General features: G+C 40.5%; 11 protein-coding genes and 1 pseudogene across 12 annotated transcripts; 4 read left to right on the forward strand and 8 right to left on the reverse strand.

The window, feature by feature from the left end:
* Positions 1-6271: 6271 nt before the first annotated feature.
* Positions 6272-13139, reverse strand: LOC306742833 (dehydrogenase/reductase SDR family member 11-like). Its single transcript, XM_079225267.1, has 7 exons — positions 12922-13139; positions 9228-9437; positions 8606-8700; positions 7090-7219; positions 6744-6836; positions 6598-6663; positions 6272-6462 (listed from the first exon to the last, which is right to left on the reverse strand). The coding sequence occupies exons 1-7, from the start codon at positions 13051-13053 to the stop codon at positions 6421-6423; spliced, it is 768 nt and encodes a 255-aa protein (XP_079081393.1). The 5' UTR covers positions 13054-13139; the 3' UTR covers positions 6272-6420.
* A 2062-nt stretch (positions 13140-15201) lies between these two features.
* ca4b (carbonic anhydrase IV b) lies at positions 15202-17890 on the forward strand (the record flags this gene model as incomplete). The annotated part of the gene is made up of 8 exons (XM_079224529.1): positions 15202-15262; positions 15550-15594; positions 15686-15850; positions 16138-16283; positions 16375-16467; positions 17006-17072; positions 17331-17494; positions 17705-17890. The coding sequence occupies 8 exons, from the start codon at positions 15202-15204 to the stop codon at positions 17888-17890; spliced, it is 927 nt and encodes a 308-aa protein (XP_079080655.1).
* Positions 17891-28296: 10406 nt separating this feature from the next.
* ywhag2 (3-monooxygenase/tryptophan 5-monooxygenase activation protein, gamma polypeptide 2) lies at positions 28297-32236 on the forward strand (the record flags this gene model as incomplete). Its single annotated transcript, XM_079225306.1, has 2 exons — positions 28297-28383; positions 31580-32236. The coding sequence occupies 2 exons, from the start codon at positions 28297-28299 to the stop codon at positions 32234-32236; spliced, it is 744 nt and encodes a 247-aa protein (XP_079081432.1).
* A 10230-nt stretch (positions 32237-42466) lies between these two features.
* Positions 42467-48089, reverse strand: camkk1b (calcium/calmodulin-dependent protein kinase kinase 1, alpha b; the record flags this gene model as incomplete). The annotated part of the gene is made up of 16 exons (XM_079224565.1): positions 42467-42545; positions 42765-42815; positions 43879-43982; positions 44412-44540; positions 44646-44733; positions 45617-45690; positions 45782-45835; positions 46002-46201; positions 46707-46795; positions 46898-46919; positions 47015-47051; positions 47219-47328; positions 47420-47471; positions 47568-47621; positions 47716-47763; positions 47847-48089. The coding sequence occupies 16 exons, from the start codon at positions 48087-48089 to the stop codon at positions 42467-42469; spliced, it is 1434 nt and encodes a 477-aa protein (XP_079080691.1).
* Positions 48090-53720: 5631 nt separating this feature from the next.
* LOC306742045 (dicarboxylate carrier UCP2-like) lies at positions 53721-58043 on the reverse strand. The gene is made up of 6 exons (XM_079224386.1): positions 57905-58043; positions 57056-57263; positions 55743-55946; positions 55496-55597; positions 55234-55414; positions 53721-54951 (listed from the first exon to the last, which is right to left on the reverse strand). Exons 1-6 carry the CDS (start codon positions 58031-58033, stop codon positions 54837-54839), a joined length of 939 nt encoding a protein of 312 aa, XP_079080512.1. The 5' UTR covers positions 58034-58043; the 3' UTR covers positions 53721-54836.
* Positions 58044-59812: 1769 nt separating this feature from the next.
* Positions 59813-74860, reverse strand: c2cd3 (C2 domain containing 3 centriole elongation regulator; the record flags this gene model as incomplete). The annotated part of the gene is made up of 33 exons (XM_079225504.1): positions 59813-59977; positions 61421-61529; positions 61949-62684; positions 63000-63190; positions 63297-63446; positions 63760-63890; positions 63980-64185; positions 64268-64332; positions 64423-64561; positions 64645-64992; positions 65072-65671; positions 65758-65838; positions 66081-66349; positions 66839-66974; positions 67058-67230; positions 67312-67495; positions 67594-67777; positions 68275-68518; positions 68907-69058; positions 69198-69650; positions 69746-69877; positions 70100-70218; positions 70319-70434; positions 70532-70726; positions 71309-71409; positions 71496-71643; positions 71739-71891; positions 71987-72119; positions 72223-72380; positions 72515-72693; positions 73466-73623; positions 73701-73970; positions 74809-74860. The coding sequence occupies 33 exons, from the start codon at positions 74858-74860 to the stop codon at positions 59840-59842; spliced, it is 6603 nt and encodes a 2200-aa protein (XP_079081630.1). The 3' UTR covers positions 59813-59839.
* A 2360-nt stretch (positions 74861-77220) lies between these two features.
* p4ha3 (prolyl 4-hydroxylase, alpha polypeptide III) lies at positions 77221-87311 on the reverse strand. Its single transcript, XM_079224606.1, has 13 exons — positions 87179-87311; positions 85992-86146; positions 85661-85884; positions 83177-83326; positions 83041-83092; positions 82740-82903; positions 82290-82466; positions 80081-80145; positions 79845-80004; positions 79662-79724; positions 79094-79162; positions 78310-78406; positions 77221-77784 (listed from the first exon to the last, which is right to left on the reverse strand). Exons 1-13 carry the CDS (start codon positions 87289-87291, stop codon positions 77714-77716), a joined length of 1560 nt encoding a protein of 519 aa, XP_079080732.1. The 5' UTR covers positions 87292-87311; the 3' UTR covers positions 77221-77713.
* Positions 87312-88591: 1280 nt separating this feature from the next.
* or95a1 (odorant receptor, family 95, subfamily A, member 1) lies at positions 88592-89554 on the reverse strand (the record flags this gene model as incomplete). Its single annotated transcript, XM_079224463.1, has 1 exon — positions 88592-89554. One exon carries the CDS (start codon positions 89552-89554, stop codon positions 88592-88594), a length of 963 nt encoding a protein of 320 aa, XP_079080589.1.
* A 4569-nt stretch (positions 89555-94123) lies between these two features.
* Positions 94124-95856, forward strand: LOC306742174 (diablo IAP-binding mitochondrial protein-like; the record flags this gene model as incomplete). The annotated part of the gene is made up of 6 exons (XM_079224514.1): positions 94124-94257; positions 94391-94499; positions 94645-94770; positions 95025-95135; positions 95296-95392; positions 95651-95856. The coding sequence occupies 6 exons, from the start codon at positions 94124-94126 to the stop codon at positions 95854-95856; spliced, it is 783 nt and encodes a 260-aa protein (XP_079080640.1).
* Positions 95857-98487: 2631 nt separating this feature from the next.
* LOC306742123 (odorant receptor 131-2-like) lies at positions 98488-101351 on the reverse strand (annotated as a pseudogene). The gene is made up of 2 exons: positions 100900-101351; positions 98488-98908 (listed from the first exon to the last, which is right to left on the reverse strand). The product of its transcript is annotated as an odorant receptor 131-2-like (transcript).
* A 6616-nt stretch (positions 101352-107967) lies between these two features.
* On the reverse strand, positions 107968-108837 carry LOC306742125 (odorant receptor 131-2-like; the record flags this gene model as incomplete). The annotated part of the gene is made up of 1 exon (XM_079224465.1): positions 107968-108837. The coding sequence occupies one exon, from the start codon at positions 108835-108837 to the stop codon at positions 107968-107970; it is 870 nt and encodes a 289-aa protein (XP_079080591.1).
* Positions 108838-113375: 4538 nt separating this feature from the next.
* Positions 113376-116204, forward strand: LOC306742654 (diablo IAP-binding mitochondrial protein-like; the record flags this gene model as incomplete). Its single annotated transcript, XM_079225053.1, has 6 exons — positions 113376-113419; positions 113805-113937; positions 114065-114187; positions 114869-114979; positions 115160-115256; positions 115648-116204. The coding sequence occupies 6 exons, from the start codon at positions 113376-113378 to the stop codon at positions 115845-115847; spliced, it is 708 nt and encodes a 235-aa protein (XP_079081179.1). The 3' UTR covers positions 115848-116204.
* Between the last annotated feature and the right edge of the window lie 27975 nt (positions 116205-144179).

Genomic DNA, 144179 nt, shown 5'->3' on the forward strand with positions numbered 1-144179 from the left:
CAGCGATAGATAAGGAGACCGTTTCCATTATGTCACCCTCAACAGTCCAGAAGAAACCTGAAGAGTCCACAGAAGAAATCACCCCGTCTACGCCAGCAACCACAGGGACTGTTAGTCCACATGAAGGACACACCAGAAGGCCCAGAAAGGAAAAGAGAAAGAAGAGCAAGAATATCTCTCTTCCTCCTTCTGCAGAGCTCAAAACAAACACAACAGACAATTTAAGAGCCTTTTCTACCCCCACCATCATCACCAAAACCCCAACGGCACAGCCCGAACAACAAAGCCCTGTTGTCAGCACTGCCAGTACCCCCATTATAATCCCCAAAGTCAAAAGGAACAGGTCAAAGGAGAGAGGAGACAGAGAGGGGAGGAAAAAAAAGAGGAAACTCAGCTCTGCTTCTTCCATTGTGGCCGCTGCCCATGAAAATTCCTCCGTGGACAATCTGAAAGTGATCCCTCTCACCGAGGCTCCCACCGTACCGCCGGTGCCCACCACAGAGGGGAAGGTGTCGCACAGGGTGGATGTTTACAGAGGTAAGACGAGCGTCCAAGGTACATCTATGAACATTAGTGTTTTGAAAAGGCAAAAGCCAAAAGGATTGAAAAGCAGGAGGAGGAAAACAGTTTGGCCTCCTTCAAGTGAAAACCCCCTTTTTCACAACGGCTCTGAAAATGTGATTCCTATTCTTACATCTCAAGAGAAGAGCGATGCACTGAACAGCCCTGCAACCACTTCTGCAGGAGAAACAGAAAGCCACAGCGAATGGAGGCTTTTTACAGTGATCACAGCAGCCCCTTCTGTCGTTACAAAACGACACAGGAAGACAACCAGACAGCAGAGAAAACCAAGAAAGAAAGCCATGGCTGCTTCCCTCAGAGATGGAGCTTCTATCCCGAAACAAACTGAACCAACACCAACGACTTTTACACCCACGCCACCCAAAGTCGCCACCACTGAAAAGCTCAATGTACAGATCAATGAAAAACCCAGCGGGTCAACCTCAGAAACTCCCGTGATGAGTCCGATTCAGTTATCAATTGAGAGAGCAAAAGATCAATTCACCAGGAAGAAGAGGAGGAAAGCAACCCTGTCTGTGAGACAGCGGTGAGCCGTGTGGTGAGACAGGATAGGCTGAAAGAAGACGTAGCTGGCTAGGCTAGCTCCTGTTGATCAGATAAACTTCTCCATCAAAATATTTACAGTATAATCTTTTCTGCTTCAGCATTTAAATCACATAAATGGAAATAAATCATGTTTGATTCTAATGTGAGAATCATGTTTTGTAATACTGTTTTCTGCATGTCTATAATACAATTTACGAATGATTAGTATATGTGAATGTATCTGCCAGTGCCTATGTTTTATCTAGTGATGGAATAAACACAATAAATAACAGTAGCATGTTTTTCATTTTGGGTCATAAGCCTAATCATTTTATAGCTAAGAGTTAGATGAGTAGATTGCTACAACCAGTCGGCTAAATATTAAGCAAACACCAGCTAACATCAACATGTTTTTTACAGTTACATTTTTGCACAAAAACACAACTAGATCTTACATGTAAGTAAGGGAGCTTTAGAGGTGTTGATAGATGGATTTATTTACCTAAAGACAATGCAAGGCTAGGTCCCCCCCGGTTTACAGTCTTTGAGCTAAGCTAAGCTAATGCTGCTTGCTGTAGCTTCACATTTACCATATAGACATGACATGGGACCAACATTTTAATGTGACTCTGCAAGAGAATGAATAACGGTATTTCCCACAATGTAAATCATTCCTTTAAACGTTGTAGTTTATTATAATTGCTGATACAATATGACACCATTATGAGAAGAAAGAGCTTGCTCGCTAGATACATAGAAAACTCCAAATTATCTCTTTTTAAATAATTTTGTTTTCTCAGCTGGAAATATTTAATCAAAGCTGGAAAATTGGAAAATCTTAAACTCAAGAGGCTTAACTCTGACTTACACTGATATATATATATATTTTTTGTGAACGTTTCTTTCCATACTGCACACTCAGAAACCATGCCTAGAAAAACCCGCGAGTTCATGCACTGTGCTCTTTTGTTTCAAGGGGATTTTGTTCCTAGAATTGTGTCCCCCCCCCCCTCTCCTGTTTGGTTTAAGGCAGGGTCACATTCTCCACACAGATTAGGTTCTCACTTTCCACTTTACTTTCACCTCTCAGCACTGAGGGTTTGTAACACCCAGTGCAGAGGATGAAATCTTTCCAGGTCAGCTGATTCCCACATGATGGCATAAAACAGACGTTTCTGCTTTGAAAAGACTGAGATGTCCAGATCAGATCTCCATCACATTTGCCGCAGAGTAATATGAACTGCGGAGGGAACATATTCAGATGTATTTTACGACATCAGAATTTCTTGTGTGAATCTTGCAAACAGTGGAAAACGATGTAACAATGCAGACTTTCATGCTACAGCTGAGATTTTTTGGAAGACATCCAAGCCTTCAAAAGGAGCTTGGCATTCAGACACAATCATAAGCTGAAATGGCAGAACGACTAACACAGTTGGATCTGTGATAAAACCATTTTTCACAGGGGGGGGGGGATAAAAAGTGGAAGGAATTTTCCATTCCATCTGCAAGATTAATATACGTTGGGCTCTCATGTTTGATGCTCTGCACAATTCCAGAGCATATTATTATTATCATATACACACCCTGAACAAATGTGTTATAAAACTATTTATTATAGCAGCTTTAAGAAGCTGGATAACTTTTTTTCTGTGACATAACTATATACATTGAGATCTGAGGCACTGAACGGCAGTGGAAAAACATGCCAGCACAGTGTGATGTGGACTTTGTACCACTAAAGAAACCAAGCAGCAGCATTTTCAGATGAGTTGCAGAGGGACACATAATGCTTTCTACATTATGGAGCAAATATATACACATGAGTATCTTAATGTCATTCTGGGTGGGCGAAGCACTTAGCGTTGGTGGACATCTGTGCACAAAACAGAAAAAAACACAATGTTAAAAAGGTGAAATCATTGAGCTCTACAGCGAACAAATTCCTGAACCTACTGTATGCCATAGCAGCTGAGCTTACCGTGCAGAGGTCATGTTGGGGCTTTGACCCCACCCGTTACTGCGGAAATGGCTTTGAAACATACGAGATGTGTTAGGAGGCATGCTCTGATCGGGCAGGAAAAACACACACAAAGGGATTTACAATCCATAGTATGGGCAATAATGAGAGGACAGCATGCTCTGTGGCATCCCATTACGTGAATAATCCAATAGCCCATTATAATCACAACATAGAAGGTGCATTTATTGATTGTGAGAAACTAACCTGTCGTGGTTAGATTGGCTGGTGCGGAATTGATGGCTGAAGAAGAGGGATGTTGTGCTTCTGCTCCAAGTGATCCAATTTGACTGCTCATCAAATACAGACGATCCTGCTTCTGCAATAGGACTAGGTTGTATAGAACAGTGCTTTGCAGTTACAAAAAGACAATAACAAGCGTTCAAATTAATATCGAAATCAAAGGCGAGATACAGAATAAGAACAAAGCAGGGCCAGGGAGCGTCAATAAAACACCTTTCACTTTCGGATTAAATCAAAAATCCTGTCCTATTGTATTGTTTTACGTCTTCAAAGGATTAAAGAGGTATAAAACAATACAAGGTTGCTGTGCTGATTTTCAATAAAACTACAAGCAACAACTCTCCCTGCTACAATACATTACAGGATCAGGTACTGGACATTAAAATAAAACAATAAAATGTTTTCAATTATCATCCCAAAGCACACCAAAAGAAAATCACAATATAGGAAATCTTCATTGAGGGCTCTCACCCAAAAGTAGAAAATAAAGAAAAAGACAATTCTAGACAGCAACTCAGCTTTTTTTTCTGCTTCTACAACACATTATTTTATTTCTGGCAGGTGATGTTGGCAAAGACTATAGCCACATTTCTCTGACACACATTTTCTGTTTTGGTGCGTGGAGCTTCAGCCTGGTCACGAAACAGCGAGCCAAGTGTTTAGCCAACATTTGTGTCCGCATACAACTGTAGGCTCTGTGTAAATGGATGTTCATTAACATCAGAAAGATGGTGGGTGGTGGTATTGGCAGTCCCCGGCTAACCTTGGCTTTCCTCCGGACTGGAAGCAGAGCAGGAACCTCCCTGGCAGCTCATACAGGCAGAAACATGGAAAGTGAAAGATGTATCTTTCAGCAGGACAGATATTTCAGTGTGGACCAAAGTGGAGGACTGACAGACCAGTGCCAACGAGGCTAAAAATGAACACAATCACATTTTCTGTGAACAAATTCTTGCATTTTAGTCATCCCATCATCTTCTCGCTTTATCTGTTGATATTGTGGATGAAGAGGCTGAACACCGTTTCAGACTGAAGAAATAAAGAAAGAGACAATTAATCAACTCAAACAACGTTGTTCCAGGTTGAGGCTTTCCGGCCTCCTCCTCAATATGTTCTTGCGCGTTGAATACGTAATCAACTTTTAAACCTGTTGTCCTTCAGATCAGATGGCAGGTTTTAGACCAAACAACAGAAAGGAGGGGTAAAGAAACAATAGGCTTTTAAAGGAGACCTCTCTAACTTAAAGAAGACAACTGACTTGTAAAACATGATTTAGCACAATACATGTTAATACAAAGAAAAGAAGTGATTGTAAAAGACACACAAAATGAACAGAAGAATAAGGCATGCATTATCTGACAACAATAATACAAAATTAAGCTGTATTGTTTCTTCCTTCACAATATGTAGGACTGCTCTTACCGACTTACTTCAGAAGACACACACAACCAGTGTGTGTCCTCCTTCAATAAATACATTCAAATAAAGCAACAAAGGCTCAAAGAGACAGTTTTTCACCCACTTTTCATATTCAATCTCAGCATCTGATTATTCTGCATTCAGATGGGTCTCTTTTGTGAAATTGTATGTTTCCCACCCCCTACAAGCTTCTCTATGTGAGTGTTACTTGCCACCAAAAAAAAGGTGCTCACCATGACGTCAGCATTCAGGAGGCATATCATAATATTGTGTCTTGTGGCCCCTAGTGGACCAAAACTAAAGGGATCTGTATTGCGTTGTGTCTCTCAAAATATATCCATGCTCTTACTGTCTGTCTGTGAAGATTGTATTGTTTGGTTTAACTTACTCTTTTTCTAAATGCTGTAAGATAAATTGCATGCTGCACTGCAACTCAATATATTTTTCTCACTCAGGTTCAACCAGCCACTTACAAGCAGCCCTCATCTTTTTGTCATCCTGTAGTCAAAGATGTTGCCACTGGAGGGAGTCTATGCTCATTAAATTAGCAAAGTCTGCAGATTGTTATTAAGTAACTTGTAACTTTACGGTATCATTGTTTGCCTCCTGTCTCCCATAATGTGTATTTTAATGAACTATCTTGGTGAAAAAGATGAGTATCTTCAGGTATCTGTAATTGTTGCTTCAAAGCCCAGATTGTGAATTTAATAGAATATACTGTATATTAATAGCTCATTAAATAACTCTCCAAACATGCTCGTTTTAAATTATGCTACTTTCTCATCATCTCAGTTCCCCTCATCAGCAAAGGAGTCCTGCAGGTCTTCGTGGTTGGTGAAGTATCCAGAGCCTCCATGTAGGAGTCAGTGCTGTAATTTCAGACAACACACCTCAATCACACTAAATATGAGATGGAGCACAGTTCAAATCAAACCAAATCAGTGGCTTATCTTCACCTCACAGGAATGAAACTTTTCAAAATGTCTTTCATAGTCTGGCCTCACTCTTCTTGTGCATGTCCCAGGACTCTTCTGCAGCATCTCATGCAGCAAAGTCATGCATTCAAAAGTAAATGTACACTTGTGTTATATGTGTGTCTTAAAAAGGAAAAAATAAACTAATTTCAGGATATTTTTTCAAATAATGTTTGGATATTATAAAATACAAATCTTATTTTAATATTTCTTTAAACATTTCACAATGTGTTGTCTGATATATTACCCAGTTTTTCATTATTACCTTTTTAAGATATTTTACATCATCTTCTCCCAGATAATTTACCAAATTCATTCTGATATTCCAGACATTTGATATTGTTGTATATTTTGCTCTTTTTGTATTTTACAGATTTTACATATACACATAATTTATATTCCTAATATGTGTGTATTTTTTAGATTTATATTTCATGTATGTATTTATGTCGTGATGTTACCCATTATCATACAGAAATAAATTAAGTTGAATTGCAACAAATTCATCTTCAAATCAGACATTTTATTCTATAGGAAAAAAATTGCAATATTATAGTACAAACTTTCAAAGTTGGACCATGATCAGATATACTAATTGCCTTAAACCAATCAGAGGAATGTGTCAGTACACTGAATCTGCTGTCACGTGGTGCAGCACTACAACACCTGCTCCACAGGTCGCATCTGAATGTCTCCAATCTGAGAAAAACAACATGAACGCTATCTCATTATGGTTACACTGATTATATATCAACAGTATAAGAGCACAAGTTAAAAAATGTGGGTGATAATACACCATATAAAGCACTCAAATATGTAAATTAAATTACATACCTGCACATGGGGAGGTGCACTGAGGACATATGTGACAGAATGTGCAATATCTATTGCTTGCAAGAGCTGTAAGAGAAGTAAAAAGTGAAATAATATGCTGACAATTATATAAAGAATATAAGGGAATGTAGGAATGATACCTTTACCTTAAATTTAGAGTATGAATCAGCAGCTTTATCAGCATTATTGTTGTAGAACCGCAAAAAGAATTCTGTCTTCACCATACCGGGAGAAATGCACTGCAAAAAGAGCATTGTTGGGCAAGTTACTCAGAAAGTGTAATAAGTTACCTTTTACATATTACTCCTTTAAAAAGTATTCATATCAATTTACATATTACTCCTTTAAAAAGTATTCATATCAATTTACTTATTACTTGATATCAAAAGTAATTAGTTATGTTACAAGCTATTTACTAATTTTAAAACAGACTCTTTGCATCATTGAGACAATCTCAAAAGAAGTACAAAGTATTTCTTAGTTATTTTTTACTGTGGCTCTGATGTGGGTGTTGGCCTCACGCAGCTCCTGTCTCAGGCCCTCCGTCAGGGCCGTCACAGCGTACTTGGTGGAGCCGTAGAAATGTGCATCAGCACTGCTAACTACGCGATGTCCACTCATGCTGCAACAGAAGAAGATTGTATAAGATGGAGGAAAAATGTATCAGGTCAGCACAAGCATTTACCTTTGTGGATTGATAGTCTCAGTCACTAGTGAATGGAGAAAAATTAAAAATTAAATGCATTGCCAATTTAAAAAAAAGACACATTTGACTATTAATCATATATATCATAATATTATTCAATTAATCATTAAGTCTATCAACAGAAAAATTATCAAACTACATATTACTGATAATCGATCAATAGTTTTATTTTTCTAGCAAAACATTTCCAGCGTATGGAACGTTTCTTTGTCTTACTTGATAGCTAACGAACAATCTTTTGTTGACAGTTGGTTGACTAAAACAAGCGCTTTGAAGACGTCGTCACGGTCATACACACAAGTATGCCGACCAGTGATCAACGCCTTCTGAGACAATATTTGCGGAGACACAAATTAGCTTTTTGCTTGCACAGAATGAAAGTGAGCAAGAGACAAATGTTAGGTTTGAATATGCGTGATCGGCCCTTTAGGCTTCAGAATATTGTGACTCACTATTTTCAGACATTTTACAGCCCTAACGATTAATGGAGCAAATAATCTGCAGATGTATCAATGATGAAAATAATTATGGCTGCAGCCCCAGCTCAGCTCTATTGCGTTGTGCAGTGTTGCAAATCGCCATAGTTGAACTTTGAACGATGATGATGATAATATTTAAGCCTAGAACACCAATGTTAAAAATAGTCACACAATCACTAACGTTGGGTGTAGTTTAATTAATTTCACCCGATATAATGTGCCTGATAAAATATACTTCTCATCGAAATATATTCAAATACAACAATACAAGTACTCTTCTTTTATTGTACCCTATAGAACTTATCATAAAACGATAAACAGGTATCATGGGGGGACCCTAAAAAAAGGCTCAAAATCTGGTGAAAAAAAAATTGGGAATCGGCAATAAAACATGATTAAAAATATAAATAAAAAGGAGCTATGAACTTGTTATTTGGTCCACATGTTCCTGAGACATGTGAGTCTTGTTATGTGAAGGAAAAGTTAATTAATGTTAAAAGTCAATGTTAAAAACCATCAGGAAAAAATAGTCACACTATCGCTAACGTCGGGTGAAAATCACCCGAACAGGTGCCTGTAGAAAAAAACAGTGATCGGAGCAGGAAGACACGCCCACCTTCACTAACATCTGTGAGCAGCATGAAGCTACAGAAGGACCCACGCAACTTAGACAAAAGCAACACAATGAAAATAATGTAACAACAATCGCTCGGGTGAAAATCACCCGACGTTAGTGTTCTAGGGTTAAAGCATCAAAAGAAACAGATATTTGGGTTAAAGGAAGTCATATTAAATCAACAGAACTGTCGCTCACAAGCTGTACCTGTTTATGTTCACGATGTGCCCATCGTCAACATGTCTTTCCTTCATTGACTGATACGCTTCACGGGTGCAAATACACAACGCAAGAACGTTCACCTGCAAGAAAAAGTCAAGATATTATCTTCCAGATAAAGGCATCCAATCTGAAAGTGAGAAAAATAGACAGTGCCTCAGTGGTAACATCATTTTCCTTCATACATGGAAAAGTAACTTAATCATTGATTTGTATGGACACGGAAACTGCATTTTTACCACTTTACACTTGGCTATTAGTCGGATGTAGGAGATATTTTCCTACTTTTAGTTGATAATGGACTTGATGTTCTGGTTGTGCAGGATTTGTCTAGATGTTGATGTATCAGATAAACTGAAGATACACTGATCTAAAATAACCTCTCACTATAAGGTTTCACTATTTTCAACTCGTCACAGTAGCAAATAAAATGAATGATGGCTCCATGCTATTCAAGCCTATTTTATGCTATAGCCTATGCTATTCAAGCATGCACAATAACAGGACCCAGAAACAAATGCAGCAAAAAAAGTATAGTAGTGTAAACACATGTGGTTAATTATAAGCATTATATTGAATTCCTAAAAATACAAAACATTTTTGATCTTACATCCAGCATGTTCTTCCAGCCGCTGGTTTCTCCATTTAACAGAGACTCTGGATGAGCCAAGCCAGCGTTGTTGATGCACACATCCACCCCTTTGTGCTGCTCTTTGATGGCAGCAAACATGGACAGAATCTCCTCCTCGTTGTTCAAGTCACACTGGAATGGCACCAGAACACCACTGTGGCCCGCACGTCGACACTCAGCTGCCAGGTTCTGAAATAAAGAATGAAAAAGACGTCAATAATCAACTTCATAATCTCTTTTTTTCTGTTGTTCACACAGGCTGTCAATCTGTCAACCGTTGGTTTTATTTTGTTAATTGGAACAGCACATAATGGAACGGAAAGGAAAATATTTAGTGTGTAAATTAGTGGATAAGGTGAGGGGGAGTTATTTATATATGCACTATTATTATTATGTTATATTATTATTGTTATGGTATTTTCTGTGTGGAAGGGCACCTGATTCTTTTCTTATATTAAAAACAAATAGATATAAAACAGGAAAAGCCAGGGTTAAGGGCCCCGCCACCACAAAACAGGAATTCAGGAAGTAATAGACAATGTAATCATTGTCTATATTGATTCATGGATGATGTATTACTTCCTGAATTCCTGTTCATCAAAGGAACACTTTAACTTAAAATGGCTATTCAAACAGCACATAGCATAAACCAAGGGTCTTTTCCAATCTACCAACAGATAAACATTAACCACATCAATGTCTGTACAACTTCTCTTTTCTCTTCTCTCCCCCCCAAAGGCCATATGATCTGCACTCATCTACAGGTCAAGTCTGTCGACTTGCTTGCAGACCCGTCCAGATCTGGTCACAGTCTGACTGGGTGTAGGGGTTGTGGGTGTCGCCACACTCTGATTGACAGGAGCAGTCTCTAACATGGTAGCTCTCCCCGTGTGCTGCTGGGGTGGGCTGGAGAAAAGTCGCTGGTTGGAGGTTCCGGCGGTTCTGGCGCAGCTCTGCTCCATGCTGCGTCCTGATGACGAAGGATCTCGGGGTGGTGCTCTCACTTGAGATCACCGCTGGCAAAGACCACGATTTTTCATGGTCTAACTTGGAGAATACAACTTCTCCTGGTTGCAGGGCAGGTAAGGGCCTGGCTCCATGACGGCGGTTGAAGTAGTGAGCCTGTTTAGCCTTTTCCCTCCCGTCCCTCTCTTTCACAGCTGTCCTGCTGGGCCATTTGGGTAGGAGATTTTTCTCCAGAGTGGGGAGTGTGGTTCTGATTTTCCTCCCCATCAACAGCTCGGCTGGACTGAAACCTGTGGTGGAGCAGGGAGTGAACCTATCGCTCATCAGAGCCATCACAGGACCTTCTTGCTTGAGAATCTTCTCTGCCGTCTGTACGGCTCTCTCTGCGTGCCCATTGGCCTGTGGATGGTGAGGGATGTGTAGTGCTTGAAGTCAAGCTGCCTCGCGCACTCCTTGAACTCCGCACTTGAAAACTGGGGTCCGTTATCGCTCACCACCTCATCTGGAATGCCAAACCTGGCGAAAACTGTTTTCAGTCTTTGGATAACTTGTGCACTTGTTGTTGAGGGTAGCTGCAGTATCTCTAGAAACCTGGAGTAATAATCTGAGATTACCAGGTAGTTGTGGTGGTTGTGCTCACACAGGTCCATTGCGATTCTCTTCCAGGGTCGCTCCGGAAGCGGTGTGGAGAGGAGAGGTTCCTTCTGTTGTGTTCTTTTCAGTTCACAGCACACCTGACATGACGTCACAAGCCTGCTTATCTCCTTCTGTATCTAATTAATATAATAATAATCGCGCGAGTCACACGACACTTCCTGCATGAACAATCTACCGTAAACGTTGGGTTACGAGCCGCTACTACTGAAGGTAGCGGGACCAGGCTCGACACCCGACTTGGGCAGAGGGGTCGCGGGCAGTAGCAGCAGCAGCGCTAGCTAGCAGCTTCTTGCTATTGTTCATGCAGAAAGGTTTCGTGTGCCTCGCGCGCCACTAAGAGATAACTTTTCGGACTGGTAAAAATGTCTTGAGTAACGCAGGAAAGTGCGTTACTGAGGTCTAGTAAAGTAGTGTAGTTACAATATTTTGAGTGTAACGCGTTACTTTACTTCGTTACTTGTAATAGTAATATCGTTACTGTAATCCGTTACTTTGTAACTCGTTACCCCCGACACTGCGGTCCATCGTGGTGTTATTATTATTGTACAGTGAAGGCGCAAGATAAACCCTCGGCTACATTGGTGGCAGCGATGGGATTGTCTTTTGCCTGAAAAAAAAAAAAAACATCGGGAGAAAATCAAGACTCGTGTAGAAGATAGTTCGCCGAAGTGAGCCAGCTAGTTAGCTAACATTAGCCACGCCATGACGCCATGAAGGAGCCGTGACTCTGATAATGAACTGACCCGGATCAATTGACCGGCTAGTGGAGGCCTGTTGCGGACGGGGTAATTGAAGAGAGCTACAGTTCTCGGGAGCTCCACGGACCGGAGCAGGTTGCTCATGATGATGGACTAAACTGTACGCTGTGCTGATGCCTGCGGGTTCTTCAAGTAGCCTCCCGGCTTCTCCTCACTGTGCTCCTTCGCTTCCGGACGAGGGGCCACCAGAGGGCCTGTGGGGTTTAGGAGCCATGGATCACTGGCGACACAGGGACTGTTTTAGTTACCGACATCAGTGAACCACAAAGGACTGTTACTCGTTCTGAGAGGGTGGTGAGACCACCGGTATATTTAAGGGATATTTAACTTTTTTTTCAACTATTATTAACTGATTTGTGTGTTGAATGTGTGAGTTTGCTGTTAACATGATCTCCTTGTTGTAGCAGCACATGCTTTATATGTATGGTGTGTCTAAACGCTATGGTGGATCAGTTATATGTCTGGTGTGCATTGACTAGCGGGGCAGACTTACTGGAGGCTGTGCAGTTGTAGGATGTCAATTTTGTGTTATTATACATGTTTTCTTTGTCGTAGCAGCACGTGCAATATGTTTTAATAGACATGAGACGTCCTTTCCTCTGAAGCGTGAAGAACACGTGAGTGTTTCCTCTCTCCAGCTCTCTCTGAGTTTAATGACCTACATAATAAAAGTTATTGAGGGAAACAACAGTTACAATCTTTGAAGACAGTTGTTTGTGGTCCTTTTATTATTCAGACCTACAATTAACATATTTTAACCAGATGGTGAATAAGAAAACAGATATAATATATAGCTTGAGTTTAATCTGTGATCGTCTTCACTCTAGTATGAAACTCCAGCGATCAGTCCGCTCAGCTGCAGCGTCCAATCACATAACAGATGAACAGCGAGGGGGCGTGTCCAGCGTTAAAACACTTCCTGGAAGCTCGCTCTTGGGGCTCCTATCATGGCTCCTCCGATTTCCCTCCTCGCTCCTCGCTCCTCCAAGCAGAATAAGAGCTTTGGGACAGACGTCAAGATGGCGGCGCAGAACCACTTCCGGTTCAATCGAGGCTCGAGGAGCGAGGAAACGATAATTTAGAGACTTGGGATGTACCCATTGAGTGCATTGTCACTTATGCATGCACTTTCAATTACGTTATCTCTGTTTTTTTCACGTTAACCTGTGGGTTTCATCAACTATACTTAACTAACAACTGGCTTCTCTAATAGTGCGCCAGGTGGACTGTTACTCACATTAAACAAATCCCATCCCAAAGTGCAGAAATGAACTTTTTAACACAGAGCAGACCTGTATCTTCTCGACGTCCCTGGCACAGCCCACCACCTTCATGCCGCAGCGGACCAACTCCTCAGCGATGGCCGCTCCAATCCCGACCGAGGCGCCGGTCACGAGCGCCACTCTGCCTCTCCAGCGGTCCATCAGCCAAACCGTCTTAAAATGCAAAGCCCTCTAAGGAATAAGGAGAGGGACACAGACTTTGGCAGAACAAGTTAGAGAGGAGCCTCCGCGAGTGACAGCGAGTGCGATCACTGGCAGCGGCGAGCGTGTGGCAGGCGTCAGCCAGGTGCCAGGTGAGCGGCGAATCAGCGGCGAGTCAATGGCAGTCGCCCCTCAAGTGCGGGTACTCGTCGAGAAGCTGACGCGAGTGGGTGGAGCCACATTTCATGGGAACACCCATTGTTGTTACAACAGGTCAGCTGCCGTAAATCAGTTTTATGATCATAGAATGGAGGAGCTGCGTTTTTGTTGTTGTTAATGCCTAAATGTACAAATAGGTAGATAGAAAGATAATGTGTTTTTTTTGTAGACTTAACACTTACAATATGCAATAAGATAACATATTGCTGTAAAATACGGATGTACTATTGAATATTGTTTTGCTACTACTACATTCCACTTCATAATATATTACACGTATATACCATACTATGTATAATGTACCTGCCTTTTTTATATAAATAAAAAAAAATATATTTTTTACCATGTCATGTCATACAGAAGTGCCAGTAGTTGTCAGACAACTGCAACGATTGGTTTACATGGATCGTGGTTATATCTGGATCCTAGGCCGGCCCAACACCTACTGCTATTAACATTCTTATTATTATCCATCCATCCATTATCAGCCGCTTATCCGGGGTCGGGTCGCGGTGGCAGCAGGTTCAGCAGGCCGACCCAGGCTTCCCTCTCACCCGCAACATTTTCCAGCTCATTCTGGGGGATCCCGAGGCGTTCCAAGGCCAGCCGGGAGATATAATCCCTCCAGCGTGTCCTCGGTCTTCACCGGGGTATCTTATTATTATTATTATTATTATTATTATTATTATTATTATTATTATTAGTTGTTAGTTATTACTATTAGCATTGGAAATACACTTACTGGTTATATTATCATTATTATTCTACTATATCCACGCATGCTGGTATTTGTGGTAGTTGTAACTTTTTTATCATGCCTATACTATGTCATGGCATACTATTATACCACCATTATGAGACTCTACGTCGTTATAGCAGATGTTGAGAATGGCAAGAAAATACACAATATGGACAATAACGCAACGGAGGGAACAAGAAAAGCAGAGCCATAAAATTAAGAATTCAACCAGCCAAGAACACAGATGTCAAGCAGTTGAGTTCACTTTAATTTAATTCACATTAAGTTTGTCATATTCACATGGCCTTACAACTGATAACAAGAATGAAAAAAAAAAACTTTTTGTATCAAATATTATTCATATTATTCTTATTCCCTCGATCCTTTGCATTATTGTCCATGTTGTGTATTTTCACCTCATGACGACATCACAAAGATCTGCCTCATTAATTTGTAGTTCTACAAAGAGGTTTTGAATGGTCTGATTTTACAACTAAATAAAACACAACTTTAAACTAACTTACAAGTTGTAAGTGAAAATCTTCTTACATACAATTCCTAGGTGTTTTTTCGTGCTTATACATGACACCAACCTGTTAAAAAGATGAAATGGTCAGACAGGACAATGTTGGGCGGTTGCTGCATGAATGAGGGGGAAACAGGAAGTCTGGTCAGCTGCCCAACGTCCTGCTAATTATCAGCAATAGCCGGAATGCATGCAATTATCATTCCTTGAAGGAAATTAAACAAATGACCACATCTTTTGTGTGTGTCACAGTAACACAATACAAACAGTAGTAGTTGTAGATGAATTGTGTCATTACTGATAACTCTGCCTCAAAAGAAGATAACAAAATCCTTGCTGCACCTAAATAGGTATAAACCGATAAGTTGAAGATTTGTGTATGTCAACCAAATCTAAACTACATCTTCAAGCTTTGAGTTTTCAGGCCACGTCTTGTGAACAAGGGTCCATACATTATCTTGTGAATATCAGTATGTACAGTAGATATCAGTGCTTGCTGTGGTCACAAGTGGCAGGAGTCATAAATCAAAAGCATGTGTGTGGGCGGGATTAAGAGGTGAGGTTACCTGTCTTATAACACCTTGGTCAAACTCTGCTTCTGGCATCATTTTCCAAAACGTTCATTTCAAAGCAGCCAGACTCGGACAGATACAGTACATTCACAATGCTGTCTGCACCTGTTTTACTTTTGTTTGCATCTTCCATGAGGATAGTCTCAGGGGCAGGTAAGTTATCAAAGAAATACAATCTAATGATTGATTAGACTTTGCAAGTGTATTCAGTTTTAGGCATTTTTTATTTTTAGTGTTTTCTTTTAAAGAAATCAATGACATAAATCACCGTAAACGTAACTGGGCTTATTCATCACAAATAATACATTCCAAAGATTTATTTCTCATAATTTTGTTTCATGGGGAGATATTTTTCAGCTGGAGGCTTGTATTGGTTCTTACTGTTTTATATTTTTTTTATATTTTCTATGTAATGGCTTATTTCAAACATATTCTTGTAGATTGGTGCTACCAATCCGAAGTTACATGCAATCACACCTGCACAGGTAAACCTCAGGATAAATCATTTACAGTTTAAATAAAATAATAAAATGTAAATAGTGGAGTTACTTTTTGTTCTCCCACCTGCCTTCACAGGTCCAGAGGTGTGGGGAGTGGTTTCACAACACTGCAGTGGCAAATCTCAGTCTCCAATTAACATTGTTACAAGGAGAACGCTGCGAAATAACTCTCTCACTTCGTTCGAATTCATTGGCTATCAAGAGGCTTTTCACGGTCGCCTCATCAACACCGGTCACAGTGGTACGTCTGTGTGATAATTGCAGTTTTATTTGACAATGAATGATTTTAAATCAACTTGACAAAAGTAAGCTTACTGTGAAATAGTCCCAATGTAAACCACTGAGATAATGGTCGTATGTATGCCCATACTTAAACCTGAAGTTTATATAAATAAATTAATAAGAAATAAACATTTATAATATTTTAAAGTTTGCATTGTAGCCATTTTGCAAAAGACTCTACGTAATCATCATCAGAGGGGTCTTTATTGCCTACATTTCTATAAATTGACTTGCGTCTTTTTCCAGTTCAACTGGATTTACCCTCTGGTATGAGGATCAAAGAAGGGAATCTAACTGGAGCATATAAAGCAGTTCAACTTCACCTGCATTGGGGCAAAGACGGAGGACCCGGGTCCGAACACACGGTTGATGGAGAACAATCTCCAATGGAGGTAAGAAATATAGGTATGGAAGTGTGTTCTAGTTATATAAGCCACTGCATTCAAATACATTCAATATTGATTCATTTTACACCATCTACAGATGCATATAGTCCACATAAAAGAAGAATACGACTCTATACCCCAGGCTGGAAAAGACCGCACAGGCGTGGCGGTTCTTGGATTTTTCTTTCAGGTGATTTAATTTGATTATCATATACAAAAAAAGTGGAGATCTGCTTAAAATTGATCAAATAAGTTTGATATAACTAAGATGAAGAGAGTTGTCCCTGACCAATTTGGTGCCCTAGGCAAGATTTTAGCTGGTTTCTCTGGCATCGCAGCCAATTCCACCACCAATCATTGTTTTCACACACGCCACAGAAACTGCTTAGCTTTATGTCTTTATGGCTTTATGTCTTTGAATGCCTGCATACTTTTTTTTGAATTTACACTAATTAATTTAAAATGGTAGTATCTGATTCTAAATCAAGCTATCTATTAGCTATTACGGGGATGCTTCCACATGATACTGCGGGCATTTAACCCCCAATAAAGTTATTGTTGTGATTGTTAAGAACAAACTTTGACATTTTCAAAACCTTTGTAGATCAAAAGTAACAGGAAGCAATACACCTTTAACAAAGTAGGATATGTTTGAACCAAACCATTGAGACTATGTTCCCCCATTTTTACAAAACTGCCAAGTAACTTGAACATTTTATTCTTTTCAGAAATCCAAGTCTGCAAATAAGAAATTTGATCCACTTCTTAATGCTCTGAAATACATCACGCAACCTAGTAAGTCTGCTGACATGGAAAAACAAGATAATTGTGCATCATTATCTTCAATCTACATTGTGTATTGGGTCCTAAATGTGCTGCTGATTGCTCCACTCTTAGGCTAAAGTACAACTGTTAGGAGATAACACTGTCATAAAGCCACTCTTTTAACACCTCACCAACATAGATTAGCAATCAAGCTGTCACCTTGAACCTCTTTGTTGTCTAATATTACAATTCTGGCTAACTTGTCTTGTTAATATTTTATAAAACTAGCCAACAGAACAATACTGAAGGGCGTGTCCCTGGAAATGCTCACACTTCCCAAGAAGAACATGACCAAGTACTTTCGCTATGATGGCTCCCTCACGACACCCAACTGCGCTGAAGCTGTCATCTGGAGCTTGTTTGAAAACACAGTTCCTCTAAGCAGTAAGCAGGTAGATATTTTCACAATAATTCAAAAAGTTAAATAAAGTAAAATAAAATGTGTGTGTGTGTGTGTGCGCTAAACACTCCATGTATACACTAAGAAAGAGAAGCATTACGTAACTCATTTGACTGGCCTCCATCTTCTACCACGACATCCACTGTAGTTATATAATTTGCCATTTTACTTTTTCACCTGTCTGGTGGGATGTTTATTGCAGCTCGCTGGATTCGCCCAGCTTCAGTTCTCTACTGGAAAGCAGATGGTCCAAACCTACAGACCCTTGCAGCCTTTGAATGACCGGAAGGTGTATTACTCCAGAGGCCATCTTGCTCAGCTTAGCAGTGTGTTACTCATCACGTGTGTGCTGGTATCCAGTGCACTCTCCCCGTCTCCCTCTGTTTAATTTACTACACTTTTATAAATACATACTGCTGTCTATATAGATGATTGTCAAATACATGACATATATTGTAATGTGTATTACAACAAAAAAAAACAAATGTGTGAATGAACTGTATGTAATATGTCCGATTTTGTTGTTGTAATGACAACCTCAAATTTGAAAGCATGTGTCATCAGCAGTTTCAAATATGAATGCAAGATTTAGCATCTTGACACCTCATAATGTATGCATTTTTTTTCTGCAACAAACCGCACTGAAGTTTGCTAACAATAAAGATCAAACAATTGTGTTTTCATTTTTGATGGCACAGATGTCATGTACAGAACACTTATAGTAAATGTCGTGATGCTGCCTCTTGTGATATGTTATCACAATACATGTATTTGTGGTACTGAAGTGTTTCCTTCCTGTCCTTTCTTGCAGTCTTTTCTCAGCAGTTAATCATCTAAATGATGTTGTTTGTGTTAAAAAAGGCTCAGGCTTTGGTACGCACTGTTGTTATGTAAAACATTATGCAATGAATAAATAAAGTATTAGTTCGATGTCTGCTTTGTAGAAAATCTTTCATGAGGTTTTTAGGGGCATGTTGATATCTTAAATTATAGAGATGGTGTGATGTTGAGGATTATTGTAATGCACTTTACGCTGTTATCAATCAGAGCGTCACCTCTCCTAACATCCACTATGTGGCAGCACCGAACAAGTCTGAATGAGTCTTTGGAATGTGAATGCATTCAACTCTGGGTAGCAGTAGAATGCTACATTCACTATTTTAAAAAGTGCATGAACATCCTCAAATATCTGTATTTCTATGTTTAGCGGTTCTGGGGATGTTTCATCTCTCATGGTGTGATTTGCTATTGAACACACGACTATGATGTCATTAACAGTTAGATGTTTGACTGGACAGAAACAGAAATGGTGGCTTTTTTGTGGTGTGTGAAACCGAACATCTGATAGATTCATTGCAACTGTTTGAACATATTAATGTTCTAAATTATATATTTTTAATTGCAATACTCAAAATAAAAAACGGGTCGGCACCACCCCGTTTTTGATTTTAAATGCATGAAAGAATCACATACATGTGTTTATTGCATCAAGGCTTTTTGGCTTCGTCAGGAACCTCTATTTCAACAAAATAAAAATAAAACATTTTTTTCACTAAATTATAAAAATGCTCTTGTTGAAATTATGACCTTTGTGTTGTTGGGGTCAGTTTCGACCCAGTTATAAAAATAAGATTTGCTTGATTGGTTGTTGTTTGTTTGACCTTGTAAATCTATATTTTGTGTTATGACTTGTTCTGCTTTTCATTTTGTGTTTTATTTTAAAGTTCTATTGCTGAAAAAAACTGCCTTTTTAGCCTTTTTCTTAAAGTATATATACATATGGGTTGAAATTGACCCGTAACACCATAGATGTTACTATAGTTAATAACATTAACATGAAAAAATAAATACAACAAATGTATTTAAGAGATGTGTTCTAATACCCCTCAGTAATAGTCAAGTAAGACAACAACCTTTTATTTATTTATATGATTCTCTTGAGGTTCATTTTACAATTCTTTTTAATTGAAATTGAGGGGTATGCTGATAAAGAAAAGGCCCAGAGGCCCACAACAAAAATATTAAAACAAACAACAATATTTTCATGGATAAGGAAGCCTAACGAGGTAACCAAGAGATGAGAAACACATTGGATGATAGATAATTGTTTTTAGTGTATTTTACAGCTGATTTAAGACATGGGTCAAAACCGACCAGTTAACATAAGAGATGGTAACAGAAAGCTAACACAAGAGGAAGATTAACAGCAGCAACCCTTTTAAAGGAAAGATAACTTTACAGCTACCCTTGTACAGGATTGACTCCCTGTCTGCAATCAGTCAGTAAAGGTAAAACATAATTCAATCAGTCCTAATCAGTGACCTGAGAAGGATAATACCCACTGATGACATTAGATGATGCGCTTGTTTTGGGCACCCTGACTGACTACAGTATAGCACCTCACCTACTTGAGGAGATCACTTTGGATGTAATCCCATGTTGCACAGGAATAGATGTCTAATGTAATCACAGCCTCTGGCACTGCAGTGCTGAGATAATCTGCAGGATGCACAGTCATGCTAGTCTTTCTGTTGTTTTCTTGGAGAACACACATATGTACTCATTATCACATGAAAATACAACCTGTATGTAGTAGAACCTTGAGATCAGAGCATAGAACCCTGAGGTCATAGCATAGAACCCTGAGATCAGAGAACCCTGAGGTCATAGCATAGAACCCTGAGATTAAAGCATAGAACCTTGAGATCAGAGCATAGAACCCTGAGATGAGAGCATATAATGTGTGCATGGGATATTTGACAGGGTGAATTTCTTTAGTATTTGATTCCTTGCAGCAACTTTCAACTTCTTGTCAATTCTTCCATTTGCAACCAGTTATTTTTTCATCTGCTACACAACTGTCTGCTTCTCTTTTCTTCCTTTTCTTGCTTTACTTTTTTTTAACCCGGACATCTTTTCTCGGTTTGTGTGCGCCGCCCTTCCCCCACTTCCTCTTATTTCACTTGGTGTGACTCTGAGGTTTTGGTTGTCGTGACAACGGAGGACACAGGCTCTTGCCTATTCTATTTGCGAAGTTTCTGTTGTTGCAAACATATTGCACATTTGCTGCTGGGATAGAAGAGCCTTGCACCACCACACCACCACCACCCACACCGTGTCAGAGACATGCAGGCGTGAATGAGTTCTCAGAAATATAGACGCGACATTAATCTCTTCCTGTGTAATCTATACAGATGATTTTGGACTATTATTTGAGGACAGCGCTGAGGCCTCATACTCCCTTTGCAAACATTTAACATAAAATAAGCTCACTCAATCAATCAGGCTGCTAATAATCTTTGATTTACTTTTATCTTTCATCATTATGTTGTTATTTTAGTCAAAGTACATGCCTCAATGATGCATCAGTACAGAGTACTATTGTCCTGAGATCAATGAAACACATTAGTTATTACTGGGATCCATTTCGGTTTACTTTGGTGTCTGGTTTCTTCTTTAAAGCAGGTGTCGCCGCATAACTACATGTCCTTAAAAGGGATGAGCAAACAGTCGGCAGCAGTGGTGCAGTCTGACAGGGCTTCATGGGCGTAGGTTTTGAATTTGCATGTGTGTGTTTGTCTGTGTGCAGATGTGAGAAGTAACTGAGTACATTTATTAAGATTTAAAGTACATTCTGAGGTAGTGTTACTTTACTCTTGTATTTCTAGATCGTGAATCTTTCTTCCAGTGTACGACATTTAGCAAGTAAGATTGTAGATAAAAGTAATAATACTGTATAATAAGCTGTATTAGAATCACTAAACAAAAGTATATGGACCAACACCCACCCGCAGCAGCTACAGGTTCATGAAGCAATAAAGAAAGTTATTTAAAAATAATTATTTCTTATGCAACATTTTTTAGAACAAACAATTATTTACTTCAACTCAAGGGACATGTTCATATACTAAAGTACATGTTTCAAATACTTTTCCCTCCACTGTGTGTGTGTGTGTGTGTGTGTGTGTGTGTGTGTGTGTGTGTGTGTGTGTGTGTGTGTGTGTGTGTGTGTGTGTGTGTGTGTGTGTGTGTGTGTGTGTGACTGTTGGGCTTTTCCTGTGTGAACCACGTGGCTCAGACAGGGTTAATAAAAAGACCCTGTTCACTTCTGGGTTTTCTTTCTTCTGGGGAGTCCGAAAGCTGGTAAGACCTTGACAGCATGTGACTCTATTCAAAAATCTGATGATTGCTGCTTTTTTTTGTTGTATCTATACAATTCAAATGCACTGAAATACACAGCAGTAACTGCTGTGTGTCTCATTATTGTTCTATATCAGCATCATTTCGAGCAGCGCTAGTGTCAAATGCTATGTGTGCTAATTGTTTTCATGTTTCTCAGATAGAAATTATGTTAGAAAATAAGCTTGTGTTTAATTTAATGTGTGAAAACGTGCCTTTATTTAACCCGTCAAGTTTTCAGTGTTCAGTGCGGTGGAGCAACCAGAAGCTACTGATGTACAGTGTTGTCACCCATAAAGTAGAAAGCACTACTAAACTTCAATACACAGTGTAGTGTTTCCTACTTTATGGATGAGTATACTGTTAGCTGCAGATAAATGTACAAGAAGAAACCAACGGACTCTGTGTGAAGGATCATAATCTTGGGACCCAAACCTAAAAACCTGCAGAATATTTTTTTTGCTTCTGTCATTATATTTTGTATTACGCTCATTTATTACACAGTTAGACGATAATGGTGAATGTGAATATGTGTCAGAAAATAAACTGTTTGACATGAACAAAGTACAATCATATACCGGTGCAAACAAGTGGCTTAGCATTATTGTTAAAATAAAGCAGGTGAGCATTGTATAAATTCCAGATAGTTTATTATCAGTTTCTGCTTTACAGTTCTTGCATTAATAGCATGAATATATTTTAAACTTTTCCACATGAAGAAACTATGATCTAATTGTAGAAAATATATAAACAGGGTATAAGGCAAATATGGATATACTGTACTATAGAAATACTCTCTCCAGAGCTTACCTGGTTAATTTTTCATATTGAAAAATATTCCAAATATATATGAATTGTATTTTTCTGTACTTCCCGATTATTATTTTCTTTTTTACTGTTTCTTTCAAGTAAATCTTCTTTTTTTTTCAAATAAAAGCTGCTGATTTATCACTGTGTCTGAGACTTGGCATTTGTAGCAAACATCTTAGCGTGCCCTTTTCTTCTAATTCCAGGGTAGCGGCTGCAGGTAGTTTGATGGAACCAAACCTCTTCGTCCATGCAGATCCCCCTAAAATTGGGATGACAGTTACATTTGTGTGCAAACGTCAGTGCAAGAACTAATCAATAAAACCAATCATTGTATTGCAATTGTAGAGGTGAAACCCACGTAGTAAAATCCATCTTGATCCATGTCACCTAACACGTAAATAATGTCTCCTGAGCGAAAGCCAAGTTCAACCTTTGAGAGACAAAAAGAGTTTTGAGCAAGTTTTGGATTAGTACAAAGTGGTTAAAAACATGATCATGATATTGCTTACTTCACTGTCCATGTTGGGGGAACTTTCCCATGGATCGTACTCGAATAAGGCCACCATCCGTCTAACGACCACATCATCAGGGTTACAGGGCACATCGCTCAGATCCGGTGTAAAAGACATATCTGGGGGCCCAAACATACAAACTCTCCTTTGAAATCACAACTTTAATGCCGAAATAGCTAATTAATTTAAGAGTAAAGAGTAAACAACGACCTTTGAGCAAGTGCACTGAAATAAATCGGTGTTTCATTCCCATTTTTATAAGATTTTGTATTACTTTTACTTATTGTGGTCGTAACCTCCTAATGTTAAAATTCACAGCTCAGTGGAAACAGCTTCCCACCCCATGTTGTATGTCATACTCTGGCAGTGTGTTACAGCGTAGTGTCCTGCAGAAATACCTGTATGGTCCACAGGGAGGAAGCCCTGCTGCATGAGTAGATGCTTCAGGTACTCATCATCCACTGGGATTTCATCCACCATGTTACTTGGCACAAAACCGGAGAGACCTCCAGACTCACCGTGATAGAAACCATCAGAATCTGTGTCTCCAAACACCTACAAATGCAGAGTTTTATAACTTCATTTGGGGTTTTGGAAGAAAGAAAAGAAGATGTTTGCACGCTGCAGTGGGCGTATTTAGTGAAAGTCACATCAATCAGTTGGAAAAGGTGACAGGAAATAAAGAACAAAGCTGATATGTTTCTACATATTCGGCTGGCCTGAATCAAGCCCAAACAGGAAACACCATCACGTTCTTTCAACTGATGAAGTGAAGAAATACTCACAACTCAAACATATAAGTTACATATGGCAGCACACTTGAAGAGCACCATACAATAATTGTTCACAATTTCACCTCCTCTTCTTTTACATTAAGTAGCAGAAGGTAAAAAAAGGCGTCACATGTTTTAGTTTTTTACCTTGATTATCTGGCCTGGTACAAAAGGCAGCTCTTCTCCAGCCGTTTCATAGTTGGGGGACATTGCAGCAGGGTTGTATGGGTAAAGTGCCACAAAGAGTCGGACAGTCGGTATGGACACCTGGCTCGCAGTCTCAAGATCCCATTCTGAGAGCTCCTCCGGAGTAGCAATCTTCACTTTATCTGGGAATATCAAAACATCCAACTCCAGCCTTGTGTCCATTTGCAGCAGCATGGGCGCTCGACTGTCCACTTTGCAGGCAGATGGCTGCTGCACACAGCAGACCACGACTTGCCCTTATCCTAATTTGAGGTAACTAAGCTAAGCAGAAGGAACAAGTAATCCTCTTTGAAGCCAGTGGAGCGATCCATTAGTTCAGCAATGCTTGTTGCTCTGTAAGACTGTACAGTGCACCGTAATGGGAGTAATGGTTTGCTAAAGAAACCTCTTATATTCTGGATTATGCTGGATTAGATAATAGTATGTAGTTCTTTTAGGCTGCTTCTAACATACACGTGGCAGTTTAGAGATCTTCTTGTGTCTGTCAAATATTACTAAAAGGCATACAATAAATATATTTCTAAGAAGAAAATGTGATGGGAATAGAGGTTTCCCAAGTGTATTCCCATAATTAGAATATAAAGGTTCTCAAAAAAGCCTGTGAATAAATTGATCCTCTTCGAAACAATAAAGCTGAAGCATAACTGTGTGGATATATTTAAAAATGCCACTTTTTGCATAGATTCTGGTGGTAAAAAATAATAATAAAAAAGCTTTAAGTGTGAAACCACACATTACAATAAAACAATGTAGTTGAAGCCTCAGATATTATATTGTATTATAATAATTGAAGCAATGGTTAGATGTGAAGAGGCAGTATTGTCCTCCTCTTACAACTTGTCCCAGTTTACACTGAAAGTCAACACTTCCTCTCTTGAGGTCAGCAGGTGATAATCTCTTCCTGCAGAGCAACAGAAGGTTCAGGAAGTAGGTTGTGGACACGTCTGACTGCAGTGAAGGCCGGGGGTTTATTGTGACCAAGGTTCTAGTAAGGACAACCCCCACCCCCAAAGAACAGAAATCTAGGTGGTGGTTCCATTCATTCATATTAGAACCAAATTACACATTCCTCTCAGCCTTCATATTTATGAACACACATGCAGGAAATGTATCATTAACTATAAACAGCATTGGTATTCATGCTCTATATTCACTGTCAACTTCAGTTGTGGTCTCCCAGAACAAGCACTAATGAGCTCCACATGGTTTAAAAATATATATTTTTTAATGTGAGATGAACATTTCCTTTAACTTGTGTGTTTAGTTCAGATCTTAATTAGATTTTCTTGTGTCAGTTTTCATTGAAGGCAGTCGTCTGCCTCATTTGCTCATTGCTTTAATGTTTGTTTTGGAGCCTCGTTGCTCTGTGTATTGTTGAAAATATATATGAATATAGTATCAATGAATTTACTGCTAATTCTGCATTGATTTTTCTTAGTTTTAGTTCCCTCTTTCTGATATCTATTGTGTATGTGCCTGTTGATATGGGTGGCCAGCTGCTGCATACAATTGTCAGTACAGGAATACATACAATTTAATGTAACTGTCTTGATTTGTCCTGGGCCACTAACTGGGTGTACTGGGTCAATATGTGTTCATACATTTCCTGGAAACAGTTTTGCTCATCCAGGTTTCATAAACTTTGAACACAACAACAATTAAACTGACTTTTAAATGCCTCTTAGTACAGAACATGATGTCTCAGCCTCAGACACCTTAATTTCCATGTTTGGTCAGAAGAGGGAGCTATGAACAAATGTTTCTCCATCTGCTTTAAGTAGCTCATAATGCTAGTTTACACACATCAGAGTCAGTGAAATTGATGCTGAGATATTAAACTGCATCCTATTCTCAGAGCCTGCTCTCAGAGTGGTTATTCTAAAAGTGCACTGCACATTCAACCTCACCGGCAGTTTGCTCTTTGCATCCCTCCCTAGGTTTGTCATTGAGGACAGGAAGTGCTGTGATCTCAGATTACAGTTCAGGGACGCCCTATGAGCCATGAGGTCATGGTAAAAAAAAATAGCATTGAAATGTAAAGTCTGAGAACATGGGACAAAGTCTATCCAGGAGGCGACATTTAACATGTCAGAAGATGTGTGGCATTCTGTTTTATTATAGCAAATGTATAGAGTCCTTAAATCCACACCAAAAGCACGCGCTACAATACAAAAATAGGGAAAAAGAAGGAAATAAAAATCAAATATCTCTTTTGTATTAAACTGTGAAAAACATTTATCACCTTTAAAATGATGTTTAAACAAAAATAACACTAATTGATCTACTTTTACATTTCTCTAAACACAAAGAGTAATGGCCCCTGAATTTGAAGATGTTTTTATGTTCGAATCAAATTCTGAGTAATACTCGTTAATCAGAACACAAACTCTTTGCTGAGCCCTAAACTAACAGAATTAGACATGAAACATGACATGAATGACTCTATTGCTTAAAATAAAATTAAATACAATAATCTTCAAATTTGGAGTCTAACCTTGAAGAGAAATTCATTTTTTAAAGATTTTCTTTGGCCATTTTTCACCGTTATTAAACAGATGACAAACTGGAAACAAGCGGAGAGAGAGATTGTATTATATATATTATTTATATAATGGTATAGTGGAGTCATATCTAAATATCTAAACAGATTGAGAGGCAATATAAATACTCCCAATCTCGTATATAGCAAGACATTTTAAGAGATTAAGACCATACAAGGGAATTCGCAAATAACCATCCGATCCTTTTAATCTCCTCTAATATTCCAACCGTTCCTGAAATCCTAAAAAGTATCCCACGCTCACCAGTAGGACCTCTTGCCCGTCACTATGGTGATGGGCCCATGAGGCAGCGGGGCTCCTAAAACGTTATTTGTCTGCCTGTTTGCTTGAGACCAATTCTCTTTTTATGACCGGTCTGCTGGTCACAGAGGCTCACTCTTCTGGACTGTGAGGAGCTCAGCCGTCTGTGCATGCCTGCGGTCGTGTTACAAGAACCCACCATAAGAAACTTGGTGTGTAACTCCCGGTGTAGTGTTTTGCCAAGGGTGTGATTTCCACTGGTGATGGGGAAGGACACACTTTTCCTATTTCAGGTTGATTTTTATTAAATCTCTTTGAACAATGTTCTCTTACTGTCCAGCGGCCACAGACCCGAATGAGAAGACAATATACTGACTTGTTCAGGACTTAAACCAGATAGTTGAAAGTCCATTCTTCAGAACGTTCAGTGATATGCAATATGTAAAAAAAAATTTACATAGTATGTACTTTTTGAAAAAGACTTCAAGGTTCAAGGATAATTTATTGCACAATGAAATGCAGCTGTAGCCTATACTCCGTGAATGTAAGGCAAGACAAACATGAAGAACAAAACAAAAAACAGTAGTGCATATTTTACCTTTAGGCGGAATGTGAACAGCAGCAATTATAAGTCTCTGGGCAGGGAACATGACCGGTATCGTAACATTACAAAATCCTTCTTTCTGCGATGTTGATGAGTGTAACCTGTTCTGTTAGACCATACGAGCTCCAGTAATAAAGAAGAACACGTAGCAAAAAAGCTACTGTTGTGTAAAGTCCTTAAACGTGCGCACAAAAGGACAAAAGGTGCTAGTTAATGTGAATTATTTACTTGTTTTTCTGTTTTGTTTTTACTGATATTCACAGTTTAATATGCCGATTTTACAATTAGTATTGAGTTACTAGATATGATGCTGGTTCATTTTTATTTGTCTTCTTGTCCAGATTAAGTTGTATTTGTTCCAGATTCAAACCAGTCTGCCTATTGAGTATGTGGGCTTTTGATTGTAAAACCATGTGAGCCACCTCTTTATAGGACTTGCTCATCTGCTCGCCCAGTGGCTAACAAAATGTGTTTTTCAGACCCTGCCCTGAAGCCTCCTCAGTGAGATGCTGAGTCACACCCTAACCCCACCATATTCAGTCAGCTACAGGCCTTTAGCTCCAGCATGCAGACAGAGGACTTCATTTCCCACAAGGCCTTAGGCCCAGCTGCTCCCGTCCATCCATATACGCCGCTGGTTCCCAAGTATGGAGTGTTACATCATTGGCACAGACACCCACCTTTCTGAGTGATGACGCAGTCAGGGGAGAGCGTGTGAGGAGGGGTGAGGGAGGGAGAGGAGAGGAGAGGGTGTCCCGTCTGCACCGAGCACAGACAGACAGCAGAGAACAGCTGCAGCATTAGGTCCGCGTAGGATTTCACTGCATTGCGATTTAAAATATCAATCAATTCATCCCCAAAAACTCAAGTAGAGCAGGTCGACTAAGCAACTAAATATCATTTGAAAAATGGTTGATCGCGAGCAGCTGGTGCAGAAAGCCAGGCTGGCTGAACAGGCTGAGCGATATGATGATATGGCAGCTGCTATGAAATCGGTAAGTTCATAAAAAAAAAAGATAATAATTTTGACTTTTGAAATGTGTTTGCTCTCTTTGCGTAAAGGCGCGTCCCGCAATCTCGACTGTGTTGGCTGTAAATCTGGGGGTTGCACTGATGGCTTGATATTTATGTGCTACAATTCAGAGAAAAATCTTTATTGCCTTGCCGTCCATTCATCGACAGCTCAGCGCCGTTTCTTCCATGAGTCGAGTCCAAATCATCGGCTCCTTGGGCGGTGCCTTTCTGCTGGCCGTGCCGTTCACTGAAGGGATATTACAATGAAATGCACACAGGCCTGAGCTTGATCTCTCAGTTAATAAGAGGCTCGAATCATATAATGGCTCTGCTTTATTGCATTAGCTGCCTTTCCCCCTTTTTACCACCCCACCTCCCATCCCTTCATAATGCCTAATTTATAAAAGCTTCTGCAGCTGGGAGCCATGTGAGGTTGCTCGGAAAAAGCCTATCAACTGCTGCTGCCTCCTCCTCCTCCTCCTCCTCCTCCTTCTTCTCCTCCTCCCTCTCTTCATCCTCCTCTTCTTCTTCCTCCTCTCTTTGTCACATTAATCAAAATGATATGCATGATCAAAATATGCTAAATATTCATGTTATAATCCAGTAGAGAGATTTTTTTGAGCATGATTGCATTATAAAAATGTTCCAAAAAGAACCCATAAACTGCTCTTTCCTCTCCACAAACGTAGGAGGCAGCAGAATCTCTCTAGAATATTCTTTGTCATATTGCAGTGAGTCAATATGATTAGGATTGTGGGCATTTTTTTTCCTCACTTTTTTCTTCATACATGTGCATGTGCTCTTTCTGTGTCAGATTCATCTTGATACCAACAATTTGAAGTCATTTTGGGTTAATGACCCTAAAGAAGTGTACTATTTGGTGCGAAGAGAAGGACCTGCCTCACAGAATCGTTCTCAGATCTTAATTGCCGATGTTGAGGACACAGCTTTTCAAAACTCTGTCCCCTTAAAGACATTCTGGAAACTGAAATTCCCAAGAGTTAAAAAAAAACTGCTGTGTCACACCAGCTTATGCTGGGAGTCTTAGCCGGGAGCCTGCATGAGCTCACATACAGATCCAAATCGTCATACGTGCTTTAAAGGAGGAACATTTCGTCTGATGTTCCTCAGGAGGGATGGAGTGAGCCCCTGTGGATTTTATGTCATCGGGGGTTTCTGGTTGCAGGAGGTGGGATGGAGTGTGTGTGTGTAGGGAGGGATGCCTTTCCCTTTAAACAATCTGCTATGTCAGTGCGGTCTAAACTAGGCCTTTTTGCAGCGGTGTGTACTCACTCTCTAATCAAAGGGAATCCCTTGCCATTACAGTCAAAAATGACAAAACAACATGGATAATATTCCTAACAGCCTTTTGTGCAGCTTTCCGGAGATAATTCTATAGATATTCTAGGGCTGCACCTTACGATTTTATTCTCACACAATTGATTTATCGTTTGGGTTTAAAAATGTCAGGAAATAGCAAGAAATGCCCATCCCAAGTGACATTTTTTTGTGTATTGATTTGTCTGACCAACCTTTTAAAACCATACATATTTAATCTAATATCATCGACGACTAAGAAAAGAATAAAAAGTTCAGCTTAAAAAATATTCACATTTGTGAAACTGACAAATTATCAAAATGAATGATCACATTAGTTGCAGATTGTTGATTAATTTTCTGTCAACCAAGTGATTAATTAATTAATCAATCGACTAACTGTGTCAGCTCAACAACGCATCTTGGGCTTTTTAGCTCGAAATAAGGATCTTGGTATTTGTTATGGATTATGGAGCCCTTGAAATGACACATATATGACATGTGTGTCATTCTGATGCATTCTCAGCAATTTTTTAAAATATATAATTATATAGCTATAATCCAAATGACACAGCAGTTAGCTTCCCAATCAGTGTATTGTAATAAGAGTGATGTTATATTTGTTTTTCGTTTTAAAAAACAACTATTGAATTAATTGATTAATATAAATAATTTGACAGTAAATGTGACTTGTTTTTCGTTTGCATGCGTACAGTAGGTTTACAGTAGGCCTCTCCTGCTCTATAGCTTAGAGTGTGTGACGTCTGTGATCCTGCTCTGTCTTTGTGCACCTCTGCCTGTGCAGAAAATGTTAAAAATGTTTTTTTTTAAATGTTAGCACATCTAGGAGCAGCTTTTGTGAAGCCTAATTCTTTCTATTTCAGTCGCTATGCAATTATTGATCTAAGAGAAGCCAACGCAAGGTTGCTGTTCCAATCAAATAACCCTGAGTAAGGTGGCCTTTTTATAGCAACATAGTCTCTTTTGACAACGACCCAACTAACAAACTGATCCGTCAAAATCAGAAATGAACAGTTTCAGTGAGGGGTGTCACAGGGTGCTGTTTGAAAAAGGTCAGGCTGAGCCAGAGAGAAGGTCACTGGGACACGTGAACTGCCAGTGCAGTGATGGTTTTCACTTACAGTGCAGCTGCCCCGGAGTGCTCGTGGGAACATTTTGGCCCTCTCCAGCCCTCCTTTCCTTTCCCAACCCCCCCACTGCCATCGACTATCTTGAATATTGTGAGCTAGTGTAGCTGTCCACGTGGCAGCTGGAGCTACTGGTGCACTAAATGAATGAATTGTCATGGAGACTGGGAAGGACACATGACAAGTGAAATATTGATTACCCTCTGTGCTGTGAACTGTACTGTCAGTCCCGAGTCTTTCACCTAAAAAGCGTGCCTTTAAATAATTAGGACTGCAACTAACATTCTGTCGATCATAGTCTTGATCAGCTGATTCATCAATTGGTTTGTAAAACTCTAATTTAAGAAAAACATATTATATTTTGAAAGAGTTAAAGCTACAAGACTTAACAAAGGTCCCATGCCAGGCTCAATCAACATAGATTGCAGTGGTTGGCACGTTAATCCACAAACCAAAGAGGCACCCCCCCAATGTGACATTTTAAAATGGCTTCTTTCTTCCGACCAATATTCCCCAAGCAAAGGATATCAGATTTACAAACATATTTAAAGAAGAAAAGCAGACAATCCTCACTTTGGATAAGTTTGAACCATAAAATGATGGCCGGCTCTATAAGTAACGCTTGATTCTCTTTCTTTGTATGTGCAGTCTGGTGCAGGTAATCAAGACTTCTGCTCTGGTGATTAAATGCTCCGTTGTCTCCCTCTTCCAGGTAACAGAGCTGAACGAGGCCCTGTCCAACGAGGAGAGGAACCTCTTGTCTGTGGCTTACAAGAACGTGGTCGGGGCCCGCCGCTCCTCCTGGAGGGTGATCTCCAGCATTGAGCAGAAGACCTCGGCCGATGGCAATGAGAAGAAGATTGAGATGGTGAGGGCCTACAGGGAGAAGATTGAGAAGGAGCTGGAGGCCGTGTGCCAGGATGTGCTCAACCTTCTGGACAACTTCCTGATCAAGAACTGCAACGAGACGCAGCACGAGAGCAAGGTGTTCTACCTGAAGATGAAGGGTGACTACTACCGGTACCTGGCCGAGGTGGGCACGGGCGAGAAGAAGGCCACTGTGGTGGAGTCCTCGGAGAAGGCCTACAACGAGGCCCACGAGATCAGCAAGGAGCACATGCAGCCCACCCACCCCATCCGCCTGGGCTTAGCTCTCAACTACTCTGTGTTTTACTACGAGATCCAGAACGCCCCGGAACAGGCCTGTCATCTGGCCAAGACCGCCTTCGACGACGCCATCGCCGAGCTCGACACCCTCAACGAGGACTCCTACAAAGACTCCACTCTCATCATGCAGCTGCTCCGAGACAACTTGACACTGTGGACAAGTGACCAGCAGGATGACGAGGGAGGGGAGGGCAACAATTAAAGAGAAGCCACACTTTGAAAAAATATATTTATGAAGGGCAGGTGGACTTTGGCAGCCACTTTTGCCGACGATACTATCGCAGCGGCAGTTCTTTATTTTTCCATGTGTTAAAAGAAAAGAATCAAAAGAGAGGTGAGAGGGGAGGTTAAATCTTAGTTTAAATATATATAGAAATATATATACAGTTGAAAGGGGCCTCCGCCTTCTTGATTTTCTCTTTGACATTTGCCAAAACCACTGATAGCCAGTCAATCGGCCTGAAGTGGTTGTTGTTGGATTGAAATGGCGGCCTCACACTGGCATAGGAACTGATCTTGTTCTGTCAAGATAAGCTGCTTAGTTAGGTTTTTGCGTGATAGAGATGCATTTGAGTCACTTGAGAGAGAAAACGCTTGAATGGGAATGCCTCACAAAACTAGTTTGCATTGGTTCCAGTAGTAAGTCTGTATATGAGAAAGGGCCTTGAAAGCCCTTCGCCTGACGTTAAACTCACACAAACAACGAGAAAAGAGAACGTTTTTATTGGATTAATTCCCCCAACATTTGGAAGGATAAATTAGACAAGAGTGAAATTGAGGATTTGATAGTCAAAATTGATTCCCCTCCTTAAAGTTCAGATTGGTCTGTTATGTCACTTGAACCATTGATTCTTTTGGAGGTGAAGATTACGAAAGGCAGAGACTTAACAATATAAAACAAAAAAACTACAAAAAAAACAATTAAATAAATAAAAGCAGCTTCAGAGTTTGTGGTTTACTTCTGTGTTTGTTTTATTAAATGCACTTGCCTACTATACTGTTTCTTCAGTGTAAGATGATGACAACAATAATATCGATTATTCAATATTGTGCATGCTGGTGATGTATTTATATACAGTAGCTTGACTTTATTAACTTATACTGTGGGTGTTAAGTATTCATATGATTGAGAAAAACAAGCTTTGACTAATCTCTAATTTATTTTGTTTTGTTATGGTTTTTTGATTTGCTATACCAAAATGGTGATCGTAAAAATTGACCTGTAATGGGCATTGCTATAGTGACATGCAATATGTGTATTCAATTTGTTACTGAAAGAAAAAAAAGGAAGATAACAACTCACCAGTGATCACTTAGTCTTACCAGCTGGTGTTTGTCACGTTGAAGTATGATTATGATATATTTTGTTCATTGAACAGTATTGAAGTATTTTTTTTTCTGTCATGCTACCCAGTTTTAATAATGGTGAAGTTTTCAGGCTCAATGTTTCTGTTATGAATTCACAAACATGGACCATATTTCATTTCTGACAGTATACATTTTCTGGTTTGTTTTTATACCTTTTAGCTGTTCCTGAGTGACACAATATCTTGAATGTGAGTCATTATGTAGCAGTTGCACAAGAACCGAAATAATAGCTATGATAATAAAAAAGAATATGACTAAATTATACATGCACCATTTCCGTGGTGGTCTAGTGTATTGATGTATCGTCAACCACAAGAAAATGTTGTTTTTAATTCTATATTTTAACACGTTGTTTTGTGGCCTGAGTACAGTATGTGCTTTTTTTGTGCCTGTATCATTATTTAATATGCTCCATTTGCATGTTAACCTTTACAAAAAAAAAGTTTAACGTCCAGTATTTTAAGTTCCTGCATGCATGTGTGCAAGATGTAATATTTTCCTCACGTTGACATGTGTTGGATAGTACTGCTCTTTGTACAGCACATAGATATGAATATTCAACACCAATGCACAAATGGAATCACTGGGAAAGCATAGGCAAATCAGTAGAATTGGTTTTATAGATTAGTAAATGTGATAAATAACGTCTTCAGAACAAACTTTAGATACTGGGAGCTGCTCAAGGGCGCAGAAAGCTGCTGGATGGATTTATCTTCATAATGCTGCTATAGATTACTACATTAATATATTCATACAGATGGCAGTTTTCCGGTCTTTATTTTTCCTAATAGATGGCAGTTTTTGGGGACTTATCACAGATATGATGGCTTAAGAGAGAAACCAAAAAGCCTTAAGGTCAGTCACACAACCTCGTTCACGTATACTAATTATGTCACCCTCATGAGTCAGCCTCCATGAGCTCATACTGCATGTCACAGCTGCTTTGATTTATTTTTAACATAGTCACTGGTCTTGAAGGCTCGCCAGACAAATAGTATGAAATCCTGATGCCAATCTGCAGAACTGCTCACACAGCTTATGCATATTAGAATAGAGTCGAATCCGTTATTTCAAGTTTTATGTTTTGTGAGTTTAAAAAAGAAGAGTGAAAACTGAATTTTTCTCTCGTTATTTTTGTTTTAATATTTGAGAAGAAGAAACATGTCAGGAGAATTTCACTCATTGCCAACAATGCATGCATTGTGTTGCTTTTTAAACAATTAGTTGTTGTTTTTCAGTAATTTCTGTTTTTATTTTTAAGTTTTCATTATGTTGGCTTTTGATCCTTGTTTCTGCTGTGACATGAAAACATCCAAATGCAAGAAGTGAGGTGAAAAGCAGAAGATCGTGAATTAGATTAAAGGAGAGCAGATGTGCTGGATATGAGCAGGTTGGGAATAGGAATACAAACTGTATGCTCTGAGGAATTATTGGTTGCCATCTGTTTCCCATTAAAGTTATTTGTTTATCGGTACTATTCTATATTTTCAATTCTCTCTGTAACGTCGCCATTTACAATCATACCACAAACACCACAGCTCATTTCTTTTCATTCTTTATTTCACAGATTTCCTACATTTCTGTTGCGTTTTGCAACCTAAACAATGATACAGGAAGTCAATAAGACCTCATGTAACCCCTTGTGCCTCACACAACAGGTGTGTGTGTGTGTGCGTGCGTGTGTGTGTGTGTGTGTGCGTGCGTGCGTCCATATCTGGATGGGTATGTGTATACAGTGTTAAGTGAGCTGCAGTGCAGAGACACTGCAGCTCACTTAACAACGACAGTATGTCTTAATTGAGGTTCCTTTAAGACCACCTTGCCAATCATTAACTAAATCAGCGCATTGATCAAAGAATGAAAAATACAGCAGGTTTAATGATCACAGCAGAGGAGCGCTGGATTAAAATGAAATCCTGCATCTCATGACGAACAATGCAAGGAGAATCTGCTTCTCTATGCTTTTAGGTTTACACGCAAGTCGTATTTTTGCACCTAAATGTCGAGTTTATCGCAGGAAACTGGAAAATCACACTGATTGAAGTGGCAAGCTGCTGGATCGCCCACCTTCAGACTGCAGCCCCTTGCTGCAGCTTGCTGCACTGAACCTATCATGAGATGAAATTCTCAGCTTTGAAAGGTCCTCCTCGCCAGCCAATCGCTGACAGGCTCACTCTTCACAGCCACCAATCCGCTTCCTGTTGCTAGGGCTATAATAAGTATCCCACTATTAGCCGGGCTCCTTGCTGCACTGCACAGACACCTATTGCATCCTGTAAAAAAGGAGAGCTCAAAGCACACTAGGCATTAGGATTCAGCTGCAACCACTTTCCGGGACATTGGTGTCCTCCTTATTGGTAAATGTCGGTCATATTAAACAGTCGGGCCTATCGATGGACGTGTGATTAAATCTCCAGCAGCTACAGATTCAATTCAGGATGATTCAAAACAAATCTTGACCAATTAAAGATTATAATAAACACACCCTCATAAAATATTGTGAAATGAATGCTGTTTAAATTAAACAAACATATATATTATTCAAAGCAGTGTTACATCCCTGGAGAAGATCCTGCTGTACAGGTGACAGCTATACAGGATACATACAAGAGAGTAAATGGTTCAGAATGCTTCCACTTCCACAATAATCGCTCTGTCTGATCACTTTCATGACAAACAACAACGCACAAGAGATCATTGAGTCTTGGTTATGTCCGGGAAAGGCAATTGCCTTCTAAATCAAATTTCTTGTTAGCATCAGTGGACGATGATGCCTCTTTCCGCAACGTCGTATTGAGAAAGGTCCAGACGATGTAAAATAATCTGTATCTTTAATGCCTAAAAATAAACGGAGGAAGCCAGGTGCATTTGAAGATGAAACAGGTAGGTTATTTTTGTCCTTCCCTGAATTTCATTAGCTCTTTCAAGTTCGAAGAGAGAAAGTTCTGTAATAGGCCGACACATCCACCTTTTTCGGTCAAGCGGAGGATAGCTCCAGACCAATATCTAAGTAATGTTGAAACCTCATTTTTTAGTACTATTTAAATAAAAATCAAGATATAGCATGTAAAAGGTACACAAAGACATATTTTGTTACCTTTGCAGAGCACATCTGTTTCCCCCTTTCAAATCTTTAATCTAAGCTAAATGCCCGCTGACTGTAGCTTCATATCATACAGACAGGATCGATATCAATTCTCTCGTCTAACTTGGGAAACAGTGAAAATAAGTATTTCCCAAAATGTCAAACTATTCCTCTCAAAACTTTATTAGACTGGAAAAAATGGCAATGATTTGACCTGATGAGGAGTCAAAGCTTTCAGTCCAATAAGGGATGTTTTGCTTGAATCCAGTGCAGATAATTTTACGACATTCAAGTTTGCTTGGGTCACAGTGAGAATGCAACACGCAAGGTCAGCATTTAGCTCAAAGCACCACTGTGCAAACTACAGCCTCACAGAGCTGTTAGCATGGATGTAGACTCTTAGTCCTATTCTTAGTTTCAGCCAACTAATGGCCTTTCCCCCCCCTTTTTAACATCAGATTACCTGTTTTCCCAATCCTTGTTTGCTGTTGTTTATTCAGGAGACATGAGGCCAGTGGTTTTTACAAAAAGGTCATCACAAGGTCTGATCTTTATTGTTGCAGTCTATTGATTTCCTTTGTGAACTCCACACTGAATGCAGCATTTCTTGCTGTCGACAAATCCCTGCACTGAAAGGCGTTTAACCTCCTGTGGTTTGGGCTTCTCACAGCCGTTGTTGAGCCATTAACCACCAACCAAACCACATGGCTGTCATGGCTGGTTTTGTGGCTCTAGGGCAAAAGTGTCAGCTCTGTGCGCTGGACACACACAACAGACAGCCTGAAGTTTCACTCAGTGATTAAAACGCAGAGGTCTGGAGGTGAAACATTGCAGCTTGTGACCAATCAAGTGATTAGAAATAATGCCTTTGATTGACAAATATTTCAGCCACTATTCCTCAGCACAGATACCAAACAGAATATTTTATTTTTGAGCACCATACTGGCACGTTATTTGACTAAATGTGATCCGTACCTCCAAGATGCAAAGAAGATAATAGCTGTGTGCAGCTCCAGAAATATCCACCCATTAGAGGGTGGGGGGAGAGATGGTGGAGAAAGAGGGGACCGAGGTAGAAGCCGAGAACAGAGACAGATCTATAAATAGGCTTCCCTGCAGCCTGTGAGTAGACAGTGAGTAGACCAGAGACATCAATGTGACAGCCACTCCACTATCGAGACTATCTGCCTCTGTATGGTTGGTGAGAGTTCATATCTCCGGTTAAGAGAGTCTGATTCATCAGATTTACTTCCAGCTGAACAAACACACAACACGACCTGGAATCACACAGATCACACAGATCACACAGATAATCAGCTTCTGTTTTCTTGAAGTTCATCGCACCCTGTTATTAATGTTATTTAAGTTGTAAGTAATGATAGGACAAAGAGCGCTGCTGCTGACTCTTCCAGGCACAAAGACAGCTGCTATGCATGAGTGCTGCAAAATGAATTATTCAAGCTAACATTTAGACTTTGTATTATTTATCAAAAAGTGCCACAATGTTCAGCTGAAGGTTTCAAGAGACTATTTTAAGGGAGCACTTGTCCCAAAACATTGCAGGATACAAAATGCGGTGGATAAGTGTCATCACAGAATTTTTGGGAGAGCTTCAAACCCCACCCCCAAAATAAATCCTCTCCATCTGGCTGCAACATACAACACTGCTGTCATTTTAGATGATCAAATCAGCTAATAATACTGGTGGTGATTATGCATAACTACAGAGGTTTGTGTGATGAACAGAAGTTTGTAAAAGGTGAGTCTAAAATTAAGTTCCCCCCCGACAGTTATGTCATCCTGCATGTTCTTTGTAGGCCTCGCTTTGCAAAATGATCAGTCACACCACTTTCCCTGAGACAAAATAACGCACGTATGCTCAAAATTAATTATTTAAAATCTTATTTGATGTACACATCCTAGAATTCATGAAGATGATGTCCTTTAGTGTAGAAAATAGTCTATTCTCAAATATAAACCTCAAGCTTAAAACATTTATTTGATCTTCTCAAAACATAGTTTCAGAGGATTCTTTTTCTGCCACCATACTTCTTTACAATAAAGATCAACTGAGTAGCAAGCACTTCTTTTTCACTGTGAAAGATAACATGTACATCGTATATTAAAGCATACGCCATATTGTTTGTGTTTTTATGTTTTGCGCATGTAAACAGCTTATGCTGTATAAGTCCTTTTCCCGGTTGTCAGAGACCTGCTTGTGCCCCCTGGAGTACTCTGATAGAAACCAGGATACTGTGACATGTAGAAGTATCCTCTAGACTCAGCTCACCATCAGAGGTGACCTATCTGTGTGACCTCCTCTGACAGATCGCTGGCCATGGGAGGCGTCTTCAGCGAGAAGGGCGGTCACACACTGTGAAACAGCTACCGCCTAACGCTGTGCTAAATTTAGCTGCATCTGTTTAGGAAAGTGATATTCTTCCACTTTCTTTTCCAGTTTTTTCTCAGGTTTTTGCTTTTAATCATGACGGTGAGAATGACATGTCTTCACTTGTCTGGCAGTCTGTGGTGCAAATCTGCATCGTATTTAACGTGACGTATATTTTGGAAGTCTGAACTTCAGAGGCCAAAAATAGGCTCACAATGTTATCATTAACTGCTAATAACTCAAACACAATTTCAAGACTTTTGTGGAGTCATCTGTTGATGCTAGGTTTGGTAAAAACATGCAGTCGGATGGCTTTTTTTTGCATTTCATCATCAATCATGTTTTGAATAATTCTTGCTTTTCTGTCTTTCTAGCCGGTCATGCTTTGTTTTACAATCAGCTCCCAAAGGTGCCAACTGGTTGACAAATTATACCTTCTAGTGTTTGTGGGTCTGCCTGGTGTCTGAGCCGGTGACTCATTATGTATGTGAGCACAGGGGATTCCCAACAGTGCAGGCAAGAAGAAGGAACAAAAAAAGAAAAACCTCCCTCCACTCTGCAGCCTTGAGGGGATGTGCAGCCCAGTTGACAGCGGGCCAGCGGGGTCGGCTGTGGTGAGTAACAGACAGTGAGCGAGAGAGAAACAGGGAGAGGAGGGTGAGCTGGAGGGGTGAAATGTGGTGCGGCGACAGCAATGCAGAGTTAACAGTGAGAGCCAAGGGTTAGTGTTTAGCTAAATATCTGAGGCTGAACTGCAGCTGGCTCTGGATGTGGAAACTGAAGGCGAGTGTGGACCCAGACGCTGAAGAGAGGTTTACCCCGACCATCACTGAGTTACGGCCCACAATATACAGATTGTAATGTGTTTTTAAATACAGTGGAATATAAAATAACGTTGCATTACTACTCGGGCAGTGAGCTCAGGAAAAAGAGTAGTCAGACAGGGAAGTTACTACTCTGTGTGAGCGCAGTATTGTGCTGTTGCATGGCAACAGTTCCACAGAAATCTTTGCTCAGAAACGCTCCTCTTTGGTCTTCACGTAACTGCAATGGCAGAAAAAAATGGGAATACAAATGTTCTCATGAACCATTTCAGAGGCGAAAGGGTTTTAATTTCTTTAACATACTGTATATCCAGAGCAGCCAACACAGAATATTGTAACAAGAGAGTTTATTTTGTTTATTCAATTTCATATTGTAAACTGCATTACATACTGCAGGTCACTTAAGGATGTGGGATGTATATCTGAATATGTGCAAAAGGCTAATATACAACATGTCTTCAACTGATCAGATAATAGCAGAGTGATCATTTATCGTTGGACTAGCAACTACCAAGCTTTACTCTCAATAATGCTTTGACATTATTCCTGAAAACAAGTATATTCAGGCATGTATCATGGTCTGCTGTACTTAGATTGTAATGAAGTAAATTGAACTGTGTGTGAACTGTGTGTATTTCAATACCATTCGTTTGGGTATTCTGTGACCAGTTGAACCTTTTGACCTCTATAGTTTATCCCCTCTTGTGTCCACCAAATTTTTTTTTACATGTATTTAATTGTTTTTATCTTCATCTGCAGTCACACAGTATAATTATTCTGTTTGTCCTTAACAATACATCCCGTGCTTATCATCTCTGCTCAGTGCTTGTTGCCATTGTATTTTTCTCCACAATGTTCTGTCTCAGACCATTACAGATAATGTTCCTCCTACTTCACACACCTTCAGGCCTCCTCTACTATAGTTGTCCTCATTAAAACCTGCCTCAAAAACTAAATGTGATAAAACTGATATTTGTGCTGATCAGGTCACAGCATGGGCAGTAATAGTGTGATGAGGACTGTCAGTGGCACTCAGGGATTTTACATTTTGCAGCATCATCCCTCAACTCATTCTCAGATGAAAACATCTATTTTTGAAGCACAATCAAAGGAGAGAAGAGAGCAGTGTTGGGATAAATTTTGCATTTGGATGAAATATCTAATTGGCAATGCCATATATATATTTTTAGGATTTTTTGATTTTATTGCCATTTTATATTATATTTGTTTAGCTTGTTGTCTTTCTGTCCGTTTTGAATTGTGACAAATATATCAATGGTTATAAAGGGTGTATTATTTTTGGATGCTATTTTTGAACATTTTGTAATCGTTGGAAAGCACTTGAGTGATTTGCTATTAACAGGGGCTCAAACTCAGACACCCTGGTTTGGTGTTGGTCTCTTTACTTGCTACACAATGCTTCCCTCTACTGGTCATATGAATGACATGCATTTGATACTGAGACAGGATTTCAAAAATAACGAGCTATCTTTTCCGACTTTTGCCCGACACCCCAAGCCGATCAAAATTTTTTCGCCGAGTCCGATTGGTGTGAACATTTAAAAAAAATGTAGGTTGAGCTCAAGCACCTCTTTTCCCTGTGCAAAGTGGTACAATAAGAATAATAACAACAAACATTAGAATAACAATAGTTCCTCCGCTCTGAGGCTCCAGTTTGCTGGCATTAGAAAGTGTTTTAGAGATGTAGATCTTTAAAAGTATGACTTATTTATGGATGAATAAGACTTTTCTAAATGCTATTATGGCCTCAGACATAACATGCAGAAAGACGGTGCACTTGGAGTCACAAGCACAAAACAAACTTTTACTGTAATCATTCAAAGTCATTGTTTAAAATAACAACTTTTATTATTTTTCAACAATACAATTATTATCTGAAACTGTAGGAAAATGCACAAATATTTTCTTTGTGGAGCATATTTACATTTTTAACAACAGTCCAAAGCAAATGCATCACATCGCATTCATGAACAACATCAAACATGCCATCAGTAAACAAACAGAATAAAATCTAAACTGATTCGGAGGATCACATAGCATCAAACTATATTTTCTCTGTAAAGATAATAGTGGAATAATGTCTACCTGAGAATAAAAACCTCTCCCTCTGTGTAAGCCTCATTCTTGCTTTGTTGATATAGCCGGGTCGGCCGTGCATGCTTTAAGTGCATGTGAGTGTGCCCAACTAGCTCTTACAGTGGTTATAGCTGATGCCGTGGTGCTCCGCCTCAGCTAAACACTGTCAGCTCTGTCAACACTGTAGTTTGCATTGTTAGTGCTGTTAGCTGTGAGCTGCCGGCTCAGCCGTCGCCATGTTGAGGGCTGTAGGGAGGCAAAAGAAATACTCCAAATCTCTTATTTAACACCTATAAAGGGTTGGTAATGTTGAGAAACTAGCCAGAGAATGCTAGATTTTTTTATTTCCCAACCCTGTGTTGCCAACTCTTTTCCAGTCAAAGTAGGGAGTAGCACTAGTGCCAAAATAACTAAAACTAATGAGAAAGTCGGCATCACTGACAGCCTCTCCCTTTAGGCCTCCCACCAAAGCCACTCTTTACGTTCCCTAGCTTTAATGTATCGATAAATATATACTATTTAATACATCCCACAATTTTAAGGGTTATGCACTAAAGTGAGAGACTAATTTAAGCATAACAAGCATGAAGCAACAGCAAAAGCAAAACAAATTAGGTGCGATCAGGACAAATTGATAGAAAACAAGTAATTTTCTGAACTCTTCTCTTTTTAATCTGGTAACTCTGTCAATGCTTCATCTTCATACAAGTCCTCCAACTCCTCTCTGCTGCCCTCTTTGCTGAAATTCCTGTGGGGCGACAAATGCTCAATCATGGTGTTGAAAGTGAGATTGCAGTTGTTGATGATGTTGATGATGATGTTGATGAGGAGGAGGAGAATGAGGAGGAGGAGGAGGAGTGTGGGAAGAGGGGGAGGGTGGTTGAGCTTGTCTCCCTCAAATCCTGAACAAAGTTGAACAAACAACTAACATATGAGGCGTTCAAGCTCAACCTTTAATACAATTTACCTCAAGGAAGGATGAAGCTGAGGCGAAGGCCCCAATAAGCCCCAAGAGCCGCTGCAAGAAGGAGATGTAATGTAAGGCCAGAATGTACACTGTTAGTTTGTAACACAGTTAATGATTAACACAGATTTTATTGTAGCAGGACTGTGGCAGTTTAAAAAGCAGATATTTTGGAAAATAAACGTATTCTCTTTTTGGCCAAGAGTCAGATGAGAAGATTGAAGCTAGAGCTGTATAGCTTAGCTTAGCATAAATACTTGAAACTGGGGGAAATAGCCGCTTTAGAGTGCCCCTCTAAAGGTCACTGATAAACACTTTACATCTTGTTTGTTTAAACTGTACAAAACAAGTGTAGAAACAACATGTTGTGGTGCTTACACTGTGTTTGTATGATATCACATTACAATACATCATCCCTCCAAGAAGATCAAATGAAAACACTTTGATCTTCTTCATGAAGCCAACTGTAGCGCCGGACTACGCGGTTCAAACATTACTAATTGATTGTTGCTCCCTTTTAGTATTCAGGTGCTCAAATACAGTTCCAAGGTGTGTCCATCACACCGGCTGTTGTCTGAGATTTTACCATTTAGATACATCTCACATGATCTCCACACGTTTCACATGAGTGGGACATTGCCGTGCTGGAGCCCTGGTGGTGGTGGTGCCTGAGTTTAACTGTGGATGAGGATGCAGTTGCAGCTCCACATCTCTTCGCATGGAGGTGTAATTAGCTGTGCCAGCGCCCCCCCCAACCACAGACGGGATTGGCTTGTTAATGGAAAACAAGCAGCACAGCCATTACTGCTGCCGCAGGGGCTTCCATTTAGCTCATCAGGAGAGTACTAATGCTTTTATCTGCCTCAGTGTGCTGCTAATTTCAGGAGCAAAGCAAAACAAATACAGTGTAACAGAATAACATCCTAGATATCCCGGTTGATCTAATATATTTATTTCCACACGTTAGAGACACGTTTCATATAAAGGGTGTAACTGACTGATCTATTTTTATCCAAGCATCTGCTCGCTGCTTTGTTTTGTTAGAAGCCTAATCCCAGCAACCGCAGAGCTGGCAGTTTGGCAGAACGGAGCAGGATTTGCAGAGTAGGCCACTTACGTAAGAAGACCTCCAGGGGCAGACATGGACCTCTCCGGCCGTCTGCCCAGACACTCGAAGGGATTACTGAAAGACCGTTTCCTCAGCATGGACTTCACCTGAATCTGCAGTGGACATCAGAGAGAGAAGCAGAAAAAGAGAGTAGCAGAAAAAACACGAAACATGTTCATATCACCAGTTAAGTTAAAACACAAATTTGTATTTTGTTTTTCTAGAAATCCTATTAATTGTATTGTCTGGAGGGATTACGCTTCAGTCTTTAATACTATAATACCGTCACTTCTCCCCTCCACCTATACTGCCATATTGCAATTTTGTGCCGTTAAAAAGGCAACATGATCAACTCTTATATCTTGAGATATGAAGCGTTTTGTAGATGTAAATGGTTTTCATATAAGTAAAGACCACCTTTAGGTATGTATAGAAGTCCTTGACTAAAGAGGAAACAACACACACACATATATATATATATTTCAACTGAAATATTCAGACCAGCAGCCAGCGTTGGTCAGAGGGAGCGACGAGCGACTCACCACAGTGGAAAGACTCGGGATGAGTTTGATGCTGTTCTGCACCTCCTCCTCAGTGACCTCCACCGCTGTGCAGTGCTCTTCCTCCAGAGGAAGAGGGTTGGAGCCGTTCTCTGTCACCCACTCATGGAGCTGCAACAACAGCATCATTATGAAAAAGCAACACAAACTGATCGTGAACATCATGGTGTCTTATGTAATATTAATCAGATGTGATAATTTTTCTTTTACGGTCACCTTAATCTCAGGAATGGTGATTCTTGTGTCAGATTTTTTATCCAGCATCCTCTCAATGAGCTCCTTCAATCCGTTACTTATTAATGGTCTGTGGGAAAAAAGAAGAAAAAAAACATTATTTCACAGATAAATATGTTTTTGACAGTGGATGGTGAACACCAGCTCAGGAGTTAAGCAGCATGAAGGGGGAGACAAAGTTGGATAAACCAGATTTTAAGTCTATGAAGTAAAATATTTACAAAAGCAAAGTATAAACAAAGCGGTACAGAGAGACTGCTGGGTGAGACAGGTTGAGGAAGAGCCTTTTGGAGGAGGATCGGATGCCACTGATTGGATAGGAAGAGTTAGCTGATTGAGAGCTTCCTGAAACGGTAAGGGGAGCCAGGTACACAGACACTACACATGTCATAACATCCCTTCTTCCACCTGACATGTGACTAAGAGAAACAAAGTGCAATGACGAGTTGACCTTTTTTAACTATTTATATTATTTGCAGCATTGCATAGTATTCATGTCGGGAATGGAGCCAGCTTTTAATTCCACCTGTCAAAGTCAAAATGTCAGCAGTGAAGACCATCTGTGTGTCAATCGAGAAACTAGCATAAATTATTTCTGGGCACAACTTGTTTTTGATAATAAGTATATGTTACAGTGGCTTTATCATTATAGGACAAAGACAAAAAACTGCCGGTGTGTTTGTTGGTTTCATTACAATTACCAATATCTCTCTCTTCCTATATCAAATGATCTGCTTATTTAAATCACTTTTTCTCCAATTGTCCGTAAAGTTTAATATTCCCATCTACTGTTTACAGAATGTGATTGCGGTTGTGGGTTTTTTACCCTCTGAGGAAATACTACAGTAGTATTTCACCCATACTGATGTTATGTTGTAGCTATGTAGACTATCCTATTACAAAACAACCCAGTTAGCCAATCTGCTATCAAAATGCTTTGACTGTTTGCTTACGTCTCTGGAAACTCTACAGGTTTGTTCTTGATCTTGGTGTGCAGAGAGACGATGTATTCGTCATAAAAAGGGCACTGGAACAAAACAAAACAAAGTGAAGTGATTAAAATGTTCAAACCAAATGTTGCACTGGCTTTTTATTCGATATGCTGTGAGCTTTCTTACCTTCCCAAAGACAAAACAGTAGAGTGTCACTCCCATCGCCCATATGTCTAATGCCTGGTCAACAAATAGTAATTAACAAGGCTGTGTCATGACTGAACAGCTCTCAGTATTGGAAAACATTAGTCACAGTGTGACAGGGTGAGACACATCTAACACAAGTGATTCAGTGGCTTCCATTGTCTGTTTTCCAAGAGGCCAACAGGAGAAGGTTCTTGCTCACCTTCCCGCTGAATCTCTGTTCGTGTTCGGTCATCATCTCGGGGGCCATGAAGGCCGGCGTCCCCGCCGTGCTCGACAGGAGGGCGTCCGTCCCCTCAAACTCGTTGCTCACCCCAAAGTCCGCTATCTTGACGTGACCATCGCCCCCCAGCAGCAGGTTGGAGGGCTTGATGTCCCTGTGGATGATCTTGTGGTAGTGCACTGGACAATAAAGAAGATGTTGATTGTCAGATAAACAGCTATATGGTCATTTTAGAACCGCTACAAGAAACTGTGGTGCATTGTGTGTGTAATTGTCGTATATCATTACAATGTAAATGACAAGCATTTGTCTTTTAAATAAAATAAAAAATACCAGTGTAATATATTAAAATCATATTACTTTTTCTTGAACAGTAGGCTAACAGTGTGTGCAATTTGTCTTGAATATTAGCTAAAGCAGTCAAAACGTTATGCTGTTACAATTTTTTTATTCATTTCAATTTCAGATTTTAAAGTAAATAATTTATGGGAGCACATGTAACTTTATTAATCTACGATTTAAGTGTAGAGGAAACAGTACTTTCAGCTTGTTTAAGGCCCCAAAGCTGTACATTTTTAGATGACTTTAACACAAAAAGCAACTGCTGAATGTATAAAATTAATTTAAATAAAAAGCAAAGTTTGCAAGATGTTTTGATTGTCATTAATCAATCTGTGAATTTACAGTATTCTATTCCCAGGACGACGTCTCTGAAGTAAAAGCGAGCCTGCTCCTCTGTGAAAGGGTCGTCTGTTGGCACCTCCATCACCGGGCTGACCAACACAAGAGGTGGAGGAAAGACGGGCAAAGTAAATACGTATATTATATCTTAAGGGACAATCTAAAAGCCCAAACATAAATGCACAAAAACATACCCCTTTGTCATCAAATCGAAAGCTTGAGGACAAATAGTCAGAATTGAAAGACTCCCCCATTTTATATAAACATATAAGTAGTTAAATTAACTGTAGAAAAGATGAACGAGTCCCTACCCATGTGAAGTCCATCTTCATCAGGGTCATCAAGCACCTGCAAGACACACACACACACACACACACACACACACACACACACACACACACACACACACACACACACACACACACAACTGTAGTTTTTCTTCCAGATATCAAGTTAAACATGCTGTAAGAATGCAGTATACATGCATCAGGTGAGGACTGAGTCATCTGACTGACCTCCACTAGTTTAACAACATTATGATGGTCCAGTTTCTTCAGGATGGCGATCTCTTTGTACACTTTCTCCAGAGGAAACGCACCGCTTGATCCTTGAGGAGGCAGGCGGCCTGAAATTACATACCAAAGCATATCACCAGCAACATGAAGGAATGATGAAAACTCCTGAGACTGTTGTTAGAGATGGAGGTTTTCACTCACGCAAAAATCCACACTGCTTCATCAGCTTCTTCTTTGAAACCACTTTCATGGCCTTAAAGAAATGAGTATAAGCTAAATATGGTTATAAACAACTGGCAAGCAAACACTTACAATACCACAAAAGCACAATTCATAAGCTTCAACTCACGTAGTACTGCTCAGAATCTTCATTATAAGCTAATTTTACCACACCATATGAACCCTAGGGTGTAAGAATAAGAAAGGTAAACAGCTTTATAAATCACTTCTGTTTCACCTTGCTCATTGGGTGACTATGTGCAACACTTTTTAATCACCTTTCCAATCTCTTTCTTCAACTTATACTGGTTGAGCTGGACAAAATCCTGCAGGGAAAAAACAATTAAAAATCTTGAATAAAATCTTGAATAAAGTGAAACATGTATTTCTGTAGTTCAAGTGTCCTCACATCAACATCTGTGATGGACACACGCTTGGTCTCGATGGTGGGCTGCCGGGGCATGCGGCTCCCTCTCTCCTGCAGGGACATCTTCCTGTCCGAGACCCTGGTGACCCTCGGACCACCGGACCGGTAGGTCCCATTAGGTGGGGTTGTGCGATTGGCGGCCACGTTCATGGCTGCCACCAAGTCGGCCAGCTCGCCGTTGTTCTCCGAGTCCTGCTCTGTCTTGCAGCCTGTGTCGGCGCTCATGGTGGTTAGTCCTCGTTCACTCACAGCTGAGCGTGCCAGAGATGGCGTGGTGACATCACCAGGGGATGCATCGCTGCACTGTGAGGTGTGGGGGCAGACGAACACTGATGCATCATACAGGTGCGTTTGCAGAGGTTTTAAACTTGGTTGACTAAGCTGACTTTGTTTTTGTTACATTTGTTATGTGGGAACTCGTTGTTGCACTAAAGTGCTTCTGGCAGACTTCAAAATCTCAAGCCTTAGAGTCAGCGAACAGCAAACCTTTTGACACAAACAAGGAGTTTGTCGTCTCGGATTGATTGTCTGACATCACAGCTTGCAGATGCAGTGATGTTCAGCAGCTGACTCTTATATCTATCTCTCTCAAACAAGTTTAAACTCTGCACAGGCAAATACCATATGGTACTCAAGTGATGTCACTTTAGTCAGCATCATTTGGGGCAGAAGACTACAAGTTTGGAAATTAAATAAATCTGAGGCTGTGAGGTCAGAGAGAAGTGAAGCTCACTGTGTGTGTGTGTGTGTGTGTGTGTGTGTGTGTGTGTGTGTGTGAGAGAGAAAGAGACAGAGAGAGAGAGAGAGAGAGAGAGAGAGAGAGAGAGAGAGAGAGAGAGAGAGAGAGAGAGAGAGCAGTTAGAGGTCAAAACATTGTTTTAGCACCTTAAATGTATATGATAACCTTGTCTTACTTACCAGCAGAAGACACTTATAAAACGCCTTATATTCTAAACAACATTGTATTTAATGAGTAATTGACTTGTGCCTCAGAGTCTCAGAGGACCTGCTTCACAGCACATATTTGTTTTGACTTGCCATTACAGGAAAAGCGCAGGTAACTAATAACATTAATGATGGCTGTTTGAGCCAATATGAACAAAACCAAGACCCTGGAACTACTTTACCTACATGGAGTACTGTCCACATTGTGTCTTTCCTGCTTAACTAAGCAAAACCATCTGACTTAAGTTATATAAATGTGATTGACTTGATAATGACTGACAACAATCTAGCAGCAGATAAGAGCCAACTTCTTATGAGTGCGACTTCCTGTTGACTGAAATAAAGTACGGATAACTGAAAAGCTTCTTATGTAACAAGGTAGAAAGCTTTAACAGGCAAGAAAATGCATGTTACTTACACAACCCTTATACACGACTGTTATAGTATGTAAAAACATGTTTTTAAAGAAAATATGCCTTTGCAACATGTAAAGCTACGTTTAAATAGAAATGATGATCAAGAGCTACTGGCAAGCAACGAAAGCCTGAAACTCATCTGAATCCCTTCTAACACTGATATTGACAATAATAAAATATTGTGCAAGATGAAATGTGAGGTGAATTATTTGATTTACTCACACAGTGGAGGTGTCCTGTGATGGCTGTTGAGGTTAATCTGCATGTTGCTCTCAGGAGGGGACACTCCTCTGTGTCTCTGCAGGACTTTCACTGACAAGCAGCAATGCTCGTCTTTAGAAGGATTAACTGAGGCTACATATAGCTGAGGCAACGTGAGTCTGAGGCGTGCACGTGTGCGTAACCCCACAGTGGTAGCAACAGGTCAACAAACAAGCCCATAATATCCGGACAGACAAATGCATGTGACAAAACTGTCAGGAGAAATGATTTTAAATGATTAGTTACAGCTTATGAGTGCAGACAATGACACTGCTGCAATGCCATTGCTTGATTCAATACATTAATTTATATTACACATTTTGCAAAAAAAGTGAATTTAAATATCAACACCACTGCAGACTACATTGTCATCGTCCTTTTCTCATAAAGTCACTTTTAGAGCCATTCGTGTCCGACAGTACGGGTACTCGGCGTGTATCTTTCCGACAGTCTTGCGTCCCTGAATGCAGCATGACCAGCTCACATGGCGCCCCAGCAGGAAGGATCGGGAACCAACAGGTACCAAACCACTGGCGAAGAGAAGAGCATCCAGCGTGGAGGAGGCATCATGTCTCTGTCGGCGCAGTTCGGCACTCTGAGGACCAGAGAGCTGCGAGAGATACTGGAAGATGAAGAGAAAATAAATCACACCATCAGGTGCAGTGAGAAGGTGAGTATCTCTTTACAAAACAAAAAGTCGTGTTTTACGGAGGCACAACTCATTTGGATCGCAGATTATTTCTTTATATATTATGGAGAGTACAATAATCCACTAGGAAATACAATTCTCCCTCAATATTTATTAAACTATTCGTTGTAATTTCCAGTTTCAGGAGCTGCAGAGGGCTGCACAGGAGCTGCAAGTTTCTAATAAAGAAATTGCCAAAATCGGTCTCTCTCAAAAACCTAAATTTAGAGACGCTAAATTATTACTCGCAATGAAGTACAAGCAGCTGGAAAACCTTAAAAGCATCATCCAGGCCAAACAAGAACAAATTGGTGAGTTTGTAAATATCTTATTTACTTCTCAACGTTTTAATCTGGCTGCCGTATTGTCAAACGCTGTTTGCTTATTTCGTTTTGCAGCAGTACGATATAGTGTTCTTGATGCTCAGTGGAGTCTGCTGCAGAAGGTAAATCATGCAGAGCAGGAGTGTGAGGTAAGTGTTCAGTTTGATTTGCACAGGTACATCCATCTGCTTTCATGTATAAATGCAGTGTATATTCAATGAGCATGTTAATAGTTTGTTTCAATACACAGTAGATAGTGAGATGTGCTTAGCAAATTATTCAAAATACTTTTGTATTGTAAAATGGCAAGTTCTGCAGCAAATTACAAGGAACCCTGTTCGGTCATGAGCAAGGCTCTCTTCTAATAAACTTTACATAATGACATAAACTGCGTCCGATACACGAGACAAGAGTGCTCAACTCATTCTCTGAACATAAGAGTTCACATATTATTATATATAAAATGCAAGTAATCTGGCTACATTTGGGTGATACATGATATATACTGTACATATAGGCCTATAGTCTTACACCCACTGGGCTGTAACACAGCACCACCCTCTTATTGAAAAGGCCTGGAGAACAAGGCAGCATTGAAGACAACAGACATGTCAGAGCTGTGGGAGAAACAGCTGGTTGACAGGAAACATAAGCAGACAAATAACACATGTCAGTTAGAAAGACAATATTTCAGGCTGGTTCAGAAGCAAAGGAGAGGTGTAATCTTGTGCAACATTATATCCATTGTGTGTGTGTGTGTGTGTGTGTGTGTGTGTGTGTGTGTGTGTGTGTGTGTGTGTGTGTGTGTGTGTGTGTGTGTGTGTGTGTGTGTGTGTGTTAATAATGAGATGCTTCTCAGATGCTGTTTCAGAGGTTTGCAGAGGGGAAGACGCTGCTGGCAGAGTTCCTGGATACTTTTCTCAGCTCGCGGAAACTCCAACACATCAGGATGGCCCTTGTGAAGAAACTCCACGAAGTTATTGAACTTAGATCAACACAAAGGCTTGGTGAGCCTGACCCTCAGCCTTTCTCTGCAGAGGAGATACGCACCGCCTGCCTCCCGGTCTGCGGCCTGACCACAGCTGTGGTCTTACCCGCCTGCTGCCAGCCTCCATTCCTGCTGCCCTGTGGCGCCCATGCAAACACGGTTCACCGCCTGCAGCATCTACCATTTTGTCTCGAGTCCCTGCGTCCAGGAGCGCACACACGGGGCCCAAAGTGGCCAGCGAAACCTGTCCATCTTCAGCCTCTGAAGGTGGAGCAGAGGAGGCATCAAGCACCACAATGAAGTCTAATCCTGCCTCAAAATCCTGTTTTGCATTTCATTAAGGTTAACAAAGTTAAAACAGTTAAAGGGACAAGTCCGTAGCATCAAGAATCAGGTTTCGACTGTATTCAAATTCACTTTTTGACATTTCACAAGTCATAAGTTGTAAGTTTACTAATATTTTATTTAAGTTCTTGAACGGTTGTTTGTGGTAAGACAAACAGTGATAAACACTGATGGATGAGAAGGTCGGCATTTAGGAAATAATTTTGATATCAAACTCTCTAACTCAGGTGATGTGATGGCAATAGTATCCGAAAAGCGCTGGGTATAGACAATGGATGGATTTAATACATATAGAGGAAGTAATACTGTCAATGTTGTATTTCTCATTACAAAGAGTTGAGGCAAAATGTTTGGTAGTTGCATGTCAGACATCAGCTCCTATTCTTGGAGCAGAGTAAGTTATGAGAAAGTACAGAGAGCTTTAGATGTTTGTGTGAGGTTTTAAATAAACAGGTCAGCCCTTTTAGAATTATTTGGCAAGTCTGCAATATAGTCTCATACTGTCCAAATCTCACTCAATGTGGTATCTTTTATCCAATTGTCAAATTGTCCACTTTCAGATACTTTATAAATAAATAAATATATATATATATATATATATATATATATATATAAAAAAAATAATACTAAAGGTTATATTCTTAATCCTTCAGAGTTTTCCCTTTAAAATGGTCCACTACAATAAAAATCCTGAGGGGCAAGTCCAAATTCACCCTGTGACTGCATATTATTATTAATATGAAGCTCAACCATTTCAGGACCAATTCCGTGATGAAATACTGTAACATGTTGCTTTGTCGACTTGCCATCAGGGATTTCCTACCATCTTCACCCCACAGAGAAAGGCTATGAATGAATTTGTATATGAAGGAAATAAAAACATATCCAAAAACAATGTCTGTAATTTACTGTAACACTCAACATATCAATGAACATTTAGTCACGTATCTGTTAGAGGTAGATGATTGACAGACAGTCAGCAAAGCAAAGTGCATAATCATCATGAAAGTGAGAAAACTGGTTCAGCCAGATGACAACAACACCTACTTTAAACAGTTCATTGCACAAAAAGAAAATGTGAGACATCATATCTGGTAAGAAAAAAGAAAAATGTTGGTCGCTGTTGGCTCAGTGAACTTGAACTGCTCGCCGACACTCGATATCTCTGATCGTCTGTGTGCAGAGACTCCTGCCAAGGTCAGCAAAGGAGCACAGTTCCAATCTTCATCCTAACAGATTACTAATATGTCTTTTCATAAAAGGCCAGCATCACTTGTTCAATGCCACAAGGCAGTTGATTGGGTTGGCACACCAACCCAATCAACTGCCTTAAACACTCACTAACTGAGGGTTTACTAATTTAACCATGGAGAAGCCTCACTGGCACTACAGGAGCTGATTAGCAAGGTGGAGCGTGTTCAGAGGCTTTTGTTGCGCCACAGACTTCAGTTACACCTTTGTCAGCAGCCTCTGTTGTCCCACAATACTCAAATTGGTCAATTTTCTTGTCTGTCAGCCGACTGTTTTGTGCTTCTCGCCTCTTTCACCTTCATGTCTCTGCATTGTTTGATGGACAATTATTTCTGCACAGAAATGTGTGAAGCTCGAAGAAAACGATGACAACTATGAAGACACCCTCGCTGAGAAGCATATCTGATATTCCATAACATTTCTGGACACAACAAGCAACATTGGGCCACACACATTAAAAGCAGATGCTTAATGGAGACAGAGATGCCATAAAAAGAGTCATGTGTGAAAAGCAATCCACTGGTAATTAGGGTTGACATGTATCACACAGTTGGGGGGGGGTCTTCACATAGAATGGTCACATTTAAAGGGGATTATATAGTAGAGTATCTATGACAGCAGCCTGTAGATAGTGCAGGAATGGAGTGACACTTGGTGGGGTTTGACGTGTATGAAATGTTGGTCAATGTCGGTTGACAGTTTGAAAATGCCCTTTAATCAGATATTTTTGTTTATTCCACTCATTCTGTGCACAATGTTACATATTATATATACTTTCCAACATCTATATAATATGCACAGTATTAAATACATTTGAGGTATGTTTTTTTTATTAAGAGGTCAATTCCATCCCAAACTTAAAGTTTACTTTGACAGTAAAGACTACAGAACTGTGCCTCATTCCTAAATTGATTGAATCAACTAGTCGATTGACAGAAAATCTTCCCAGAAAGTCCCCGGTTCCAGCTTCTCAACTGTGAGGATTTGTTACTCTTATGCGATAGCAGATCTGAATAACTTTGGGGTCTGGAGTGTTAGTCAGACAAAACAAGACAACATTTTCCCATTTAAAAAACCCTTCAAAACTTAACTTAACTAATACCTAAACATTTATACAAAAGACTGCATAAAAACATCTTACATGACATTCAATATGAAATACAAAACCCAAATCAATAGAATCTCAAAAAACAATAAGTTACTGTGCTTTAACACAGACGTGTAACTCTGAAAGAAGGAAACCCTGCATCTCCATTCACACCAGATTTCACCCAGTAAATAGTTAATTTTCTCAGTGTATATTTTTAACTTGTCATTGAAGTAAGAACAGTACAAGAGTTACTAATAACATTAGTAATGACCCTGTTCAATTCAAGTGTCTCAGTAAACCATGACAGTCTTTAGCTGAAACTGAAGCAGCTAAATGGAATTCACCCATCACTCATTTCATCATTTACACCTGTGCTTTTCAAAATGTTCTCAGTGAAAAAAAGGCAATTAAAAACATTGCTTGATCAATTCTAATAATGTGCGCATTGTCAGTACCAATTCAATGTTCATCATCCCTGCAGTTTGTCTTTTGAGTGTAGATTCTCCAATAAGTGCCGTTTCTTCCGAGAGAGAGAGAGAGAGAGAGAGAGAGAGGGGGGGAAGGTCTGGATCAGCAGCAGTCACAACCACATTGTCTCTCTCAAGCATGTGCTGCTTGATACAGACAGTTGTGGTTTTGGCGCATCAGTAACAACAAACCAGTTGTCAGAATGCAGAGTCCCGGGACTGTTGGAATCTTATGAAAGCTCTCTTAATCTGCTCGTAGCTCATAAACATGACGATGTTCCAGGAACCCAAACGGAGAAACGCGGGCATAAATCTATAAAAACAATGAGATGAATCAGATGAAAAAAATTGCATTTACTTTTTGCTTTGTCAAACTCTTTTGTAATAGTGATTCTGACATTCTCGCTTTTGATAACAACACTCGTTTGATATTTTTGTATTTGATTTAATTGCAAAATATAACAAAACAGCAGAATCACAACAACAAAAGAAAAGAAGCGAGTTGTGCAGGTGAGGTAGAAGGAATTCCATCTCAATAAGCTTTATGAGCAACTACAAAAGTAATACAATCAACACAAGTAAACAAACTACAAACCCCTTATAGAACGCTGTGGGTCCCTCTTTCATCAGCATGATTAATGCACAGTTAATGGCGCCGGTGTACTTCCCAGGCGTTGAATTCATGATACGTGTTTTCACCACATCCACCGGCGACACCACAATGGTGGTGCAGAAACCCGCCGCGAAGCCAGCTGTGAAGTGGCACGGCATGTTGTCTGTTGGAAACAAAATGTTTGCTTTAGTTATAAAGGAGAGCCTGAAATGCTGAGGACTTGATTTGACGAGTTTGCACTTACCTGTCATCACGTTGTACTTCAGGATGAGCTCCTTAATGATGTCGTACGTCACCAGCTCAGAGCAGTTCACGATGGCATTGCGAGTTATATTTGTCAGACAACCTGGAAAGACAGTTCAAGATTGTAAAATGGAAAACGAGCCACCTTTTATGTGGACGTCCAATCAGTGTTGATGGTGAACGTAGTCAGATGAAGCCATACAAAGTGCCTGCTGTATTGGCAGAGAAAGCTACGTTCTCCAGTTTACCTTTCCAGAGCCCTTTGACGCCCTCATCCCTGGCGATGGTCTTGTAGGCATCAAACGCACTGTTGTATCTCTTCACAGAGCCGCTTGCAGGCAGGCGGACCTGAGCCTGGAACCGGATTTTCACCACATCAGTGGGCTGCGCGAAGGTTACCGCCATCGCCCCTGTGGAGCAGCCTGCCAGCAGCCGAGCCCCGATTCCTGCACCTGTGATACAAGCAAAGACGCTTGGGTTCCTCTGATGCCATAAGCAAGTTTACACAGTGAATAGAGACTGAACAGCGATTATAAGACACAAAAGTAGAAATTTGGCAGTGGACTTTCAAAACATCTGTTAATTTTAAATATGACTTTAAACAAAACATTTTACCTGCAAACAATCAATCAACAAGAAATAAAAACATGCCACATAGATTTCCCTCAACTATGAAGCTTCATTATAAGCGTTTGCATTATATAACTAATTATATAAGTGGTGTAAGACTGCTGCAGGAGAGGAGCACATTATACAGCACTGTTATTAACTTTCAAACTGGTTGAGCTGGTTCTGTGCAGACATGCACTGAGATAAAGACGGCACCTGGTCTGCAGACGACTATCCAGTCAAAAACGTTCAAGTTAATTATGTTGCAGAGCTGGATGTGGAACAGAAATCTGTTCCCTGAAAGAAAAATCTGCCCTTTCCACGATGTCCTGGAGCTGCTTTTCTTTAAAACGAGTATCTGGGCACAAGTGTCTGGCTTTCTATTCATTGCAATAGTCTGGTTTTTAAGTTATATTATCAGGATTATTTTATTCATCCTCCAGTGTAGGTTGTATTTCCTGACATTTGGGGGCAGTGTAGGCATAGCTCTCCTTCAGCTCACTCTGTATAATTGACTCTCAGACAGTGCAAATGTCAAAATACCTGAAATCCGTGTTCTTTTTTGGAGGCCAGAAAAAGTCATGATGGATTAGTCAATCAACTGAAAATGAATCTGAAGCTTGGATAATTTATTCTTTTTTCAAGCATAAATGTCAAATATTTGAAGGTTCCGAAAATGGACTGAAATTTGAGTAAATTGAATATATTTGGGATATACCATAGATGCTTTATAGACCAAACAATTATCAAGAAAGTAAAGGTCAGATTTAAAAGATAAAGTGAAATTGATTGTCAGTTTCAGCCATATTTATGATGCGAGTGAACCAGTTCACTGACTTGCACAATATCGCATGTTTACGCTTGTGCTTTACTGGAAATTGACAAATTTACAGTCAGATCTAACTTTTCTTTTTCTCCACTGCTTGACTGTCTGAAACGTTTGGACACCTACTCTCTGACCCGTTGGTGTAGAATTGCTTCATGGTGTCATAGAGGCCGATGCGGACTGAGGCGAAGCACGCCTGCCGATGCAGCCCCGCTACCAGTCCATTGTAAAGACCCCGGGGGCCCTCGGTCTTCACCATGGTGAAGATGGTGCCGAACACGCCTCTGTATTTTATCCTTTGGCCTTCCAGTGAGGGCTTGGATTCACCTTGAATCTGAAGTCACATAAATACACAACAAAATGTTCAAAACATCCCCTCAGGTCACTGATGATGTGTGAAGAATGTGGCTAGGGGAAACAAAGATGTGTCTTAAGTTGCAATAATGCCATATTTAAATGCCTATTATCAGTTTCCTTTCAAACTGGTGTGTGTTACTTCAATGGGTTGACATGTTGCAACATGCACGCATGTTACGATGTTCAGCCGGCTGAAAAGTTATGCAACAAGCAAGGCTGTACTGTAGATACTATTGAGCAAATTCTTAGGAATTTGGGTGACGTGAGGACCTGAGAAGGGGAAGTATTCAAAATCTTTCTTATAGGTACTAACGTGTCAGCATCAAACTTTACTTAAAGTGTCAAAAGTAAAATAACACTTCATGCAGAATTACCTACTTCCGAATATATATTATATTACTATAATATGTGGTAAAGGTAGAGCCACTTTAATGACTTTCTATCATCATGATCACTTTTAAGTATATTATATATTTGTATGAATGATCTAAATCTGCAAAAACAACAGACATTTACAGGAAATAGAACGATAACAGTTAAAATAATCTGTAAAATGTGCATTTTTCAAACAGTGAATCATCAGCGCTGACGTCATGCCGGCTACAGGTGAGTCCTCACCTGTAGTCTCACTTTGGCTGTGTCCAGGGGGTAAGTGACTAGTTCGGCCACACAGCCAGCTGTCCCGGCTGAAACGATCTTGACAGCGACTGTTGGGGACAGATCCGCAGCTCCACCACCACCAGCCATGATGAATGAGCTCAGAGGACCAACAGTCTCCTGAGCAAAATAAAGCACAGACCGAGCAGCGTCTGTCCCGTAAATGAATGAGTCCTACAAAAGAAATACTTGAATGTCAATCATCTGTCCCTCCATGTCAGATCCAGATGGGTGTGTAGCTGATGTAAAGCTTCAGGTCTTGAAAAGCCAAGTCCTCTTGTTGTGCAATTAGTAAACAAAAAAGCTCCAAACTCTCATGCCACTTTTAAACACTACGAGCGGCACTGTGAGCGGCTCCAGCAGCTGAGGTGAAGCCGGCCGGGTGCAGCCCCTTCCTGCACCGCCCTGCAGGTGAACAAGACACACACCACTTGCAAACAAGTTGCCCCACACCTTTTTATGGAAGCCCATTCCTGCCGCTGTGATTAAAAAAATTAAGATCCTCTCAGTCATAATTATGACTTAACTATCTCATAATTAAAACTTACAGTATCTTGTAGGCTGAAATGGGCTTCCATACTTTTGGTAAGTTTTGTGCCGCTGCTTTTAAAACCGGTTCAACCCCATCACACACCACTAGACATTAGTAATGGACACAACAGAGGTCTGCTCAGCGCACCACCGTCTGTGTGATATGTAGTGATGGCGAGATGAAGCTTCCTGAAGCTTTGACGCTGTCCATCCAATTGGTTCGCTCACGGGCCGAAGCTTCATGGGGCTTCATCTGCTCTACTGCGCCTCAAGTGGACAATAAATGTAAAACAGGCAGAGCGATCATAACGACACTTGGTGTGTGAAGCTTTGAATTGAAAGAATGATGTTTGTGACGCCAACACATCCATTATTAACTTTGTAATATTGTGTCTATCTTTATGATATAATGGCGGGGTCAGAAGTGAAATTGGAAACAAATTGGGGCGTGGATTGTGATGTGACTGTGGGTCAGTGGTTAGAATACCCGTCCTTCAGTCCGAGGCTCCGTGGTTCGAGCCTCAGCTCCGTGTTGATGTCTCCATTTTATTCATTTTTATAAAAATAAGAACTTTTCCACAGTGCTGGGCTTTTTGAGACTATTTCGCCTGCTTTATAGAACACCCTTTCACAGGAACAGATAAAGCTGGGTACAGAGAGGAAGGGGGGAATTCATTGAGTTTCGCTGCCTCTTATATTTCAAATCGCACGGCAAACCCACAAACCATGTTCTGAATCAGTCAGGTGGTACGGCCGGCTCGCGAGGCTTCGAACGTCACCGCGTACGTCAGACACAAGCCTCGATACGCGCTTCACCAAAATCTACCTGGATTACTCGCCACGCGCATCGAAGCCTCGACACGAAAGGACACATCACTAGTGATATGCACAGAATGTGTTGCTCCTCTTTTATATCCAGTTAATTCACAAAGACACTCGTATGCTGAACTCATATACATGGAATTAATATTTTGTTGTATTATTCTACAATGCACCTAAAAAAACGTACATACTTAAACTTATTTAGCTGAAGACAGTATTTTAAAACTACCAATATATCCACTTATGCTACCAAACTGGTGTACTGTAGTTAAGTCTTCGGGGTGAATGTTTCATGTATTTTTGAGCTATTTCACCTTTAACTCAACAGAAATGAAGCACAGGTTCAAACAGTCAGGACATGAATCTTAATGTTGCCTTAGGCCTGTTCCAAGAAGCAGGTTATTATGGGCCTAACAATACAATGTAAAAATACAAAAACATTTTGAAAATAGTATATATTTATTTATAAAAATACAAAATGTTACATTTAATTTACATAATCTAAAAACACTGAGCTGTACAACACTTAAAAAACACCACGTACTAGTGATCGTCATCAAAGTGAGCCGCAAATATTTTTGCTATTCTTTCCGTCTCCTTCTTCATGGACGATGGCGACATGTTAGGACGCTGCCGGGGACCTCTGTGATGGGGAATGCTGTGAAGTTGAGAGCTCGGCCCCTGGAAAGAGCAAAACAGAAACATACCTGCAGTGTAAGTGCTGCAGCAAATAATGAGTCAAAGAATATGATTTTCTAGTGTATTAAAACACAAACAAGCATCGTAATAAGTCAAAGGTTACTGTTTGAGCAATCACTTGCTACCTAACACCTCAAACTGTGTGTTTGAGGTGTTAGGTAACAAGTGATTGCTCAAACAGAGCAAGCCTTTCTTTAGCTTAGCAGGCATTTCTCTCTGTAGTACTTGTAGTACAGCAACAAGTGACTAGTTAGAACTGGCTTTTTAAAAAGGCCCTTCCTACAAAGCCAGGCATCCTTCCATCTCCACGCCCTCCTTGAAGCTGGATCCATGAACAGAAGTACATTTCCGTCTCTACAGCTGAGTGGGAGTAACCCAGCAGACCTATTTGACACTGGGAAGTACTCTGGGGAAACGTGTGCATATTACTCGCCTCCTCAGTTGTACAGAATATCAACAATGTATACCTTTCTTTATAAAGATACTATACTCATTAAAAAGAGCCATATAGTCAATTGACACCGCTTTTAGCCACCGGCTCGGCCGTCTCCATGTTGGGAGATGTGTTGAGGTACGCTCTGAATTCTGTATTGAGTCCTTTAACTCATGATGTGCCATTTAAAAAAACAAACCAGCTGTTACTGGTCTGGTTTTGTTGTGTTGCAATTTTGCAGTGCGCTGAACAAAATGTGCCTGATGCCAAACTGTTAGGGATGGATTATTACTCATGGCAGAAGGAGTGTTTCATTCTGGCAATAAATACCTCTGGTTACATTAGAGCAGTGTTCTTAATTAGAGTGTACTGGAGGTGACAGACGGGACTCAAACACACATTATTCTGTTGATCTTATGATCATTTAAGCTACTTTGTCAACTTCTTTTCCAGAGCTAAGGGCTACGGGTACAATGTGTCAAAAGAAAATGTGGCCAAGAAAAACATTAAGACTGCAATAGAGACGAATGAGGACAGATAGATGACACATTTTACTTTGCAGTGTAAACAATGGACAGAAAACAATGAAAACCAGATGTACTCATGATCTTATGTACAGCATCTTGTTTAAATGTTTGTACAAGTCAGATAGTGGGTGGGCCCCGAGCACCAGGCTTTAGTTTGTCCAGTGTCATTATTCTCAACAGGTTCAGTATGCGTCATCTAAGTGATCTATAATAACTAATGGTTTTCGCATGGCAGTTTAGCCCTGATGTCAACTGACTATGTGTAATACTTTGTTTAATTTCTTAATGTCTTATTTGTCCAAAATTCAAGTAATACATGTTTCCTATAGGACTGTACGAATTGTAAGAGCATTCCTAAATACAAAGAAGTTATAACTGAAACAGAGATATTCAGGGACCCAGTGAGAGGTGAGTGAGAGCGAGCGAGTGTGAATGCCAGAAGAAGAGTCTCTGAAAAATACTCACCGGGTCACTGGGCGTCTGGGAGAAAGAAGGAGCTAAACGTATGACTCTCATAGATGCCTCTAGTTGGTGAGAGGGGAGGAAGAAATTAGGGACCTCCAAAGCGACCAAGCTGGATTTTGAAAGTTAAAAAAACAATTAAATATAGTATGATGGCATCCCAGTTCAAATCAAAGATTCATGCGATGAAGCTGGTAAATGCCAAAAAGGACACATTGTTGAAACATCTTGTGGGGAGGCGTCTTTCTCTCAATTGACATCTTCCCATTAACTTCACATACAAAGTCTGAACTAACAGTTACACCAAACAGTTCCCAACTAAATCACACAAAGAACCACTGACAGAGGGTGGCTGCCTGCATCTGTTCATGACATTACAGCTGCTTGTCAAACGGACTCTGAGCGTTACAATTCGCTCTCTGAACTAGTTTTGCCATGAATCTGTGATCTAAAATGATCCTCTAAAACAAATAAACAGCAACAACTAATCTGATCGACAGGCAGACAACAAAAAATATATATCAAGGATACGGTTGGAGTGGGATGTCCACGGAGCATGAAGCATCATGGGCATTAGTGACGTTTAGTACAGTGGGTGATGAAGCTCCGTCACTTGACTCCTCGTTGGGGCTGTTGGGTTCTTTTGCTCGTCTTTCCTCTAAAGCTTGTAGAGTCCTTTCACCATCTCTCTCTGTGTCTGAAACATCTCCTGCTGATTCATCAAAACTGTCACTTTTTTCACTTTCTTCTCGTCCACCACAGTCACAAGCGACCATCTGCCTTTTCTCGTCCTCATCGTCGCTCAGGAATGGCTCCTCTGGCGCCTCCAGGCTCTTAGGAGATATCAGGTCGGGGTCTGACATGATGCTGGTCCAAGGACTGGTTTTGTCTGTTAGAGAGGTCACCTCATTGAGATGCCTCGGCTTCACCACAACCTCCTCATAATCTTCATCTTCATCATCATCAGCTTCCTCATCCTGTGTGCTACCTGTGCCGTCTTCATCTGATCCTTCTTCGTTTTCATCCTCAGACACGGTGACCTTGTAGTTTCGACTGTCCTTTTCTTCCTCATGCTCAGAGTCTGTATGCTCTTCAGACATCTTTGGCGAGTGCAGAGGAGACACATCTTCTTGGAAAGAATCTGAAGCTCTGGGTGGACTGGAGATAATCTCAGGGAGAGTCTGTGGGTTGTTGTCTCCAACAGAGGAAGTTGTTGAGCTGCTCTGGGGATCTGAGGGAATCGTTTCTAGAGGGTTTCCTCGTAGACCTGTATGAAGAGGACAGTTAATAAGTGCATTCAAGGTCATTTTTAAGGAAATACTTTTCGACTTTTACAGTCGACTGTGTCCACAATGAACTGTGGGTCAACTACCAAGGTTTGGTAAACTACAATAAAGCTGCTTAACCTGCCAAGAATGATCTTTAAATGATGAAAATATATTTGACTTTTAAGAAAAAAGATACCGCCATTTATAACAGTTTTACATTCTAAAATGATCTCACTTGAGATCTTCTGACAGAAAACATTGCTGGTAATTTCAGAACCATTAAGTGGACCCCTTAAGAATTTAAAAGAGCTCACCACTAGTGATATTGTTGACTTGTCCAACTAGGTGGTTGGACTTGAGAAGAAGCTGGCATGTGTCAGTCTCCGTGTCCCTCTGTTCCTCATGCTTGGCGTGACAGTCCTGCTCACTCATGGACGGGAATATGGGTGTTGAAATCTTACGGCTGAAGTATCTCTGGATGTTGTCCAGCTCACTTAGTTTTTTCCTGTTAAAACAATGAGGTGTATAGTCAAAGCTGATGTAAAAAAATAATATGAAGAATCAAACAAATCACTGGAATTTCAATGGCCGGTATATCTGTGGAATGATACCTGAGTGTTGAAAACAGAAATGAGCTGGAGGGATTGATGTCAGCAGCACTGCTGCTACAGACGGAATGAGCTGCCGTTTGCTCCTGCAGACTCTGATGGTAATGACGAACTTTGTCCATGTGCTCAAAGTGGCGGTCACTCTCACTTGACCTGAACAGAAGTACAGACGATGAATCTATACAATGTGGAGGCTTTTTTCAGCATATTGGAATGCTTTGACTGACTGAAAATGTAATCGTTAAGCTACAAATTCTGGTCCTGAGAAATTAAGCCAGCGCTAAAGGGCCAACAACTGCAGTTCTTCAAATGGCCAGCAGAGGGAGGGGGATCCAAAAGTGAGTTAATATAGACCCCATAGACCTCCACGTTAAAAATCCCAACTTTACAGCAGAAATAAACTGGTTTACAGCCTAGTACAAAAACGGCCATATTGTATACAGTCTATGCTGTGTGTTCTACAAACCTTTCAGAGAACAGCCTGTCCATGTGGTCCGGTGACGAGATCTTCTGCTCGGGGTATCGGCTGATGTGAGAGGGGAAGCTGCTGTATGTGGCTGTGGTATGGTAGCTGAGAGGCAGTGCCTGGAATAACGCCTGCTAATAAAAAACATCCATCATGATTACAATTAGACATAAACAAGTGGTTTTGTTATTTTACTGTATGAATGAATACTTTCTCTCACCGGTGAACTTTTGGAAGCTTCTTCATTCAGAGTTTTTCTCTGTTCCCTGAGATCTTGGACCCCCTTCTGTGGAGTGATGGACACTTTAATCTGGCCGTGACACTGGCCACTGAAGTCTGTGATGTTGTACCAACCACACACCGACTGGAACCCACAGACTAAGGGGGACAGGTCGACAGAGGCAAATCCAACAACCCTCTTGGTCCCTTTGGAAGAAAAACAACCCAAGAGGGAATTGATATATCAAGCAGATCAATGTAATATGTAAAGTGAAACTGCTTCCTGTACCTCCTTTGTGCCAGATTTTGAACACGAGGGACTGTTGTGGATCAACAAGTAGCTGCTTCGAAAGCCTGTAAAGTTGATACAAATCATCAGCCTGATATGTGATTGTTCATAGATCTCCTCCAAGATTTTAGGTAATGTCTGTTATATAACTCGACCTGCACTCATGTTGATGGTCCCACACAGGGCAGTCAGCATTGGCTATGACAGCTGTGGTCACATGTTCAGCAGAGTCTGCAGTGACGTACGAAACACAGCAGCATGGTGACCCTTCACTGCGCTCTGCTAAGGGACAGCCTGCCAGAGAAACAGAACACACATCGTTATTATCAATGATAACGTATGTTAAAAAAAAACTAAACTTCAGGTCACAAGCTCACCCTTCAGATTCAGGTGCATGGCACGGTCCACTGCAACAGTCACAGGGAAAGATTCATCCATGCTCATTCCTGTGTGTTGCACCGATGTGATGTCTGGAGTTGTTCTGGAGGATATGTTCATGTGTCTGCTTTGTGATGTTTTGGGTGTAGCGGGCGAGGGGTCTCGATCTGCTGCTTCAATCCTTTCTGATAAGAGCTCCCCCTGGCTGTCCGAGTCCACTTGGGGGTCAACTCCAGCAGGGACTGTCCCCACTTCCACAGGGACAGAACTTGCCGTCAAAGTGATGTGCACCCTGAGAGCAGCCCCTTGTAGATCTGCTGCTGAGCGTCTGAACAGCGGATACACTCCTGTAAAGAAATACAGCCATAAAGTTACTACAGCAATAATAAACAGTTAAAGTATATAACACAAGCAGTAATCTCTTACCACTGACTCTAAGCTTCTGCGTGGGTGTCTTTGCAAGAGAGGACAGGTCGACAAACACTGAACCCACCAGTCGGTCTGTGTCTCGGGGCCTTTGGGTTTTGTCTTTTGTGAAAGCAACCCACACCTGAACCTCCAGCTTTTCCTCTCGAAGATACCACAACAAGGGCTGAGTGCTCTTCAGCTCCACAGTTGCACTTTCCTGGAAAGCCACCGTGGCCTGGCCTCCCTCCTCAACAGAGGGGTGTTTCATCTGGGAGCAGAAGGCATCCTGGTCGTAGAACTTGTACCTGAAGTAGCAGTAGGTAGAGCGCTCCAGTTCACTGAGGCCCGGCAGAAGCAAGCAGTGGACAGGGATCCATGCTCTGGGCATCGAGAAAGTCAAAGATATTTTTCTCATGCCGCCTCCCCAAGCTTCTTCATCAACTTGCATTTCATTCTCGGCCATTTTCCAGCTCAAACCCTGAGCAGCTTTAATGACTCTTTCCCTGTCTGAGTGGTGGGCGAAGTTGGCGGAGATCTCGAGGCCCCCGACCAAGATGTGCTGGTGCTGAGAAGAACTTGTTTCCTGAGGTGAATACACTCCAAACCAGCCAGAAATACCTTGATATTTGGAAAAAGAAACAAAAATGACTGTTTTTGTCAGAAAAAAACTATTGGACCCAGCATTCACCGAGAGTGCAGCGTACCTGTTCTTTTATGGAGAAGATCAGCAAGAGGTATTTTCACTGTGCCCAACACCACATCCTTAGGTTTATAAGTGTGCACTGCTGAAACAAATATCACAACACAAATTAGTAACTTACAGATATTATTGACTAACATTTGAAAAATGACTGCTTCTACAAAATATGTTTTTTAACAAATACAAATAATTAATTGTGGAACAACTAGATGTAAAAATGGGGACAGTAGCCAAACATATCACAAAAAAAAATTAGAATTTTATAAATTTGTAACATTTACATCAGTAGGTAATTGTGATAAATAAAATAAAATAAGCTTTATAAACCTTTGCGACTGTCTCTGTTCCAGACAGTGAAGACAGCAGAGGCTTCCTCCAGCTGCTCAGCCAAGCTGCTGGTTTCTCCACTGCTCCTCAGAAACAGCAGATCACAGGATACCTCCATGTGGTGGTCAAACTCCGGGCAGAAGGTCCTGGCGGCTATGCGGGTGCACCTCCTGTCACTCTCAGGCAAGAAGGGCAGCTCGACTGTGATGTATGAGTTCACTCCAACCTCGGCAAAGTAGCTGAATCTTTCATCTTGGTCTGATAAAACCCTTCAACAGAAAGACAGTAGCACATAGCAGACTAAAGGCATTGAGGCAGTATCTGTGAATTTGCATAAGACATATGCAAATACTTTCTGTGTGATGCTGTGAGGTTTTGAAATCTCTGCTGCTGAAACATTTGCTCTCAGACAATTACAGGAGGTAAACGTCACTTCATTTGTTGATCTCAAAACTTGCAGTTGAAAAACTATTTCTCTTTCAATGTAATTAGGCTAGTGGCAGAAGTGTCAGCCGTTAGAGCACTAACTCATTAAACTACAGTAACTGATCTTAAAGAGTAATTCAATTAATTATTTAACTCTTAACAACTTTTTCTACCTTCCCCCCTACACGTTTAAAAAAAATGTATTCAGACCCAGAAACTGCTCAGTTGTCATCACACTAAGGAAAAGTTTCACACATATTTACTCTAGCAAACAAAATTTCCATTACATAAAATCAAATAAAGCTCCGAATAGGACAGTGGTAGAGACGTACCTTGCTGCGGCCTGCAGACCTGATGCTCTGTGCACCTGAACCACGAGTGTCACAACACGAGAGGCAGCTCCTTTACCCGTCTGACCTTCAGGTCTCACTGGTCGGTGCTTGTACCGAACGCACACATCTAGTAAGCCTGAGAAACACAACAGATCAGCCACAACTTTTAAGATACTAAACGTGTCAATGCATTATGCTATTGTCATAGTGTCTGTGTACCTGAGGGCTGAGCCTGATGTCTTGTGGGACTGTCTGTCCTGGGAATCAGAGGCAGGGAGAACATCTGAGCCTCTTCAGGATGCTGTCTCTGCATGGTGACCATGGCACACAGCTTGGACAATGGAAGCATTCCTTTGGCCACAAGCTGGTCTCGAACGTTTGGATAATAATATCTACAGACACACAATCCTATATATGAAACCAGTAAATATTAAGCCATATTAAGATATGGAATTTCAATAACAACCACAAACCTGCACCAGACTTCAAACTGGACACCCCCTCCACTGCGTAGGCCTTGACTAGAAAGACAGCTGAGCAGCAGCCTCTGAACTGGAACTCCTTCAGGAGCCACAAGCACATGAGTCTCAGTGTGTCCAAACATCGGGTCAGGGACACAGAGAGTGGTGGTGGTACGAAACGGCTTCAGATTCACGCCTAGATACAGGAGATACAGGTCAGACTGACGCAGAGGGAGGAAAAACATCTTGGGAAATTCTTTATGATGAAGGTTTTATACTATAAAATAGCCTTACTACTCTCTATGAGGCTTTGGTCCAATTTTGCAGCAGGGTCCCCCTCCTGACAGGGGAAACTGTACTGGACGTAGCAGTCAGCCTCACCCCAAACAGTGGACTGCAGTGGTGTAAGCCCATTGATTTTCTCCACTCTCATCACAAACAGATGCTCTCTCATGGTTTCCTCTTGCACTGCTGTCACCTGAGGGGGAAACACAAGAGAAACAAAGACAACATACACTTAGTTGACAGATGTGACATTTCTTAGCTGACAAACCTACACACAAACATATACAGAACAGCAATGTACAAATTCAATGAGTCTGAGCCTTTTCAGATGATGTTAGTATGAGATTTGAGTGGTGAACATTTTCATGACAGTATGATCTCAAATAATCCACATGAATCAAACAAAAACAGGCTAACACGCTTCACACATACTCAAGTCATTTTTAAATATCTAAATAGATATAGATTTGTTTTTTTACTTCATAGATTGAGTACTTTATTGTGCATCAGCAAATAAATTCCCAAAGAACTTCAGGGTTTCCACTGTTTTCTAGAGATCATTTTCAGGGACGTTTTCAGTGATGAAAAGTGCTTTACACTGTATTTTCCTCCTTCCTTTCCTTCATGTAGTTTGACAAGAACACATACAGAAAATAATTTGAGCATTATGTCACATAAATTAACACAGACCTTTGTTTGTGAATGAGGCTGGTGATCAAGCAGATGAACTGGTCTCGTGAGATGAGACAAGCAGTCGTAATCTTCATCCCTAGTTCGCTGGAGTGCAACTATTTGCTCTGATCGGCCCATCGCCAAAACAACCCGGAGGTGTCCTTTACAACTACCTGAGAATACATCAATGACTGGCATGTAGCAGTCTACCCCTAAAACAGGGTACTGTGCTTGAAGAAGAAGGTGGGTGATCTTTGGATCTCTGGAGGGAAGAAAAACAGAGAGGAGTGTTACTAGTCTCACATACATCCTCACTGTGGCAGGTTTGAGTTCACATTTAAAATGTGTGTGTAGTTTAATTTGTGGTGGAAACATTCCTGGAGTTTCATTCTAGCAATTCAAGAAGTTGAGTACTATAGTGCCTCCCGGAGGGCAGGTTGCATAAAAGAGGATGTGAAAGATCCCCAAATATCAAAAAGTTGTAAATACATTTTCTGTTGAACGAATGACTAATTACTACTCGTTTACTCTAATTTCCCGATAAAAGTTGCCAGTAACACTGGAAATATCTTGTGACCTTATTGAGTCAATTCATACTTAATCACACATTTAAAGATCCTAAGAAAATGTGTTGTCTCTCTACGACTTGCCTAAATGACATGTAGAACTGGTGGAGAGGGAGTTTAACTATGCCGAGGAGTCGATCCTGCCCTGAACTTCCCGTCTTCTGCCACACCTCGATTACCATCACATTATTCTTCATCCGCTGTAGCAGCTTAGTTGTTAAGGCCACAGGCGTCACCTGAAACAAGGGATGGAGAAAACAAAAAATCATATGGGTCACTGGGATTCTGCATTTACAAAGTAGGAGCATTTTGCTCCTTTTCTAGCCAGATAAAAAAATATAAAGATGGTTAGAAGATTTGATCTCCTGGGCTAACCTGAACAAAGTTAAAACAGGGATTTGCCTGACTCCAGCTGATGACAGATCTCGCCGTCTCATCACACCAGAGTTTACAATTCAAGTACACGTTTGGAGCCTGCATGGGCCCACAGTTGAAGTTCTTTCCATCTGGCACCATGAGTAACGTGTGCAGCAGGACCTCAGAGTCCTCCTCCACCTGCTGCCGTGATATACCAGGAGATGTGTGGACGCCGGGATGGGGAGAGGGTTCTTTCAAGGGTTTCTGAAGAGTCCAAACAGTCAGCCTGGGATCTTCAAAGGAGTGATCAGGTAACTCCTTCCTGTCAATGTCAGCATGTTGAGACCTGGAGATGGTCTCCTTCTGTGGACTGGGTGCAGTTTGTGAAGGCGAGGTGTCTCTCTGAGCCACCTTGCTTCTACTTTTTTCAGAAGGGAAATCTGTGTTGTCTCTAACAAGTTCTAGTGAAACCTGAGAAAAATAATAGTGTTATGACACTTGAATAACACATATCAGGCTTGTAAACATAAAATCATGGGCAAAAAAAGAAAAAGAAAGTATATTACCTTGAGAGGTCCAATCTCCTGTGTTTCCCCGTTTCCTTCTACACTCTGCACAGGTAAGACGACAGACTGACTCAGCTGCTTGCTCTGCAGCAGACAGCGCAGCGGGTGAACTGCCTTGCCGATGGGAACCGGCTGAAAACAAGAGAAACCAAGGTCACCACCACCACTTCATTCTTCAAGGTATTTTATTCAGTCAATGTCTAACTGTGTGTGTTGGCTTTTATTAGAAACAGGAAGTGCGTTTCATTTGTTTTACATGGAAGCTCTAGACAAGAACTTGTGCGAACGATTGAACATTATAATTTGTTATTCCAAGAAAAACTTACATAAGAATAACAAAAGGTAGGTACTTACTTTCTTTTGGCCGATCTTTCGTGAGTAAACCTTGAAAATCAGTTCAGTTCCCCACCATTTTTTCACAGTTGCTTTACTAAAGTGGACAGGAAACACAGAGTGCTGATGGAACTTCACCCCTAAAACACACAGAAGAGTGTGTCAGGTCACACTCACAAACCCGTACCAGTGTTTTTCACTCAGGTAGGTTTCAATAAGGCAGATTGTAACAGGTCATACTTCCTCCTGTGACTTTACTGGCAACAGCTCTGGTCACCTCTCCATCTCCACTCTTAGTACGATCATGTCGACTGGAAGTGGAGGCCATTGGGAACGAGTACTCAATAAAATATGTGCTAATGAAAAAGAGAGGAGATAGCACAGGCTGTTTTTACTGATAACTGCAATGTGATGTTAAAATTAGATCAAAATTATGTTAAATGCTTCACCCACCACTTCTTGCTGGGCAACGGTCGAGGAGGTTTCCCTTTGCTTGAGGTCTTTCTCGGTGTGGTGGTTGTAGGTACGGTCAGAGAGTCGATGGTCACTCTCACCAGTCTGATCAAACTGAGCAAAGTCAACAGCTCTGCACTAACGCCAGGAGGAATACCACCAGCATCTGCAGACCGCTGAGGCTCTGAGTTTGAACTGCACACAGTCAAAATACGATGAATAAGTGTCTTAAATGTACATAAAGTGGTATGTTTACATTTAGTTTATTCTCATACTGTATGTTTTGTTTTGTGGTGTAAATCTGGTCTATATCCTGGTATCTTGTGTGTATCCCATACATCCCATGTAAATGGTTTATTAAACTGGTCAATTTCCTTCAGCATTCTTTGCAGAAGGAAATTCTTTCCTGGCTCATTTATATATGTCAATCAATTACTACCTCAGGGAGAAGACGTGGTGCCCTTTTAGAGTGGCTACTTTTGAAGGTGGAGGGATGAAAAACATTGGATGACACAGGCCGACCCACCTCCCACTCAATCTCTGTATAGTCTGTGCACTTATCACAACAATCCGAGCCTGTCCACTTTAGTGGACGTAAATTGACAGTGAGGACATGATTACGTTGCGACCAGTTTATCTCCTGCAATACTGGACCAATTTCAAAAAATGTTGTCTCCATTAGTCACTCAGACAAAAAAAAATAAGAAAAAAAGGAAAATAAGAGTCATGGTTGAAAATACCAAAGCTGCCCTTTAAAGAGCATGTAAAGGCCCTTACCCTCCAGTAACCCTGGGTGAAGACTGCGTCAGCTGTTTTTTACTTGAGGACACTGTTCCTTGGCCATCCGACTCAGTGTCGTTTGGTCTGATATCTGACATCTAAAAGACAAAAAAAATAATCAAGAATTCCGACTGTTTTATTACACAAATTCCCCCTGAGAATCATCAGAAAATAGGCTACTTACAGGTGTTTTGTAGAACAAATTTTCCAGTAAACTCTGATCATATTGTGGATCATTGAGCTCACTATCCCCACACACACTGCTATGGCCAGACAGAGATTCAGGGAAGGAGCCATCTCCATCCCAGAGATGCAGAGGAGATGTGTTTAAGCTAAACAAAAAAGAAAGAAAGAGTACAGATCTTGAAGGAAAAAAAAATGCTTACATTTCCTGTCATCTCTGGAAGTAGATGTGCACTTTAAGTACCTGCCGAGGAGCAGCTCCACAGCTCTGTTGTCCATGTCAACAGGACCGTCTAAACTGTGATCTGAGATTACAGCAACATCATCAGAGTGCTTGAGAGTTGAATCAGCATGAAGAATATTTTGAAGAAACCCCCCAGAGGGAGAAGGGAAGGGTCTGTAGACAAAGGAATTAAGTATTATAGAATGTGAATTATAATGATGATAGAAAACTTTGTTGTTGTTTCTTTTACAAACTTTTGAAACACAAACTTGGAAGGTGGCAGGATGTTATCCTTTGGGAGAGGTAGTGGGGTGTCTTTCAGAGCCGGGGCAGAATCCATGTCACATTTCAAAGCTGATACCACCATAGCATTTCTGAGCTTGTTCCCACGCTCCAGAATAACTGAGATGAGAGAAAACGTTTGGATTTTGTAAAGAGACAGTCCATTTTGTGTGTTTATTGTTTACTGTATGTACACCTGATGTTTAGTCGGGCTGCAACCAACCTGACAGGATATCAGTGGTTGTTTGGCTACAAGACTCCTGACTTGAAGGATTCACAGCAGTTTGAGTGTTCGGAGATCTGTTTGTTGTCGGCATCTGATTCTCCAGTGACTCTTCTTTGTCTTTCTGGGCATTTTGGAAATATAAGTGGTCTTTCCCTCTGAAAATATTAAAGCAAGATATACATTAAAACTATTATGCTCAGATTTAAAAAGGTACTACCAGTAGGCTCTTATTACAACACACCGACATTTGATTATGAATGGCAACATTACAACAGCAACAACTTTGCACCTTGGAGTGTTTCCACTGCTGCTCCCAGCTGATTCTTTACCACTGCCAACTGAGAGCGATCTGGGCTGTGAGGGCACCGTCAGTGTGGGGATCTGCGGTCGTTCAATGCTGATATCTGTGACGGGACCTGAGCTGCTGCTGTCATAGGCTTCTGTAAGAGGCTCCAAATTAAGGGAAACCTGAGAAAAAGAAAAGAAAAACCTAAGATGTGGTTTACTACTGCGGGTGCAAAATTATAAAACCTTGAACATTACAATGGGGGTGCTCAATAAAATCAAACGTTTGTTTGTCAATGCCACAATTTTAAATGATGATCAGAAACAGAACTGGGCGGTGTGTTCAAAATTACTGAATGCCCCCTAAACACTAAACAGATATACAAGTGGATACAAGTATGTGAATAGGCTTAAGAGGTTTTAAAAGGCATAATGCTTCCAATGTGTAAGGTTCATGTGCCTTTCAACATTCCTTGTGATGCTCTTTTGTCCCTACATAGGTTAAGGCCACAGTCACAAAAAAAGTCGCAGCTACAAAACATCAACGCTGCAGTCGGTAAAGATGAATTGTCACCTAACGCACGTCACCCTATTCACTACACTTCAGTAGCGGTGTAAGGGACTACGGTTGATCCGTAATTGGTACGGATCACCCCTCGCGGTTCGGCATGCACGTGAACCATAGATGAATTACACAGTTAACGTTAACCACCGCAATGTGAAATAAAGTTTTACTGACAATTGTTATCTGTCAATATACAGTCAAATGTGTAATCAGGACATTGACATGTATGCTTTAAAAAAAAAAAAAGGATCTGTGATTCGATCCGTGACTCCGATCTGTGATATGATCCAAACCGTGACTTTTGATGATCCATTGCACCACTACACTTCAGTATATCAAACATGGACAAATGCGGTTGGCGGCTCAATGTCAATTCAGGTTTCCACTCACCTGTAACTCTCCCAGCTTCTCAGATGTCGGAGATACAAGGGTATAAAATCCACTGATGGGGTATGACAGAGAGAGACGAGAGATACCCGCAACCTCAGCCCGAGCGATCGGCAGATGATCAGGTTTTGTCAGAACGTCCAGCACCAGTGTCACCATATCTGTTCATCAAAGACAGATTAGTGGCTGATTTCAAACAACATTTGAATTGTAAACATATCAAGGCCTTCTTAGTTACCTGTCAGATATGAGGTGAACTGCTTTGGCCCACATCGGATGGGGAAGCGGGATGTGGTCTTAATGGTCTTCTGAGACGGATGGGATCCATCTCTCGGAAAGAAGTGTGTCCCGTTGGAAGACTCTCCCCACCAGCGCAGCCTGATGAATGTGGCAGGTGGAGGCTTGTGAACTGTCCATAATACTCGGCTTATTGTTACTCGCAGGAAGCATCTTAGCTGGCCCTCGACAAGAGGAGGGAGGCTGGTGGTGGGGGACACGTCGCTGGGTACTGCAAAGAGTTGTTTTGTACAAAATGAAGATACATCAGAGATAACCATAAAATAGGACAAGTAATCAGTGGCATTTGCTGCAGATCTTAGCTCAATGTTGGCTTTTTTGTTTTGAGGAATAGGAGCGAAAACACAGTTGAATGGCATGAAATTCCACTTGACACTTGTACATGTGATTTTGCAAACGTGCAGACACTGCTTACAAGAAATACTGACACGTTTCCACATAATTTCACCTCAGTGCTGGAAATGCATCAGAAACACTAAAGCCCCTAAAGCTTATCATCAAGGTCTAAACACACTAAGTATTGAATACTTTGATAAAAGTGTTTCACAATTACAATTCAATATTCATGTAACCAGCAAAGCATCATACCTCGCCATAGGGCAGCACTATCAACAACACATGCTGGGAAGTTTTAAACTACACAGCAGGAAACACCAACATTGGATTTTTAAAACACACATTAAACAGTTGATACTAACGCCAATAGTTTCTTCTACGCGAAGAATTATGTTACACTTCGCTTTTAGCATCGTTTGTCAAACCTGAAAACAGCGTAACACGTTAATAAACAGATGCTTGACGTTAACAACATTGACAACACAAACCAAGAGAAAGTGAGAGGCATTAACTTAACATAACATTAACTGGTATGCTAATGACGTGAGACTGACAGCTGACACGAACAGCTAACCTAGCTACTAACGTAGCTAACTAGCAGGTAGTTGAACTAACTAGTTACGTTAAACGAGCAGGTAGTTGAGCTATAGCAGGTCGTTAATCTAGTTAAACTAGCAGGTAGCGTTAGTTGAGCTAACCTAACTACAGTTTACCTTTCTTTCTGCTGCCTCCAGCTTTGACGGACCTCTGTTTTCTGCTCTTCATCCCGCAGCTCAGTAAATATAGATGCAGAATGACAATCTGGCCAAAGCAGTTGGTGAACCGTTAGCAGCCATGGTTTATGTTTTATCACCCTCAAGGTTACTAATAATCCGTTTAGCAGAGCTGCTCGTCTGAACTGCACAAATCACGCACGCACACACACCAACACGCGTAGAATCGGCAGCGCGCAAAACTGTTCAACAAAGTCTGAACGTGCCGCCTCCACTGCCGCTTCATTTCACCGCTGCATTGTGGGATATGTAGTTTCTTATATTGCGGTGGTCAAAACGTAATGTTTCTGCAGAAATTCAACTATTTTCGTAGATCTTGTTGAATTATTTTTTTTATCGTAATATATATGTCGATATTATAAGGTATACTTAATTTATTTGGTAGAACTAAATAATGGTAAGTCAAACTTAACTTCATTTATTTTTATAGTGAAACATGTGCTTTTGTTTAATTATTCTAATAGATTTTTGCCAAGACTGCATTTGCCACACAATTTAGACGTTTCTTTTTTGTGCAATGGATTTACTTGGCACATTTGCTGGCAAGGGGAATGCAGAGGCAATCAAATAAAACAATACAGCAAAAGTAATTAAACATGACTACAATGCCATGCATGATTTTTTTTTTTACTACCATGCAGCCTTCTTTTACATAACCAGCAGAGGGAAGCAGTACTGATCTTTCCATCACTACCAAGTTGCTCACTAACAGCAGTATGTAGTGATGTTCTGCCTTTATCGAACCTGAGATTAAAAAGGTCTTGCTGTATTTCTGTTTCACTTTATAAAGCTGTTGCTGGTCAGCTTCTCTGTCAGTCAGCGTTGTATTCAAGATGTTTCAATCAGTTGTGCAGAATAACTAACTCTGTAACATGGTATCAACTTCTCAAATTGTTTCATGTTAGGATGGTTCTCTGCGTGTTTCTACCTTTTAATTAGTAGAATTACTGGTCAACGTGTCGATGACGGCATATGGTCTCGTCATGTATGCTTTAGGTAGTTTGGACTATGCTCTTGCATAGCAACAAGTCCATCTGCGGCCATGTTTGTTGTGGTGAGCATGGTAACAGTGAGGACAGCTGAAGGTGTTAAGGATGAGTGCCAAATAAAACCTTTTGCATTCTGGGAAAGGTCAGGCTTCAGGTTGTAAGTTGGATCTGTGAAACATTACTTTAAAAAATTCTGCTTATATATTTACTGGTTTATTATGTTTCTGATTTGACTGTACGAAGAAAAAAATCATCTTAAATTGATGAACAATACATTAACCTTTGCAGCTATCTATCCTTTGTATAGGACATGGATTTATATTCACAATATGTGACAATTTAAATGAAATGGTGAGGCTAAATGTACCTCTGACTGTGTTTTAATGGCATGACTACTTGCAATGAAACCTAGTCGAGCTTCTTGCTATCCATCAACTGCAAGGGGAAATAATCCAGTCCTGTTGTTTGGTGTGCACACAGAAATGAGCAATATGCATTCAGTGTTCTTATATTTCCTGTGTGTCAGTGTGTACTTGGAAAGTGTGTCTGTTTGTATACCGTAAGGAAAAGGTATTTCACTGTATATGAGCAGGCTGAGGTATTATTCCTCTGTCACCCTCTGTCACTCTCACAGATCCCTTCATTTAATTGTTACAGGTCACATAGTATAACAGCCTCTTAGTGTCCAAACTCATACAGTGAATTGTAATAGTGTATGTTCCACTTCACTCTGTTTAAGATGGGTTATGACCTACTTAGGCACAGCTATCTGAAATATCTGAATGGCATGCACACGGCTTTGGTTATGTGAGTTCAGACAAGAAGTCTGGAGCGGACATGTTCCCAATCATTTGACATGCAAAGCGTGATTAATGACGCACAGCCTCTGAAGCTCAATAAGAAGCTGACAGATCTGGTTCATCTGTTCCATTAGACAGCCCGTTAGTGAAAGAGTCTCCCACAAGCAGAAATGACCACATCGTTAAATCAGCTGGAAATTAACTGGCAGACTCACAATGACTGGTTCCTTTGACTCATAGCACCAGTCTGGGCTGCAGTCCTGAGGTCTGACATGACCCATTACGGAAGAACTTAAAGCAGCATCTCTGTTGCTATTTTGCAGTATTGAACACAGAAATTACCTTCAAAGTCATAAAATGTGTTGCCACTCTGTACAACGATGTCATGCTGTCTAACTGCCTTTTCCAGCACTTCATGGAAGCATTATCACATTGAAATGGAAAATGAATATTAATATCCCAAAACAGCACTTTATTTTTGGCAGAATCCCATTACATCAAATAGAAAATGACACATTTCACTATGATTCAGTCATGTTTGCTATCTTTGTAAACTTCTGCATATAAATAAAGTTCTGACCGTCTGCACAAAGTACAGCTGTGTTGATTTGTAATGACAGACCCTGGAATGGGCCCAATGTGGGAAAAGGGCTGCAGATGTCAGTTTTTAAGCAAGCGTGAGAGGCAAACAGCCTTGCAAACACAGTTAACTGAAACCAGCACAGTGTGCAAAAGCCTCCCTCCATCTGCAGGAACTGGCCAGTAAGAGCAAGAGAGCATTTTGGCCTCTGGGGGCTGATTGCCAACAGCCCCGGCCCTCTTCTAGCACGCCTCTCCGTCTTGTGCTATCCATGTCCACCGCAGCACTGTGAGCTCCAGGATCCCATGGGGCCCGGGGCTCCAATAACAGATGCAGGCTGTCCCACCACGGCTTTCACCTCCCTTGCCTGTGTGCTCACTTTCCCGCTCCCTCCTCCCCTCCGCCTGCAAGTGTGCCTCTCAATTGTAGAGGCTGGCTCTTGTACTCCAAGGGGCCCAGCTATCACTCTACACCCCTCACTCGTCAGGATTCAGGCTGCAGCGATGTAGGAACTCTTGGCCATGCTCATGGATCCATTTGTTTGCCACTGGAACACACGGAAAGATGTGGAATATGTTTTAATTTGTGAAAGACAGGGGGCAAATGCAATGAATGAAAGGTTTCTTGCTTTTGTATCTTTTTTTGTTTGAACCTGAGCATATCTTTTCTGATAATGTATGTGGTTGCTAGCAAACAACACAACCAGCAAATTCTTCTTCTGCTCCTTTGTGCTGATTAATATCCTTCTGTCAGTTTAACTGGGTGCCTAAAACATATTTCAGGAGTTCATGATCTGGGCCAACCAACAGCAGATGTTCAGTTTAGTGACTGAACTGCACTTTGTAACATCTCTAAACGTGTGCCGCAGCCAGACGTTGCCTTACTGTCGACATTAGCTCTTGTATGACAGGAAAGATGAACTCTGGAAACAGACCATGAAACTGATGTTGAAAAAGAATAATCTGTTTAAAAAGACTCCTTTAAATTGCGTTGCTTTGCTATTTTCCAGATTCACCTCACTTTTCGGATCCTTTTGACCGCATCATCATATATTGGATCTACTGACTCTTACCCCATTTGTCCCCGATGAGCACGGGGCAGCCAGCATGCAGCGTGTCTGCGTCTCCTTGACCGTTTCTATGCAGATTCCACCAGAAAATGGCAGATTTCTGTGAAATGAAAAACCACATAAACACACATTCAATAAGTTTGAAAAGTTGCAACTCACAATTATTTTCATTATCAATTAATCTGGCAACTAATTACTTTGTCAATTAATTCATCTTGTGGTCGATAACATGCAAGAGAGTAGTGGAAAACGCCTATCTCAATTTCACAATTGATTTCATTGACCAAAACATAAAATTGACTCTAATATATGACACAGAAAATAGAACATTTTCACCACTGAGAGGCTAAAAAAAATATTTTCTGTTGATTGACTCATACAGCTTTGATCTAAATATCTCAGGTAGAGCATGGCTTCGTACACTATTTTATTGGTAATTGTATCTGTTTATTAGGATCCGTTACTTTCTGTATAAACAGCTAGGAAGTGAGATTTCAATCAAATGGAAGGCGAGAGGTTAAACCCCAGGAGTGTCCTGGCAAACCTTCCACTGCAGCTCATTTATCAACCCAATAACAGCTTCAACCTCCACGTAGGCTCAACTATTCAATAGCAGTATTGCGTTGAAGAGAATCTCATGGCTGCTGTTGCCATGATCTGACCTTTTGGCTTTTTGACAGCTGCACCAGAGAATGTGAGTGAGGCGCGAAAAGAAGGCAAAAAGAAAAATGACACGGAGACAAGAGAGGCTGCTTTTAGCTCATCGAGCCATTCGCAGAGTGTTTACCTCCATGACAGGAACGCTGAAGTTGGCGTAGATGAAGGCTGTGGACCCACCTGCCTCGACAGAGCTGAGCTGTGGAAAAGGACATTCCTTCAGAGTTGTGTCTTGTGTTTATGTGCTCCATTTATGAAAAGCCACTCTGTCTGCTGCTCTGCTTTTAAAGCCTTGCAAAAAGCCATTCTTTATTTTGTTTTAATCACTATCCAATTTCACTCAAATGTTTACATGGGATTCTTAATAATAAAAACAAAACTAATCATATTTGAAGACAGATTAGTTACAAAATAAATAGGAATAAAATACAAGAAAGGGAAAATATATAGAAGTAGGTCAGAGACAAAAATTGGAGTTTGTTTGTTTGCATGACAGAACATCTATAAAAGTGTGATTTAAGCCCTGAGGTCACATCTGGGCTGAGGCGGGTTGCTCCAAAGTCTTGCAGCATTCATGGCAAATGCCTGTGTTTTTAATTCATAGTTTGGAGCGGTAGGAACAGGAACCTGCCCAAGAACCTCAGGCTGCTGTCTGGGTCATACAGGGCCATAAGATGTTCGAGTAAGACTTGACTCACATATATCATAAAGGTTGCCACTCGATTCCCAGTTTTCAGCTTGAACACAGGACTCGAAGGCGACTGGAAAACAATGTAATCAATTGATATATCATGATTAATGCAAGCACAGACAACCTGCAAAAGCTATAGCAATATAATAAAGTGTCTGAACTTTTTAAACAAGTATATCAATCAACTTACTGTAGCATGGTCAAAGTGAGGTTCATAATGGCCACCAATCCCATAATTAACTACTTGGAGGTACTCGCCATATGGATGCTTCACATTCAAACCTGTGAGCATGGAGATCTTGTGTTCCAGCTTCCCAACAGTGGAGTGTGCTGAGTCCTTCAGCCATGCACTAGAAAAAAGACATTTATAAATAACAACTTGAAGCATGAACACATATATCGACCAAGTAACTACTTGTGTTGTACCTCTTGCTGATGCGATACTCTGCTGTTGCTTGTTTCTCTCCTGCTGCCACCACAGATCGTTTTAACTTATCATCAAAGACAGAAAAAGAGTGTGGGATTGTTACGGCATCCATATTTTGTTTTCCAGCTAAAGACCCTGACAAAATATGAGGAAGATCTCAAAAACGTGTTCCAATGTCCAAAATACCAACGAAATTCAAGAACAACAAGAATGTGGATCCAAAAAGCTGCGATGATAGACTATTCTTCTAATTTTGCATGCTCAATCTTAGTGGGTGGGGTTATTGTGTTCAGATGACCTTCTTCTTCCCCTGCGAGTATTAGTTTTAAGTTGAATCTTATCTTCACTTTGTCAAAATGCACCACAAGGTATCTGTGAAGTCTGCCCTTCTTGAAATAGAGCCTCAGTGAGTTATTTGGACTGCAGAATCGTCCCACTGCATTCTGCTTGTTTCATAAATGTTTTCCAATTTGTAATGGGGTACATAAGCTGGTGCAATGCAGGAAACTGGTAACAGAACATTCTTGATTATTCTTGATTTATTAGATTTTGCAGATCAAAGTCCTGATGACGTGTGTTATAGGGGCTCCAGGATCCAGTGTCAAGCATGCTCATGGTTAAGAAAGTTTGGAGCAATGAGCAGCCTAATACTGGGCCTGTTTTCAATAAACCCACAGGCTGACATAATGATGAAATAAGTACAGGCGTTTTCATCTGAGCAAAGGCTGGAAAACTCATTGAACAATGCCAAAACCTCAAATAAACTATAGGGCACCAATAAAGTTAGCCCACCAAATATTCCCAACAGAGTCAGCTCTGAGGATCATTCACTGCAGCTTTACTTATATGAGCAGAAAAGCGATAGTTGCTTTCAAATAGATACTGAGGCTCCATGTTAGTGGACTGCATATTTAACAGCAGAGCCCAGCAGGGTTGTTTGGATAGTTTGAGGTGCTCAGCCAAGTTTTTACAGTAATGTATCCCTCATTCCTTTCGGCCTTGCTAAAATGTTTGGAAGCAGACCAACGCTTCCTCCATAGGGTCTTTCCAGCAGGACCCCAGCAACTAACGAGACCACAGCAGAGCAGATTATCAAGAAATGCATGTGTACATTTTTTGTTGTTGTTATAGGTAGGTTTACTATGAATCCAATTAGAGCTAATTTTGCAATGTTGCTACATTACTTCATGTTTCTCTTTTTCAATGCAGCCAACAAAGTATGATCATGAGAAAAAGTGCTCATTATTTTGCATAATGGCTCCATTCAGAGCACTATATGTAATATTATATCATATGATTATGATTCGAGATGCATTGTTGTGTAAGCAGCATTTTTTTGTTAGTCCATTCCATCCATGTAGTAAGAATACCTTAATGGGTACTTCATTACATAACTTGAGTAAATGCACTGAGTAACTGTCCACCACTGACAAAGTACCAACACAGGTGAATATGCAGCTATGTTATTGGATGGGAAAACAACATTTAATAATGACAGTGATGAAGATGTGGTGGATGACCAGCATCATGTCATGGGATACCAGTGGTTGAACTTATACAGTTTACTGTGTGCCATTTTAAAAGCAATCTATACAAAAAACATTAAAAGAGGAGGTCCACTTTAGGACTGAGGCCATAGTAAATATCTCCCTTGTAACATTGCTCTTCAGGCAAATTTACACATTTATAGTCCTGCTCAAAGGTTGCCAATTTCATTACACTTTCAATTTCAGAGTAATGGAAAGTGTACATCTGTGCAGATGTCCATGTGTTGGGAAACATCTTGATACTCCATCAACAGAGCGGAAGCCACAACGGGAAAAATATATCTTAAACAAACATATGAACAAAGAAAAAGAAAAAACAAGATATTATTGGTAATTGTGTGAAACCAGATTCTTCAATGTGAGATGAAGGTACACAGGGTTCAAAGTGCAAAAGCAAACTGTTGAATTTATTTATCTGTTTTTTTACTTCAACAATCTTAAATAGACCTGAACTCTTACTGTTGTCAAGAAAAAGTACGTTGAAGCTTCACTTTTTTTGAGTCCTATGAGAGAAAACTCAACAAAATACTGAATATTGGATTAATAAAAAAAAAAAAAATGCAGTGTTGTGAATAAAAGTATGTCTTAGTTGCTAAAAAAGCGGACATATTGAAGACATGTTTGTTTTTTTACCAACAAATGATGAGGAAAATGCACTCACTCCGGGGTGGGAGGTCCTCTTGATGTCCTCAGCCTCCGTGTCAGTGATGAAGTTATGGTACAGGACCACATACGGCTGCAGGCTCAGCACTTCACGTCTTGCCGGCAGAAGTAGCAGTTGTGGGTTCCCGTTGGTGAAGTAATCGCAGAAAAGTTTGGGGTTTTCAAACTGCATTGGCTGCTAATGAGAAACAAGATAAAAACAATAATTATTTTTCTTTTTTCGCAACCAATTATTCTTAACATTGTTCTCCTTCCACACACAAAATTAATTAAAAAAAGAATAGTCTTTCTGTGGCCTAGGACACCCCTATTCCAAACTTGCATCTTAATAAACTCCTTAATAGGTAGACAAAATGTTGCCAAATCTGTGACAAACTACTTGGAGCTTTTGTTAAATGACAATGAAAAAGAGACATCTTCTTCAGTTTTGATTAATAGTGAGGATTACCTTAGAGCCTTGCGTCTGGCAGAGCCTCTCGTAAGTGTCCCTGGTCCTTAAATTATTGGAGGTGGGTCTCCTCAGCCCATCCAGAATGACTGATATTGGTGGACTTGAAACCAGCAGCTTCTCATATTTCTCAACATTCTGCAAAACCCTTCCATTCAATGGATCTGAGAAGAAACGTGTAAATGTAGTGCATTATATGGCATGTTGCTTCAGAACCAGGCAAGTTCACAGATATAAAGAGGAGATTTATGCAGTACAGACATGATTCAAGGAAAGGGACAAGTCAAATAAAAATAATTACCATGATGCAGTAACTCCTGAGATAAACTGAGAGCGTAAGAGACATTTCCTGTCTGAAACAATAACAGTAATTTAGAGCAGTGCTACCCATCAATCATCTGACACATGTGCATTTCCCCAAGTGTCCTTCCACCTACTTTAAAATGAGAGAAGGCCAGGTGATCCAGAGCGTCCTCTAAGGTCCCTTCATTCTCAGGGCTCCACTCGCCTCCTGTTCCCCTGAAGAGACGCACCGACTCCTCCAACCACTGCACAGAGTGGTAGTAGTCTTCCTGCTCGTAGGCCACCTGCGTGAAATCACAACTAGGGTTACTTTTAACCACTACACTGTGGTGTAGGTGGCAAAGTGTCAGCATGTTCGGCGGTGTTCAGGCACTGGACTGGAGGACCAAATGTCAGCCGGCTCTGGTCCATGTGCACGCATGGCTGCTAGATTTGGCTGGGTTTTGGTGTCACATCTAGTTAGCAGCAGTCAGCCAGTCAAGCTGCAGGCGGGTGGCAGCAACCAGAATCAGACCATTTTCTGCATTTCTCTCTCGACATTTATCTGGTGTAATGTTGGAACCCTGGCATGCTGGATTTAGGCTGACTGTGGGCCAAATCATTTGGCTACTTCCTCGTCTACAAAATTGGGATTTTCCACCGATGGTAGGCTCGAGGAATGCATAAATGTGTCATGAAATACAGGAGATAATCACCACAGACTTTATGAGACTATGAAACTTGAAACTATTCTATACCTTTTTTACCTTTTTTAGAGATTGTGCTCGAGTTTGTCCATCTGTGTTGTTTTGTTTTGTGTCTTATTTCTTCCGTGTACTCAGGTCTCTCTTGCAAAATAGATATTGATCTTAATGAGATTGCCTGATTAAATTAAGGTTGTAATGGGAGCACCATTACTTGACGTCTTGAATACAGGATGTGATGTAACAACCACTGCAATCATTGGGTATTTTCTGCCTATTTTTGACTGACTTCTTGGTCTCATCTTGGACTGCTACTCCAGATTATTTTCAGTATTGATTAATGTTTAATTTTCTCTGTTATTTGATTCATTGTTTAGTCTATAAAAAAGTGAAACATGCTAATTATATTAGCCTCATATTAATTATTGGTATAAAAAAAAACAAGATTTTTTGATTACTATCATGTAAGAAAAGAAATTATTATATATATTATATTCTGTAGATCTCAGTATAGCCTGAGTGAAGCATGTGCTTTAAAATGCCTCCAAATGAAACTGACAGGCTACAAACATCTGTTGACAAACCCTGCCGGTTTTGAGGAACAGTTTAACAGCCATATAAAAGCATGTGCAGGCAGTTCTTTTACTGACAACACCCTCAAACTAAGCATCTCTGGGTACAGATGGTGTCAGATAATCTCAGCCTCAGTACAAGTGAAGACAGGCTCGTGTGCTTTGCTCCACACACTTCTGCTGCGTGAGATAATGTATTATCCAGACAACAGGAGTTCTCTCCCACACAGTGTCCTGCCCTTACACATCGCCACCGTGTATAAACAGGGTAATTCATAGCAGGGAAACCTTTTTTTTTTCCTTTCTTACTCATATAGTATTATATTCATCTTCACAGGAAATGGATTCCCAGGCACGCAATGGGAAGAAGTCCCCTTTTTCCAGGATGACTGGATTCCCAGAGGGGGACATTTTCACAGCAACATCTTTCAAATGTCTCTCCTATTCATTACTTTACTCATGCACTCAGCTTATTTTACTTTGAAAAGAGACCACGAAGGGTGACAAATATGTTGCAACACTCTCATCGCATTTCTTTGATAAATTTAAGGAAATACAGATGAACTAACGGCTGGTGGAAAGTAACACAGTACAAACTGTATACTCAAGAAAAGCACTCTTGTACAATTTTAGGTATTGTGTATTGTATTATATTTTAATTGTATATTACTTTATACATCTCCTTCCTTATATGTCAGAGAAAAATATTGTACTTTCCACAACATTCAATTGCAAGCTATTTTGCCGATTGAGATTTTTTTTTTATAATCTAATATATTGCTGAAGAACAAACCTGTGGTTCCCAACCTGTTTGACCATTGAATCCTGAAAAGGTTTGTTAGTTTCCCCAACAAGTGATTTCCCCTTTAAACTTCTAACCTTCTGCTCAAAGAGATAAACTGCTACAATGTGCAACAATCCACAAAGAAAAAGCAAAGATAGGAGAAGAGAACATAACTCAGCTTTTTACACTTTCCTCTTTCATTATGACACCTGAGATTGACCCCTCATATTGATCAAGTGACTCCTTGAAGGGGACCAAGCTCTAGATTCAGAGCCTCCTGACTAAACTACCGAACTGTATAAAACGTATTTAAAACCAGCTCCACCTTAAACAATGACAACAGTAAAATGCTGCTTACACATTGATGCATCATGTTATGTCAGAATGGGTGCTTTTACTTTTGATACTTAAAAGGGAATTTAGCTTTTCTGAGGCTTTTGAAGACAGAACTTTTAATTGTAATGGAATATCTTTCTAGATTGTGGTGTTGGTACTTTTTCTTTGAATCTTCTTCAAAGAAAAAAAAACAGAAAAGCATTAGGAGGAAAAAATAAAGAAAATAAATAATGGATTGTGTACCTTTCCAACCAGAAAGCAGTCATCACCAGACAGCGGGACAGACACTGCGGGCAGGTAGACGTCAGTAGACTTGCCATTTGTGACTCTCTGAAAACGACCCTTTACGAGGCCCGCAACCTGAAGAGCATACACATCCTGCAGCCTCATCAGCCCCTTGGCGGCTCCCTGGAGGTCTTCCAGTTTGGGCAGATCGCCCTCTTCCGCCTTGTAACTTGACCTGAGGGCTGGACAGCAGAGTGTCAAAAGGTGAACTGGGGTGGTGACAGCAGAGAAGAGGAGGGGGGTCCGTTATCACCACCAGATGTGTCTGTAAAGAAGGCAGTGAGCCCACCTTGTGAGTTCTCCAGGGCTTCGTTGCTGTTGACTACATTCAGCCACTCTGAATGCAGCCTCTTGATCAGGGTGAATGCCAACAGCGGGTTTGCCATAGCGGTTGCCGGGCCTTTGTAATGTTCAGTGTGCAGGTCTGACACTTTGGCATAAAAGCTGTGGGGAAGATTGTAGACTGCAGTTACAACAAAAAAGAGGAGACCAAGTCCTCAGACCGTTTCACATGCAGCAAATGAGCCCTGGGAGCCTTACAGGGCTCTTGAAGGAATAAGAAAAAAGGTCATAGAAAAAGTGAATGTTCTCTTTGGCACAGCAAGGCTTTATTTAATCGGGTATAATTGTTGAAAAAAACTGACCACCTTATAGCGCAGAAATAGTAACAACAGATTGATTCAAAGTGGTACTTTTCATAGACAACACACTGGAAATGAACACACATTAGTATTAACAGCTCGGATAACTAGTGACATTAAAATGTTGACAAGAAATATTTACCATAAAACATGTTTAAATCAGTATGAGGAACTATCATTGGGCACAATTAAGACAGTTGTTCATAAAGTGTTTCTAAAATGTCGCGCCATAGATTCTTAGACTTTCCGGATGGAAAGATCTTCAAACATTTTCCACGATCATCATCAACATCATCATTACACATTGTTAAAACAGACGAATAAAGCTTATGCATGATAATAAGCCTTTTATAATGAAGGTCTCAGACTCTGACTGGAAGAAACTGCAGCTGATAAAACCTTCTTCTTGTAAAGAAACATCCACAAGTCTAGACAGTGAAGTCAAATCTCTTCAACTGGAAATCAGACAATAACGGATAATGTCATCAGGTGACTTGTTTTTCTTTGTTTTGACTTAATTTTTGTATAATTTCCTCCAAATGAAAATGCAGGATTCCCAGCTGTGGGTTTAAACACGTGACCATAAATATCCACATGTGCTCTCGTCATCATTCCTACTATAATTCACTGTCTATGGAGGGGTCACATCACATGTTTTGTCACAGTGTGTATAAGGAGACTTTTCTTGAACTGAAAAAAAAATCCTGTGAATTAGTCCTTTAACTCGCCACAGACAGTTCAGATGTGCAGTGCTGTTTCTCATGATCTTGCCCCCACAAAGCTCCGTTGAACTCAATGAATAGTTGAACATGTGTCCTCCTGCATGCCCACTCACCGCTTGATGTCCTCCAGTCGCTCCAACTCATGGTCAATGTAAATTCTCAAATGATCGATCAGTTTCTGTTCAACACTGATCGCTTGCTTCACGTTCAGCAGCGACGTGTACATTTCCCCTAAAGACGCGGGGATCACAGCCACAGTCAGGAGACTCCAGCTGAGGTAAACGCATGTGGGATACATCATCTCCATATATCCTCTCTCCTGCAGCTGCAGTGCGCGAGCTCTTCTCTCGCGGCCCCAAACTGAGGATCTTCAGGATGTACAAACGTGCCCCTGAAGTCCACACGGGGATCTCCCCCATCTGCTCTGGGATCAGCTTTCTCCTTCTGTTTATGGGACTGGCCTGCGGGCTGAACTCAGTCAGGACAATTAGTTTCTCATTACAGCGAGCACCCGACAGGCTTATTTTTGCACTACTGATAACAGAAATACTTCAAACTTCCTGGAGTTAGGGTCCAGCGCGAGTTTGTGGAGGCTGTTTCTGATTAATTGGGCTTCACATTCAGTTTGCGCTTTGTTCCATGCGAATAATCAAAATTAAAATGGATTAAACCAGGGTTATGCTTATGCACAAATCTCATTCAACGTATTTGTATTTGTTAAAAGTGAGTAAGGGTTTTTGCAAGAGAAAAAAATAAAAGTGAAATGTATTAGGTGGTACTGAGTTAGTGCGACATCTGCAGGTGAATGCTTTGTACAACAACCACACTGATAGTTTAGAGCTCCACAGTAAAGACCTTTTGAGTGACTTCATTGTTGAGGGGAATAAAAAAAAAAATTAAAAATAAGAGGGAACAAACTGTAAATTATTGATGTACAGTATTTATACAACAATACTAATTATATATATATATATATATATATATATATATATATATATATATATACATATATATATATATATATATATATATATATATATATATATATGTATATATATATATATATATATATATATACATATATATACACACAGTGTATATATATGCAAAAGTATTCATACCCTTGAACGTTTCCACATTTTGTCACATTACACGCCACAAACATAAATATATTTTATTGGAATTTTATGTGAAACACCAACACAAAGTGTCACACAATTGTGAAGTACAGGTCTAATGGTGCTGACTGAACCTCCACTTAAAAGGATCGAAAGGCTACCTATGCTCAATACATTGTCAAATGAATCCCACTTTTCCCACGTACTTCAACAGCAATGCATAACTAATATTGCTGACTGCAGCAGCCAATAAAACATGTTGTTAATTGTTACTTTTATTGAAGAACTTTTCAATACCTTCTGAGGCCTTTTTTTGAGGAAACCGTACTTAGTGCTTTTTTTTTTAAACATCACAAATACATAATTTGACATTTGTGCATCAAGTTTGAGAGCTCTGTCAAAACTGTATCAGCCAGTTCCCGAAGCAGGCTTGCCTCTCTTGCCGGGTTTGACTCTGTCTGAGCAGCAGAAAATTGTCTCCCTGATTGTGCCCTTGAGATTCTCGTCTCTAAAGCCGTAGATGAGCGGGCTGAGTAAGCGTGGAGTAAGGATGAAACAGAAATAATTAAAAAAGGCAATGTCTTCTGGTAGCCAGTTGGCATGCAGCACTATGAGAGTTTCAGTGATGGGGTTTATGAAGGCCAAAATGCACAGCAGCAGCTGAAAGCCGTGTAACAGCACGGTGTACATGGCTTTGCTCACAGACACTTTGTTTAGTCTCATTTTCCTTGTTTCCAGCAGGATTCTCAAGTATGTAAAGAGGATGACAACAGCCACGACTGCAAAAAGGAGAATATATATACTAACTTTGAACAAAACCTGGATTCGAGATATGTTGGTAATGTCATTGTTGCAAAGCGCAGGGGGAGAGAGGATACCCACTGCAGCAGGATCCCTCGCACCGATGCAATAGATAACAATAGGGGGGATACAGCTGGTGAGCCACAGGGACAGAATAATTACCCAAATACGGTCTGAGCGCCACGTGGCCGGGCGCTGCAGCGGATAGAAGATGGCAACATAACGCTCCAGAGACATGATGGCCAAGATTAAAGGTGTGTTCAGGAAAGTGACAATGGAAAGGAATAGCAGAGGAGCACAGTAGACAATAGACAATTTCACCTGGCCCATGACAAAGAGGAAGAGCAGCACAGAGGACAAGAGCTGGAGAGTGTCATTGATCAGCATGAATGCAAACAGGATGTAACGTGTGGAGTCCAGGTACTGTCTGTGAGATACAAAGATGTGCAGCATGACAGCAATGCAGTAGAGGAAGATGCAGAAGAGGGGGATAACCACACACACCTTGATGATTACAGACAGGCTTTTGTTGGTAGTTGCATTCCCTGGAAATTCAGTCAGATTATGCATCTTGGAACTAGAGCAAACCTGTTGAAGAGAAATACGTTTAGCGTCAAGACACACACTGAAACCCATCCTAAAAAATACAAGGCATTTTTTGGAGAATTAATTAGGATTAGAATAAAAATAGAAATAGAAATAGAAATAGAAATAGAGCTGACAAAATAAAAGAACGGCATGACACAAATGCTTGCTAATTGAGAGACAAACCTACTATTTTGTCTTTTTCTATTGCACTTTAACTTAGTACATATTCAACCTTCAGAATAAAAGGGCCTTACACTCACTCATGAATGTCTTCATTAGTCAGAAGAGAAGCTGTCGATTGCTGTTCTTCTTATCACACAGCTTCAATGTACCACATCTCTGGGATGTTCTGCCCCCTATCTCGAGTGTTCAAACCACTTCAGATCTTTTTGAGCCCGGCCCATTTCCTCCAGAGACACATTATTTAAATGCTATCGTCATATAGCATGATGTTTCTCAATAATTCATATTTCAGTGGGGAGATGGGATCCTGTTGCGGTATGGAAAGAGTTCAGCAGACAAGTTCACAATGTATGTGGCCACTACAAAAGCAAAGCCCTTTTTAATTCTTATTTTTCAGCTGACATCTAATAATCATGCGTACTCTTTTAAAATCGCACAGTTCGTACTTGGAACAACGGCTTCAAGGGGACTCATTGCTGATGCTGGCAACAGGGATCTTTCTCCATTATTTCAAATTTAAATCCAGTGTGATTGACTTTACAGCTGTGCTTTTGCTTTACTATCGAGAAGGGCCTTGTCTGATAATGTGATGTCACTTTGGTCATGCGAAGACTTGCGACCTATCACGCTTTAATGTGTAAACACTATGCAGAAGACTCTGAGCTCGGAAACTCATGTGAAACCTTTTTTATTATTACATAAAACTCCTGGACAGACTAAAAACCCACACTGGAAGCTACAAAATATTTTTTTTTTGCTGATACAGAGCAGTTTCACTTAATTGAACCTTTTCCAGCTGGAGGAGGGTGCTCTCATATTGGCACTGTGCTGATTCTGCTGAATGGGCACTTTCAAGTGAACTGGGTCCGTTGTTCCAGCTGTGTCTTGTCCAATGCAGTTTGTGAACTATTGAGCAAAGTGTTTTGGCAGCGTCCCTCACTTTTAGTGTGACGGTGGACTGTGTGACTTTGAGTCAGTAAAGGAAAGTGAATCACTGCAGAACTACCAATAGACAGTCCTTGGCCTGAGTCAAGAACTGTGAGTGGCGTTGAGATGCCCAGTTTACGTTGGTAATGAGTGCTGTACTTAAGGTTTACGGTTGACTTTTAAGAACGCACCAAAAATATATGTGAGACGGGTTTGTAGGCCTGTCCTTTTACAAATGCAAGTCAAACCATGAACATTTCCAGTGGTAGAAAGTAACTAAGGAAATCTACTTAAGTAAAATTTTGAGGTACTTGTATACTGTACTTTATACAACTCTATCCTAAGCCTATCAGCAAGTTACTTCAACAAAACAACAACAAAATTAGATTTAAATAAATTACCCCTGAGCTGTAAAATTCCAATTAGCCCCATCTTTACGACCTGTAGCATTGAAGTGCATATTAATGAATACATTTTTATAATACAAATGGTCATAATATTATATTTTGGTATTAGTCCAGTTACATTTTAAATGCAGGACTTGTACTTGAAACTTAAAAAAATATTTCTGTTATTATTTTTGTATAAATACTGTACATCAATAATTTACAGTTTGTTCCCTCTTATCTTTTATTATTATTTAAATTCCCCTCAACAATGAAGTCACTCAAAAGGTCTTTACTGTGGAGCTCTAAACTGACACACAACAAAGTCTGACCAACAGTAAAAGTTATCTTTGTGAAACTGTTCTTGGGAGACAATAAAGACTCAGCTGTCAACGTAATAAGCAACGTATCTTGTTATCAGGTATATGACAGGTTCATGGTTTAAGTCCGGGTATTGGACGTTGCACTTGACTGTTAAATTTCCTTTGGCTGAACATATTTTAACACAGGGGAGGAGGGGGTATAAATTGTTGACAGTCGATACAAAGATCATTACTGATAACACTTTTGTGAGGTGGCTTTGTATTTCAAAGCTTGACCAGATCTAACTTGAATCCATTTCCACAGATTTTTGTAGGATCTCACAGTTTAGGTTCCATGTTTGTTTGTACCGAATGTGTGAGGCAGCTCAGACATGTGGGAAGTGCAGAAAGTTCAAAAACACCTTAAAAAATGCTGTTATGTCACGAACCATGGGATGCACTGCATTATCTTTTTTGACAGTGTTCCAGTGTCACACACATGCACGGTAATGACGTTAGTAATCATAGAAGAGAAGCAGGCTAACCTGCAGGCACAACATCAGTATTGTTTTGAAGAAGAGGATAAAACCCCATAAAGAGATGTTTCTGTATTGTAAATGACATACAATGAGCAGCACTATATTTGAGATACTCTAGATAGATAGATAGATAGATAGATAGATAGATAGATAGATAGATAGATAGATAGATAGATAGATACTTCATTCATTCCCATGGTGACATTTGTTTGTAGCAGCAGCAGCAAGCAAGTTACAGAGTAAACATACAAATATTAAGTATGAAAAATACTCAATATATACAACAAAATAGCAGAGCATATTCAATTTAAGAAAATTAAATAATGAAGAAAATGCAAAAATGCAAAGTATATATACAGTGTATATGAAGTGTATATAACGTATATATAAAGTGAAATAGAAGTATATACAGTGACTAACTAAATTACAAAAGTGGTGCTGGGGTTATTGATGTTAATTCAATTGGTATTATAAAGTCCTATAGCACAGTACTGTGTGACATCTCCAGAGCGCACGTCTTGTATCCGCTGCTTAGCTTAGTAATGAACAGAGTGGTTGATTATTAACGTAAAACTCCTACGTCGAACTGTGCAAACAGACGCTTTCGTTTGTTTGCCAAACTCTGTTGAGAGCAGCTCACTGGGGCTCGTCGGCTCTTTACGCACGTTCTGCATCAGTAATCAGGGCTGCAGGTGATTGGCCCAATATCTGTTGCCAAAAACAACTTTGTTCCTCTGAACCCCAGCGGACTCCCACATAGCAGATAACATATTTGCAGGCTATCAGACAGAATAAATGCTATTGCCAAACATTTGGCAGCAAGCGTTTTAGGAAAATATTAAGAGAAAGGGACAAATACAGAATAATGAAAAGACGCAAGGCTGCAATATAAGTGCTGTGTGTATTAAAGTTCTCATGATCTTAATAGGCTGTGTGAGGGTGAAATGCATGTTGTGTTTGGCAGAACAAATGTAATGTTTCAGATAATGTGGGAATAGACTGAAGATAAAACAATAAATAATCCTCACAGCATGAAGTTGCCTAACTTTAATAGAAAGGAATGTTGTCCCCATGTCTATAAGTTTCAACTGACTTTCCATTAGGAATAAGAATTAGAGGACGAAGAGGACATCTTGGAGCAGTAATAAAAGTTATGTAGGTAAAGTACCAGCTATTTAAGCATTTATATGAAACCAACCTGAAGGGCAGGTGGTGTAAATGAGCACTGGCAGGTGGTGTAAAATGATGCAGCTTTGGTCAGTTGTATTATTTTGACAGTGAAGAATATGATGATAACATGATTAAGAAACAGACAAAAACACTATTATTACAAAGCTGGTATCTTTTCTGTTTTTGAAATCCTGACCACAGTAAGAGCCAGATGGGGAAACTGAGAAACAGTAAAGTGTCAAGATGACGAATATGAACCTTAAGTAATATTGATAGAACAGATCTCCTTTTAATGTGTGCATGGTATACATTTTTAAATGGGATATTTGCTACACAGTTCATAATCAATGGCATTTATGGGAAAATACATGTTCCTATGAGAATTCCTATGATTTCAGATTGTTAACACCTTGCATTTATTATATGTGGTTGGTACATTAATCCTAGAGCCAAACTGTAACACCCCTCAATAATTAACTAGTTCTAACAAGAAAAAGTACATTTTCAGAGTAAGAGTCAAATAAAACATTGTTTAAATTTCTCTAAAATGTTTATTCTGCCCTAAACTTCAATTAGTCCTCTTCCTCATGCCCACACACACTCACACACACACAAAAGCAAGAGAGAGAGAGAGACAGAGAGAGAGAGAGACAGAGAGAGAGAGGGAGAGGGAGAGAGAGAGGGAGAGGGAGAGAGAGAGAGAGGGAGAGAGACCTGCACGTAATTAACGTCCCTGTTTTGTTTTTTCAGATAAAGCCAAATACGCACATTCGCAGGCAGAGTCAACAGATCAATGCCTTTTACGCAATGAGATGGGGCTGGGGCCTTACAAATACCCGCAGGACAGGATAGTTGGTCATCGTCGAGCAGACCGCAAGACTGCAAGCATCAAACAAGAGTATTTCTCTGATTTTACAAAGACAAGCAAGTGTACAAGATTAGTTGGAACTGCGGAAAAAACTGTAAATCTACAGTCAGCAACTAATTTACATAGATCATATAAAATACATTCTTAAAGTGCAGTAGACCTAGTTAATCTGCAAAATGCAAGCTGTTGGTCAGTGTTCAGTGTGTGCCAGCCGTGCTGCCGGAGGACTACTGCGAAATCAGACCGATCTGTCACTGCTGCGGACCAACAAGAATGTGCTCAGGAGAGGAGCATGCATCCGATTCATAAGGTAGGTTATGAATCATAAGCAATACCATTGCCTTGACTCAGACGTTGCCTGTAGACTACAACTCACAACACTGTCAAACTGTGAGCTGAAATACCATTGATCAAGACTAATCACTTTCTGCCCCATTTTTCAGCAGCAGGAAGGCTGGAGTTCAGAAGTTGGTGGAACAAACAGATGTTGAGCACATCAGCATAGCGCCTTTAAGTGTTGGCCGTGGGCTTCATGCGGTCCCTTTTACACAGGTGGGTTACTCTCCTATGAGATCAATGTACTGGAGCTGCACAAATCGTGTGTTCCTTCAGACAAAGTTTTTTGTTGTGCTTCATACTATGTACTTGGCGACATTGAATGCAAGAGTTAATGGACTGAATTTCCCCACATTTACAGAAGATGGGAAACCTCTCTCACGACTCCCTGATCAAAAGAGCTGCCTCAGTGGTGACAGACAGTTCAAGTACCTTCCTCTCCCAGACCTCCTTGGCTCTAATAAATGCCCTGGCAGACTACTCAAAGGTAGATTTTCCTCTTATGTAAAACCTTTTATCCACAACTCAAAATACATAATCACACTACTTAAACAGATGCAATCATGAGGATTTGAATCTGTACAACTTTCCATAATCTCATGTTAAAAAAAATACCTCAAAGGAATTAACTTCAGACAGTGTCTCAAATGTTCAAATGTATAAATGTACAAATCCAGACTTTCATTTTGAAAATGCCCCTGTGCTGTCCCTGACTGCCTGTCCTCCTCTGTTTGCCAACAGGCTGTGCACACACGCATTGCTGTCCAAAGACGGTATCTAGTCTCCTTGGGAAAACTGACCCCAGCAGAGAAGGATTCCTTCCTGGATGTGATCAATGGCCAGCGTGCAGAGGTTAGTTTGTATGGAAACACATCTAAATGTACCCCAGCTTTTTATTTATTTCTTCCAGTTAAAATCGGAACATTTTAAATCCGCTTTTACTCTTTGCAAAAACAATTTTAAACAGACACATGTATCTTATTGCATTTGTCTCATCTCTTCGTCCTAACAGGCTAGTGACAGACTCCATGAATGCAAACGTATTGAGTCAACCTGGATCAATGCTGTCAACTTGTGTAAAATGGCAGCCGAGGCAGCACAAACCTCAGGTGAGTGAAACATGCACAGCAGTATCTCTTGGGTCTTAATGCAATGTTTTTACAATGATGGAATAATTAATAGGCTGAAATCACATAATCAGAGGCTGTCAAGCAGCAGACCTTGAGTTAAGACTAAAATGGATTAAGCGGACTGGAGTGCCTTCTTAAGCTCCACGTCATGCTTGAACTTAAGCTGGTGTTACCTCAATCCACAAACTTTCTCTGAAATGTAACTAAATGTGTGTTTGCATCTTTGTGTGTTTCCAGGAGCCGAGCAGGCGTCCATCACAGTGAGGACAAGCATTCAGGTGGCTCAGTCGCAGGTGGAGGAAGCTCGGCAACTGTCAGCGGATGCAAATAAAAAGTTGGCCGAGACTAAAGTGGAAGAGATCCAAAGGATGGCAGAATATACCGCCTTTCTAGAGGATAGCGAGGAGCATGAGGTGCATGAGGCGTATCTCCGAGAGGACTAAGACAAATAGACAAAAAGAAAGAAATGATACAATTTTGAAATTAGCAAAAAAAAAAGAACATGTTTGATTACCCTGTTATATCTCTCTTCTTTTTGCATTAATTACATTCATGAATGTTGCATTAATCCTTATTTAAGCCTATTTATTTGATTTGTGAATGCCAGCTGCTTTTCAAGCAATGATGGAGTATTGATCATCGAATCTTCAGTATATATTGTATGGCAGTGGGGATTTCCCATCATCAGATCACAACGTTGTTTATTGTTTGTTGTGTTGTAACAAAGACATATTTTTATAATGCTATTGTTTGCATCATTGTTTTTTCACTGATCACAATAGCAAAAAAATAAAATTATTTTTGGTTTGATTCAACCTATGTGTGATGGGTCATTGTTTTTTGCCATATCCCGTGATCCTAAATGAATATGTTACGGCTGTGTTGTTACAGACCACTGTCACTTCACAATGAGAAGGGTTTCAAGCAATATCTTCTTTGCCTTTGAAAGATTTCCTAAAGACGAATAACGTGTGATGGCAGCATTATTGGCAGCTAATTAATATTGTACATAAAGCATGAACTACAACAAGCTGTGCAGTTATAGAACAATAATGCACAATGCAGAGCCTGATCATTATGAACAATCCATGAGCAGAGAAATTCAATAAAAAATAACTATTCAGCTTCAGAAGAGACCTTTTCATCTTAAAACCCTCATAGGGCTCCTATTGTATCTATATACAGTATATAAATATAGAAAGAGCCCTCTGCAATACTGGCTATTTTGTTGACACAAGGGGCCAACAGAAATACTGCTGTGGACTATACCTACAGTGTAGGTTTTGATTTATGTTTCAGTGTCCTATTTCACTTGTTGCAACCCAACAACATAAGATGGATGTATTGTGTGTGTGCAAGGCCGTATCATGCTCCTACTATCTACCCATACAGTAACAGTGGTTATTTTGTAATATGGAGTGATGATGGGCTACTCATGGAACTGGAGTTGCATTCAAGTTATTTCTGTTTCACCATGTCTCTGAATCTGATACTACTGCTGAGCCCTCATCCCAGGCAGCTCCAGAAAAGAAGGAATAGCAACCAATATCCAGGAGTTTGGTCCAGAGCAGGTTATATGCATAGAAATTAGTCAAAAAACATTTTCTGCATATCTTTGTGGCATATTTGACCTTTTAAGTTTCCTGTTGCTCTGTTTAACAGCATATCTTATAAAGATAGTGCACATGGATTTGGACCTTTACTGTAATTCATGCTTGTTTATGAAGAAACTATGTAAACAGTAGGTGCTGTCAATAAAAATTGATTCCATGTCCACTATATATGCTCTTTTGACCAAAACACTGTAACCACATATCGTTATATACATCTGTGTATATTACATTTGTGCTAATTTGAAGTAACGTCAGGTTTATTCTAGAGCAATGTATTACATAGTACAGTACTTACAGTAAATTCAATTTTGTACAGCCCAAAATCACAAATTACAAATTTGCCTCAGAGGCTTTACAATCTGTACACATACAACATCCTCTATCCCGGGACCTCGGCACAGCTTGCACAACTTAATTTAGCTTTTCATGTTTGCAGTGTCTCTGTGTAGCCTACATTAATTGATTAAATGTAATTTAACAAGGATGCAGTATTATTAAGGATTAGTACTAATAATAGATGACACAAGTCTATGAAATACAGTTTGAAGATGGGAATGAGCTGACTGGCTGGCTTGAAATCCATGTTACCATGATGCCAACGGGCAGCGGGCACGGGTAGAAAATGTCTGTAATTTCTTAAAAGTAAAGCATTTTGAAAAGTAAAAATGTTTTATAAGTCATAACTACTTTGAATAGCACTGTAATACAAAGCCGTGTTGTAAGCAGAAACATTTGTTGCAAACAGTTGTATTAAAAATGATATTTAAAAAAGGTTAGTACTTCTAGTTTTTTTCTAAATTTGGGCACTCAGGGAACCCATTATGTTACAGTCAGACTCATCACACGTCTTAACACTTTAGCCTGTAACCTGTAACATTCACTCAAATAGCTTAAGAAGCCTTAATTAAATAAATAAATACATACATTGATAATATAATAATCTTTCCATACCGATAATTCCAGTGGTTGCGCCAATTGATAATTTATTCACAATCAGTTGTGGGAAAGTGGCAGATATATTACTTTATACTGTATACAGTATACCTTTCTCGGTTCCTTGACTAAATTTTCCTTTTTTAAGTTGGATAATAGAACAAGCTGACGTTTTGGTGCACAGAATTGCATTGCACGTGTTCATTCAATAAGACAATATCACAGGCAGAGCATTAGCCACATTTAGGCAGCATCACCTAAGAACAAACTCACAAGCATCAGCATACATTTGAATGAGCAAAAGTAGGCCAATAAGATTAGGCAAAACCCCTAAACTGACATTGGTGATGATACAACATTAATAATGGTAGATCAATTATACTTCATGCACGGACTCAATATCAATATTACATATAACTGAACATAATAAACTAAAAATAAAACATGTAAAGAGAATTTTAACTTTGCTCAGGATCATTTATTTTCATTTAATTGATGCATAGTGCATTTCTTCTGAAGATACATTTGTCAAATATTTCTTTTACACAAACCAAAGAAAGCATAACTTTTCAATGCATGAACAAATGTTTCATCCCTGAGGCCATAAATGAGAGGACTCAGGCATCTTGGAGCAAGACTAAAAGTTAAGTAGTTAATGTACCTGACATCAATAAATCATTTTAAACTAATCTGAAAGACAGCAGTTTCTATGAATGGACACCACAGCTGGATGAGACAGAGCAGCAGCTGGAAAGCATGAAGAAATACCGTTTTGAGGCCTTTCCCTGTTGACTTTTTATTCTCTCCGGATGCAGCTTTGGCCACTATCATTATTTTAACATAGCAGAATACAATAGTAATGACCATGATCAAGAAGTAAAACTGATTAACACCTGCCCTAATATCATCCTGCCATATGTACAAAATGAATATCTCCGCAGAGCACACTCTGTTGTGTGTGTAAAAGCTATGTGAGGCTGATACAAAGAAGATAGCATAAACAACTAGAAAATTTCACAAGAAATTTTGAAAGTGTGGCTACTACTGCCGTAAGACATCGCAATATATATACATTACCGGTAGTGAGATGTGTTATTGAGGTTTTTGAGGTACATTATATATATATATATATATATATATATATATATATATATATATATATATATATATATATATATGCCAACATTAGCTGTGAGGGCTTGATGGTGTAAATATGAATGGGACAGCACTTTGCTGCAACTATTCACGTGATTACATAAACAAATAGTGTGTACAATTGTGTATTTATCTTCTATTTAATACAATAATGCCTTTGACTGAATATCTCCAAGTCATGTGTGTGCAGATTTTCTACCAAACCATCTGTTAAACCCCAGATTTCAAGGCAAAAACATGCTCAAATCTCTAATATAGTACATTCAGAGAGGAAACAAGCAGCCGATCACATTGATATGCTTGAATATTTTTCTGGACTTAATAATGTCAACGTGAGCGTCAGTGGAGCTGTTAGTCCTGATTCAAAGTGATATGCGCGCGCACACACACGTGAACGTGCACGTGACCGTATTAACACGCGCACGCGCGACCGTTCACGCGGGTATGAATACAGCCCCTATTGTCCTTGATCTCTAAAGAATCAATAACTCCTTGACTTAAATTTTTTTTTTAAAAATACTTTTTTCTTTTTCTTTTTTGCATAAATATGATCAAAAGTCAAGAGTCTGAGTGCACGCGACCGTATTACCACGTATGTGTGGATTGGATATATATATATATATATATATATATATATATATATATATATATATATATATATATATATATATGCCAACATTAGCTGTGAGGGCTTGATGGTGTAGCACTTTGCTGCAACATATTACGTGATTACATAAAAAAATAGTGTGTACAATTGTGTATTTCCTGCAGTGCAGTTCCTCCTGCGTGTGTGCGCCCGTGTCACTGGTTGCCATGGTGTGTGACTGTCACAGAGCGGGAGACTGGACTGCGGATTTAATGAGAAAACAACCTTTCAAACTATTGTATTTGACAGACAACCGTGAATCCCATCGCGAAAATAACGTAATCATGAGAAGCACAAGACTTTTGAGAACGTTTCCGTCTACTTCAATATTTGTAAGGATTTAGAAATGAGAGCGTAACTTCAGTTTAAAAAGTCCTCACGTTTCCATCATGAGAGAAAATTGTGGTCCGATTTAACATGGAGGTTGATGGAGCAGTTGCCCGGACTTCATGTCGCTTTCAGGCTTGCTGACAAAACAGTATAAATTTGTTGGATTCCACGACGCATGTGTACCACAAGCACAATATTTCCAACGGTTTCATATATAAATTATGCCTCAAAAGTAAATATTGTGGAGTGAATGGCAAAATACAAATACAAATAGGGGGTTAGTACAAAGCTCCTCCGTGCTCTAGCGATGACATCACCACTGTAACCTGCCCCATACACACCCATTGTAAACTCTGAAATGGTTCCCACATTTTCCTAAACTTGAACAATAATTACATGAAAACTGTGCTAAGTATCAAAAAATGCCCAATTGGGCAAATAAACTCCAGACTTTTGTCAACGTTTTAAACTTTAAACATTTCTCTACGGTAAATTATGGCGAGTCACTGTGGGCACAAAGATGAATGTTTTTTTGCTCTCTTCAGTCTGAAACAAGTGAATGGGACAATTTCTCGCCGTTTTTCGCACTTTTCGGGAAAATGGCCGGTCGAATCTCTTAAAAAAGTAATTCCAGGCGATTCCCGATCAGGCCGCACGTTTTGATGTATTTTGACGCATGTGCTGGCAACGCCACGGGAGGAGATACGGTCCAAAGTTTTGCGGAATAAGAAGAAATATAGGCTATAATAAGCTCGCAGGAGAACATGAAGTGCGCTTGCTATCTATGACCCCTTGCAGCTGAGCCACACTTAATAATAAAAGGTACGGAGCTGATACCGTGAATGATGAGTACCCAGTTCACAGAGCTGCTTCGGGAGCACAGCTCTCCATGGCACAGGGGCATGCAAATGGCCACATAGCGCTCCAGGGTCATCGCAGTCAACGTAACTGGTGTGACTCTAAAATAGAGAATTACTACAACAGAGATAATGATGCATAACCAAACTGGCATGGTAATCTGAAAATAGCTCAAGATGAGCATTATATTAGTCATGAACAGAAAGAAGCTATCAGACAATAGTGCAACAGCAAATAAGATGTAGCGTGTAGTTGTGTAGAAGCATTCCTTTTTGAAAAAGGTCAAAATGAGAAAAAAGTTGATGCAAAGAAAAAGGATCACCAGGATCTGCACAATAATGACCTGTTTGTTGATCTGCCGCCTTAAAGACTCAACACCAACCAGCGAGCTGTTATTTGCCATGTATATACGTCAACTGTCAACAGAAAATTTGATTCTGAACTGATAAAAGGTTAGGTTCAATATCAAGCTTCTCTGAAGTGCTAATATGCTAGTTTAAATACAGCAGTTTACCAAACCCAAAAATGTTTGAAAGACAAATGCCTTCTACTGAGCTCAGTACAGTCTTTTGAGAGAGGGTTGTGCATGATGACTTTAAAGACTAAAACATCCAAGAACACCAAATGAAACGTTGTTCTCACAGTGTCATCATCGTCACTCGCTGCTTGTTCCCCTCATTGGCCAGCTGTTAGTACTGCAGAGAGTGTGAAGAAATACCTTAGGCATTGGGATCCTCTTGATGAGTTGTGAAAATAGTTTTATTACTCAATAGCTACTTTTTTTTTTATCTATAATAGTTTGGTTATGGTTTTAAGGCAACATTTTATGTTGTGCTGTGTTAATGTAAAAATGTGTACACAATATAAACTGTAACATGCAAATGTTCTAAAAAATGAAACAATTAGATAAATATGTTGATGACCATTTTGCCATATTAGTTTCTTTATTATTATTACAGAAATAATCCAAACATTTGCTGTTTGCACGAGCCGCCGGCTGAGCGCCGCTGTCTTGGAGTTTTCCTCGGAGAACAAGAGGGTCGCCTCCCTGCGGGTTGTGGGGAGTAAGGCTCTGACTGTTGTTTGTGCTTATCATCGAACAGCAGTTCAGAATATCCGGCCTTCTTGGAGTCGGTGGGAGAGGTCTGGAAAAGGTGCGTCCTATGCCTTCAGACTTCAACGCTCAAGTTGGCAATGACAGAGAAACAAGACGCGGGGTGATTGGGAGGAACGGCTTGCCCGATTGGAACCTGAGTGGTGTCTCGCTATTGGACTTTTGTTCCAGCCACGGTTTGTCCATAATGAACACCATGTTCGAGCATAAGGTGGCTCATAAGTGTACCTAGTACCAGAACGCCTAAAGCCGGAGATCAATGATCGATTTTGTCAAAGTCAAAAGTCAAAGTCAGTTTTATTGTCACTTCTTCCATTTGTGCAAACATACAGAAGACCTGAAATTATGTTTCTCTACTGTCTGACATAAAGTGAATAGTGCAAAAACAGTTAAAAAAAAGTAAAAAATAGACAACATATAAACAACATATATAACATATAAACAACACAAAAACAACAGAAATTAGGAAACTATATAAGTGTGCGTTATAGCAGCGGTCAGACAGTTTGGCAGCAGACATGAGTCTAGACGTGGGAGTGGTGAAGTAGAGAGTTCAGCTTCCTGACAGCCTGGTGAATGAAGCTGTTTGACAGCCTGGTGGTGCGAGCTCGGAGGCTCCGGTAACTCCTCCCAGAGGGCAGGAGGCTGAAGAGACTGTGTGAGCAACCCTGCCTCCTAAAAATTACGTTCCCCCAGAACTAATACACATTCCCAATTACGTTTGGTCAGAAACGTATCTCCTCTCTGATTATGTTTGTGTTTGACGTAAATAAACTAATCTACAAATTAGTACAAGACTACCTGTCCTTCACACATGTTGAAACCTGAAACTGAATGCTTACATGTGTTTCACAATATGTAGGCAGCTCGTCCTACTGTGGCACATACATCCATTCATTCTTACACTCTTTTCCACCATTTCTCCAGGTGCAGGTTGCAGTAGCAGCCTAAACATCTTCATCTATCCCAGATATCAGCTCTTGGTGGAGGAGTGAGTCCAAGGCATTCTCGGGCCAGATGTGATATCAAATCATGTGTCATCTCCAAGGTTTTACGCTTCCTTCAGGGTGATTTAGAATCTGCTTAGTTAATCTGGGGCGAGGGAAGACTAGAGGTGGCTAGTAAGCAAACAGAGAGGAACTTGCTCTCGCTCGGGGCAAAAGAAAAAAAGAAACCAGACTGGTGTGTGTGCGATGGGCAACAAGTCAGTGCTGTAAGTTTAAGTGAGGCCCGAATCAGCCCAAGTTCTTTTCTAGCCCAAACTTTGTTTAGCTTTGTATTGTATGTGCTGTGCATACATATCGTTTTGATTATGCATTGGATGCTTTCAGTGACTAAGTGACTAATGCAGTGTAATACAAATAAAAGGTGCACAATGTAAATGAGCCACTTGGGATTAATACTGATTTTGATCTTGGGAGAGACATATTCTTTGGGCTTTAGCTGTTAAACTCAATATACTATATTTGACATCCATTATATGTATGTTGTAAAGTGTAATGGATGTTCCTAAATTTGTGCTCACAAATCATAGAGTCAAGGACACATGTGAGTTCAAACTGTGTTTAACAGGACAATAAACTCAAGCAGTTGTATAAACCTCCTACTTTGGCCATATAATCTAAAACATCCATCTAGACATGAAAGTAAAAGTCAGTGCACCTGAAGTGCTGGTTTGATGAAACTTGATGAAACAAATGAGTTTGTTTTGCGATACTTAAAAAAAATTGTTGTCATGTGTGAAAACTAGCAGTAGCTAACACAGTTATCCCAGCAGACGTGGTTTGTTTTTCTCCGTGGGGATTTCGACTCCAAACAGAGCAGTGATGCTAACGAGCCCATTATTACTATTCTCTTAAGGCAAATACAGTCCTGTGAAACTCATTGAAGGTGACGGTTAATTGGGTCATCAATTATTCAAAATATCCTCTATTGACTCTCAGTGAAGATGAATGTAACAGATAAAAAGTTTTGAAATAGCTTTATAAACAAGTGTATGCACCATACATGTATGCATTCACAGAAAACCTGACAAACACTTGACCTCCATGACCTCCAAGAGCAGGTCTAACCTATAAAATGGATCGTGTGTCGAGGTATGCATTTTGCGTGAGAGAGATTGATACAGTTGACCGAGTGAGCTAGCCTGCACCTTTTAATGACCCAATTTCTGTTGCATACAGCGATAGTAAACTTTGCTTATAAACTAGTAAACTTGCCTTGCCTAAACATGAACTACAACTGTCATTAGTTTTGCAGGTATTTAGTTAGAAAAAAATAATAATAATTGGACAACCAGACATTTTGACCTAATGATACTAGTGCTACATCAAAGGTCAAGGATAAAACTCTTTACAATTCATTGGCACCATGAATTACTGTACTAATGGCCAAAGCAATCCAGCCAGTAGTTGTATATACACTCACCTAAAGAATTATTAGGAACACCATACTAATACTGTGTTTGACCCCCTTTCGCCTTCAGAACTGCCTTAATTCTACGTGGCATTGATTCAACAAGGTGCTGAAAGCATTCTTTAGAAATGTTGGCCCATATTGATAGAATAGCATCTTGCAGTTGATGGAGATTTGTGGGATGCACATCCAGGGCACGAAGCTCCCGTTCCACCACATCCCAAAGATGCTCTATTGGGTTGAGATCTGGTGACTGTGGGGGCCATTTTAGTACAGTGAACTCATTGTCATGTTCAAGAAACCAATTAGAAATGATTCGAGCTTTGTGACATGGTGCATTATCCTGCTGGAAGTAGCCATCAGAGGATGGGTACATGGTGGCCATAAAGGGATGGACATGGTCAGAAACAATGCTCAGGTAGGCCGTGGCATTTAAACCATGCCCAATTGGCACTAAGGGGCCTAAAGTGTGCCAAGAAAACATCCCCCACACCATCACACCACCACCACCAGCCTGCACAGTGGTAACAAGGCATGATGGATCCATGTTCTCATTCTGTTTACGCCAAATTCTGACTCTACCATCTGAATGTCTCACCAGAAATCGAGACTCATCAGACCAGGCAACATTTTTCCAGTCTTCAACTGTCCAATTTTGGTGAGCTCTTGCAAATTGTAGCCTCTTTTTCCTATTTGTAGTGGAGATGAGTGGTACCCGGTGCTGTTGTAGCCCATCCGCCTCAAGGTTGTGCGTGTTGTGGCTTCACAAATGCTTTGCTGCATACCTCGGTTGTAACGAGTGGTTATTTCAGTCAAAGTTGCTCTTCTATCAGCTTGAATCAGTCGGCCCGGATTGTGAAATACTCAGACCGGCCCGTCTGGCACCAACAACCATGCCACGCTCAAAATTGCTTAAATCACCTTTCTTTCCCATTCTGAAATTCAGTTTGGAGTTCAGGAGATTGTCTTGAACAGGACTACACCCCTAAATGCATTGAAGCAACTGCCATATGATTGGTTGATTAGATAATTGCATTCATTCCTAATAATCCTTTAGGTGGGTGTATCTATAAATGTATATATATATATATATATATATATATATATATATATATATATATATATATATATATATATATATATATACCAATGTCTTGACGCCGCTAAAGGTTGAGTCTGTTCATCTTTTTGCTGGATGACTCCGCCGTGCCAACGCAGTGGCCTCATTGAAATCAATGAGCAGGCAGTGTTGTTTATGTCAGCACAGCTTAAATTGACCAATTTGTTATGCCGTGTTCACACCGAACGCGGTGCGAATTTGCGGCGCGACCAGATTACATGTTAAGTCAATGCACAGACGCGTTAGATTGCGAAAAAGCGGATTTTTCGCCGGGCATCGCGATAGAGGCGATAGAGGCGAAACGGCGTTGCGAATATTCGCAAATCCGCTTTTTTGCCGGCGTTGAAATATTTCAACTCCAGCGAATAATTCGCCCGACGCGGAGTTGCGAAAGCCAATCAGCGTTGAGAAGCTCCGCCCGGCATCACCGCCGTTACTGAATGAAACTGCTGGCCCGCTGAAGGAGCGCTCGAAGCGGCTTCATTCAGACACTCGTCCTGGAGGAGTCGGAGCTGTGTGCGACTACGGATAATGTTATGAACCCAGACACGGGGCGGTTGATGTTTCGACGTGTGTGGGACTTCCTCAACAAGTATAAAGCAGAACTAGTGGTTGTTTACCTGGTGGATGAAGGAAATAGTAAATGTTTTCAAGACACAGAGATAACCCCCGCCCCCTTTCCCCAGCGATGGTTGCGAAAAAACAGATTAACCACATAGAGCGAATTTTTCACCTGTGATGAGGTTTTGTCGTCTCATTTTGCCACTTGCTGGTGTTACAGGTCTCAGATGGACAGAGCCTGATAACAGACTTGTGCCTGAGAAAACAGAAAAGAATGAGACAGGCAAACGTTTTGGCTTCTGCATTCGGCGTCTTCTCAAACTATTGTATTTTACATTTCAAGTGAAAACAATCATCTTGTCCATTTCTAACTAACCATTACATTTCATTTAGCTGACCAAGGTAATTACATTAATATATATATTCAACACATCATCTGTTGTCACCTGGAGTTTAAACTCTTCTTCATTGTCCTTGGCAATGCGCCCAGAGTCACTGTGGCGTACGTGAGGAAGACGTTACTTATAAAAAAGGGCGGCGCTGCGTCACCAGTACAGCGAACTAACTACGTCACCAGTACAGCGAACTAACTACGTCACCAGTACAGCGAACTAACTACGTCACCAGTACAGCGAACTAACTACGTCACCAGTACAGCGAACTAACTGCGTCACTAGTACAGCGAACTAACAAACATTTACACACATTAAACAATTACACACTCACACAATAATTCACACAATAATTAACATATATCGTCTGAATCGACCGACTAAAACATCAAGAATTGATTCATTTCATTATAAAGAAAAAGCCAAATGTATAGGAGGATAAACACAGGAGGTTACACAGGGCTAATATTAGCTTAGCTGTATTTAGCTGCGTATTATATCAGCTAGACCCTCGTCCTCCACAACGTCAACAGGCCTACACGCAGTAGTAGTAGTAGCACCCATTTAACTATGGCTGCAATAAGTTTGTTCTTCGTTGTGGTGTCCATGTGTCCACAACACTTTTAGGCCTTATTAATGTCTATTCACCTTAATGTCTCTTTTACCCCAAAATGTTAAAGTGAAAACAATTTCCTTTACATGTTGAGCGTGGTCACAGTGTGTCGCAGCACTCCAAGAGAGTCACTAACTGAAAAATAATTCAACATGCAAAAAGACTATAATTTAGTTTTATTGTGTATAAGATAACCAGCAGTATGGGACACAGCAAAGGCTACTCAAAGATCCAGTTCAGGGAAAATGTTCAACTTAAGTTGTGGCCTAAATTGATTACATCATTAGACTGTGTTTGAATTTTTTTTTTGTTCAACCGTATAACACATATGACATAGCAAATGTTACATATTACAAATATAACAGAGAAGGTGGAGGTGTATTATTACAACTTTTGTTAGTAAAACAGAGATAGAAAAAAAGCCACAGAATTCACAGTAGACTTGACAGCCGTAAATCAGGAGTTGTCAACAATGAGAAAGTAAGTAGAGTTATCACTTTCTCAGCTGCTGTTAATCCAACTAGCAAAGTGCATTTATGGTGTTTAGGGATGCTTGGGGCACAAACTGCAACCTGGATTAACCAGCTTGTTCGTCAGATATGGTGTCATTATGATACACAGACGGTAAAATGTTCGTTTGACGTTAATGCTGGAACAGTTTATTCCTCAGACCAGTGTAATCACAGTCATGCTCGTAACAATAAAAAAAGGCCAATGTGTGAACATACTGAGAGATGAGATTGAGGGCATACTTATTACTCATCATTTTCTTCGGTAAAATATTTTTCAACAAATAAGGTACATTCATTTCAGTGGCAGAATCGGGGTTTTAAAATTTGACCGCAGACAGTACTTCAGTGCATGGAAAAACTTTTCATCCCTAAGACCATAAATGAGTGGACTCAGACATCTTGAAGCAAGATAAAAAGTAATGTAATTAAAGTACCTGACATTAACGTACAACATTAAATCAATCTGAAAGACAGCAGCTTCTATGAATGGACACCACAGCTGGATGAGACAGAGAAGCAACTGGAAAGTGTGAAGAATTACTGTTTTGAGTCCTTTCCATGTTGACTTTTTATTCTCTCCTGATGCAGATTTAGCCACTTTCATTATTTTGACATAGCAGAATATAATAGTAATGGCCATGATCAAGAAGTAAAGCTGACCTACAGCTGAGTAAAGATCATTCTGCCATCTGTACAAAATGAATATCACCTTAGAGCACACTCTATATTGTGTGTAAACGTTAGAAGTGGCTGATGCAAAGAAGATGGAGAGAAGAACAATGGCGCTTACAGAGCTGAGGCCGTGAATGATGAGGATGCAGTTCACAGAGCTGCTTCGGGAGCACAGCTCTGCGTGCCGCAGGGGCATGCAAATGGCCACGTAGCGCTCCAGGGTCATCGCTGTCAAAGTAAATGGTGTGACAGAAGTGTACACAGACACAACAATATATATAATAACACACAACCACATTTGCATGGTAACATTAAAAAATGTAAAGATGAGCAACATATTTGATAGAATCAAGATCAGACAATCAGCCAGTAATGTATTAGCAAAAAATATGTAGCGCATGGTTGTGTAGAAGAAATCCTTCATAAAAAAGGTTCTGATCAATAAAAGGTTGATGCAAAGGAAAACTGCTATCAAAATCTGGATTACCATCACCCGATCAGTGATCTTTCGCATTAAGACTTTACCACCAACCACTGAGCTATTAGCAGCCATCTATTTCAACGTTGCAACTAAATAAAGACAGATTAAAAAAACTGACCTAAATAAAGTTAGCATACGTCGTTATCTAAACTATGTCTGTCACAGCGAGATGCTGCCCTTCTCTTTGGCGTTAACATTCACAAACCTTTAACAGTTATAACTGGTGGCTTTTGCATTGATCAGAACAAACACAGATATAATATCTTACAAACATAACAGGTAAAAAAAGATCCTTCATTTTCCAATGCTGTCTCTAGTCAAATGTTATAGACATGGGAAGAGCACAAAGAAGGAGAACAACAAATGTAGCTTTGCAGCACAGTGTCATCATCCCGACACACCTCTAAACCTCCTCATGCGGTTTCCCTTTAGATACACTGAGAGCTGGAGAAAAGTTTCAGACCCCAAGGCCATTATGAAATCTGTTTATGTGAAAGACAAATTCACAACATTAGATTAACACACAAATGTCTTTGACCTATAAAAGCCCAAAAGATACCTTTTTGTAAACCCGATTGTACAAACAATAAAAAAATAACTTTGCTGCAAGTATTAAGTACTTTGTAGAACAGATTTTATTTTCATAGATGTTAGAGCAAAAATACTTCGTGGTGTGTGTTTTGGCTTATATATGTATTGTGGTGAAGGTTTAGTCTGTTCATCTTTTTGCTGGATGACTACGCCGTGCCAACGCAGTTGCCTCATTGAAATCAATGAGCATGCAGTGTTGTTTATGTCAGCACAGCTTAAGTTGACCAACTTGTTAGGCAGTGATACAGAATCTTGTTACTAATCTACAAATAATTGAAGTTTGGAAAAGGAAGAGAATCACGTGACTAATACCCTTAATTCCATCACAAGATGCACATGTGATACTTGTATGATGTGGATACGTGTTACTTGTGTATCTATGTGTGTTTTCGGTTGTGCTTTTTTTCAAACTGGACATAAATGAATGAGTACACATATAATAATGTGAAATGAATAGGATCATTTATATGGTGTTCTGCAGGGATGACCTCTGAAGGAAAGCATCACACTTTTTCCCTCGAAAAGAGATAATATGATTTTCCCATTGGATTTTGAAATATTGCAGAAAATAATCTTTGTGGCAGAAAATCTTAGATGATACTTTTTCTGTTCAGCAAGATAATCTTCACAAATAAACATTTTCATGTTTTTTTAAGCCTGAATGCAATCGTCAGAAGTAAAAAGGTAATGCTATAAACACACAAGGGTTGCATCGGAGCGAGGAGAACATCAGGCTGTAAAGGTGGACTCGCAGGTGTGATGAGGTTTTGTAGCCTCAGTTAGCCACTTGCTGGCAACTGCCTTTTTTTAAATATGTAAAAAGCTCGAAAATTCACAAGAAGGGCATTTACTGAAATATTTCATATAAAAATCTTTTAAATTTCTGTTAACCTTAGATCTTATTTCAGGCATTAAACCAAAAACCCATTAAAAAAAACATTGACTTTGAAACAAGGGAACTGCAAGTGCATTCAATTCTCTAGCACTCGATCAGAATCAGAATCAGAAACCGTTTATTGCCAGAAATGTTTACACAAACGAGGAATTTTGCTAGGCGGAAGGTGCATACATTCGACAAGACAAACAATAATCAACAGTCAACGACAACAACAAGTATAAGTATACTATAAGTATAAGATAAAGTGCTCAGACAAGCAGATAACGTTAATGTGTTAACAGGTGGTCAGTCTCCCACCTGTAGGCGGACTCGTCCCCACCGGAGATGAGTCCAATGAGGGTGGTGTCATCCGCGAACTTCAGGAGCTTGATAGACTGGTGACTGAAGGTGCAGCTGTTGGTGTACAGGGAGAAGAGCAGCGGGGAAAGAACGCAGCCTTGGGGGGAACCGGTGCTGATGGTCTGAGAGCCTCAGACGTGTTTCCCCAGCTTCACGTGCTGCTTCCTGTCAGTCAGGAAGTCTGTGATCAACCTGCAGGTGGAGTCGGGCACGTGTAGCTGGGAGAGCCTGTCCTGCAGCAGAGACGGGATGATGGTGTTGAAGGCAGAGCTGAAGTCCACAAACAGGATCCTGGCGTAGGTTCCTGGGGAGTCCAGATGCTGGAGGGTGTGGTGGAGGCCCATGTTAACAGCATCGTCTACAGACCTGTTGGCCCTGTAGACGAACTGCAGGGGTCCAGGAGTGGGTCATTCAGGGTTTTGAGGTGGGACAGGACCAGGCGCTCAAAAGACTTCATGACCACAGAGGTCCTGTGATCCTGGGTTTCTTGGGGACGGGGATGATGGTGGAGGCCTTGAAGCAGGCTGGTATGTGGCATGACTCCAGGGAGTTGGAGGAAAAGTCTGTATGCAATATCAGTGATGGAATAAGTACTCAGATCCTTTACTTAAGTAGAAATAACACAGTCTAAAAACACTCCATTACAATCCCTGAAGTGAACACTGTTAGCTCTGTCAGCATTGTTGCCATTGTATACACGGTTAGCGCCATAGCACTGCTAGAGCTTTATCACTGCTATAGCTGTAGCACTGCTAGGGCTGTCACACTGCTAAGGCTGTAGCACTACTATAGCTGTAGCACTACTACTGAAGCATTGCTAGTCTGTAGCACTGCTAGGGCTTTATCACTTCTATAGCTCTAGCACTAGTAGAGCTGTAGCACTGCTAGAGCTGTAGCACTGCACTGTAGCACTACTAGAGTTGTAGCACTGCTAGAGCCGTTGCACTGCTAGGGATGTAGCACTGCGCTATAGCTGTAGTACTACTACTGTAGCACTGCTAACCTGTAGCACTGCTAACCTGTAGCAGTGCTATAGCTGTAGCACTATTACTGTAGCACTGCTAGAGCTGTAGCACTGCTAGTCTGTAGCACTGCTAGAGCTGTAGCACTGCAAGAGCTTTATCACTTCTATAGCTGTAGCATTGCTATAGCTGTAGCATTGCTATAGCTGTAGCACTGCACTGTAGCACTACTAGAGCTGTAGCACTGCTAGGGCAGTAGCACTGCTAACGCTGTAGCACTGTTAGGCACTAGCCACCTGCTCGGCTGTCGACATGTTGATAGCCGTGGACAGCCAATAGAAATAGCTCTGAATTGTACATATAGCACGTTAAAGTACAGCATTTAAGTAAATGCACATTCCTCTGTGTGACACATTGCATATTGAGCTGTTTAATGTCATGACTCAGTCACACATATCAGGGGGAAAAGGAATATATCATTGTAATGTAAATTAAGCTTGTTTTATTACTTCGACTTTGCCGAACAACAGTACTGCCACTTTGTGGCCTGTTCAACAACTTCTGAACTTTGAGACGTACCGAGGGAATACACTAATGATGATGATAATTAGTCAGCTATCTGTATTCCCATGTGTAACGATACACTCCAGTGTGTGTAACTCCCGTGAAGCATATAAAAAGTGATAACTAATGACATGATTAATTATTCAAAGACTGCTCTGTTGATGTTGGCTGGGCTCATGGATACACCTTTAATTGCTTGTTTGTTAACAGTTTGTTCACACAACTTTGAACTAAATGTTTGAATTAAATGTTGTCTGAATAATAAATTATGTTGCTTTTATCTTAATTATATTTTAATATGGTAACCCCAGGTATTGTAAAACATATATTGGCGTAAAGTCTTTTTACAGACACATTAACAACTGCACTTTTTATTATCTATAATACATCAATCATACCTTTATTTGACCGTGACTCATGATTTAGTTGCATCTCACCCTTCACTTGAAACTAGAATTCCTCATGTGAAAACAAACATCAGGTTGAACAGAACAGAACAGAACATTCCTTCTTAGATCAATCACATCAGCAGTCACTGTAAAAGCTCTATCATTATTTCCGTGTCGTCTTTCAATCAGCGTTTTTCTCGTCAATTTGCTCTTTGGTTTGAATAATTTTGCTCATTTTTCACACATATTCCTGGCTCTCCACTCTGTGGTCACAGGGAGACTGTTAAAACCAAGGGCCGGTATACTTACAGAGTGCTGTTTCATCATTACACATTACAAGCATGAATGTAACATGCTCGTGAGGCTCGTTGCCCTTTTGAAGCAGGCGGACATGCTCACATATCCAGATGACTGACGTCTGGTTCGAATTAACAAGACTGTTTGAGCGCGGATCAGCCTTTGAGAACCTGAATTAGCCTGACGTCAATCATCGGGGTAATTTAAGCTCGATAAAAGGACATTTGATCGATTTAGTTGAACCACGTCGTACGAGGAACGGGGCCCAAGCCAGTTCTCTGTGTGCCATTGAACACAACACTCTGTAATGATTACCAGGACTTATCAAACCCCTCGTGCCATGGTATGTTGTTATTATAAGGTAATATAAGGTAATAAGATAATATTGCTTATTAATATTCACCACAAGAGGGCACCTGTGTTCAGTCTGTAGTAGCGTCATGGTGGGGGAACCTTTGAACCTCTGCTCTGTGACGACGACGAACAGTGTTATTGTGCCGGACCAACATGGCCGCGCTGAGGAAGGTAACAACCTGCTTCCGTCTCCTCAGGTAGGCTGTAGTTAGATAATGTTTTACAGCAAAGTTTGTAATTCATACACCCTATACTAAATTAACCTTAACTCAAAATGGGATGATGTTTCCGACTCTAAAGTGAGGAAAGCTTAAAAACGGTCCGAGCAACGTTACAACAACAGCAATAACCGGAAGTTGCGACAAACACGTTAAACTGGTTTTTCATTACCGAAAAAATACCATTAGTGTATTTTTTCCTACATTTGTGAATCAATATAAAAGGATAGATGTTGGACTAGCTTCAGTTGATCCCTCAGCTTTAGCCTTTCGACGAACAAATAAATACGTAACAAGTGAGTCACAACTTAGATGTAAATCCGTGTATTAATGTGACGATACTAAAACTGTTTATTCTCTTTAGGAGTTCAGCTCCTGTCCTGTTCAACAGCAGAAAACCTGCAGTCCGTAAAGCCGTCAAATGGACAAATATCCTGTACACAGGCATCGCGTCTGTAGCTGTGGGCGGTGGGCTGTGTGCTGTTCCTTTCAAACAGGTGAGCGTGTCACCTTACTAGACAGAGAAAGACCCATACACGAGAATACAGTTACAAAAACACAGCATATAACTGGAAGTATAACGGTGGCTGGTGTTTTCCCTCTCTCTCTGTGTTTCTGTTGCAGGTTGAAAGCCTCTCTCATGACTCTCTGATCAGACGAGCAGCCTCTCTGGTTACAGACAGTTCAAGCACTTTTCTTTCTCAGACCACTTTGGCTCTCATAGATGCCATTACAGAGTACTCAAAAGTAAGTTTCATCGGGTGGTAAACATTTTCCCGATATCCTAGCCTATATCCAAAATTGCAGAAGGTGTAGTATAAAGTATAGTGTGCATACAAGTCATGACAATTGTTTTTTTGTAGCCCAATATCATAAATTGGCCTTTGCTTTACAATCTGTACAGCATACTAAACACTCCTTAGATCTATCACCCCAGAATTATTAGAGGTTTTGTTGTATTTATAAATATAAATATGATGTATCAAAGAGTAGTTGGATGAAGTTGTTTATGCATTAGTCTATTAAATAGACCAGGGATAAAAGGAAAAGCGTAACCCATGTAAAGTTGTCCATGTTCAGATGCAGCATGATGTAGTGTGTAGAGACAAGCCAATGTGTTCAGATTTGTTAAACTTTTGTTTTACCACTTACCTGAGTGGAAGACATCTCTTTGACTTCTGCTGCCATAAAAACGGCAGTGAGAGGCATTTAATTTGCTGTCAGTCAAAGCATCAAAATATATGTTGTGCAGAAACACTGTCCTGTCTGATGGTGGAGATAATTTACAGGCCTATTTTTGTTTTGAAGTTATCAACTATAATCATTTTTAAATGTGTCCATACGCCATAAAAATCATCCTGTGCTCCTCTGCCTTCGTAGTTTTATTTTAAATGTAAACTGTGCATGTCCTCGCCCTTTTGCTAACAGGCTGTGCACACACTCATTGCCCTCCAAAAAAGATATTTGCAATCACTGGGAAATCTGACTTCTGCAGAAGAGGATACAATCTGGCAGGTGATCATTAGCCAGCGTTCAGAGGTTAGTAGTTTGTGTTATCCTCTTCGGTGATAAGTACTTCAAAAATAAACCTCAACATAGCATGAAAATGTTGTCTTTTTTAATTTATTGATCGCTGTGGCATGAATATGACGGCAGACTTGCTAACCCCACTGAACAAACGGTTTGAGTCTGACTTAATAATTATTCTTGTCCTGACAGGTTAGTGACCGACAAGATGAATGCAGGCGTTTTGAGTCAGCCTGGGTCAGCGCCGTCAAGCTGTGTGAAACTGCAGCTTTGGCAGCATACACCTCAGGTGTGTAAAATACAACGTCTGAGTTTGGTTTTGTGGCCGTGTGAGTGAACGGTTGGGACGTCATGGTTGAAGTATTCGGGCGGGTTTTCTCAGGGTTCTTGTAATGATGAATACAAGTGTGCGGCTGTGAATCATCTTCCCAAAGCTTTGCACGTCGCTGTCTGTGCCCGTTCCCATTCCTGCTGTCAGCGTCACACTCTGGCCAATGTATGGATCATTTGCTGTCACTCAGTTAGGCTTTGTGGATAGCAAAATGGAGATGATGGACAGGAGTGCCTTGTTGATAGCAACACCTAATGTCTGAACTTAAGCTGGTGTTGTGTCAACCTTTTTAGAACTTTTTTTTCAATAATTTCTGTGTGTGTGCGTGTGTGCATCTATGTGTTTCCAGGAGCTGAACATGCATCCATCACAGTGAGCACAAACATGCAGTTGGCCCAGTCGCAGGTGGCAGAAGCACGGAAACTGTCAGTGGATACAGATAAGAAGTTGGTGGAGACTAAAGTAATGGAGGTGGAAAGGGTGATTCAATATGTTTCCTCCTTACATAATGATGAAGAGGTGCCTGAGGCGTATCTAAGAGAAGACTGAAACAAATTCACAGTGATCAGAAAAAGAGTTGCTTGTATAGCAAATATAACTTCCACTTGAGTCTAATTGTGAGTCTTCAACGTGTCTGGCTGTGTCTTGTCATGTAGATTGTGCTCAAATGAGTTTGCTGCCATCTGCACACAAGCTGTCATGCTGAAAAAGTGAATCACACAAAATGAGAATGTATCCGCGCTTCAGCACACCCTTGTAAGTGTTAATCATTTAAGACTATGAATAATGATTATCAACTGCTTCTGAAGCATAGAGGATTACGTTTTTGACTTATTGTACTGGGACTTGACAAGCTGATTTTTGTGTTTGTATAAAAATTAATTGTATTAAAGACTAAACACAGTATGAAAACTATTCGTTTTTTGGTGTTTACTTGCTGCAACATCAGAAAATGAAACCTTTAAATTCATGTTTACGTTTTTTTTATAACAGCATTGCGAGAATCCAAATTAAAAACATTTAACCAGCACTGAAAATAGTGGGGGAAACAATGTGTCACTTCATATGGTTGTTGAAAAATGTGCGTCTGTGATGAATATGTGAACAGCGTCTGTGGTCATCTTGGGAAATATTTTTTGTGCTCGAGTGACTAAGAGCCACTTCGTAAACACCGTGACACCCAGAGATGCTGTCTTTATGAATTTCTACCAGCTGGTGGTTACACCTTTCTTTTTTCTTTTTTTGTTACTCTGAGGTAACGTATGAACATTCCATCCACACGGATTTGAATTTGTAAATGTCCCAGTGATTCCCACCCATGTACTTCTGAGAACATCTTTAAGGTGTAGTGTTGCTTTACTTGTAATTTGTATCTCTCTTTCACTCAACAACTCTTCCGTCTCTGCAAATTACCCATGTCCTGACACCGCTGCATAGCTTTTAGGATCGTTTCTCAACTACCTCCCCTGTCATCACTTCATCTCCAGAGTCACCTCTTTCAACACTGTTACAGAGTCGAAAGCAAACCGCTCTGGTCCAAAAATAGTTGAGTATAAACGGTTCTATATGACTAAAAACATTTATCTTAATGGAAAACGGGAGAAAGGGATTTATTTTCTCCAGCAAAATTACACAATGATACAGATTAGTGGGCAGGTGATACATCTGAAGGAGATGAATGCAGACTGAGCTCATTTGCATGTGAATAGGACTTCAAAAAGATCAGGTGCCTATATGTACACTAAAACAAGTTTGTCTTGAAACATTATGAAACTCCTTTTAATTCCAGCAGATGGCGATCTAAATCCATTGCAATACTTTTTTCTCCTACAGGATGCACTACATTTGCATCTTCATCCCCAGTCAGTTCAAATTAATTTATTTATTGGAGTCACTATTTCGCATTGTGTTGACTTTTTTTTTTATGGATGTGAACTATTTTATTTGTTGTTTATTATTGTAATTTAAACCCAGATTGTTATAGAACCCTTCATGTGAATATACTGCACATCCTGGTGCATGTACCTACCATTGCACACTGCATTGAGTCTCTCACCCAGCATGTGCACATACAGTACTGTACAGTAGAATGATTGTGCATAAAGTTTAACCAGTTTGAATCCTAAACACTAATTTATGTCTCCTCCTTCTGTTCCCACTTAATGTGTACGCCTTCACAGTATATTAAATAGTGGGAGAGAATATACACCTAACCTGTAAGTTTATTTAAAAAATCTAAGTAAGAATATGCTCTGTAACAGGTACGCTGTTGTGATGTATGCCCTCCAAAGGTCAGTGTCTACTGCTGAGGGTCCATTCGGAGGGAGCTCATTATGGGGGAGACCTACGTGGAGCTGCAAACACAAGCGTGACCTCTCCCTGCTCTAGATGGTCAAGCCTTGGCAGGGGATGGGACCATGAGAGTGGCTACAGAAAAGGGGGGTGGGATCGGGAGGTTTTGAAGTGTGCAAGGACAGGCTCACCAATGTGACTAGTGAGGAATGTTGTGTTTGACAAAAGCTGTTTTCACAGACTGTAAAACCAAATGTCCCAGACGGTCTGTGTGGATGTGCACCCACTGGTCACAGGGGAGGTGGTGCCAGTGCAGCTTGGCCCGCCTGGAAGAAAATGTAATGGAGCTTATAGAGAAGTATTTTTTTGTGTTTTTGCAGCATGAAACCTCAATGAGGTAACCACAATTACTAAGGTCATGGGCCATAAATGTTCATAAACTATTTAGTTCTACTGGGGGCGGGGGTGTTGAGCATTTCTGCAGCCCAAGTTCTGTTGGTAGTGTGAAATAACCCTCACTGAAGCTATTTAACCGAAATTGGTGATATCATTAACACATTTAATGTTTTGTAAAAGAAATAAAGATGTGATTTATCTTCTCATGAATACACAAGCCTCCACACTGCACTGACGCTACTGTTCCAATGCAAAGTGGCCCAGGAGGGGAGATTGATTGGTGAAAAGGGCAGCACTTTCACCTGGGGATTTATAGCTCTTTGAGGATATAAATAAACCGCCGCGGGGTATAAAGGCAGGAGGTATGATGTGGAGACATATCATGGGTCATGCTTTAATCACGGTGATGCTGAGTTGTAGCGCAGGGAGAGGCAGCGGGTTAAATTTTGCAGGAGATTGGAGGCTCCCTGGAGAGTTCATGTCCCCTGATGAGGTAATACAGGTGATGAAGACGTCACAGCAGAGATGGGGAGCTCAACATGAGGGAATCACATTGAGATGAGCATTTGTGCTTATCTTCAGAGAATAAATATGATTTTCGCCTCAAACTGCTGAGGACGCATATTTATCAGTTCAAGCTGCAGTGCACGATAATAACACAGTGCTGCAAACAGCGCCAGATTCCTGAATGTGTAAAAGCTGCAATTATCTCAAAGAAAAGAACAATGTGAGAGAGTGCTTCATTACCACTTAGGTTTAGGACAGAGTAGTTGCAATGTGCACACTCTCAGAAACAGGAAGCAGTGATTCACTCTTGTTGCATGTGACTGATTTGTCCTTCAGTAGCAGATATCCTGGGCTTTATATTAACTTTCACATTCACTTCCTGGTTTTTCCTGCAGTGTGAGAATATTTTTCTCACATTGGTTACACATTAGCTACAAAATGCGTGCCTCAACAATCACTGATTATCATGTTGTTCATTCACTTAAACATACTGAACTATGTCTGTAGAACTAGGGCTGGTTAGTGGAACATGCGTTTTAGTATTTCTCCTTTGTACCTGCTTATTTTCTTTGACCCTCAATTTCTTGAAACAACAAATGTACTAAATGCACTGTGGTGAAGCTGAGATTCTTAAAAGGCTCCAAACCGTGTATGTTTCTACAGAATGAACATGTACTGTGTTATGTGTAAAGTGAAATCAGCATTTATATCGGCTTTAAGTCAAAACGTTATCTCTGGCCCTGGTGGTTGGATAGAAGTGTAAACAGTTGCAGATCTCCCCTTAGTTCTGTAAGCATTATTTAGAAATTAGTATACATGTTTTAGTTACTTGATTAGGCATATTTATTTTAAGAAATATGCATAATGTAATGCAATATAAACTGACATAAGTTTAACTCTTCTTTGCAAGGAATGGCCCCAACAATATGTTACAAAGCCAGTGTCAATTTAGGGCCCTTATTGTGGCAGTTTATCTTGTACTTTCGTGTTGCAAACCATATTACAAAATAAATGTTGAATTAGTCAAATTACCTCAAACTAAATGCCATGGAGGACCTAGAGCCCTCAGGCCCCCTGAGGTTTTAGGGGATCAGGGCAGCTGCTCTCGTTGCCCAGCTGGTAATCCAGCCTCGGTCCTCTTTGACAATTTAAGTCCTCTTTAATGTTTTTAAGAAGCCTCATGAGTGATGATCTAGTTGCCAATCAGTCTTTGATATGATAATATGAGTGAATCGCCCTGCTACTGCCCTACGGTAGCTAAGTACATTTATGTGTACTTTACTTGCATATATCTATGTTATGCAACTTTCTACTTGTATTCCACTATAACTTTTAAAGATTCTCAACTGTGTAAAATAGTTAAGTTCATCCTCACCTGAACTACATAGTACAATGCTACAACATTCCTATTTTAAGACTATGGTATGAAATAGTAGAGCACTTTTGGTGCATTGGGTATTTTAATATCTTATAAAGTATATTTTACTCATATTACAATATTTAATTAAGTGTTACTTTCAATGCCAGACTTTTACTTTGCCTATACACAGTGATGGAAGAAGTAGATAGATACAAAGATAGAGAAATAGATAGATAGAGCAATAGATAGATTGATAGAGCAATAGATGGATAGAGAGAGAGAGAGCAATAGATCGATAAATAGATAGTAAAACCTAAGTTAACAACTTCTATCTCCATTGTCATTTCATCTCAGAGGTGTCCAGTGGCTGTTTGCGTGTATGTATGTGTGTGTGCACGCGCGCGCGTGCGTTTTGTTTGTTGTCCAGCAGAAGTGGTACAACCCACGCGGATCGGTCGCTATGGAGAGCAGCTCCCCAAGAGCGTGAGCCAGTAGCCAGAGAGAGCACGAGCGAGGAGGAGGACGGATCAGAGCGTGCCAAAGCGCACAGACACACAGGAATCATGGAGAAGGGAGCGTTCAGGAGGACTTTGCCATCTAACGGACTGCGACTTATCACGTCACTCCTCACCTTTTACGGACTTGCCTGTAAGTTAACGGTTCCTTTGACATTCTGCCCACGCGACTCCTGAGGCCAGTGGGAGAAGTTGCACCGGAGCTGCTCCCGTTAGTCGAGCCGGGCAAGCGTCGTGTGGAGCTGGGCTGTGTTCCGTCCAGAGCCCGCTAGCTTTGTTGAAGCTAACGACTCTGGTGTGTGAACAGTTTATGCATCACGTCGGTAGGAAAGTAAGTTAGGTTAGCTAACGAGCTGCTGGTGTGGGCGCAGAACGTTAGCTGAACCGCGCTCGTCTTTCACGTGTGAATACAACTTGGTTAACGTTACTAGTTAACACTGCTTACGTTAACTCACACCCACGGAGCAACAGCTAATTACACGCAAGCGAACTCAATTAAAGTTAGATTTTCATCCAAAACCGCTCCACTCGGGACAGGAGATAACTTTAAGCGCAGCCCTGATTTTGTGGTAATTATAGGCACATTTTCAAGCCAACGTTAGTGTGTGTCCCATCATTTCATGGTTTATATTACTCAGGGAGTGTGTGTGTGTGTGTGTGTGTGGGGGGGGGGGGGGGGGGGCCGGTTGGTTTCCCTCCCACTCGGATAGAAACTCATTCAGCAGCTGCATTGATTCGTGTTGTACTAAAATAGAAACGGCATCGCGTATTGCCGCTGTCACCCACGGTGAGCGGAGATGAGCTTCTTTGTGAAAAGTTTGCCAAGTGGTCGTTGGCTCCGGGTGGGGGAGGAGAGGAGGAGGGGTACACACGTTGTGTGATGCAGCGGAGGCGGCGGAGACCTCTCTGCTTTAGGCATGAGGGGTGGCAGGGGAAATGAAGACATATTTTTAAGGGAGGCACTGCAGTCGCAGAGTCTCTGGAAGTATTGACCTGCAGCTGGGCCGCATGCCAGACAGGCAGCACCTTCAAGCCTCCATACCGTCCCGGGCAGAGCCGCTGGAGAGCTCTGCTGTGTCCCACTAGCTGGGATTACAAGAGATTGCAGGCCTGCTAAAACAAAAGAAGAGACAAATATTGATAAATACCAAAGTCAATACTGCCCAGGAATGCACCATAGTTTCCCCTCCTGAATGCAAAGGCAGTAAATTCAAATCAGATATGTCTTGGTAGCTGTTTCTTAAGATTATATAAAAGCATTTCTGCATTGCTAACGCTGTAATGTGACAAGCTCTCAGGTGTGACCAGCCAATTGGCATCTTGTAAGGATGGGGCTGCAGCTATTTTGTAGATCATTTTCTCAATTAATAAATACTCTCTTGGAGGCTAAAACATGATAACATATTATTTCATTGGCCTGGTAGATTAATTGGTCAAGCTCCTGTATGTGTTTATCTGCAGCTGCCACCAGTGTGTCATATCTGCCATGTGCACTCACACTTGCAACACATACTTTTACAGAGACCTCTTCATACCGTACTTTTTCTGTCTGTACCCGCTGTAACACTGGTTCATAAATCAACACAGGGAACTGATTGCAAACTAAATTGATTCCCCAAACATGCCGTTTTGTGCCATGTGTGTGTGCAGGTGTTCAGTTCAACAAGTCACCTCGACTGCCAAACAAGCTGACTATTAACACAGGACAAACTAGCCAACTAAGGTTAGTTTCAGTGTCGTGTTTGGAACATATGGTGGAGCCCATGTGGCCCAAGCCTGCCTACTGTTTTGGGTTTACCAAGCACAAGTGTGCAGAGGGACTTGTGTCACAAAAAATGTCATTTCCAGATTCCCTGTAGCGTAGACGGGGCTGTGAGGAGGGGATTCATTCAAGGCGTGCCGACAGACGGTGAGGCCTGTAATTGAAGACCATAGTTTTGTGGTTTCTTCTTTTTGGGCCGCATGATTCATAATCTAAATAAATAATGTTGTAATGGAGCCACCTAAATTACAGACTCAAAACAGAAATAGATTTGGGAAAAAAATGTGCACTGACTGAGCAGATTTGTTCCTCATTGAAGTTAATATGCTTCAGTGGTTATTAATTGACAGTAAATTGTAGAATGTAGCCAAGAAAATAGTTTTACCGTTGCAAATATGAATCCAATAGCTACATATTTTTCACCACATGGCAAAGGGCAGATCAGGTCAAGAGGATTTCTGTTTGGGACAGGTGGTTGGATAACTTAATGTTGTCAGTCTGAACATTACATTTTAGTTATACATGTATCTAGTTACCTGTCAATCTCCCTGGCTTCTCTGGATAATGACAATGTTTTATCACACTCACTTTTTTGAGAATACATTTTACGTGATTCTCTTGATCATTTCACAATGTTTACAGTCCGTCTTCTTCCGGCAAGGATAGGTTAAGCTTCAGCATGACTCTGCTAAGTAGACCAACCTTTGGTCCACTGACTAAATATGGCTTCAGATGCCAACTATTTGACTAATATCTGGTGTTAATTATCCACACAAGTTATTTTCTATTGGAATTATGTACAAGAAAGGGTGTTCAAGTAAATTGGATTCACATCTATGGGACGCAGCTGGGGCATTCATCTGATCCTCTCATTTCATCTTCAATCTCAGCTGTGAAGCAGCAGACTGAGAACTCCTAATCACATTAAATGCATGCAGTGTTTTCTTTTTGAAGGAAGGCCATCAGCAGATGAGTGTGCTGCTTTATTGTGTGTGTGTGTGTGTGTGTGTGTGTGTGTGGGGGGGGGGGGGGGGGGGGGTTCAGGGAGCAGGCTGTGGTCACCAGCTTATGTTGACTCCACCCTTTGCTTCCTCTTCCCCGACAGATGTGACTGACTGTCGGAGGCTTTGTGTGGCAAGCTGCTCCCTGGTGGTCCATCAGTAAATTTGCTGTAACCCCCAGTTTAGCTTATCCCTGGGCTTGTCTGTAGCCAGAAGGAATAAAGAGGCATCACTGTGACACTCAGTCAATTGTTGATTACTTTCATCACACTGTTTTCACAAGTCCAATTAGGACTTTCTGCACCAACCTGTTTAACGTGAGTTACCAGAACCAAAGATACTGTGCATTATACTCTGAAGATGGCACCAATTTCCATTCATTCCAATGAAAGTTTCTCACTCAACAAATTACCAAAAACTCTTCCCTCTTCCTTGTTTGCATATGTGCATTAGTGAAGTTAAGATTTTAAACAAATATCGTCAACAAATCATGTGAAAAGAGAACGGCTACAATGAATTGAAGGCCAAGTTATGATTCTAACTTCTATTCTTAATTCTTCCATTCTTGTCCAAAAACTAGAAACACGTAATTGAGCCACACCACTGCACATGGTGACATGAACCTACAGTACCGTGATTGTCACGGCCTCAAGGTTATTTTGAGACAATCTCACATGCACAATGCTGCATAAATACTAGCTAGCTCACCAAATAGGAGGTTAGTCAATAAACAAATGCACTGCACATTTAGCCCTGTTTGAGTTTGCTAAAAACTACAACTGTTTTGAGGAAACGTCTGCATTTCTTTTCAATTTAACTTTATATTTGTTTGACCCAGCTTTTAAAGATGTGCATCTTCTGTAAGAATGAATTTGTCTTGGAGCTGGCTGACACAGGCAGGGTGTGGAAGTTGCAATGCATTGAGAGGCAGACTAATGCTTCGTTGAATATGGTCTTTCTATGGGAACATAGAAACACGACAGTCTCAACCTTTTAACTCAACCGTCTGGTTTTGAGACTAATAACTTTCATTATTTCTTGTCTACTTCCTTCCCAGGCCAACATTGGGTGTTTCCAGTCATTAGTACACAGTGCATGGGCAATTAGTCATTCCAAATTGGGAAGAAAAGGGGAAACATGCGCACACAAAAATACATAGAAAATGCTTTCATTATGGATGCTATTTTGTTTACAGTGTGTTAGCTAATATGTCTGTCTACTGCATAAATCTGGGATAGACAGGAATTGACTGTTTCTATCACTGAGTCATAGGAAACTACACAGGGAAATGGCTTCCAGATATTTCCATGGTTAATTACCTACTGTGAATGAACACAGGGAAACCTTTTCAAACCGTTTTTTGCCTGCTGTTTTTCAAGAGTCAGTATTTTCCCCTGAAGTTAGGGTCACTCCGATACACTGTGGCTTCACAGTCCATATTAAAGAGGTATACATGCAGGGTGTGCACAGTCAGCAGTTGAATCCTCCAGGAGGGGAGCACTGGGGTTATGGGAAACAGGTGTGGCTGCTTTTCACCACTCACTCTTATTTGTTTCACTCATTCAGCTGTTGGGTGGTTATGATGTTTGGGATGCGCACACAGTCTGTTGTATACACGGACACGCCCCCTACCACCCAAGTGGGAGATTATTAACACCCACCAGTTAAATAGTGGGAGGTTCTGACTGTAGCAAGTGAGCTTTCAGTAGTGCTGTCTTATTTGCTTGTACACAAGGATTGGTGATGTATTTTATACTGCAGCTAATGGAAAGAATCTCTTGGACGCTTAGCCTGTAAAGTATAGTACTGCATTTTTTTTTTGTGCCTTTGTATCCTGATATTTCTCCGGGCTATACGGTAAATGACAAGTGACAAGTCTAGCTGGTTTTAAATCCTTATGGCCCATAGAGTAATGAATACGTAGGAAATAAGCGCCCCTCTTCCACAAAATCTTGTTGGAGGACCAGATTAAACTTGTTGACGTGGTGGATACTGACACATCAGAAAATCGTTGTATTCTTGTTTCTGCCACTTTTACATGGACCTTATAGCCTCTGGTTAGTGGTGCAGTAAAATATAGGCTGATTCCACACAAGAAGATTGTAAGATATCCGTGTTGTTTTGGTTTCAGCAGTTTGGCAAATTGTCGTGTGTTCTAGACGCGCCGTTAGCGCTGTTTTTGTTTTTTTTATAACTGATGAAAAATGTGGTTTTATGGAACAAGTAGTAAAGGTACAACACTGCCTGCTATTTATTTGGAGCATGTAGTCAGATCTTGCACATTTCACTTTTAATAGAAAGAGGAGTCTCTGTATTTTTGAGGGCATTAAAAATCACACCTTTTAGACTTTGTAAATACCCTGGTATACCGCTTATGTTTTCAGCACTGCTGCAGCTTTAGTCCCTCAGTACACTCCCCTACATCCTAGTTCTTATGTCTCTAGCACCGTGTTTATTCAGTGTCCAACCCGTCTTGTTAAGATTGAAAAAAATATGTGGACAATTTTGGCAAAGATAATCTAGTTATTTATTATTTTATCTAGTAGTTATTATTTTATACATACAACATTTATAATCTATAATATACAACTGAATTTATAACAGTGGACACACAGAAAGTGTTGAACTTTCTATCCCAGAATCACAGGCCCAAAACCACTAGTGAGCAGGAAACGTTCACTGCATGCGTTATTGACTTTTAATGGAGTTGCTGATGAGTGACGGCCCCAAACAGTTTCTTGTTGTACTGAGGGTTCAGTTTTAATCATCCTGCATTTCAGTTGGGGACACTCGCATCATTTGAGGCAGACGAAATTAGTTGAATTTGACACTGTTGGATTTGACATGATTTTTACAAATTGTCAGAACTCGAGTCAAAGGTTTCTAGGTTTCAGCACCCACCCTCTGCCCTCGGTGTGTGAGAGATAACATCAGACACCGAAACCGAGGGAAAGAAAGACATGTCCCCTGTTCCAGAGCTCCCTGTTTTGGCTTGCTGAGCAGCCCTGGTCCTTGATGCAGATATATTGTGGTAATAGCGTAAACAGGATTTTGCACAACTGTGTCTCTGCTGGTGTTTAGCCAAATTATTTTGTATTCTCCTTTTAGTTTATATTATTCTGCTTTAGTTGCTGATGCCCTGCCTCTTCTTTTCAAATAGACAATAAAGCTTAGTCATAGATTACTGCTCACTGCCGTCAAACGTGATAGTTCCACGTGGATGGTATTTTTGACCTCTACTTGATTTGCAAAAAGGATCAATGAAGAAAACAAGTGGCTATTAAAAAGTCTATTTAAGGTTTAAAAACAATGTTGGAATACAATTTAACGTGAATTACAAATAAAGAGAGCATCACTGTTTAAATGTGTATTCACACTACAACCCAGAGCCGTTAGACCAATTTAAATGGGAGTACTACAGCCTTTATGTACTATAAATGTTTGTCTTTTACATCCAAGTGAGCTTTATATTATGGTAACACTATGTCAGACCAGGCATGTAACCTGAGTCCCAGAAAAAATACACTTGGATGTTGTCTTACTGACTTTTCTTGATTCGCTGTGGACTTAACAGTGTGGGAGGGAGGTGTGTAGTAAATTGCAAAGAGGGGCGTTGACAATATTCCCCTTTTGATTGAAGTCTAGACAAAGTTGTCCAGGATGTAGGAGAATAAAATCATCACAGACCGAGCAGTTGGCTAAATGATTTGCATTGGCATGTTGTCAAATACATGAATTTCTGTTCTGTGAGGTCACTATAAATTCGCTGTAGTTAGCTGGGATTTGTTTTATCCCAAGTGACCCAAGCACCTACATCTCCTTGTTCTCGCCGTTCCAAGTGGGTGGTGAGTACAACTCAAGAGTAACATTTTAATCTGTTACAGAAACGGGGTGAGAGTTTCCAGGAAAAGTGGGTGTGCCGGGAAAATGAAATGCGTCTGACCAGGATAATGCTGCTGAAAATGCCACACTGGCCAAACTACTTACTGTTTTTATTGACCATCGGTTACACAGAGCACAGAGGCAGATTTTGGTTGAACTGCTTTACTTCCTCCCTTGTTGTGGAGTGGGGTTTGCTGACATGCAGGGGTTTTTTAACAGCTGATAGGGTGCAAGAGCCATGCAAATTTACAATTTGAGCAACAAATTACTTGAAAGATTAAGTAACAGATACTTACAAATAATGATTTGCAGGGCTCCCTCTTTCCTGTTGCATTTCAATGAATGGGCAATTATGTATCAATACTGTCATGTATTAAACATGGAGAATAATCCCAATTTGCAGGCCCCATCAGAAGACATCAATAAGATGAGATGCATGCTGGGCAGATTTAGCACTCAAAACAAACCCTGACCAAAGTTGTTTGCTTTTAGTCTGTCATGCATCTTAATGGATTTTAGTGCATTATTCACCGCCTACCAGAATTAGTTTAGCTCTATCTCTGTAACACCAATACATACACATCTATTAACATTCCATGATAATAATAGCCCAGTGTTTGCAGCCTACATGTGCCAATCAATGACATCATGTAGATTCCTCAACAATAAGGTTGTTGACAGAAACAGGCGTCAAGCAAGAAATCTAAAATTGGACAATGACGGGAATCATTTTAAAGAAAAACAGTCTAATTCCCTCTGGGCTCTCTGTGGCATATGGGAAACTATGTTTCCATTATGTTAGGTCAGCCTAATGAAAGTACAGTAGTCCATTTAGACCCAGTGAAGGGCAGTGGAGTCTGTGATTAGTACAGAACCCATTCTCTATTCTCAGCAAAGCTCCACCCAACAAGGGCATGATCTATTTCTGTCTTAATGAATGGAAATTGAGCTTCGGTTTCATTACTTTTTTTTCAAAGGACAGTGACTTGTAAATTTGGCGGGAACAACATGTGTCTAAAAACAATGCATAAATCTTAAATGATACTTGTTTTAGTTTAAACTGGCCACATATATGTATGAATGGTTCATCGCTGATTTTACACTTGAACATTGTTAAGAAGGCTTCTATGAGGAAAAGGAGATTTCCTTTTTGTTTGGGAGCACACGTTGTGTGGGACACGTTGATGGTATCTTTGAAGTGGGAATGGAAACCCACGGATGTAACTGCACTGAGACCAAAGTTGAGCCAATGCCAGTTTTGAATATTTGATGCCAATATACAGTTTATCTTTTATTATCACACAGGCTATTGTGGAGAGTTGGACCTTGAAGTATCATTGGTAGTAGATTTGAGCAGATGCTGTGAATAATTTACTAAATTCAATTAAACAGATACCAGGCCAACTGTAAAACGGCACTTGTTCTGAATGTATAAAGGCTTCAGTTGTCAATGCATGATATCTGGCTAATTGTTTTATGTAGTAAATATCTTAAACATTCATTCATGGCTGTCAGTTTCTAAGATGAGATAAAGTAGTTTTTTGAGAATACTCAGCCATCTAAAAGAGGACAGGAGCAGTAAGGATGCACTTGATGAGCAAGCAGACCCTGACACAAACCTTTCTACCCCCGTGCAATTTTCAACACTACTGTGGTGCAATGGTGAGTGCAGTGCCGTCTCTATTAGCATTAACATGTCAGGGATGTCATACACTTAAGCTCTCATTATAGCCTTTCCCCTAAAAAAGAAAACGCAGACATTTAAGTTACTTATTCACACAGTAGCTTGAAAAATGCCCTTCATTTCTTTCTTTGACTATTTGCGACTTTTTTAAATTGTCTTTTCTGTTACAAAATTGTACATTTTGTCAAATACTTTCAGCTTGCATGGAACAAATAACATGGCTGCCCATCTCTGTGTCCATTGTACTGTGTTCTGAAATAGCCTCCCTCAAACCCCCACAACAAACAATAACAAATCCCACACAATAAGGCAGGACGCTGTAGTGTCGGAGTGCTTGTGTTGCCTTGGTACACAGTGGCAGACATTGTCCTTCACAAGTTCTACAGCATAGCCGTAGTTGACTCTGATGAGAGGTTGTAACCTATCCCGACACTCTGTATGTCAACACTATTGATCTTTTTCTTTTAAGCATGGATCTTTAATCAAATGTGACCTGGATGAGAAGGGTACAGAAGTCTACTTTGCTATGGGGGAGTAATGAGAAAAGGGTTGTGAAGAAGACAGTGACATGTGAAAGAGGCCCGTACGCCCCTTTTCTAAAGGCCTGTCAGCCAGTGTTTGTCTCCACCATGAATTAGCCCGCTGAAAAAGCCTCACACCCTCACAGGATACAATGTGAGGAAGGAAGGGGGTAGATTAGAGCTGGTGTAAGGACTAATGGTTTCTTCACACTGCACAAATATTTCTTACGATAAAGACGAGCTATAAAACAAGCCATACACCACTTGGCCTATTCCGTCTCTAACTGATTGAGACAGAGTTATAGGCTCCATGAAAGTAAAGCATTGGTCTAGGGGGCTGCGTAAGGCATACAGGCATTGTCTGCTTTTCCCTGGTCGCCTCTTTAGAGAGTAACAATAGCAAACAAATGGCTCCACACTGCCTATTGACTTCTTTGAGTTTCAGTGTTTGAAGGCAGAGACGATGCTCAGAAAATGCAGCCCCTAGTAGAAGATTTATTGATTCAATTCTCAAGTGCTAAAGCAAAGTCCCAACTGTTCAAATTTTTCTTAATTTTCCACCAATGTCCTAGCTTTGGCTGAACACAAGGAATGGTTCAATTGTTTTTCTTTTTCTCCTTTTCCGCTTGGATTGGGTGGGGAAAGGTTGCCGTTGAGGACATTAGCCCATTGAGACATCATTGAAGAATTGTTCTATGTGTATTTTTCATTGTATCTATATTTAATAGTTGTATAGCTATCCATCTTCATAGACAATTTTGTGCAAGTTTGCCTAAGCCAATGCTGTTTTCAAATGCATGTCAGTAAACATTTTCCAAATGCGTGTCTTGAGATTCCGGTAGACGTTTAGTAGTGAGCTAATGTTGCTAGTGTTTCCATTGGCCTCTACTAGACTACGGGACTTTAGTGCTTGCATTGAGCATGAATTACTGCTCTCATTAAACAGTAGTGAAACACTGCCCTTCAGCCTGTGTTCACCTCCTACTCACAAATTATCGAAGCAGGAAAGAGAGTGAGGACTAGTCTAGGTCTGGTGCATCGTAGGTTGCTTCCTATCCTCTTAAAGGAATGACAGTTGCAGCCAAACCCACCTTCACCAGGTCAGGAGTTAATTATTTTTTAACAGCTGAACACGTAAACATTTTTTTTTTTTAAAGCTATAAACTAAATTATATAAATGCACTATGATGAAAGACATCAATGTTGGTATTAATATTGACATTTCTTTGCAGGTCTAAACAAATCTGCATTTATTGGTTGAAAATGGCCCCAAACACCATCCACTCTTTTAAATCAGCCCTTATCTTGCAAGGCCAATTCTTAGATGGAGTTGACCATCTGGGACTAATCTACTTCATGAATTAAAGTAATGTTCCGCCGTTTAATCAGATCCTCCCTCCTCTCCGATCCCCACAGTGTCTATCGTTTTACCCCCCGGCACACTTTTTTTTTTTAAAGCATTTTTCTAAATTATGCAGTTGGTAGTTTTAGCCTCAAAATTGGGGGCGAAGTTACACTTTAATGAGGGGCACAGAAACATTTTACATTCATATATTTGCATTTGTACATCAAAATGAACAGTTAAGATGTTTGTAGTGAATTGCTCTTCACAAGGTCATTTTGGTTCATTGCTACTTGGATCCTTTTTTCATAGGTGTTGCCATTGGTTCCATATGATAACATAATTATCCTCCAAGTTACTGCTGAGATCAAACTTGAGATAAAACAAAGGGCAGTAATTGTGACCCAAACTAATACGTTAATAGGTTTGAACTTTTCAAATATCTATCTTTAAGCAATATGCTACTGACACGGTTTCTGACAGCACACTGTTTTGAGCTGAATTTTGTGAGACGCCCTGTTTCTATTAATTCTTGTCGCTCGCACTGAATGAGGAACGACGGATTCGTGAAGTTGAAATGAGGTGTGATGTGATACCTCGTGGTAGTTGGCTGAAGGGCGATTGCCAGGGAGTATCCTGCTTGCTGGTGGCTAGGTCATTTCCAGTAAATATCATAATATAAACATGTTCTCTGTTTAAAAAGTACAATGTCGTTCAGCTTGATTTCATTTTCAGTTCATGAAAGTGTTGCCCCTCTCCCGTGCACTCAGAGGCAGACAACTGCGCTAGAGCTCCCCTTTTCTGATATTCTGAGAGCTCGTGCTTTTTGCCCCGTTGCAATGTCGTAGTGTTTCAAATGACAGTAGTTACTGTGTTTCCTATAGGATATTTTTCCGACGTGGGAGGAAAGGGTTTTGTTGTACTTGAGCGTGCGTAGTACACACAGAATTAACGTTAACTAGCTAATGTTGGCTGGAACATTATTTCAAGATGTATTAATAATAATCAGTTGGTCATGAACATCAAAAGACAATACTTATTCAAACTGTAAAATGTATGTAGCTTAACGTTAGCTCGTTAAAGCTGCCTTTTTCCTTGTTATCTGGTCCTCTCCCCTGTTTGTTACTCTGGCTGAGGAGGAAATGCACACCGTTTATTCGGTGATGACTTTGGAAGTCATCCTCAAAGTTGAGAGCGAACTGTCGATCGTTGATTAAGTTCATTGGAGTGGACGGCACTGCACAGTCTTGTAATTGCAACTTCATGACATTTCATGAAATTCTGAAGTAGCGGCGCAGCAAACTGTACAACAGAAACACTGAGACTTGAGTGAGATCTAAACAATGTTTATCAGAGACGAAACATATGGTGATCAAAGATGAAAACTAAATTTAAAAAAAGGAATTACCCTTTAAATGAAACCATATGATCCAAATAGGCAACCAATGCTGACATCGCATGATTCTAAATGCAGACGTTATAATGTCGGCACAAATCAACCGTCCTGGCTTTGCAGTGCGTACTATACATGTGTTTTTATCAGTAGTTTTGACTTTGAGGTGGTCTAAACCACTCTGTCAAACTGTCATCATCTAATATCCGCTTGTAGAAATGATTGACCTAGCCTGGCAGCATTTTTATGTTTGAACATAGTTCACGCTGTTCAGTTCTTTACTGCTGTCCATCTCACTCCTAAACTTCCTCCAAATAGCTGCTCTATGTCTTGCTTTGTGTCCTTATTCCTCCTTGCCTCACTGTATTCATTTCTGAAAGCTGAGCACTCAGAGTTTCCTCTTGCTTTAGTCCTAAACCACACTCCCTACTGCACAGATTTCATGTCTGCATTCTTCCCATGTGAGGTCTTTAGATCAGTCCCTCATCAGTGCTGTTTGACATGATAATCTATGCACAGAGTTTGTCGACATGAACATGACACATTGTCTATTTTGTTGCTGCATGTGAAGGTTTCTGGCCTTGGACGCCTCCTGTCTCACACGGTTCTGACATGCAGTGCAGGCTTCATTACGAGGAGCTCGAGACAGGAGACAGCCTCCTCCTTTGGGGAAGTCGGGGCCGAAGCTAGGTCAGGTCTTAGAAGGTGGAGATCTTGGCTCATCGAGTGGCCGACGTGGAATGTTTGAGCCGGTTGCCAGGCAAAGAGGAAGGTTTTGATTTACAATTGCGTCTTTCGAGCAGCTTGTCGCAATTAGTGATGTCAGAAGGGAAAGAAACAAATATGAAGCATTTCTTCAAAGGGGAGGCATATCCTTCCCATGAGTTCATTCTTTCCTTGGGTTTCTCAAGGAAAAAGGGGGCAAAAGTGCATCTTATTTCCCTTCGGACAAATTGCGTTTTGCAGGCCCGGTTCTTCCTGTTCTCTGGTGCAGGGCGTCGCACTGCGAGAAGAGTAACTAGGTTGTAAATGATCATAGCAAAATATATTTTTCCGTGTTCATCCCATTTTAAAATTTGGAACCTTATTTGTTTACTGGATAGGATGGCTAATCAGTAAGGAAACCAGTAACAGTCCTGAGCTGTGCCTCTGCTTTGCAGCAGTATACCCATTTCCCTTGAAGAAACCATATGACGGCTCGGTTTAACGCACTGCTTACATTACATATGCATGCAGTATTTTAGATAATATTTCAAGGAGCTCTAGTTTGCGAGCTCTGGCTGTGTTCTTCACTGCCTCAGACGTGCAGTGCCAAGTTTCCCCACTCTCCTCCTGGCTGTAGGTATCCCATGCAGAGGCCATCTGTCTCTCCTCCCATAATGGTAAGGGTGGAGTCCTCTTAAAACACCCCCCTTCCTCTCCCTCCTTTCCTACGTACTCCCAAATGCTTACGGTAAAACAAACAGGACATAGCATAGATGGAGTCTTGTTTCTTTGTATGCTTTGAGAGCCCTGAAAGGTGACACGGAGATAGACAAACTATGTACGGTAGCAGTTGGAGTGTCGTGTCAGGTAGCTGCACAATATGTAGAGCATGTCAGGGAGAAGCCTGGTCCGAGACACGTGTCTGCGTGCATCAACACATTGTCATGCATGCCAAGCATGTTAGTTTACCACTCGGACAACCAGTGCGGCAGGAGGATTTTTATCAGCATGACATTTATAATCTTGTACCAGTTCACATGTACCATTTACACATTGAGCTCACTGACAGGCTTTTTTTAATGGTTGTTAAGTTGTCCCAAGTTGTTTAAGAAGAAGAGTTGCACAGTGAGGTGACAACAAACAGCTGTTGTGTCAGCTCAGATGACTGCGGAGTGCAGAATGCAAAAGCCACATGGCTCTGACCCTGATTCTCCCCCACACCAGTGCACCCAGGACTCTGGCAGACGCAATGCAAACACAGGGCAACACATGCACTGCTTAGCACTTTAAAGCAGGGTGGGATGCTTTTTCTTTCTTTTTTTTTGACCAGTGAATCATAGGTGGGAAACATATTTAAATGTATCCCCAAATTATCTTGGTGAAATAATCCAAAGTGACTTTCCCAAGTATTTTTCTAAAGTAAATGACAAAATAAAGAATTACAGTTACATACTTTAGTTTAATAGGTTAAGAGCCTAAATACAGTGCATAACTGTGCTAGATAAGATTAGTTTACACAGTAAGGCAAGAAATCCAAGCAACCTATTTTGAAAATGTGGGTCAGCAGAGGAAAACAAACAACCAGGAAAGCCCAAGGTGTGTGTGTGTGTGTGTGTGTGTGTGTGTGTGTGTGTGTGTGTGTGTGTGTGTGTGTGTGTGTGTGTGTGTGTGTGTGTGTGTGTGTGTGTGTGTGTGTGAGTAAATTACAGGGGACGTATTGGAGCACAGGGAGCCTCAGCCTCCTTTGGCTCTATATTCCTCACAAACCAAGATAGCATTGCTGTGGCATACCACTCAAATTCATGCCAAAGACTCAAAATACCAGCCAGTGGGACACTTTTATAAGCTTTACTCCATACACATCCGAGACTACGTACAAAGTGGACATTTATGGCTCCCAAATATAGCTTACTCCGCACAACTGTGTCAATACTACTGAGGTGTACTGTTTGAATATTTTGAATGAAATCTACTTTTTACATTTTATCTATAAAACAAATATTTTCCGAAGGTCTATTGTAGATGTACTCTACAATTCACCTTTGAATTGGTATAGCCTCTTAAAAATGTTAAAGCGCACATAATTGTATCAATGAATCATTTGTGTAATTATGCTCACAAAAAAAACTAAGCCCTGGGTGGATTTATTCTCATTCAGGGCAAGACATAACCTGTAATTTAGGATTTATTTCACGTTTAGGTTTGCAAGATACTGCATTCATTCCCATTGAGTTGTTTTTTTGTGTTTTGCTACAACCCCGTCTATCAACTGTGACATGTAGATTATTGTCCATACAGCTTGTGCGTCTCGAACACAGAAACACGCTCTCTTCAGTGTTGTTTGTGTTGTGTACGTGTTACTATTTCATTTTATTTTAATTTATTTTTCGCCTGGAAGACAACTCGGGCAGTTGTTGTCACATGGTCATCGAGTCTTGACTTGCTTTTAGTAATTACAGCATTCAAATATTCATTAATATTCAAAACCAAGTTAACATGTTGCATTACTTTACTTCAAAAAACTGTGGTGGGCTTTAATTCAAATTTAAGGGCGTTATAAAAAGAGGGCATACAACCATGAAATAGCTTGTTTTGTTTAATCTCCTTCCAGTGATGTTTTTTTCTATCCTGCTTAAAAGGTGCTCTGGTGATTAGCAAGAGGGACAGTCTGAGTGTCCCGCGGTGAAAGTGTGTTGCTTATTAAGAGGGAAAGCAGAGCACTCAGAGTAGCCCAGATGAATTCTGGTCCTTTTTTATTTTCCCATGAAAAACATGTCTGAAAAAGACAATGGCTGTTAATGGACGGGGAGAAACACACTGTTTGACAAATAGATTTGGATTCACAGACAATTTTCTTCCACTGCTACAAAAAAAAACTGTAATCTCTGAATCCAAAGAAGTGTCATGAGAAAAGCATTTTTACAATCTAATTTAAGCTGCGAAAATGATGTGTTGCCGATGCTTATTCTCTATCTTTGCAGGTGCGAGCAGTAACCAGGTGATTGTTCCTGAGAAAGTGAACGCAGTGCTGGGGAAGAACATCACACTGGGCTGCAGAATAGAGGTGGGCTCCAACCTCACACAGAGCTCCTGGGAACGGCATCTTCCTTCAGGCACCATTACCTTGGCGGTGTTCAACCCCGAGTTCGGGACCTCCTTCTCTTCGGACTACATCAAGCGCATCTCGTTTGTTTCCCCCTCTGTCCGAGACGCTACCATTACCATCGAAGGGGCTGGCTTTGCAGATGTCGGGTCCTACACCTGCAAAGTGGTAACATTTCCTCTGGGCAATACACAAGCATCAACCTACGTTAATGTATTAGGTAAAGTATAGCTCTGTCACCCTTATTTTCTTTTCCGTTGTATTGAGTGCTTCTTAATGCTGGTCTTTAATCTCACTTTTCTAAGCAGGACACTGTTGGTTGTGATTAAGCAAAGCTTAGGTGACTACTAAGTGTTTGCCCTGAAGGAACAAACTACTCCCTGAAGCTACCTAGCATTGTAATTTACTACCTGGACACAGGCCATGTAAATTTAAATCCCTATAGGAATCTGCTCTGTATAGAAGCTGCTGTGGTGTGGTCCCTCATTTCACTCACTCACTCACTTTGAAAAACTGCCAAGTCAGGTTTAAATTAATTTCTCCATAAGGTCCTCCACGAGCCCACTTGCATACAAATCAAAAAGTGCATTTTTAGACTCTCTCCTCATGTGGCCAGCATGAGGAGTGCTGAAACAAAGTGCTGAGGGTTCGAACAGTCTCAGCTTGGTGCAACTAGTTGCATACAACAACAAGTTAATTGCAGGGTGTGATGCAGAGCGACTCTCATGACATTCACTCGCATTTAACCAAGCTGCATGATAAAGTTTAATGTGTAGCAATGCTCTTAACTCTACAATGTGCGGCTATTTCCCCCTATTTTACCCCAGGCTGAGTAGTTGGCATGTCTGAGGCTTTCAAGGGCGCTGAAGAAGCAGATGACAGACTTGGCAATCCATGGTTTGGAAAATGTGTCATAAAAAATACTATACTTTTGGGTATCTGCAAATGTGGCGTCCTATGAATTTTCTTTTTTAACGATTTTAATCTTAAATTGCTGATTTGACATCTGGATGTTGAAGCTCTTCGCCTTTTTATTAATACGGTCAACCCCCCCCCCCCCCCAAAACAAATCTAAATGAATACCCAAAACACCGCATCAAACACACACTGTGTGACTGTAATACATTTTAAATGGGGATTCTCATTACCATTTTCTTGTATTGCACACATGCACTATACTGTCTCTGCACTAGGGTTAAGAGCATGAACGTTGAACTTTCTCTGCGGTCAGCGTACGTTTCAAGCCCTAAATTGGTGGTTGGATTGCACTCAGGCCTCGCTGAGAGAAGTAGATTGCACTGTAGGCAGTACCGGTAGTTTCTTGTCTCCCTCCAGAGACTGGAGGAGACTCTGATGACTAATGAATGGTACATTAAGTGCTGCTGTGACAGCCACAGTGTCCGGGACCTCACAGAGTTCAAACTTTACCTCGCTCTTCTTTCTTGGCAGCTTCTCAGGCATGTTGTATATTTTTAGATCTCACAAACGCATACATGTACACTCATAGAGAACTACATGCTGAGGCCTACTTTACAATTCATATGTAATTAGGGTGGGATTATGGTGTCGTATGTTAGATACATGTCATGTGGGCCTAGCTTGTTTTTCTTAACGAGTGCACACATCACAATTACAAACCTAAACTCAGCAGATTCAAGTTCCCAAGGCAGAGATTTCATCATTGGCTTCTTCATCTCTGCCTTGTTTTGGGTTAACTGGTAAATTTTTCACGAGTGTTTTGAAAAAAGCAAAAAGATTGCTGCATCCCTAAAAACTATTTATGGATAGCACGTCAACATATGGACAATATACTGTTGAGCCAGAGTTTATTAACATATTGTTCTAATATAGTTCTAGTATTGTATTTTCTTCAGTTTAAACAACTCAACTCAAAACTTTGATTCATTTTCATACTTTGGGGTTTCAGAGAGCACACTTGATTTAACTTTAATTCATTTTAACTGAGCTAAAGCAATTACAAGATTATTAGATTGAAAGGCTCAAACCATGAATGATAGACCGAAGTCACAGGACACGCATCATAATGATTAACAGGTGCAGTTGACATTGACTTATTTTTAAAAGTTACACTCTAGATGCAAACCTTTTACTCAATCACGAGGCACTCAACACTATTTGTTTTGGCTCGATGCTTACTCGCTTTCCTTTTCATCCTTCTGTCTACAGCACCTCATAGAAAAGGCCCAAGCTTTTAAGGAACAGCTCAGGAGGAAGTGTGCTACAGTACGTGAGCCAAAAGTCTCCACCAGTAAGCGATAGGAAAGAAGCCAAGGAGGACAATATGAAACAGGAAGTGCATGAATTAGAATGACCCTTTGTTTCAAGTGCTGACGGGTGAATAGGAAATCTAATGAACAGCAATTTACTTCTTTTTTTTTAACATCAAAACATGTATGCGACACATAATGTTGGTGAGGCAGATTTTATTGATAAGCATTTGAGCTTTATCCCTTTTGTCTCAACTTGTCTGTTCCTTCATGTGGCCAATAATGCATTTTTTTAAGTCATAACATTTAAAAATCAGCCCCACAGAGAGATGGTTAAAGTTACTTACTCACCAAAGTCAAAATCTGAAGAGGGTGATAGTTTTGTGTGGTGAGAAGAGAGGTTTTATTTCTCTATTCAAATAATTAAGTAATAATTTATATTTTAACAATCCCAATTTATAGATTGTGGATCTATAAAATCTGTTAAATCTATAAAATCTGTTAAATCCTGTAAAAATGTTCTAACTTGATGCATGCCTATTGAACATCTAGTTGAAACCTTCTTCCAAGGGGTTCCCACTTCATCAGTGTTTGTATGCATATGTGGAGCTGTGTGTGCGTAGGCGGGAAAGGGCCAATGCAGCCAGTTTGCTGAAGGGAAATCGTTACCCTATCCCCTAAAGCATTTCCACTCATCCCAAGCGTTCCCCTCCCTCCCTCCCTTCCTTGACAGAAACTCCAAATTAACACGTCTCTCTGATTTAGTTATTCTAAAGCTTCGGCCAGCTCGCCTCTTAACATAGAGAAGCTACTGTTTATAGATGGAGAGAGAAGGAGAGGGGGAAGAATGTGAGGTGGATGACTGAGAGGGGCGTCCCCGGCCCTGCAGTCGGTTCGGGAGATGCCAGGTTATTTTGGGGGGGGAAAAGGGGTGCCGGGAGTTATTTGAAATTGTTGTTGGACCTGCTGCCTCGACTGTGAAGAAGTGGGGCGACAGATGTCTTGGGTCTAAGGTGATGGCCTTGTCTTGTGAATCAGGCTGGCGTGTGCACCCACGTGTGTTTTAAAACTGTCACCATTGCAGTAAGTGGAACAGCTGTTCTTTTAAGAGGGACAGAGATGGATGAGGCTTTGCACTGGAAGACAAAGAAGAAAGAATTAGCATAAGTGGTGAATTCTAGTGACGGGACATAGAAGTGTAACCTGTGCGGCCCGTTTACTTCACTACCCCTCCCCTCTCAGCGGACCGTCTTTTGTCCTTTTTTTTTTTCTTTTGTGTTGCTGAACTTTCCAAAGTGTCAGTCAATTTGCGATTGTTAAAGCAGGGGTAGGCAGTATATTTTTGGCTTTATCGGGCAAATATTCCATCGTAACCTTTCAGTATATTGAAATCCAAGTGGCCTGAGAGAGAACCAGACTTTCGCACCTCCTCTTGGCTCTGGCTTTAGAAAATGTTGTCTGGGACAAGAGATGTTGACCAATCACAGGTAATTTCAGAAAGTGCATGCCTATTGGCTGTTCTACAAATTGTGCATGCACGTCCCCTCAGATAACAAAAGCTTTATTCAATAGCGGAATATCCTGTAGCAAAAGTTAAAATTCCAGCATTGGCAACAGCTGCCTGCACTGTAGTGCTTCAGGGTTTCAGAGAGAAAATGTTGTTAATACTCAAGCCTTCTGCTAACTCTCCCTAAGATGGCCGCATCCGTGAGCTACGCAAAGTCAGCTAAGCAACAGACTAAACTATTAACAACATTTTCTTTCCATCGCTGAAGCGTTTAAGGATGTAGCTCACCAGAGCCTCAAATCACAGTATGTTATCTCAGACGGCTTTACAGAAAGCAGGACGGTACTTCTCATAGAAATGGAGCTAAATAACGACATCATGATCACAATCATAATCGGGATGATGTACAGGTTACTGTATGAAGCGCGTGCATATGTCTGTGTTCGTCTGGTGGGAGGGGCTTGGAGGAGAGTGCTCGTGATGAGGGTTGTATTGTCAAAATTCTGTTTTTTTTTGTTGTTTTTTAAGAGAAAACTGCCTACCCCAGAGCACCACTTTAATTACAATATCATGACAGTTTGTTGTTGAATTTGTTGCTAAATGATGCGTATACGTGAATACGTACAGCTTAACCCAGTGCAGCATAAGAAATGCAAACTACACAACAGGTAGGGGGTTATGTTATTCTGGTCACGTCACTCTTGCATGGATCTGTTTTGGCTCTTCGGAAAAAAATCCTTGTTCCGTCTAAACCTGCAGTTATTCTCGGGAAGCCGGTATAACGTTACCCCAGCTCTAATCTAAAGCGCTGAGAAGTGTACAGTAACTGAGCTCCTCATCTTCCTGTATAACATTGTCAAATACAAACACATCACAATGTTGGCTGTCAGTAGCCTCTGATTTTGGACTATTAAGGGTTTATCCCCAACATCATATGCTTACTTCATGCTCGGCTAGAACCTTACAGAAGGACCAATAAATTACCCTTCCTGTGAGACATTATATGTTTGGAACACAACAATAAAGATGACTCAGTCTCCACTGAAATGCCTTCATAAGATTGAGTAGCATGGTTAATAAATTTGTAATGCATATATGTGAAATGGAAGAAGTAAATCTGCTCTCTCCGGCAGTTAAGTATACTAAGGCCACTTCCCTCTGTCCATATTCTACATGATGGACATTATTTATTCATATACATACTGAAGAAGATCAATATTCATTGTGTAATCTTTTCTCCATTCTGTCATTTCCTCTCCTCCCCCTTCCTTCGTCCTCCTCCTCGCTCTCTTTAACACAGTGGAGCCGAAGGTCTATGTGTCCGCCGGCCCCACGGCTCTGCTGGATGGTGGGAACGAGTCACTGGTGGCTACCTGCATCGCAGAGCGGGGCCGTCCCGCTGCCGAGGTTTTCTGGGAGACGGAGCTGTACGGACGAAGTGAGAAGCAAAGTCAGGATGAGCCCAACGGTACCACCTCTGTACAAGTGCACTACATGTGGCAACCGCAGAGCTACGCCCAGGGGAAGATGCTCACCTGTGTGGTGCGCCACCCGGCCCTGCAAACAGAGTTCCGCATACCATACATACTAAATATTCAGTGTAAGTGCTATAATTTATTATGCCTCCTTCATTCCTGTGTTTTCTTTTCTCACTTCAGACAGGATAAGTCTGGTGAATTGCATTCTTTTTTGTTGTTGTCAACAAATTAATTAATTTACTTCTTAGTCTCTGTGCCATGGACTTCCATTGTTTAAAAACGATGGACTCGCAACACTTTATTATTTAAAGGGAATTATTCCTCCCTTTTCAAGTTTCTACTGTAAGACATTAAATAAAGTGCAACATTGCCAAATGAGTTGTTCATCAGGTACAGCTGAAGTTGTTGCTTTTCCCATTTTCTTTGTCTCAGAATTTGGACATGAAAGATGTGCATATGTTTTGCGATTGTCCAAAAACACACCAGTGAGCCACATTTCTGTTCCCACATACACTCACTTGCACACTAAATCCATGGTGCCAAACAAAAGCACTATGTCTCCCTGTTCCAGTAATGTTTGCTACAAAAGATGCAATAACAAAAATATACAATATCGGCAGCCTCAAGTTCCACCTCAAAATGTTCCGAGACACAAATTAATCAAAATTTCAGCCTGAAGGGTTTTGTGGCTTCATTTTATCACCAGCTTTCACCAACTGCACCACATTGCCTCTGATCATGTTGCTTGCCACCTTGCATTGGGTTAAATACTATGGCTGCTCAATAATTGGGGGAAATTATGCAGTTTATTACAACTTTTGCTATTATCATCAATGATATACATTGTTCCTGAAATCTCCAAGATGAAACATCATAATCAATATAGCCAGCAAAGTAATGATTATTATAGTTCTAATTGTGCAGCCCTCACAGACACTGTCCATCATATCGATATTAAGCCGTGCTGATAGCTTGATTTATGAATAGCCTGATCCCTCTTTTACTATAAAGGGGCCATTTAAGAGTAATTTTAATGTTATAATCATTGATGCATACTTCCTTGGCGCACAGTACTAAGGGTTTATCTGAGCTTGGACTTTGTGAGTGCAGGCTAATGAAGGTATTTTATGAAATATTGATCAGATCTCAGCAGCAACACAAGTAACAGGGGGCTGCTGGGGGCAGCGGATGGAGGCGCAGAAAAACAAAGGTTAATACAGGGAGAAAGAAGCTTTCCAGCTCAATAAATCATGTCAAATGCAGAGGCATGGGATTTTAAGTGCAAAAGAAGCACAATTTCAATGTTGAGCTGCGTTTAAATAAAAAATGTCAGTTGACATGATGAGCCCAGGCACCTTCCTGCGTGCTGTAATAAGTTCCTCATTCGTCCTCCAGAGAAATCAAAACGAGATATTGGATGCCTAAGTCTGTGTTTGCCATGTTTTATTACAGTGGCATGTGCCGGCCTTCATTTAGGCATCCTCCTGTTTTCCCTTTTGTTTTTTTCTTTGTCATGGTGAGGGAGTAGAGTTTATTATTAGCCGCCCGCAGTACAGCTACTGTCTGAGTGAGTCTGATATTTTCTAACTTTCCACCAACCCGGGGTCATTTGTTTGTTCTCTTGGCTCTTGTTCACCAGCAGATCCTGTACCCTGCTACCGTCCTGCACAGCCTTTGTTTTTGTCATCGCTCTTGACTGTGCTTGTAACGCACGCTTTGTTCCTTCTGGAAAAGCTCATTTGTCACCAGGCTGCTGGGATCACAATAAATGATTATTGAGTCCTAGTCTTATAGTCTTTGAAATAATAAAAAAGCCTAAATTCATGAATTTTTCGTCAGCATGAACAAACTTACTGTTGTACAAGGTATAAGAATAACCAAAATATTCTATGTTTTAGTAAATGATACAAATGCTTAACATAGTAACCTTTTTTGTTTACTTTTGTTTTACAGTTGCACCAGTGGTATCGATAATAGGAACTGACAAAAATTGGTATGTGGGTCAAGAGAATGTAAAGTTCAACTGTGGAGCCGAAGCCAACCCGCCTGCTCGTCACTTCACATGGACCAGGTCAGTATCCCCAAACATTGGCTTCTCATGCAAAATCTTTGTGAGGATTTTAACTTCTTATCAGAAATACTTGGTATACATACCCTGGAAGTCGCCCTTTCAAGACGGAATAAGTACAAACAGGCTGACACTTGCAAATGTGGCAGCCGTCTCTGTCCCAAATTCACAGCTGTTCACACAACTATATCTTTTGCAGCCCTCGGTAATGTTTGAGAGCAGTCAGTTTTTAAAATGTGCGGTCAGATGGTCCTTGTTCACTCATAAACTTTGGAAAACCTTTTTATATTCAGCAGTTAATGTTGAATTACATGACATGATCTGGACCCTTGGAAAAAGTCATTTTTGTCGTTTCTAGCCGGAACAAGTTGATAATTCAAATATAATCTCACACAGTTAACTGTGGTGCGACAGACGGGCAAAAGGAACATGTTTCTTGAGTAACTAATAGCAAATACTACATGAATGATCAGCTGCTGATTGGGCCAGTTGGGTAAAACTAATCTTGGTTTAAAGAAACTTAAATTAGGCAGCGAAGCTTAAATTACCTCCAGCTTGACTTTTGGAGCCTGGACACTGGAACTGTCAAATGCGCTGCTGCACCGGTCGGGAAGACTCCCTGCTATAAATAAAAGATTCCAAATGGTTCATGCATCAGAGCAACACTTGCCCATTGGCAGTTCTTTGTCATCATCTTGCTTTAAAAACAAGAAACATGGCCTCCTTTGAACTGACAATACCAATAAAGTCTAGACAGCCAAACTCTTTTTCTGCCCTGACGTTAAAACTTTGTGTTCATGTAGAAAGCTTTTCCCCCCTCAACTGATGAAAGTGCAGTCAGCTGAAATTATCAGTCATGTGATCATATGATGGTTGCAACAGGCCAATGAATGAGTCAACACAACCAGCAGAACAGTGACATCACTGCAAGTCAGTGATAAGTTTTTCAATTGTACTCTGAAACATGCGGCAATACCGACGTATTTCCTGAGTCTCTGTGTATGATGTACTGCACACTCTGAGATTTATTTAATGTTTAATTTCTACACAGGTTGGATGGATTGATGCCCGAGGGTGTTGACAAATCAAACAATAGCTTTGCTTTCACTCGCCCGTTGGAGCGCAATGACTCTGGAG

The sequence above is a fragment of the Taurulus bubalis genome (assembly GCF_910589615.1).
Source record: "Taurulus bubalis genome assembly, chromosome: 10".
NCBI classification, from domain to species: domain Eukaryota; kingdom Metazoa; phylum Chordata; class Actinopteri; order Perciformes; family Cottidae; genus Taurulus; species Taurulus bubalis.

Bases quoted from the DNA above. Each gene is read 5' to 3' on its own strand.
- p4ha3 (XM_079224606.1), bottom strand. From the start codon at position 87,291: ATGTACACGTCGCTGCTGAACGTGAAGCAAGCGATCAGTGTTGAACAG. The intron at 85,885-85,991 runs GTGGGCTCACTG...TCTGCTGTCCAG, and splicing joins AGCCCTGGAGAACTCACAAG to CCCTCAGGTCAAGTTACAAG. The intron at 80,146-82,289 runs GTGAGTGCATTT...TTTGATGATAAG, and splicing joins AGAGGACCTCCCACCCCGGA to TTAAAACGATCTGTGGTGGC.
- LOC306742045 (XM_079224386.1), bottom strand. From the start codon at position 58,033: ATGGCTGGTGGTGGTGGAGCTGCGGATCTGTCCCCAACAGTCGCTGTC. The intron at 57,264-57,904 runs GTGAGGACTCAC...ATGTGACTTCAG, and splicing joins CAGCCAAAGTGAGACTACAG to ATTCAAGGTGAATCCAAGCC. The intron at 54,952-55,233 runs GTTTGTAGTTTG...TTGTTTTTATAG, and splicing joins CCCACAGCGTTCTATAAGGG to ATTTATGCCCGCGTTTCTCC.
- LOC306742833 (XM_079225267.1), bottom strand. From the start codon at position 13,053: ATGGACCGCTGGAGAGGCAGAGTGGCGCTCGTGACCGGCGCCTCGGTC. The intron at 9,438-12,921 runs GTCTGCTCTGTG...TCTTTATTTCAG, and splicing joins GGGACGTCGAGAAGATACAG to AACCTGGCAGCTGAGTGTCG. The intron at 6,837-7,089 runs GTAAAAAATAAC...CTCTTTTTGCAG, and splicing joins ACACCCACATCAGAGCCACA to TGCATTTCTCCCGGTATGGT.